Source organism: Lottia gigantea (assembly GCF_000327385.1).
Source record: "Lottia gigantea unplaced genomic scaffold LOTGIsca_32, whole genome shotgun sequence".
Lineage (NCBI taxonomy): Eukaryota > Metazoa > Mollusca > Gastropoda > Lottiidae > Lottia > Lottia gigantea.
In genome coordinates, this window is record NW_008709073.1 from 1,749,015 (window position 1) to 1,891,983 (window position 142,969).

The 142,969-nt window shown below is 33.0% G+C and overlaps 14 protein-coding genes across 14 annotated transcripts in view; 9 read left to right on the plus strand and 5 right to left on the minus strand.

Annotated features, from left to right (window-relative positions):
- Window positions 1-8,628: 8,628 nt before the first annotated feature.
- LOTGIDRAFT_119962 (hypothetical protein) lies at window positions 8,629-9,510 on the plus strand (the record flags this gene model as incomplete). The annotated part of the gene is made up of 1 exon (XM_009058036.1): window positions 8,629-9,510. The coding sequence occupies one exon, from the start codon at window positions 8,629-8,631 to the stop codon at window positions 9,508-9,510; it is 882 nt and encodes a 293-aa protein (XP_009056284.1).
- A 1,761-nt stretch (window positions 9,511-11,271) lies between these two features.
- Window positions 11,272-12,156, plus strand: LOTGIDRAFT_119959 (hypothetical protein; the record flags this gene model as incomplete). Its single annotated transcript, XM_009058037.1, has 1 exon — window positions 11,272-12,156. One exon carries the CDS (start codon window positions 11,272-11,274, stop codon window positions 12,154-12,156), a length of 885 nt encoding a protein of 294 aa, XP_009056285.1.
- A 2,566-nt stretch (window positions 12,157-14,722) lies between these two features.
- Window positions 14,723-22,584, plus strand: LOTGIDRAFT_119832 (hypothetical protein; the record flags this gene model as incomplete). The annotated part of the gene is made up of 14 exons (XM_009058038.1): window positions 14,723-14,778; window positions 15,303-15,530; window positions 16,248-16,389; window positions 17,006-17,125; window positions 17,310-17,434; window positions 17,749-17,839; window positions 18,190-18,256; window positions 18,770-18,848; window positions 19,552-19,648; window positions 20,274-20,369; window positions 20,783-20,871; window positions 21,126-21,213; window positions 21,963-22,172; window positions 22,366-22,584. The coding sequence occupies 14 exons, from the start codon at window positions 14,723-14,725 to the stop codon at window positions 22,582-22,584; spliced, it is 1,707 nt and encodes a 568-aa protein (XP_009056286.1).
- Window positions 22,585-33,215: 10,631 nt separating this feature from the next.
- LOTGIDRAFT_119876 (hypothetical protein) lies at window positions 33,216-33,713 on the plus strand (the record flags this gene model as incomplete). Its single annotated transcript, XM_009058039.1, has 1 exon — window positions 33,216-33,713. A coding segment is annotated over one exon (498 nt), but the record flags the coding sequence as incomplete, so codon positions are not given.
- Window positions 33,714-34,439: 726 nt separating this feature from the next.
- Window positions 34,440-34,655, plus strand: LOTGIDRAFT_119885 (hypothetical protein; the record flags this gene model as incomplete). The annotated part of the gene is made up of 1 exon (XM_009058040.1): window positions 34,440-34,655. The coding sequence occupies one exon, from the start codon at window positions 34,440-34,442 to the stop codon at window positions 34,653-34,655; it is 216 nt and encodes a 71-aa protein (XP_009056288.1).
- Window positions 34,656-43,494: 8,839 nt separating this feature from the next.
- LOTGIDRAFT_162106 (hypothetical protein) lies at window positions 43,495-48,579 on the minus strand (the record flags this gene model as incomplete). The annotated part of the gene is made up of 3 exons (XM_009058041.1): window positions 43,495-45,247; window positions 47,510-47,647; window positions 48,461-48,579. The coding sequence occupies 3 exons, from the start codon at window positions 48,577-48,579 to the stop codon at window positions 43,495-43,497; spliced, it is 2,010 nt and encodes a 669-aa protein (XP_009056289.1).
- Window positions 48,580-50,828: 2,249 nt separating this feature from the next.
- On the plus strand, window positions 50,829-52,549 carry LOTGIDRAFT_79724 (hypothetical protein; the record flags this gene model as incomplete). Its single annotated transcript, XM_009057916.1, has 3 exons — window positions 50,829-50,905; window positions 51,547-51,628; window positions 52,430-52,549. Coding segments are annotated over 3 exons (279 nt in total), but the record flags the coding sequence as incomplete, so codon positions are not given.
- An 8,931-nt stretch (window positions 52,550-61,480) lies between these two features.
- Window positions 61,481-61,723, plus strand: LOTGIDRAFT_84703 (hypothetical protein; the record flags this gene model as incomplete). The annotated part of the gene is made up of 1 exon (XM_009057917.1): window positions 61,481-61,723. A coding segment is annotated over one exon (243 nt), but the record flags the coding sequence as incomplete, so codon positions are not given.
- Window positions 61,724-65,762: 4,039 nt separating this feature from the next.
- Window positions 65,763-79,703, minus strand: LOTGIDRAFT_232830 (hypothetical protein; the record flags this gene model as incomplete). Its single annotated transcript, XM_009058042.1, has 14 exons — window positions 65,763-67,036; window positions 67,644-67,802; window positions 68,790-68,870; window positions 69,402-69,565; window positions 70,050-70,163; window positions 70,807-70,828; window positions 71,952-71,980; window positions 72,550-72,586; window positions 72,982-73,047; window positions 73,694-73,785; window positions 74,424-74,456; window positions 74,891-75,004; window positions 77,589-77,639; window positions 79,613-79,703. The coding sequence occupies 14 exons, from the start codon at window positions 79,701-79,703 to the stop codon at window positions 66,923-66,925; spliced, it is 1,167 nt and encodes a 388-aa protein (XP_009056290.1). The 3' UTR covers window positions 65,763-66,922.
- A 3,507-nt stretch (window positions 79,704-83,210) lies between these two features.
- Window positions 83,211-89,843, minus strand: LOTGIDRAFT_162109 (hypothetical protein; the record flags this gene model as incomplete). The annotated part of the gene is made up of 8 exons (XM_009058043.1): window positions 83,211-83,263; window positions 83,932-83,992; window positions 84,489-84,541; window positions 85,631-85,677; window positions 86,248-86,304; window positions 86,987-87,039; window positions 87,501-87,563; window positions 89,769-89,843. The coding sequence occupies 8 exons, from the start codon at window positions 89,841-89,843 to the stop codon at window positions 83,211-83,213; spliced, it is 462 nt and encodes a 153-aa protein (XP_009056291.1).
- A 2,263-nt stretch (window positions 89,844-92,106) lies between these two features.
- Window positions 92,107-92,949, plus strand: LOTGIDRAFT_119936 (hypothetical protein; the record flags this gene model as incomplete). Its single annotated transcript, XM_009058044.1, has 1 exon — window positions 92,107-92,949. One exon carries the CDS (start codon window positions 92,107-92,109, stop codon window positions 92,947-92,949), a length of 843 nt encoding a protein of 280 aa, XP_009056292.1.
- Window positions 92,950-111,406: 18,457 nt separating this feature from the next.
- LOTGIDRAFT_119939 (hypothetical protein) lies at window positions 111,407-114,159 on the plus strand (the record flags this gene model as incomplete). Its single annotated transcript, XM_009058045.1, has 3 exons — window positions 111,407-111,683; window positions 112,851-113,156; window positions 113,963-114,159. 3 exons carry the CDS (start codon window positions 111,407-111,409, stop codon window positions 114,157-114,159), a joined length of 780 nt encoding a protein of 259 aa, XP_009056293.1.
- Window positions 114,160-125,621: 11,462 nt separating this feature from the next.
- On the minus strand, window positions 125,622-125,906 carry LOTGIDRAFT_89217 (hypothetical protein; the record flags this gene model as incomplete). The annotated part of the gene is made up of 1 exon (XM_009057920.1): window positions 125,622-125,906. A coding segment is annotated over one exon (285 nt), but the record flags the coding sequence as incomplete, so codon positions are not given.
- A 6,569-nt stretch (window positions 125,907-132,475) lies between these two features.
- LOTGIDRAFT_162112 (hypothetical protein) overlaps window positions 132,476-142,969 on the minus strand; it is a gene marked incomplete at both ends in the record, with an annotated part of 12,734 nt that continues 2,240 nt past the window's right edge. The window contains 14 exons of the mRNA XM_009058046.1: window positions 132,476-132,876; window positions 134,049-134,103; window positions 134,414-134,536; window positions 134,734-134,863; window positions 135,402-135,557; window positions 136,238-136,343; window positions 136,915-136,952; window positions 137,518-137,666; window positions 138,848-138,928; window positions 139,422-139,500; window positions 140,118-140,232; window positions 140,859-140,982; window positions 141,849-141,950; window positions 142,119-142,300. Coding sequence (XP_009056294.1) covers window positions 132,476-132,876; window positions 134,049-134,103; window positions 134,414-134,536; window positions 134,734-134,863; window positions 135,402-135,557; window positions 136,238-136,343; window positions 136,915-136,952; window positions 137,518-137,666; window positions 138,848-138,928; window positions 139,422-139,500; window positions 140,118-140,232; window positions 140,859-140,982; window positions 141,849-141,950; window positions 142,119-142,300 — 1,841 coding nt within the window. The remainder of the gene's footprint in view (window positions 132,877-134,048; window positions 134,104-134,413; window positions 134,537-134,733; window positions 134,864-135,401; window positions 135,558-136,237; window positions 136,344-136,914; window positions 136,953-137,517; window positions 137,667-138,847; window positions 138,929-139,421; window positions 139,501-140,117; window positions 140,233-140,858; window positions 140,983-141,848; window positions 141,951-142,118; window positions 142,301-142,969) is intronic.

Genomic DNA, 142,969 nt, shown 5'->3' on the forward strand with positions numbered 1-142,969 from the left:
GGTAAATTTGAAAAAAAATAGAAAGAAAAACACAAAAAAGACGGAAAAATAAGAACCTTGTGTACTAAAAGCAGGATTAATGGTATAACTATAAATAAACCAAGTATAGCCTATTAACGATCCGCGCCGCTAAACGAAACCCGAAATCCAAACAACCTATTGGCAAAACATTAGTATAGCAGCTAAGAGCTTTTGATATGAGGAAGTATAGGCATATCAATCATAAGTGAGCAAGTGATTCATAATGAAGCTATAAGGTAGGATATTTGCTGTGAGTATTTGAATTTTGTATAGCTTGACTTTGAATCTACAAGAAAGATAAATACCAACTAAGAGCAATCAACTTCTTAATATCTATCTATCTATCTATCTATCTAAATATCAACAGCAACTACAAACACCAACTGTAAGAAGGAGAATTCCGAACTAAAACATTTGGGTTGACCGAAATGAAAAACGCTCTCCATTTTTATACGCCCACATGAAATGGGGGGTGGATATTGGCGTCACCCATGTCCGTCAGCCCGTCCGTCCACAATTGCTGGTAAACACTCTACAAGACCCAATTCTTGACGAATTTTTACAAAACTTGGTACAACTGTTCGTAATCACCCAAAGATGAACCCTATTGAAAATCAGAAACATCGAAAATATTTAGTATAAGTTATTGCCCTTGTTCTTGTAAACGCATTCAATTTTTAGCTCGTAAACGCTCTATAAGGTACATTTCTTGACGGATTTCGACGAAACTTGGTGTGAGTGTTCGTAATCACCCAAGGATGAACCCTATTGAAATTCAGAAGAATCGAAAAATATTTAGTATGATTTTTTGCCTTTGTTCTTGACAACGCGTTCAATTTTTAGCTTGTAAACACTATAGAAGGCACAATTCCTGACGGATTTTAACAAAACTTGGCTTGAGTGTTTGTTATTACCCAAGAATAAACCCTAGTAAAAATCGAAAAATATTTAGCATGAGTTATTGCCATTGTTCTTGAAAACGCTCGTAAACACTCTAGAAGGCGCAATTCTTGTCGGATTTTGATAAAACTTGGTTTGATTAAACAGTACCACGATTGAAGATTGAATATTTGCCTTCTAGAGTTTTCACGAGCTAAAAATAGAACACGTTTTCAAGAACAAGGGCAATAACTCATACTCAATATTATTCAGTACCACCCTAAAGAGTTCAAAAGAAGTGTATGACTGAAGGTTGAATATTTCATACTGGTGATTGTTACTGTACTGTCAAATATTTTCATTCAAAATCAAAGCTGTCAATGGGCGTATATTACCGTGCCTAGCAAGCTATCTTTATTAGAAAAGCTGGGCATTATGATTGCCGAGACTGACGAGTCCCTGCCCATTGAGAGAGTTTTTAGACTCTTTGTTGTGGATGTACCATAAATATTCGATCTTTCAAAAATGAAATGGAATGGAGTTTTACGTCCTACTTTTCTGCTTGGACGCATACAAGAAAAGGAGAAATGGAAATCAGGTAGTGAATAAAGTGTATGTGAAAAAGGCTGAGACTGTAGGAGAAAATTAGGTGTATTTTTAACGAAAATCAAAGAAAATAGACCAGAGAAGAGAGTGTCAATAAAATGCAAGCTTATTCAAAAGAACTGGGGAGAACTGAGTTAGACGCTTGCTCGCTTAACTAAAGAGCCAGGGTTCAATCCCGACATAGGTCGAGATAATACCTTTTCAACCCGGGTTCAACCTGTCCGTGATGCGGGTAAGAGAGGCTGACATGGAAAAAGCGTCTATAGTCGTTCGTACGGATGTGCACGTTAAAGATCCCTCGACAGTTGGAAATCGAATAAGAGCAGACTAATGTCGCTGTCCTGGCAAAATTTCTCTCATTGCATCCTGCATCTTGCCCGTCTTCATTAGCCCACGTAGTGCAGAAAAGTAGGACGTATATCTGTATTCACTTCATTTTTATTTAAAAGAAGCGATAATTTCGATAAGAACTGTATTGTTGCATGTGATGATAACAGTGTTACAGATAAACTATGTGATATAGAGGCGTGGCAAAAGTCATAGTACAAATATTTGAAAATATGCAAAACTGCATTTGTCATTATTTTCTGTTAATGTAAATGAGTTAAAACGACATGTCAATAAATCGTTCATTGATTATTTGTCACAATCAATATGATGCTGTAATACACTTGGTGTAGAAGTGAATCTGATTTACCTGCATACAAATCATTCTGGTAAGAGATTATAGAGGTAAGGATGGATTATCGGGATTATTAGTGTTCATTAGAAAATTGGTAGTTAATCCGTTCAAGAGAATTCATTTTAAGAGTAATGGTGGTTATTTTGTATTTTATCCGTGTGAATTGTTTAATTACTACTAGACCTACCACATTTTGCTTTGTATATATATACCTCTATATAGTTCTGTCTAATACTATAATGAACAAAATGGAGTTATTGATTTGGCAAGTGACTGGATGCAATTACAAACAATGCTAAAATTTCTAATATAGTTGTGAGATTTTTGCCCGAAAAACTTGCTTTCGGGGCTGCGAGGGGGGCTCCGCCACTGATCTGAATTCCAGGGTTGGACCTGAACAAGATTTCATTATCGATGACCGAGCTAAATATATACTTTGTGAAGACGAATATGGGTCAGATCAGATGATTTTGTACCTAAACCTTGTTCAAAAAACACATTATTGTTAATAATTATGGAACAAATCTAATCGAGTTATGAAGGTCAAAACGATCAAGGTGTGGTTGACATGTTCTAGCATGTCACCGAGAAGCATGAAGACGTGTTTGTCTTGAGCTCCAGGGTTACATCGATATTTATTACCTGGATTGGAATTCTTTCAAATTATAGCAAAATACTTTCCAGATATTAGCAGCTGATTGTGTACCTTAGTAACGAGTTGTAGTCCTGAACATCCGGTGAGATGTAATCCGGGGCAACTTAGGCCTGGTAGTGTTCTAGCCCGGGCATTAACTTAATTGTCATCTACCTACCTAGCCCCTAGCTAACTCTATAACTACATTCACTGATAGTATACGGCAACCTCTACATTCAACGGCTAATTCTCTAAACCTGAAAAAAAAATTGTATCATTGATAATTTCCATAGTTTTTGCAGATTAAATATGCCTGTCTATGCCAGAAATGTAACATTTCGGATAATGGATTGGTACGTCAAAACACTTTCAAAAAAACAAATATACTGTAGCTATCTGGGTTGCTGAAGAGACGGATGAACGAATCAAATCAGTTGACATTCTGGATAATATCCAAAAATGTAAGTAGTAGCTCTATATTTACAATCAAATACCTACAGAATGTAGAACCGAATTGCTTCTTTATGACTTTCAACTCTAATATGCACCGCATTCTTCAACAATTTAATAACTATTGTGTGGTAAAAGGCATCCAACTTGTAGAAGAGGGATGCCAAGAACAAAAATTGAACGAACTTGTCGACCAAATTACAACTAGAGCCGATAGGTTATGGCACTGAAGCAGTGCGTTGCATTTTGGGAATTTATATAGTGGTGTAACCTATTTTCGTGGATATAAGGATTCAACACCGAATTTCGTCAAAGCTCAAATATGTCTTAGATGTTTCCTGATATATTCTACAAAATAATTAAAATTGGTTTATTGCGATTTTCTTTATGAATCCTTCACTTTGACCAATATTTCATCAGCAACCAAGTCGGCAACGGCGGCAGAATTCGTCACCTATTTTCGTGTTAAAAAAAAATAGTGACTTACAAAATAAGATACGTAGCGTGATTTATTGCTAAAGGTCACTGAAATAAGAATATTGTCCACTTTGTGTTCCATAGAAATTTTCTGCTGACACGGAATCCGCTAGTTGATCACGTGACTTCATTCGTTGGACTACATTCTAACAGACGACACTTGGAATTCCGATTACTGCTTGGGATTATAAGGAAATTCGGCCGATAAAAAATGGTGACGTTTGGTAATAAGTGAAATCTGCCATTTTGTATTTGTCAAAGTATACATTAATACATTTTACCTTGCTTAAAACTACTGGATTCATTCTACTAGCTGATATTGTGCAGACAACCCATGTTTTTCAAAACAAGCTAATGCGGAGGTCTCACAAGGTCGCTCATGTAAATTATTAAACATTTCCGGAAATCCACGAAAAATAGGTTACCACGATGGTAGGTTGCCTCATACGACTCAGCTTTTTCATAGCTTTCCCTTCCCTTCTACTTACACTGTATTACAACAATGTATACCCCTTATGTTTCTTTTAAAACCTTTCACTGGTCAACGATACAATTCTAGTACATTTTTTAATTATTTTTTTCTAAAAATTAAAAAAAAATAATTTAGAATTGATTTTTTTGTGTGTGGATTGGATCTGTCTCTTTCATATTTAGAATTATTGAAATATAGGAATCCATGTTCCAAACATTTAAGAATATTCCTAGCACTCGGCTTGTGTTATAGTCTTATTCGCAATATTCAAATCGATATAAAAACGGATGTAGACATCGTACTACAAAATCAAAGGCACCATGTGATAAATTTCATCAGGGGCTATGGCTTTTCGTCAGACCACTAGTCACCAACGGTCAAGATTACGAGATATGAGCCTTAAAAGTTTTGAAATTAACTGTTTTTGGAAGCCTATAAAACCGGAAGTAGGTGTCAGACATAAAAGATCAAAGTATAAATTGACATTATAGATCAATGACCTTTGATCAAGGTCATCCATGTTAAAGGTCAAAAATGCAAATCTAGTAAATTATAAAACCTGTTCCTTTTTTTAAAGTAAAAAGCCCAGACAGATTTACCTTTACCACATATTGGCCACACTAGTTACCTATTAACCTGCAAAATGTTATAGGTGACAATTACATACTTTGCGAGTAAATAAATAACAAATATATAATGTAAATGTGAATCTAGCCCGGATGTGCCACGCCCATCCCAAAAGTTTTGTCACATGTTATTATGTGTACAATGCTAAGCTATGTTAAAGATTTCAAGCGTCTAAAGTTATTAGATCATGAGATATTCATACTTTAATGTTAAAGGCTTGAGATTTTACGGTAAAGGTCAAATTACGCACAGTTACTATAGAAGTCAGATCAAAATTTTCAAATTATAAAAAGCGCAATTTTAATCAAAATATCTAGTGTTATATACCATTGGAAAGAAGAGATAGCCCGTAATAAAGATATATGAGAAATTTTGTCATATGTAAATACGGTCACGTGACACAGCTCTTTAAAATTAAAAATCGCTATTTCAAATGGCTGTAATACCGGAAGTTTACATTGCACAGCACAACTGAAGACACCATCGGATAGATCTCGTCAGGGGTAACAAGTTTTGTGCGTTTCATAAGGTCACCAAAGGTCTAGGTCACGAATTTTGGGCCTTAAAACATTTTGCATTCACTAGATAAATATGACCGGAAATATAAGAAAAGCAAAATCAAAATTGAAAAATAGGGTTCCTGAGAAGTGTTTGCAATCGATTGAAGATAACATAGACATCAACATCACACACATCCGATTACCCCTTAAGGCCCAATTTCTCGTTTTACAAAAGTTAGTCATATCAATATTACGGTTGACCTGTTACTTCCGGGTCGGATTTTTTAAATATTATATTTTTATATGGGCAATTCTAGCTTCATGGAAAAAGAATTTTTCAAATATCTTCAAAATTCCGGAAGTTGAATTTTCAGTTTAAAATTGAATAACGTCAAAACCGGAAGTGATATCGAAAATATGAAAATTGATTTTACTTCGCAATCAAAATGACTATCTACCTGTAAATTTTCAGATTGATTGAAATTAAATTGTCAAAGTTAAAAAATACTCAAATTTTTTAAATCCAAAAGTCAAAATCCTGAAATTCTTGAATTGCTTACCTGTAGAATTCAGTTCAAAACAAAGCAAGCGTTCTATCGTTCAATAACAGTGTTCGGCGCCCCATATCAATTGGAGTGAGTGGAAATTACTCAAAAACTGACCACGGTCGTAAGCATTTAGAATACAAATTTTGGTGAATTCCTCTCTATCAACAGTGGCACAAGATTGGTATATCAGTTCTTTCTTATATGAATTTTACTAACAGTTAGTTGTTACTTAAAAACATCTTATGATGATAATCAAAAGTTATCTCTGTTTTGTGACCTAGGCCAGTGCTTTTATTGGGATTTTTAAATCTCAATCTCACTTTAACATCAGGTAAATTGCATATTAATGGAAAAGGGATAGCTTCAAGTACGAAGGTCAAACTAAACCAAAGAGATCAATTATTAACTTTATAGAACATAAATTTAACCCTGGAATAATCATTAGATCAAAATGTCAATATATCAGAAGTGACGTTAATAATATAGGCCTACAAACTTTTCGAAATTAAAAATTCAGCAAATAAATGAAATAGTAAACAAAGAAGGCAAAGCAAGGATAATATTATAGAATATTACTCTGACATATACTCCTCTGAAAACATAGTCTCTGACGCCCACATTCGTATCTACGGCGGCCATTGGACTACTTTCGTCTTCCATATTGTTGACATCTGACTAGTCTCTGACACCCAGACTTCTGTCTACGAGGAGCCTTCAAGGACGATAACTTACATCTGACGAACTATATTTTGTAACGCGGAAATAACTTCCACTGCTTCCTACTAACATTTAAAGAAGATTTTCTTCCATCTGTATACGAGGTTATTGTAAGACAATTGCCACCGTAGATACGAATGTGACGCCTAAACCTATACCTCTCTAGTCTGGCAGTGTTCATCGAAATTTCTGTTACGACGCTTTCAAATTCCATCAAGGGAGATAATTACAATTAAGCATATTCGGCCTCCAAGTATCAAACAAACAAATTAGCCGTTTTGTCAGTTTATATGTGATAATTTTATCCGCAGATGTTCTATAAGTGAAAGTGTATCTAGTCTCTTTTTTGTTTTTGTAACGAATTTTGAATATTATGGACCATGGTTTGTTTTTATTATAAGCCAACATGAAATGGGGAGGGGTGCGTATATTTTCGTCCGTCCGTCTGTCCACTATTGCTCGTAAACACTCTACAAGGCACAACTCTTGACTGATTTCAACGAAACGTGGTATGGTTGTTTGTAATGACCCAAGGATGAACCCTATTGCAAATCAGAAATATCGAAAAATATTTAATATGAGTTATTGCCCTTGTTCTTGAAACGCTCGTAAACACTCTAGAAGGGGCAATTCTTGACGGATCTTTATGAAACTTGGTTTGAGTGTTTATCACCCAAGATGGACCCTATTGAAAATCAGAAAAATCGAAACATAATAAGTATGAGTTATTGCCCTTGTTCTTGAAAATGCGTTCAATTTTTAGCACGTAAACACTCTTGAAAGCACAATTCTTGGCGGATTTTGGTGAAATTTGATGTGAGTGTTTCACCTAAGGATGAACCCTATCGAAAATCAGAACAATTGAAAAATATTTGGTATGAGTTATTGCCCTTGTTCTTAAAAACGCGTTCAAGTTTTAGCCTGTAAACGATCTAGAAGATCCAATTCTTGACAGGTTTTGATGAAACTTGGTAATATTTAATGAAAGAAGAAACTGTACATTTAACCTAACTAATTTTTTTTTTAATTAAATCATCATAACAATTTGTTCTTTCTCCCACAGTACATTATTGTAATTGTGTATGTATTGTATACATGTATAAATTTGTATGTATTTGTATGTTTTTGTACATATTTGTTTTGTATATATATACATATATAAACTAGGGTTGTCATCAATATAAGAAAAAAAACATGTTGTTACTCTGAGTTGAGTAATTATTTATTATATATAATTATGTAAATAATGTATTTTGTAATTGTCTGATAAGCACATTGGCTCAAAGAAATAAAGATTAGATTAACGTAGATAAGAATAGATTATCAGATGGCATATGTCAACCTAATTAGCTCTCTATTGACTTGATAAATCCAATCTATTGTATTAATCTTGTAATTTCATTAAGGGATTATTGTCGAGTTTTGTCAATAGTTAATTATAAAATGATAATTGTCCAGTCATTATATTGGTTGCTTCATGTCGTGTCAAGTATGTAGTTGAATAGAGCAGTCTAATCAAAATCATAACAGACTTTCGTTACGTTTTTTTAGTAGCTTTTATTTTTAATATTGTCACTTAAGCCAATCAAATTCTTGCCCTCTCGATTGCTATTATGCTTCTCAGAATGCACCGTTTGTTCGCGTTACAAAATCCAAGCGTTGGAGAGGGCAAGAATTTGATTGGCTGTCGGTGTCGTCAAACAGGCGATTATTGAAGAAGGCGGTCGTAGGACCCTAACTGAAGTAGCTATATTAAAAGAAGAAAAATACTGAACGAAAGTCTGCTCTAATCTTAATAAGACTGTTGAAGAGGTGTGAAAATGGTTGAAAATTTTACCGGCTTTTTATTCATTGTGTGGTTATACTGAACGTAATTGTGTTTTATATATTTCAGTATGTCAGTAATAATTTATACACAGAAATTTTGTCGCTGGAAGATAGTAAAATGGATTCTAGTGCTAATGTTATTTGTAATCTTCATAAATATCATTTTAAATGACACTGCACTTCGTTTTATGTCATTCCAATGTGGTTTTTATCCATTTACAAATAGCGAGTGTTTTACAGACTCCAGAAAACATAACTATATATACATTCATTATGAGTCAAGATTATGTAATGGTGAAGTTTTCCTTCTGATGATGGTTCTATCAACTCCTAGTGATTTCATCATCAGACAAACCATCAGAGAAACGTGGGGATCTTTCGCTTCCAGCAAATCTAATATTCGTCTAGCTTTTATGCTTGGGAAATTGGAATCAGAAATATTTGACAAAAAAATTGAAGAAGAAAGTGAGATTCATCATGATATTATACAGAAAGATTTTATAGATTCTTATGGTAATCTAACTTTAAAATCAGAATCTGTTTTACATTATTCGGCTTTTTATTGTCAAAATGCTCAGTATATTTTAAAGGTTGATTCAGATATGTTTATAAATGTACCGTTATTATTAGATTCTTTAAAAAATTCGGATGATGGAGTGAGTATTATAGGTCACAAATTAGATCAAATAAGACCAACTGTAGACAAAACTAACAAGTGGTATATTGATCCGTCAACATATCCGTTATCCTACTTCCCGGATTATACCTCAGGTCCATGTTATGTTATTCCTGGAACATTCACAAAGTCTTTATTTAAAATGTCTCTGAAAACCAGATTGATACGCTTGGAGGATGTGTATATTACAGGTATATTAAGAGCAAGGCTATCATTTCCAATACGTCATAATACCAAGTTTCAACTGAGAAAGTGTTATTTTGATTCTTGTAACATTCTGAACGGTATATCTTGTCATAGACATTCAAGTAATGAAATTATTCAATTGTGGGGGGTATTTGAAAAATGTTTCAAAATGTGCAGCGATTCTAATACATGTTTTAATGTTACATAGATCTGTGTAATAAAAGAATTTCTAAAATCAAAAATTGCCTTCAATTAATGATTATTTAAAGTTATTCATACTAGGTCTATATATCTGCAACTGTGCAGGCAACCTTAACGATGGCTCAAGTAAATCTTGTTACTAGTAGAATTAGTCCGAAACATCTGCCTCTTTTCCAGCCTCTGATAGATATTTTGACAGTCATCGGCTGGAGTAGACCAGCTGACAACTCTCAAAATAGCTCTCATAGATTGGAATAGAGGTAGATGTTTCTGTCTAGCCTGTCTATAAGAAGAACAAAAATCATAATTATTTTCCAAAAATTATATGCTAGACTGCACAATGCCATCCAATTTTGATGAAACTTGGTATGAGTGTTTAAAATGATAAGAAAACTTGAAAACATTTGAGCATTCTGTTTATCTTTTCAACATTCAGAGCTTGATGGTCACAGTCCTCAAAATTTTCAACAATGGACTGCTCAAATCAACAGTGCTGGAGGAGTTTTTATCCGTTTTAACTACCGTATTGTTTGAATTAGGGTGCGAATAGACGATGTACGGTGTCCGGTGCGGTATGCGGTGCGGAAATATCGATACAGTAGAAAATAGTAAAAGGAAATCGTGTCCGCATAGTGTCCGGACCCATACCTCATATGTTAACTTAACTACTGTATCGATAATCCAGCACAATACATCATATTACCGGATACAGTAGGCCTGCATCGTCTATTCGCGGCTTAACCATGCTTTGGAACGGCTCCTGCCTACAGAACATTACGCTACAAAGCAATTTTTTACTGTCGAACTACAAATATTTGTTCAATTTTGAGATGTCAATTATGTGCCAGTTTTTGATTAACCTACAATAATTAGTTTGCTAGGCCATACCGAAACCAAACGGTGATGCGTGTATCATACATGATGCGAGTCAACCAATTATTCATTAAACTCGCTGAAAAATTAAGATGAATTGTTTGTCTTGTCAAGTTAAAAAGTTGAGCCTAAGAAAATCGCATAATTCCTTAAAAAATACTTCAAACTAGGAATTTGACTCACTAATTCCATGCAAATTTCGTACATGGAGACCATTTACATAAATTCAAGACTCAAACCAACCCCCAAAAGTGGCGCATCTATCCCTTTAAATGCCATATTGATAGAGGCCTTTTGGGAAAATTGTAGTAATGTTTTTTTTTTACGTGGGGTAACAGCTCTGCCTTAAGTCAAACTGAAATTTATTTAAGGAAAATAAATTGTGGCAGCAGTCATGTAGCCTATAGTTTAGTTAATCTAGTCTGCCATTGCTATCGATGTAAAGCTCTGAGAATTATAAGTGGTAAAAAAGTGTTAGTTTTCAAATAATACAAGCATTTAATGTTCTTTATTTAGGTACATGTACATGAATGAATTCGAGAGAATGAAAATTAAATTTTGAAATGTTTTAGGTCCTATCAAGTTTTATCATGGTATTACATAAAATAACAATAGAAACGTCAGTTCCCTAACTGACAATGATATAGGCTAAGGCATTTATTTTCCCTCAAAAAAGGCAAAATTCTTCAGTTCGAAATTGAAAAATATGAAACTTCAAAACTAAGTAACTATAGTATAATATTAATATAAGTAATTGTGTTTTATATATTTCAGTATGTCAGTAATAATTTATATACAGAAAATTCATCGTTGGAAGAAAGTAAAATGGATTCTAGTGCTAATGTTATTAGTAATGTTCACATTTATCATTTTAAATAATATTTATCTTCGTTTTATGTCATTTCAATGTGGTTTTCATCCATTTGCAAATAGCGAGTGTTTTACAGACTCCAGAGAACATAACTATATATACATTCATAATGAGTCAAGATTATGTAATGGTGAAGTTTTCCTTCTGATGGTGGTTCTATCAACTCCTAGTGATTTCATCATCAGACAAACCATCAGAGAAACGTGGGGATCTTTCGCTTCCAGCAAATCTAATATTCGTCTAGCGTTTATGCTTGGGAAATTGGAATCAGAAATATTCGACAAAAAAATTGAAGAAGAAAGTGAAAATCATCATGATATTATACAGAAAGATTTTATAGATTCTTATGGTAATCTAACTTTAAAATCAGAATCTATTTTACATTATTCGGCTTTTTTTTGTCAAAATGCTCAGTATATTTTAAAGGTTGATTCAGATATGTTTATAAATGTACCGTTATTATTAGATTCTTTAAAAAATTCGGATGATGGAGTGAGTATTATAGGTCACAAATTAGTTAACGAAAGACCAATTGTAAACAAAACTGAAAAGTGGTATATTGATCCGTCAACATATCCGTTATCCTACTTCCCAGATTTTACATCAGGCACATGTTATGTCATTCCTGGCATATTTACAAAGTCTTTATTTAAAATGTCTTTGAAAACGAGATTGATACGCTTGGAGGATGTGTATATTACAGGTATATTAAGAGCAAGGCTATCATTACCAATACGTGATGACGACAGATTCCATACACAAAAATGTGGTTTGAATCCTTGTAGCACGCTACTGAATAGTATATCTTGTCATAGACATACAAGTGATGAAATTATTCAATTGTGGGGGGTATTTGAAAAATGTTTCAAAATGTGCAGCGATTCAAATACATGTTTTAATGTTACATAGATCTGTGTAATAAAATGTGTTTCAAAATGTGTACAGATTCTAATACATGTTTTAGTGTAACATAGATCTTTGTAATAAAAAATGTTTCAAAATGTGCAGCGATTCTAATACATGTTTTAATGTTACATAGATCTGTGTAATAAAAAATGTTTCAAAATGTGTAGCGATTCTAATACATGTTTTAATGTTACATAGATCTTTGTAATAAAAAATGTTTCAAAATGTGTAGCGATTCTAATACATGTTTTAGTGTAACATAGATCTGTTTAATAAAAAATGTTTCAAAATGTGCAGCGATTCTAATACATGTTTTAATGTTACATAGATCTGTGTAATAAAAAATGTTTCAAAATGTGTAGCGATTCTAATACATGTTTTAGTGTAACATAGATCTGTTTAATAAAAAATGTTTCAAAATGTGCAGCGATTCTAATACATGTTTTAGTGTAACATAGATCTGTGTAATAAAAAAATGTTCCAAAATGTGTAGCGGTTCTAATACATGTTTTAGTGTAACATAGATCTGTGTAATAAAAAAATGTTCCAAAATGTGTAGAGATTCTAATACATGTTTTAATGTTACATAGATCTGTGTAATAAAAAATGTTTCAAAATGTGTAGAGATTCTAATACATGTTTTAATGTTACATAGATCTGTGTAATAAAAAAATGTTCCAAAATGTGTAGAGATTCTAATACATGTTTTAATGTTACATAGATCTGTGTAATAAAAAAATGTTTCAAAATGTGTAGCGATTCTAATACATGTTTTAATGTTACATAGATCTGTGTAATAAAAAATGTTTCAAAATGTGTAGAGATTCTAATACATGTTTTAGTGTAGCATAGATCTGTGTAATAAAAAAATGTTTCAAAATGTGTAGAGATTCTAATACATGTTTTAGTGTAGTATAGATCTGTTTAATAAACAATGTTTCAAAATGTGTAGCGATTCTAATACATGTTTTAATGTTACATAGATCTGTGTAATAAAAAAAATGTTTCAAAATGTGTAGCGATTCTAATACATGTTTTAATGTTACATAGATCTGTGTAATAAAAAGTGTTTCAAAATGTGTAGAGATTCTAATACATGTTTTAGTGTAACATAGATCTGTGTAATAAAAAAATGTTCCAAAATGAGTAGCGATTCTAATACATGTTTTAATGTTACATAGATCTGTGTAATAAAAAATGTTTCAAAATGTGTAGAGATTCTAATACATGTTTTAGTGTAGCATAGATCTGTTTAATAAAAAATGTTTCAAAATGTGTAGCGATTCTAATACATGTTTTAATGTTACATAGATCTGTGTAATAAAAAATGTTTCAAAATGTGTAGAGATTCTAATACATGTTTTAATGTTACATAGATCTTTGTAATAAAAAAATGTTTCAAAATGTGTAGAGATTCTAATACATGTTTTAGTGTATATAGAATATCTGTGTAATATAAGAATTTCTAAATTAAAGATTGCCTTCAATAGAATGATTATTTAAACATTTCATGTTATTCATACATGAATGCCTATATCTGCAACTATGGCAACCTTAACGATGGCTCAGGTAGATTTCGTTACTAGCACAATTAGTTAGAAACATCTGCCTCTATTTCATCCTCTTGGCAGTCATCGGCAGGAGTAGACTTAGCTGATAACTCTCAAAATAGCTATCAGAGACTGGAATAGAGGCATATGTTTCGGTCTTCTATTATCCCTTTTAGCATCCTCGATCGATTGCATTAACTTCCTTCCCTCTATAAATCCTTTTATTATTTTCTCCAAGGTTTGTTCTTGCAATATGTTTCATGTCCGAGAATATAGCCTGTCTGGACGAACAACTTAAATCAAAAATTTTATTCATAAAAATGAAAATGCTAATTCTTAATGAATAGAAAGTAGAGGTGTAAAGACTTTGAAAAATACCAGTTTGTCTCACATGTCCATAATTAATTCATTACCAGCAGTAGCATATTCCAATGAGTGACCGATGAAGAAAGGTAAAAAAGTCTTCTTTTTTTGACTACCCAGACTGTATATACATGGACATTTACGATTGGTTCAATCTTTTAATTATATGGAATAAAAACATAAGTATATGATTAAGAATACATGAGAATTAAAACACCAATTTAATCAAATAGTTTGCTTAATTTTACACTAAAAAAATAAGGAAATCCATCTTTATTATATATATAAACATGGTTTATGATGTTAGGGGTGAGAACCAGGCCGACTCTCGAAGATAGTATTCCTGTATTTGGAGGCTTGTTGTATTATAAGGCTACTGGAATATCCACTTGTAATGATTTACTTACTTCACAATAAGTTTATGGGAGACAACTCCAAAAACTTTTTCAACGGGAGACAACCCTTCTATGTAATCAAAACTACAACTTCCGGCTGATACTGGCCAATCAAAACTCAGATTTCAATCCGTTTTGTTTGAAAGATCCAATTTGATTGGCTATAAAATTTTGAGATTCATTTTCGAAAACATTTGGCTCTTCGGAAATTTACATGATTTTAATGAATTTTAGATTTTTATGAGTGAAAATTGACTAATAATGGCTTCAAGGAAAGTTGAAAAAGATCAGAAAATTCAAGTGTCTTTGAGATGTCGGTAGGTAGACCATTAATAACAGACATTACTCATTACACGGTACAGATTGTTGAAACATCTTAGACTTCGACCTTTTTTAGACCATGAGCATGGATTTTTATCTTATCTCTCATTTCTCAAATAAGGTCTTTTGAAAGTAAAATTTCTGAAATAAGCTTATCATACCACTTTAACATAGCCTATTTACGGTTTCTTAGGCCTAGGCCCTATCGTACGACGTAGGAATAATATTTGATTAGAATTATTTTACATTTTTAAACTAAACTGAAAATAGTCCTCTGGCTCTAATATACAGTGGCAGTGGTGTAACCTATATAGGCTATATTCATGCATGTAGGCCTATTGTATATTTCTAAATAAAAGGTTTCAACTATTTTTATTCAACTTGGTAGATCTTTGTAGGTACCATATTATATATCAAATGAAGCTGTAACAGCCAAGTCGTGAACCTACTTGTGGACATACTTTGACATGTCTTTATTATCAAAAAATCAATTGAATTGCGTGTTCGTTTGTATTTTCAGACCTTTGAATGGAATCGAGAAGAAACAAGCCTCTTATTCTATAGTTGATTGTAATAAAGATAAGAAAGAGGTGACAGTAAAGGAAAAACTTGGTGTCAATCCCTACACAAAAACGTTTAATTTTGATCATGTCTTCCCTCCATCTAGTAAACAAATTGATGTATATAAAAGTATTGTTACACCCATTGTTGATGAAGTTTTACAGGGCTACAACTGTACCATTTTTGCGTAAGTATTTCTGCAGACTTCTATTATTGTTTGTCAGTACAGCAACAAATGAATTTTTCCCATCTCAGTTTTCTCAGTGTAACACTCAGGACTTCTGTCAAAAATGTTCTAAAATAAATCAACTGACATCACTTTATTGTTCTTACAGGGGCATTCCATTTTTTTTGTTAAAAAATTTATTATTAAAAACGTCGTAAACTATACCGGAATATATTTCTAAAGTATGCTATTTATATCTATGTATTTTCTTGATCAAACTGAATTTGTTTTAAAATTTAAAATGGAGGGTACTAATTGTTAATTAAGTAGCTTGACCTAGTAATGGAGTTGGACTTTAAAATGGCTCGATATTATTAGTTAAAACCTGTAGAATATGTTGGAGACATATTTCTCTGCACTTAGCCATTTATTTTGCTTATATTTTTTTAGTAGTTTTCAACAGCTTTCAAAAAGCATAACAAACTTGAAAAGTTTACTTAAGACTTAGATATTTTGGGCGTTGGCTGGATTTTTAAGTCCAAACAAAGGGATTCATTTATGTAGATTTTGGTGACTTTGTATGAAATATAAAATTTAGATTTGAATTTTAAAAAAAAACAAGTTTAGATTGAGCTCAAAATAGACCAGCATATAGAACATATAGCCTAAGACTGCTGAGTTAAAGCAGTGATTCACATAGTATTCTTAGATATTTTGATATTAATTTTTTGTTGGTAGATATGGTCAAACTGGTACAGGTAAAACATTTACTATGGAAGGTGAAAGAAGTAAAGACAGTGATGTTTCTTGGGAAGATGATCCTTTAGCTGGTATTGTACCTAGAGCTATGTATCACATATTTGAAAAGCTTTCAACACAGGTGAGTGGCTGGTATAGCGTTGATGTGACGTTGAAAAAACCATCACAAAGAACATCCCAAAATTTCCACAAGCTGAATTTTTAGTATATTTTCTTCATGAAGAACAATATATATCATGGGTGACCGCTTGAAACCTCGTATAACTATTTATGACGCGAAGTTCTTTTTCGAGAAAAAACTATTTTTTATTATTTTTTTACCGCTATACGTGATTTTTATTCTTTAAAAATTTAAACCTTGTATAACAATTTGAGTGCTCGTCCTATTCAACTAATAACTCGTATAATACTACAGTATATGAGGTTTTTCGTTTTCATCCACAGAAAAAGGAACATTGAACCTCATATAATATAATGTTTACGAGGTTTTAAATCTGATTGATTATATATGTGTTATTTAATTAGTGGTTTTTGGGTTTATTTACACTCAGACTAAGAATAAGGGGTTCAAACAGTACCAAAAAGTCAAAATGATGAAATATAGCATATACCAGGTTTCAAGTGGTCACCCACGATATGCCATTGGACACCAAGTTTCTGTTTCTTGTAGCCATGACTTTTGTTTGAAGACATTGTTGAGGAGTGTCTTTAAAAGAAGATTTATCATATAATTTTAGGAAGTTGAGTTTTCAGTGCGTGTATCATATTTAGAATTGTATAATGAAGAGTTATTTGATTTACTTGGTTCAACAGAAGATTCTCTCAGACTCAGAATTTATGATGATGCCACTAAAAAGGTATCAGTAATCATTTATTTGTTTAACTTTTGGAATACAATAAGTACTGTACAAGGTCATCTAAATATTTAATCTGGCAAAGTGTGCCAAGTTATGTCAAGGTATTAGACTGAGCTTGATATATTAAACAAAGACAAAAACAAGCACCTCTTGTATAATTTACACAAACTGTTTGTTTTTCTAGGGATCAGTGATTATACAAGGTTTAGAAGATGTAGTAGTAAGAAATAAAAATGAAGTGTATCAGATATTAGAACGTGGTGCTGCTAGAAGACAAACTGCTGCTACATTGATGAACGCTACTTCAAGGTATGATTTACTTTCAGATTTTCAATCAGACGTCTGTGGTTATTGCAATTCCACTAAAACTAAATGTTTGAGGATGTCACTAATCACTAATGCCATCCAACACTAAGTTTTAGTGGAATTGCAAGAGTCATAGACATCTGATTGAAAATATGGTGCAAATTGAAGCTATCAGTGTCCCTGATTTGAATACCTCTTTACAATCCCTTTAACTTGGTGTCAAAACTATACAGCATAATTCCTTAAAACTACAAGTAATTTTGCAAAAACGCGTAAAATTTAAAGTTATTTGATATGTAGTTATATGATGTTTTCAGTCGTTCTCACAGTGTGTTCTCTGTTACTATACATATCAAAGAAAACACTATAGATGGTGAAGAATTGTTGAAAACTGGTAAATTATACTTGGTATGTAGTTTTTATACACACATCTCCATGATTATTATTAATACCCACGTATAGAACTAGGCCCCATGTACTATGAGCTGTTCTTCACTAGAAAGTTATTCTGCTGACCTGGTATTATGCATTGCATGGAATTGCACAAATCAATAGTCCAATCAGATGCAAAAACAGCAAGACATCAGACTGAGCAATTTGATTCAATTTCTGGTGTCAGCTTCTTGTATACAAGGTCCCATCTGATGTGAGTTTTAAGAATTATATGACCATGGTATTGCGAAGTATCCTGATACACATATGTTTGTTTTGATGTGTTTTGATGTGATATGTTGTACAGAGATCAATGTGTTTTACAGGTTGATTTAGCAGGAAGTGAGAATATAGGTAGATCTGGAGCTGTTGATAAGAGAGCAAGAGAAGCAGGTAATGTTCAATGATACTATAAACTTTAAGGGCTGATTATTGATTACTTACAGATCATATATAATATATTATTTACAATAACATGTGTAGACATTTGACTAGAATTGATTCAAATTAGAATTGAAAGAAGATGTTCTTAACAAAAACAAGTTTTTACCTAGCACCTTGGTGTCTTGAAGCATTCTTCTCTAATCCCACTAACTCAAAACTAATAATATTTTACATCATTCAATTTGGAATTGATAAATTATTTAATGATGGTTTTAGATGAAGTTTGCCATTACACATTTCTGAGAAAGGACAGTTTTAGGCCTATTTTCTCACTGATTATAGGGTGTTAAGTGATGACAAATAGGATATCCCTTCATATGACATCGCCGTCTTATCAGTGGATGACGTAATTTGCGTTATGAACATCACTTTCAGCGTGAATAAGGTCTATGATAACGCACTTGTAGTGCATTGCTTGTCAAATAATATCCATTCAGATGTTCTATTTTGAAATATTTTCAGGAAATATTAACCAAAGTTTATTAACATTAGGAAGAGTTATTACAGCTTTAGTTGAACATGCACCTCATGTTCCTTATAGGTAAGACTAAGATAGAAGTAGACAACTTAAAGATGGGTTCCCTTATTTTTATTTATGAAAATGCTAATACTTATATGAATAGAAAATAGAGTTGTTCAAATGGCTTGGAAAAATATCAGTTTGTCTCACATGTCCATAATTGATTCATAATTAGCTAAATTAGAAGAGAATTACCAGCAGAATTCCAATGAATAACTGATAAAGAAATTCTTCTTTTGTTTATCCAAACTGTACATACAAGGACTTTTATGATTGGTTAAAACTCTTAATTATATGCAATAAGAACATAATGATATGATTAAGAATACATGATAATTCATTAGAAACACCAACTAAAAAATAAGGAAACCCATTTTTAACCTTGTATTTTCATAAAGCTTAATCAAATATCATTGATAATGGCGGTTAGCAGATGGATATCACTCAATTTCATTGATTAACAGGTTTTCTATTTGACCAATAAGGTTCTGGAAACAATATTGCGCTGAAATTCTCCGACGCTTGATATCTTGGATATGAAAATGTCTAAGCTTACTGAGTTGCAAATGTCAAGGTCGATTTTAATGTCAAAGGTCAGATCATCTATTATTGAACAATGATCAGATCACTAACTGAAGATGATGTCTTGTTAGGACTCTTGGTTATATCCAGCGCTCGTCAAAACTTTTTTGAAAAAGTGTGAAATATCTTATTTGGTTTGTAGAGAGAGCAAGTTGACAAGATTGTTACAAGATTCACTTGGAGGAAGAACTAAAACATCTATTATAGCTACCATTTCACCAGCTTCCTGTAATTTAGATGTAAGTCATTAACATATCATACGTTATGTTCTAGACATTGCAAGTGTGACTATCAAAAGAAGAAAACCTATCTAAATCACAGTCATAGGTTGTATGTGCATGTACAGTCTTGAGTACAGCCTATGCGCAGTTACAAATGCTCCATGGCATCCATGAACAAAACGAAAATTTCACTTTCTTTTGTTATAAATTGTTAAAGCGGAATGTCTCTTTTAGTTTATAATTTATTACACATTTGCATATCTTACAATCTGGAGTTCTCAAATACACCTTAAAGCTTCCAAAGCCTAAAAATCAATTAGGTGAACACAAAAAGATGTGATTTAGCCTTCCACAATAAACATTGTGTTTAAAATTGAATATGGCATATGTATGATTGAATTATACCAACAGAAAGGATTCGAATATTGGGTGGAAATATCCATAGGTTCAACCTAATTGGTCTGGTTAAAAAATTTTGTCATGGACATCACCTGTTTTTCAACTTTTTTGTGAATATTTTTAATCATAACTGTTTATATGCCTAATAATTCATCAATTTTGGAAATTCTGCAAGATTCCAGAAAATAGTTGATTTTGGATTCTGGACTAACTTGAATAACTGAGTGGTAATTATATTTTGTAGGAAACATTAAGTACATTAGATTATGCTCACAGAGCTAAGAATATTATGAATAGACCTGAAGTGAACCAGAAACTTACCAAGAAAGCTTTGTTGAAAGTAAGTAACCTTGAGATTCCTTTTGTCACTTATGTTGTCTACGTTTGATAATAAGTGTAGCTTCAAATAGAAAGGGTTGCAGAATCATTTCATTTACGGATAAGCCAAAAAAAATAACCTGGAAAAAATTACTCATTGGAAAATGGAAGTGCATAGGGCGGCAGCAGACATCAAGGAAATAGAGGTCCATAAATATTGCAGAAACCCTCTGGCTTCCAGTTGACCACACCAAGGCCCTTTAGCTTTGCTCGCTACGATTTGCTGCCCATGTTTTCCAAGTTCCGGAAATGAATTCAATGGTCATTTGGTAGACAAGATTCTTACGTCTGCTGTGAAAAATATAAAAGCTCACATTCTTTTTCTGAAATATATAATGGAATAATGTATACAGTTACATGTTTTATCTTTCCTAGGAATATAATGAAGAAATTGAAAGATTAAGAAGAGATTTACAAGCAGCGAGAGAGAAAAATGGTATTTTTATAGCTGAAGATAATTATGTGTATGTAAATTTGTGACTCTACGTATCTTTGTGGGAAATAACACATGCACCTTGGTGGGGACTAACTAACAGACATCTGGCGCTGACTCTCATGATTTTGGAAGAATCAGTTGAGAGCCTCACTTACAGGCTAAGCCAAATAATTATCTAAATGGATACATCAAACTACTGAGAACGTAACTTGATACAAAGACAGTCTTCCATAGTCAGAATGATTTTATGAGTTATAAAATGATGTGATATGAATATTTCAGTGCTATGCAGAATAAACTAATAAGACAAGATGAGTCTATTAAAGAAATGGAAGACAAGATTGAGTTTTTAACAGAAGAAATGTCCAAGGTAGAAGTATTGCTCTAATTTGATAATCTTGTCACTTCTGGACACTTGTTTTATTTTATAGGGGAATTCTGCTTTTTTAGTGAAACATTTTCATGAAAAAGTCGTAAATTATACCTGAAAATATTTCTAAAGTATGTTATTTCTATCTATGTATTTACTTGATCAAACTGAATTTGTTTTAAAAGGGTTAATTAAAAACTGAGTACTAATTGTAAGCAGTTTGACCTAGTTTCGGTGATTAGCTTTAAAATGGCTCGTTATATTTAGTTAAAATCTTTAGAATACGTAGGAGACATATTTTTCTACAATAAGGCGTTTATTTTACTCAAATCCTTACACTAGTTTTCTAACAGAAAGCAAAAATCATAACAAACTTTAAAAGTTTTGGCATTAAAAAATTAACGGCTGGATTTTTTTAGTTAAAACTTTCAGATATGTCATGGGATGCATTTCTATACATTTTGGTTTAATATTTTTTCACAAATTTGGACGAAAAAAGCGGAATGTCCCTTTAAATTCTTTATTATAGTAGTTGCCATAAAAATTATTAGATGCATTGAACTATGCTTGTTTGATTTTCAAGAATTTCCATACAGAAGTTTTCAATCTTTATGCTGTATGCTTCCCATTTGAATAGACCCAAATGTCACCCAATAAAACAGATTATGTCAGATACGAAGCTGGGTTGTTTAAATGGTTAACTGTTAAGCCCTAACTTGACTGAAAACCTCTCTGTATTCATTTTATAGTTAACAGAAATGTTTGAAGATACCAAGAAAGACTTAGAAGATACAACAGAACAGTTAGCTGTAACATCGCAAAATCTAGAGATAACAGCTGAAAATCTTGATAGAACAGAGAAAACCTTACAGATAACAGAGAAAGATAGAAATGAACAGAAATATCTTGTAACTGAACATGTCAAGACAGAGGCAGCCTTATATTCAGAGGCTTTAGAGGTATGTTGGTTATTTCTAATGTTGTTTTGGAATTTTCAGCATGGTTAATAGTAAGAGATCATTAATAGGCTTATGTTGTTGTCCTGGAAAAATTTCCCTCATTGCACACTGTATGACATAATCTCTCATCCTTAAATCAAATCAGATACGGAAAAGTAGGAAGTAAAACTCCATTCATTTTATTCTATTTTAGCTCCTTGATACAGCTGAGTCATCTACTAGTGATGTTAGTGGATTACATGCTAAATTAGATAGGAAAAAAAATGTAGAAAGTAAAAATGAAGGTCAAAGATCAACTTTTAGAGAAGATTTTCAAAACAGCATTGCTACCATGGAAACCAAATTGGAAGAATTTGCCCAAACTCAGAATGGTTATAAACAATCGTCATTGGACCAAATAGGTAAGAGATGAACACAGAAATTAGTGTTGTCCTGATGGAAATGTAAGGCCAATGTAATTCTAGGGACCAATGAAAATGTTATTGAAAATCTAATCTAAATTAAAGATGGATTGTTCAGATTTTTAAAATACTCAGATGTCTTAATTCACTGCATGTTACAGTATTCTAAAGTATGATTTTTGTATAACCTAAATTTTTGTTTTAAGTTAGAAAATATGTCTCCAGAATTATCTACATTTGAAACTTGATGACTCGCCTTTTCAGATAAAATTTCTAGTTAGAGATATTTTTGAAGGGATCATGAGCTTTCTGTGCAGTTATAGTACTACTGAAGAAGACCCAAAAATGTCGAACCATGATCTTTAAACCTTATTCCTATTACAAAAAAAAATATTGAACTCTTACTACCCGTAAAGGGACGGGTAGGCCATTTTTTGACCAATCATACTTTAGTCTCAGAAGCTAGAATTTTTTAGCTTAACCAATCAGTAATAGTGTTCACAGCTCACCGCTAAAATTTGAGCCTTCAAATCCCTGTGTGTCCAGAATTATCCATGAAAATTAAAATGACACCTCATCAATTAAGATCCTCTGTGATATATAGAAAAAAAATATATAGATATAGTGAGTAAAATTCCTAGTTTGAGATATTTTTGAAGGAATTATGTGATTCTCATACATTTCTAGTACTTCTGAAGACTATTTACATATAATTAAGACTAAAATCAACTCCACAAAGTAGCCTACCTGTCCCTTAAACCATTGTATACCATCTGACAACAATTCAACAGTGTATACACACTGGTGCTGTATTCTTTGTTTTATAAACATGATTTTCATTAGGATTATTATATAGCCACTGCTACTTTAAATAATTTTGTATTTTAGATACATTATTAAAGAATCGTTTGGGAGAAATGAATGGAATCATAAATGATGTCAACTCTTTATTACAAATAGTTAACAACAATGTTGATATAATAGATAAACAACAACAAACATCAACACAACAACAAACAACAGATATTGATGATATTATACATTATCTAACAACAACGAAGGTATTCATTTGTTTTGGAAAAATAAAGTTCAACAAAAATCTTTTGAGTTATATGGAATCTAATTATGTAAAGGGTATCGAAATGATTTAAGATATCTTGAATCCTAATGTGTTTGGGTTTCTGAAACCTCAAACCTGCTTATGTATTGGGTATCTAAAGCCTTGTAATGATTTAAGATTTCTGTAACCTGATTGTGTTTTGGGGTTTCTGAAACCTGATCATGTTTTAGGTACCTGGAATCTGATTATCTTATTGGGAGTCTGAAACCTCAAAACCTGATTATGTATCTGGTATCTAAAATCCAGTTATGTTTTAAGATATCTTAAACCGGATTGTGTTATTGGGTTTCTGAAACCTGATTATGTTTTAGGTACCTGGAATCTGATTATCTTTTTGGGAGTCTGAAACCTCAAAACCCAATTACGTATCTGGTATCTAAAATCCTGTTATGTTTTAAGATATCTTAAACCAGATTGTGTTTTGGGGTTTCTGAAACCTGATCATGTTTTAGGTACCTGGAATCTGATTATCTTATTGAGAGTCTGAAACCTCAAAACCTGATTATGTATCTGGTATCTAAAATCCTGTTATGTTTTAAGATATCTTAAACCAGATTGTGTTTTGGGGTTTCTTAAACCTGATCATTTTTAAGCTACCGGTATCTGGAATCTCATTACGTTTTGGGGTGTCTGAAAACCGAAAATTGGCTATGTGATTGGTATCTGAAAACTGCTGATATTTATTAGGTATCTGAAACATGTCAGTTGTAGGGGATTTAATTTAACAAGATTTACATGGCCAATGCAAACCTTTGTATTATTTATTTCAGAGTGGTGAAGTTACTAATTTAACTGATACAAAGGAGAAGTTACTGTTACCTACAGTTACCTCTATACAGACAACATTACATACACATTGTACAGCTTTATTACAACTAGTAACTCTTATAGGCAAACAGGTAACTCTTTATTCTTAAACTATTAGTCTTCCTGATTCAATATAGTCCATGTGATTTTTGAGTTTTAGCCTCAAAAGTGGTGGTGACTAACCATATTCTATCCCCACCTCTGAAAAAAAAAGTGGTGGAGATCTGATGAAAGATTTAAGTATGGATTAATGGAAATACCTTTTCAATTTTTAAAGATGGTTATGTAAGTGTGTGTTTTTCATTGTTTATTACAGAAAGAAGACCAAGCTAAGTTATTAGACAAACATACAGCTAGTTTGAAAGCTGAGATACAAGCTATATCAGATACTGTTAATACACATATATCTGATACAGACCATACTATTACCACTTTACAGAAACAGACTTTAACTTCTAATACATCTTACAGTAACTTACAACAGGTATGGTTTCAATTTATACATATTAATGAGATTTAGATATTATTTTAATGAACAGAGAGTTATTGCCCTTATGGGAAAAAAAGCGGTAATTTTTAAATTGTTATTTGCTATTCCCCTTTAAATCTTTTAATGTTTATTTTCTCAGTATCATAAAGTGATTTCAAATTCCAATTTTTTTGGTTATAAATTGTAATATTGTAAAACCCTATACATAATGTTTTAAATTTAATTTTGGACAGGAATTAGAGATGAAGTTAAAAGAAACTTTAGAATTAGTTAGTCAGCAAAATAAAATATTTACTCAACAGACGAAAATGGTAAATATCAACTTTATATCTTCAGTGTATATCTTCTGTTTGAGAGTTTTATTTGTTTAACAATGTTTAACCAACAGCAATCTTAAATTAACTTTTTTTTTGGAAATTAATTGAATCAGAATGGAAATGTTTACATATTTAAAGGGATTGTAAAAAGGATTACAAATTTTTTTTTATGCGTATCGGGGACACTGATAGAATCAATTTGCACCATTCCAATTTTCAATCAGACATCTGTGGTTCCTGCAATTCCACTACAACTTAGTGTTTGATGACGTCACTAATCACATAATCTTCACCCTTAGCTATTAGTGAAGCCATCAGACACTTTGTAAAGAGGTTTTCTAACTTTTCTATCTCCTTAATATGGAAATCTTTACATTTTGATATTTATGATCTATTAATAACTTCAGGTTGAAAGTAGTTGTGTAGAACATCTGACTGGTAACGCTACATTTAAACATTCATTAGAACAGTAAGTACAGAACTCTTTACCATATTTATATCATCACATTTCTCAGATTTCAATTCTAAGAAGGGATAAGGATAGTTGAGATTTAACTCTATCAGCTGGTGAAATGAATATTAAAAGAGATATAATCCATATCAATAGACCAGGGATGTTGATTGACTTCTATTTTCTGGACATGACCCGCTGGGCAGCTGAAATGACAGGATCAATATCTTCTGTTGGAAATCAAGTATTGGTCATGTCTTGACTGCAAAATTTGCGACTAATCAGTAATGGGCTACAAAATTATCTATCACTATAAACAATATTCAAGCCTCATTTGGAACACAGCGATTGCGAGGCTCATAATGCAGATTATATCATCTATTGAAAAAATGGCAATAAACTATGTGATGTCACCGAACCCCCGATTAATAGCGAGAAGATTTTCTCAAAACTAGCTTTTCTCAGAAATGTGTGATGGTAACCTTTATCTGAGGATATCAGTAAATAGCTTTAAGCAACTTTGATTTTAATGATGTAAAATTTGATAAGGTTTGAGCCAATGAGAATGGAGGAGGCATAGGTGGTGAATTTATGCAGTGTTTGTGTTATGAGCCTCGTTCTGGATTCAAAATGGCTGATGCATGGTAATCTAATAATCTATGCCTATCTATGGCATAGACTTGACAATTCTTCTAAAGAATATCTTTTATTACAGACAAACTGAAAATGTACAAGAGTTGATTAAAAAGAATGAAAAAGAAATTTTGGATGATGCTAGCTCAAGTTGTGGACAAATAACCCAAAATATAACACAGGTAATCAAATTTATTAAATAGCGAACCCATTAAACGACAAGTTTGGCTTGTGCAAATACTTTTCTATAATTTAATACTTTATTAATAATATTCATATACAGCTCAATACTGCATGAAAATTTGCAAACAGTAAAAAAAAAATCTTGTAACTTGCTGTACTAATGAATATAATATTTTCCAATAATAGGGAGCTATTTGAAAAGTATTGAAAATTTAGTATATTTTGTAGGTAAAAGAAGGCCTAGATAAAAATCAAGAAGAATTATCTACATTACATACTGATATCACAAATTCTGTTACATCACATATACAGGTATTGACACATTCTTATATCATAGCAATTTACTTTTCAGCACATTTTGCATTGATTTTAGAAAAAAACGAACTGCCTTAGATCACAACATAACAATTACACTTCTGCTCTCAGTTCATTGCTTTTATGTTTTATGAAGCATTTCTTATAGGGACAGTTGATTTTAGTCTTGAATATATGTAAATAGTCTTCAGAAGTACTAGAAATGTACGAAAATCATGTAATTCCTTTACAAAATACTTCAAACTACGAATTTTACTCATTATTTTAAGTGACTAGTATCTTAAGTTTACGAGGTGTTATTTTAATAATTCTGCGCACACATGGATTTGATGTATTTATTTAGACAAATCATTCCATAAAATGTGAAATACAAATAAATCATTATGTTATAAATGACAATGTTATATAAATACATTTCTTATAAATTATCAATTGTCTTACAGACCTGGGAAAAACATTGCAGTGAAACAGAAGAGAAACTTGAAAATTGTGAATCATTTGTAAATTCATCATTATCAACTCATCTTCAAAATACACAGGTTTGTCCAATTTCAGATCAAATTGAAATGAAGTGATCCCTACATGACTAGGAATTATTGAAATGAACTGATACCTACATGACTGTTGATTGAAATGAACTGATGCCTACATGACTAAATGAAATGAATTCATACTTACATGATTGACAGGTTGAGATGAACTGATACCTACATGACTGGTAATTGAAATGAACTGATGCCTACATGACTGTTGATTGAAATGAATTGATGCCTACATTAATGTTGATTGAAATGAATTGATGCCTACATTACTGTTGATTGAAATGAACTAATTCCTACATGCCTGTTGATTGAAATTAACTATTGCCTACATCAGTTGATTGAAATTAACTATTGCCTACATCAGTTGATTGAAATGAACTCATACCTTACATGACAGGAGTGGATGCCTACTTTGTAAGCATGAAACATGGAATGATTTTTGAATAAGCATTGACTTTACAGTTAAGCTGTTCTGCAATTTTGTGTTATGCTAGCAAAAAACACACCAAGATCAGACAGTTCCCTCCCTTGAATTAGCTTCATAGTTTAAATTTGAAATTTGGTCTTGTTGTGTTACAGAATCTGAAAAGCACTTACAAAGCAGATAGTAATAAAGTACTACAAACTATTTGTAATAATAAAGAAAAGACTGAAACTGACGTCAAGACATGTACCGATAAAGTCACCAATCAACACAATAGTATAACACAATATACTAATGACTTATCAACTGATGTTTGTAACAGAAATACTGATGTTATCGGGTACTTAGACAATGTTACTATTGATATACCTACAGGTCAGTACCATTTTATTCCTGAAATTGATTCCATGATGTCTTGATAGTTAAACACCTTATGATAAGCTTATACCTGAGAAACTTATTATTCACCATTATTGTGTGGTACAACTACTAAAGACAATTGAAAAAGATTTCTTGATATGGTTTCTCATCCTTTTTAGCCCAATCTGGTGCAGGCAGTAAGAAGTAAAACTCCATTTCATTTCTTGATATGGTTGCTTATCCCCTCCATTTGCCAACATCAGAGTTTCCCCCATGTAAAACATAACTTGCAACAAATGACAATTATAAGAATAGGACATATTGTTTTTTCAGGCATGGTCTGCTTCAATATGTTGAAACCATTAAATTTGAAACTTCTCTATTTGTAGGTTTAACACCCCAGAGAAGAGAGTTCAGTTATCCTAGGAATCTATCTAAAACAGATGGTCATGATGTGTTGCTACAGAAGATGTACGAGGGTGCTCCTGATCCATTAGCTATTAATCTGTCGAACTCTCTAGATTTAGAACTTGCAGAAACCATACCAGTACCGGTTATTAGAAAAGATTCCACTGAGGTTAGTAATATGTGAAACTTAAAATATACCAATCGTAAAGGGCTTTATATGATAATGCGGTCACCCGCAATATTTTGCAATTAGTGACATCATCAAACACTTACTTTCAGTGGAATTGCAGGAACCACAGACATCTGATTTAAAATAAGAATGGTGCAAATTGATGCTTTAGAAAACTTCTTTACAATCCCTTTTACCTGGTGTCAAAACTAGACAACATAATTCCTTAAAACTATGTATGTTAATATGACAAACTTCAAGGAGAATTAATTTGGGTCTATTTTGTTATAGAGTAAAGATATAGCTGATAATTTGAGTGATGCAGGTAGTGATACGTCTGTAAATAGTTCTACTTCTGGTATATCTTCTATTAGTAATATCAGTAGAACAAGCAAGGTTAGTAAATATTTCTGCCTCTGGTATATCTTCTATTAGTAATATCAATAGGACAAGCTGGGTTAGTAAATAGTTCTACTTCTGGTATATCTTCTATTAGTAATATCAGTAGAACAAGCAAGGTTAGTAAATGGTTCTACTTCTGGTATATCTTCTATTAGTAATATCAGTAGGACAAGCAAGGTTAGTAAATAGTTCTACTTCTGGTATATCTTCTATTAGTAATATTAATAGGACAAGCAAGGTTAGTAAATAGTTCTACTTCTGGTATATCTTCTATTAGTAGTATCAGTAGGACAAGCAAGGTTAGTAAATAGTTCTACTTCTGGTATATCTTCTATTAGTAGTATCAGTAGGATAAGCAAGGTTAGTAAATAGTTCTACTTCTGGTATATCTTCTATTAGTAGTATCAGTAGGATAAGCAAGGTTAGTAAATAGTTCTACTTCTGGTATATCTTCTATTAGTAGTATCAGTAGGATAAGCAAGGTTAGTAAAGGGATATTTGTTAGAATTGTTTTTTTTTAGAATTATGAATATTATTTATAGAGAATTCTTCTGAAGAACAGAATTTTTAAGTTGTAATTTTGATATAGTATTGTATTCCTAATTTTAATACATCTTCACAAGGCTGTTACGAACTTTGTATCATACCTTGACTGCAATAGCCACTATTCCTGTATCACAGAATGAGGCTATTTAATTGTATTGTATGCCAATGAATACAGCCAATCAGAGCCCAAGACTAAAAGACTGAATATTATGGCTAATTGTTTACAGACTTTCTATAGAGAGCTCTGATTGGCTGGATTCACTAGTGAACAATCCAATCAACTTGCTGCATTGTCAAACTGAGATACAAGAATAGTGGCCATTACAGTCAAGGCATGAGACAAAGTTCGTAATAGCCTTGTGAAGATGTATTAAAATTAGAAATACAAATCTTAATCTTGCGATAAGCCGTCTTTAACAACTTTATAAAGCATTTGTGTTCTTAAATTTTGAAGGAATTGATAATGAATAAGTAATGGGAATTTAGAAGAAAGTGATAATTTTGAATTTCTGCATCAACTTGACTGAAGTCTTATTGATATACACATACATACCCAGTTTCATCAAGATTGATTAAAAACTGTATAATATCTACAAAATATATAGGCATATAAGAATTTATCTAAAATTTGGCAATGTTCCAATATTAGTTTCATAATGAGTAAGCCTGTAAAATAGATTTATTAGGAGAATAAGATCTATAAATATTTAAGTATTGGACCTCACAGTGCCCATCAAATTATGATTTGATTTATGGCTTATGATTTATGGCTGGCCATTTTGGGTGGTTGATTTGGGTCTTGAATAAATGTAAATAGAATTACTAGAACTCCACGAACATCGCATAATTCCTTCAAATATACGTCAAACTAGAAATTCCAACTACCATTTCTGTATAAGCTTTTGGCAAAATCTTAAGAAAGACATGTCTTTTTAACATTCAATATTTCAAACGCAGATAATTCTGGACACATGGATTTGAAGGCTCAAATATCGATGGTTAGCTGTGAACACTATTACTGGCTTTCACATGACTTATCATGTTGTAATCAAATCTGGCCCTACTTCATTATTTATATACCTAAGTATAAAAAACTTTTATGGAAATACAATCCAAATGACACAGAAAAGAATTTGGGGATTAAATAAGCTGAATGTTTTAATTATCAAATAAAATTGAAATGTGTATATAAAATAAAGTATGCAAAAACATACAATAAATAAAGGATCTTAAAAGAGTGCTTATGTAATGGGTTGCCAGAGTAAATATTTCCCTAGCCAAATATTTAATCTGGCAACGCATTTCATAAATTTCATATTACACAAGCACTTTTTTAAGATCCTTTATTTATTGTATATTTTTACGTAATCTATTCTATATACATGTATTCAAGTACTTTTAATGCATTAAGTCCTATATTGTATGGCATGTTGTAACATATATGTGAAGGGATAAACTTTGTATAATATTAATAATGATAATTTTAATGCTGTTGATATTTTCCATCCAACTTTGCCTTGTATGCTATCCTCACCTAGATTAATGGCCATTTAATGGTAGGTAAAATTAAAGTACTTTTGTTTGGATATTTCAGAAATCTGAATGTAAAGAAAATAGAAATGGTGGTATGAAACCGCCATCAAAAATGGTGAAGAAATCAGTTCGAGCCAATAAAACACCAACTAAAACAACTACACCTAAAACTAAATTACCATTACGAAGCAATAACACTCCCGCTTAATGTCCATTCATTACTAACAACTAACATACAATACAGTACTATTGTTAATGTTACCCACCTATATTGTAGTACTTTTCAGTCAAGATGCGTAATAATAATTTTGGTTACTACGAATTTGATTTACATGGTTGGTTTATTGAAGGGATTGTAAAGAGCAATAACACACCTACTTACTTCATGTTAATCAATTGTTAAATATTCATTCATTATAAACAACAAGCAAACAATACTTTACCCATCTGTATTTATATGCGTTTTAAGTCCAACTTTTCAGTCCATATGTCAGTGGCATATTAATGCAGTGCTTTTTGGGATCCCCTATCTCACCATATTGGATCATAAAATATACAAAACTTATTCTACTATCACTTTCAAAATCGCATAAGATTCCCGTTTTAACACATTTGAACATTTTCCAGGGAGAGGCCACTACACCATGACTAATGCCCTCTTTAATCAAAATGGGGATTCTGAAGGTTTCTTGACACAATACAATGTACCTACTCTACCCTACAGCCCTTTTTTTTAACTTCCTTGCTTTTAAGTTGAGAATACTTCAAACTTGTTTTATTGTATAATAATTCTGTATATTTATCATGATTGTAATTTAAATCCTAAAGTTTAGCATCTTATTTATCTGTATATTATTAATTACATTTTAGGAATTCATATTGAAATACCTTCATAGATAAAGTTAGTTTTAAAAGTGTCATTTACATGATTGTCATATTTTATCTTAGTCAGATATTTGATAGGGATAAAATTTAAAGCAATTTGCTTGGCCAATGCTTTGGTATATTTATTGACATTGAAATATCCTACTACTAAATTCAAATTTTTGTTTTAGATTTAAAGATATAGATATTTGCAGCACAATTCTGTGGATTAAGTATAAAAACATTACAATAAATACTATAGTTAATATTCCAAGTCCGATAGTTTTTACTCATATTTCTAGAACACTTAGAATTTTTTGAATCTGGATCAATCCAAGAATGTTTATTTGTCTGTCAGTTGGATCACATTTCCTCATACATTTTCTAGAATCTCCAGTTTGTAACTTGTTTTCATGAAACTGGTGTCTAAACATAGGCATAAAATCAAGTTCTATTTGTTGATCAATTTCCTGCCAGCATTACCACAATGTCTATATCGTATCACGAATACGGGTTTTGACATGGTATTATGAACGAAGTATGGCGAATATGGTTATAGTTTGGACACGATGAGTCTTGTCAAAAGTTTCACCGAGTGACGAGGAGACAAATAATAATCTCAAGTCGGTCGGTCGATAGGCCTAATGGAAAATGAGTGTCTTCAAGGAAGTATGATGAATGGCGGCGTGGTTTGTACACAATTGCTTTCGTCCAATTGGTTATTGGTTGGGAATTTCCCTAATAATCTTTATATTTAAGACCTGCGCGAATAGTTAGCCACATATTAAGACTGCACAACCATGAATAATCTCAACTGAACTTGTATAAATTAAATAAATTTGTGATACGGTGGCGTGTTTGAATTGCAGTACAATATAACAATGGGTCTACATTATGTGATATTAGGCCTATATTCAGATAGGCCGTTACACTATGGTGTTTAAATTTTTGAAATGTAACGTACATTATGTTAAGCCCTCGAAAACTGTCGTTACTAGAGGATACGTGTCATATTAAGATATATTCTGTTGTAATGGATGACGGACATAAAAGTAGGTTAAATTATAAACATTGTGGAATGACTACACAGCTCGAGAGACTTCAAACATTTACAACATGGCCGCTAGGTTATCCTGACCCTTTTATACTCAGTAAACTTGGATTTTATTATACGGGGAAAGCAGACCAGGTTCAGTGTTGCGAATGCTCTCAAACAATTGAAAATTGGCACAGTAAATCCAATCCTTTAGTTGAACATTATAAAGTAAATAATGGATGTGTATTTGTTCAAAACTACAAGGAAATTTTATTAACGTTTACAATAAAAGCTGATATCATGTGTCAAAGTAGTGTGAAAATAATATACGCCAGTGTTGAAAATAGGATGTTGTCTTTCGACAAGGTGTCCTTACCGAGTTTTCTCACAATTGAGTCTTTAGCTCATGCAGGGTTTTATTATGTTGGACCCGGCGATAGGGTAAAATGTCATAGTTGTGCGGTTATTTTAGTCGAATGGGAATCTATAGATATCCCCATAGCAGAACATTATCGTTGGTCTTCAAACTGTGACTATATCAAACAATGTCTTCCGAAATTAACTAATGACGTGGACTCCATATTGAAATTGGAATTAAGCCAACAATGTGTTTCACCAGAACTTACTAAGGAAAGTGAAACGCATAATTTTAGCTTGACTAACCATGAATCATTAAATTTTCCCAAATCAAGTAAGTTTATTGCAAAGACTAGAGACAACTCGGTTCTCGACATGCCATGTAATTTAGGCATGATGAAAGAGTGCGCCAGTGTGCCCAGGTATCGCTCCTTTCAAGAAGAACCCCTGAAATTCCCTACTCAGGAAGGAGAGAGCGCCATTATTTACGACGAAACAGGAAATGACGAAGACGAATATATTACAATATCTACAAAAGAAAATCCGTCTAACGTTGCGGAAGAATTAGGTAATGATGAGGACGCATTGACCAAAATATTAGCAAGTGAAAAGGTCGAAGCTGCTAAAGAAATTTTTGACTTTCCGTCGTATGTTATAGAAGAATTTATCAGACGATTCTATAAACAACATCATAAAGATTTTGACTCTGCAGCACATCTTTGCTCCGCTCTTTTGGAAGAGCAGGAACAAAACCAAAAAGGAAAGGAAATATGCGACTCCAATGCCCCAGCCAAGACAGAACCTATACCAAAAATTCCAAATGAACCGAATACTCAAAATCCCCTCGACACTGTTACTAATAAGCCTACCGAATCAAAAGAAAATATGCCAAATCATAAAACCACGGAAATGGCGGAAGAGAGATTTGTTTCTTCCTTTGATTCCAAATTGTCATTAAATTCGGAAGCTTATGTTCCATGTAAAATTTGTATGGATAATGAGGTACAAGTTACATTTATTCCTTGTAGACATTTAGTAACGTGTGAAGAATGTTCTAATCTAGTCACAGAATGTCCAATCTGCAGAAAACATATTCGAGAAAGAATGAAAATATATTTATCATGAATAGTAATTCCACGTATATAATTCTTGTTTTTTGCATTAGCGACCTCATTTCTATAAGAGAGATAGGCTGATGTAAACTACCATATATTGATTTACCTACTGTAGGCACGTTTTCGCGGTGTGATTTATTTTTTCCTTTCATATGATTCGACTCAGTCGTTTTATTTTTTATAGCATAAGTTTGAAGGATAGTTTAGTTATCTAAATAGGCTATGCTCAAAGTATTACGTGATCATAAAGATATTATGTCCGGTTATAATCAATTCGATATATGTGTTGTATTATTTTACCTATAATCAGCATTTATTTTGTGTCCACGTTATCAATCATGCCAGAAAGCCACCAACAACTGCATGACATGACCAGATAGATATGTCTTAAATCAGTTCTGCAATAGGAATGTACAAATTGGATGTCGATGTCGGATAGATTTGGTTGTCGGCCGTGAAACCCATTGGACGAATGTCGACTAGATTTTTATGTGAGCGAGTCTGTACTCAATTAAACAAGACACGACAAAGAAAATATTATTGCATTATGTCTGTGATACAACGCACATTACCCACACCTTGTTTGTATAACTGATATATCATGACCAATTTTCTGTAGTCCAATATAAATAAAAAAAATTGCTATGCTTACGTCATTTCAAAGAAGTTTTTATTTTACCATAAGATGAGCACTTTACTAATGAGGTTTGTAATGTCTGCATAGACCCACACGGTGTTCAGTCTCCATCGTCGTCTCGGAAAATTTTCATAGCATGGATCAAGTATATTTGTTTTGCAATTGAAAACAAATCCAATGAAAACGAAAAAAACAATATCCATTTGTTGACTTTTTACAAACCTAGGCCTATATGAAGCGTAGGCCTAGAATATAAGTTAAAATATTGTTCTTATAATGATGAATGATATTTCACATAGAGACCGGTATCATAGGCTTAATGTTTGTTAAAAACCTATGATCTCTTTGATATTTCACACGTCGTGTGAAATGGGGTACGTCGCGAAATCGCTGTCTATTGTCAAGGCCAATGAGATAGATCCTGGAAGAGAGCTCGTTAATGATTATAATAGCCTAATCATTTATTTTTTCATTATTTTACTCTTTCCAATGTCGATATCTTCCCAATAACAGACATGATAGAAATCTGAACATTGGATTGTCGATCGTAAACCACCGACGATCTTTGAAGAACATATGCGCCATTTTTCAAGATTAAAACCAACCTCCCAAAATGGAGCAACTGTCCCTTAAATTTCGTCAGTAGGTGTTTGAAATAGTTGGTTAGGAAATGTTACAGTTTCGCATCAACCCCCCTTCTCGATCAGCGTGAATCTTGATAGAAAGGCACGCGCACTTGACGCACAAATTTTCTGGCGTAATTAAATCGCAAATTCTTAGATTTAACAGAATATGCACTAGAAAGACGGGCATGTGAACTGAGAGAAAGTTGTTATTCAAAACGTTTTATTCAAAAAAAAAAATTCTCACATTTCCTTCCATTTTTAAATCAATTTACAACGTTTTCAGGTGGGATTTTCTGCTAATGGCGAAATGGAAGTGGACATAACCCACCGTGTAGTCGTTCCCGCGTTATAAGAACTCTTGGCCCAGTTTCTCAAAAAAGGGATTTGTCGTTGAATTTACAATTTGAGAAATACCATACAGACGAAAAAATTTATCGTAAGATTTTTGTGGAACCCAGTTCACCAAAACATGTTCTTTGCTAATGAATGTAAGCCCATAGGCCTAATGTGGTCCGTGTTCTTTCTCCCTTCCTTTCTTATGGGGTTTTTATATGACTTTTTTAGGTCTAGATTTGGAATTTGATGTCTGAAATTGCATTTTTCTTTCAGATTTGATGAGATAATGAGAGATTTACATGCGAAAGGATAATGCTATATTGTGAACAGTGACAGTCAAGCGGATTGTGATAAAATATAGTGGTCTACTTTCAATTTGACCAACTCAAGAATGTCATGGTCATTGGCTAATATATTGAATTTTTGTCCAGAAAGTAAGTATTGGTCAGCCTTTTATGTGACATATTAGAAATATTTCATCAAGATTTCTGGAAAAAGTTACAGAGGGTTGAATTTCGTGATTTAACATGGAAGAGATGGCAAATTACCGGAGTCCATCAAATCGTTAATTCGCAAGTCATTTCACATAAATATGAAAAAAAACTTCGTACAAGTTAGTTAATAGAGTTAAAGTTGTATTGTAGTGGACTTCTCCAAAGAGAAGTACCATCAGGTGTTTTGAAAAGAGTAAGCATGGTCTGCTTCGCGCCAGGCCCGTAGCCTGACCAGTACTCCTGGGGGGGCAAACGTGCAATCGAGGGGGGCAATTTAGCAAAGCACCTTGACAGACGATTAAACGTCGGGAAACGGACTTTCATGGAGTATTTTAGATTCGAGATTATTTTTGTTAAAACACACAAGTTATAATACGTTACATTTTTATTGCCGTTTTAGTTTAAACGTAGTCGGGTATGTTTTATGGCAAAACGTTGAACAAATACGTCCAAGTTAATTTTCTGGGTCTTCCTGTTGAAGGCAAGAAGAACAAGATTGCGCTGGCGAAGCTGAGTCATAGATCGTCGTTGTGGTGAGTCAACACGAGTAAGAGTTGAAAAGCTGCTTTCACACACAGCGGTACTAGAACCGAATGTGGCAACGCTTGCAGCCAGTGCATATAATTTAGGGAAAGCCAATTTCTGCTCGTATAGTTTTTGAAGAACAAGACTGGAGTCCTGCTTTTCTGTCTTGGCAACGTTATCTTGGAGAAATTGTTTTGACACCTCAATTGTTATGCTTCTCGAGGCCCTTTCCAGTATCACCTACAGCATGCTTCCAATCTGTGTAGCCTTCAGTGATGAATTTTTATGCACCCGCAAATGTATTGTGAAACACCCGACATGGAAATCAAAAAGGGGCGTCCCTTGACATTGAATACTCCAGCCATTGAAATCGATCGAATACCAGCTGTTACTAAAATGGAGCCCAGACTTCGCTGGAAATTTTATTCTCGGTTGCTTTGGAACGTCTTCTTTTCCAATGTCACCTGGTACTCCTGTCTTTTCAGAGCATCTTGGTACTGCATCCGCTGTGTTGCCCGCTGTGGTTTTGATACCAGTGTCAGTCGTAGTAGTGTCGGAACCATCAAGCAATTTGTCTTTTTTGATCAAATATTTATCCATTTTTCCTACGTTTAGTTGTTTGATTCATATGAATACAATTTAGGATAATATATGTCTATTAGTTAGTATTTATAATCAACCAATCAAATGTTTTGAATTTTGAGACGGGACAGATTACAATCCAGTATCAGACCAATAATTTTTTTACCAATGACGCTTTACTGCAGAATTTTTATGATTTTCAACGAACTCAATTGTATCAAATTATCTATTCTAATGTAATTAAATTTAAAAAGCTATGATGTCTGGTTTCATAATCAGCTAAGTATAAACAGAAAGATAATTAAAAACAGTTCTAGGCCTACGGATAGGAATACTTAGTATTTTGTTGAACCATTTCGCATAACGCAGCTCTGAAAACCATAACCTTATTTTTCGTTAGGTATAATCAAAATATAGCAGCTGACTGGTTCAATTACTCCACCATAAAATGCCTGACCAGAATGACCACTGTTTGCTATTCACTCAGACTCAGTTACCTGCCGCTCCTATTGATTCAGGAAAAAGAAAAGGTTTATTTTAAAAAAAAGTGACCGGTACATTTTTCTAGGGGGGGCAAGATTTGATTAAGGGCAAAGCCAGCGTCAGCGTCAAGAAAACGTTTTATTAAATTCGCCAACATAAAATCTCAAATGAACCGTCGGAGTAGTCGAAGGATTAAAGACACTGAGTAACATTGCTTAAGCAATTTCAAAGTCAACACTCAACCCCTGAGGTTGGATATAACACATTTAGAAATGTTAAAAAGCTATAAATAGGCCTATCCTGCTTCACCTTTTGTTCTTCTAAGAACTCCTTGCATCAATAAATTACGTACCGGTACATTGAATTTACGCATTTAAGATACTATGACACACCCTTTTTATACTTTCCAGAAATATTTTCATTTGGCCTATCTATTGATTTGAGAAGATAATTTTCATAAAAATATTCATAGGTTGAGAAATGTAATTTTACAATAATAAAGGTATTTTTTGCCTATCCTAAAACCCGCCCTTCTATCTATATTTATTATGAGATAATATATCGGTTCATAAATGCAATATGAAATTCCCCTTAAAAGTAGACTGTGAAGAGACACCATGTGAACTAGGCTACTTCTATACAAGGAAATATGTATGGTTGTCAATAAACATGTCAGACACCTTTTACTGCTACAAAACTAGTGAAATACAGGTTCTGAAGTTGTTCATGTACTGAATATGGTCATGAGATAGAAATACCTGTCTTTATAATTCAAGATAAATGTGTAAATGTTTGTTATCACCCAAGGATGAACCCTATCAAAAATCAGAAAAATTGAAAAATATTTAGTATGCGTTATTGCCCTTGTTCTTAAAAACGTTTTAGCTCGTAAACACTCCAGAAGGCACAATTCTTGACAAATTTAGAAGAAACTTTTGTGAGTGTTAGTAATCACACACGAATGAACCCTATTGAAAATCAGAAAAATCGAAAAATAATTAGTAAGAGTTACTGCCATTGCCATTTAAAGAAAATAAAGATAGCTTGCCAGGTAAGGTAACATACGCCCACTACAAGCTGTCAGAGATAAGAACAGTCTTTAGTGACTTAAATATGAATTTTATTATTCGAGATCTTCATAATAGGCTACATAGTATTTATTATATTTTTCTATTTTTTTTTAAATCAATGACAATAACCCAAAAGCCTTAAATTGAAAAATCATTGCATAAGAACTTCACTAACTTCTCATCAATTTAGATAGTCACACCAAATTTCATCATAATCGGATGAAGATAATAGGGCAATAACCCAAAAAACGTTCATCGAATAATCGTCAAATATGAATCAGTCCAACATCTTATCATTGTGATCACACCAAGAAATGCCGACGGACCGACGGACAGGGACAACGGCAATATACGTCCACATTTCCATGTGAGCGTATGAAAATTAATTTTATTATGTTGAATGATATGTAACAACCAAACCAACAACAGAGGATCATCCAATTTGAACCAATCCAACTACCAACTACTACGACTACCAACAACTACCTAATTTGCGATATCAGCATCCGCTGGAAGCAAACGTTAACTTGTGATCTACCTACCTACCTGATATGTGCAGCTTTGATCTTGATCATTAAAATTATCGTATTATATTAGATAGGTAGGTTAAATAACTATCTATTAATAGTAACCTTATTTAACAACCTCTTTACTTATTTTGAATATCAAAGGACGTCTACTCTAAGTTCGCCCCGCCCTGGTGATAATAAGATGACAACATGCCCCAAAGAAATAGTTAAAACTTACGACACACACTCCAAATATTAGATGAAAAGAATTTCAGTGGGTCCTCAAATTAGCTACGAACATGATTGGATGTTGGTGTACATTACATGACTAACGAGGACAGATAAAAACAGATACTTCCCCCAGCCACTCTATAGTATTAAGTTTTGATCGCAAAAATCTGTCAAATACCAAAATATGTGTTAGCACACATGGCGTCATAATGACATCACAGAAATGTACCTATGCCATGGAAGATCACCATTGCATACATTGCTATGCATTGAACAATATCTGTTTTATCTCTAAAACCTTGTCTTCGGAAATCGAAAAAGAGTAAGCCCGTTTTCATTAGCCCACATGGTGTAGAAAATTAGGACGTAAAACTCCATTAATTTCATTTTATACATTGTCTTAACAAGACGCCAACAGATTTTTAAAGTACTGCAACTACAATATGACGTCATGACGTCATCAATAACGCCTAAAATGATAGAAATTTGAAGAAAAGACATTTGTTTGTATGCAAGTATGCAAAATTTCATTCAAATATATCATGAAAAATATATTTTACCTGCTTTTGAATACTTTTGTGGCATTTTCCCACTCTGCATAAAAATCGCTATTAGTTTGGCCAGTAAAAGCGACATGCGATTGCTGACTTCTCGAACACGAAGTCTGTGATGATGGTAGTGTCATACGATTCTCCGATTAGAAGTAACGAATCCTTCGCCATCTTGATATGATCTATTTTGCAAAACACAAAATGAGGCCTCTTTATATTATATATAAAATAACTCTATGATTCATAAAATACTTGATTCAAAAAACATCTCGATTTTTGTTTTGCGATTTTTACTTCCAGCCATTTGGAAATCGTCTTTTCACTACCGAACATAAACGTACTTTATCAACAATTTTCACCTAAGGATGTCCCTATTGAAAATCAGAAAAATTGATTTTTAGCATGTAAACACTGTTTAATTATTGACAGATTTTGACAAAACTAGAGGGAAATATTTGTTATCACCCAAGGAAGAACCCTATAAAAATGCTTAGTATGAGTTATTGCCCTTGTTCTTGAAAACGCGTTCAATTTTAGCTTGTAAACAGCAGATTCAATTATTGACAGATATTTGTTGAAACTTGGTTTGAATGTCACCCAAGGGTGAACCCTATGTAAAATCAGAAAAATATTTAGTATTAGCATAGAACTATAACATATATTACAGTTCTGTGGTATGGGTTATTGCCTAGTTCCTGAAAACGTATTCAAGTTGTAGCTCGTCAACACTCTACAAGACACAATTGTTAACAGATTTTGACAAAACTTGGTAATATTATTCAGTATCGCCCCAAGAAGTTAAAAATAAGTATGACTGAAGGTTGAATATTATTTTCATACCAATGATAAATAGATAAATAAGACAATTTCAAATTTATTAGTTTAACAAAGGATATGTCCCCCTGGATTATTTTGTGGCCCGTGCTCGACCCCCTCACATAATACTTTCCAGAGAAATCACTGATTTGATCATCAAAATTCATATTAATAAAAAACAAAGACCAACAGCTTCAGTTTTACTCTTTCTTGATATTTTAACAAGTATTTAACTTCATTTGAACTACTCTAATTATGTAACAACTACAATATTATTATATAAGAATACTACAATAAATGCTGCCTTTATAAAAGCTTACAGTGGAGGGTCGTTCCATCATTTTTACAAATATACAAACTGTTTTAAATAACAAATACATTATACAAAGACAAAAAATAACCCAGCTGGCAATGCTTATCTGGCCCAAGTCTGGCTGATTTGTGGCTACACCTGGCTAGATGACTATTGGGAGTTGGGAATTTCTCTTGAATTGCAATGCCAAACCGAATTTCATCACTTCATAACAAACAAAATGGCTCAACAACATCTGATTTTTCATAATAAATGAAAGTTGTCCAAAGAATCGCAATTCCAAACAAAATTCAATGGATTCATAACAAACAAAATTTACTCCAGAAATGAAATGCCAAAACAATTTCTATAGATCCACAAAAATTCTCTCAAGAGTTGCAATGCCATACCAGTTTTTATGGCTTTACCAATTTCTGTGTTCCTATGGCTTCATAACAAAACAAAATGAAGAGTCAAACAGTTTCCGTAAAACTAATTCTGCAGAACACTAACTCAAACAGTAGGCCGTTTGGATATAAATATATAGAAAATGGCTTGAAAAAAACTTTAAATAACAAATTTCATTTACAATTTTACAAAGTTAGTTTTCCTTTCTCACTCACAAGAATCTTGAAAAGGAATTCCAAAGTGGTTTGATAAAAAATCTTTGGAACATACCCCAGACAATTTTTAAAAGCAAGTGTATTAAAACAATTTTCTAACATAATTTCATCATTATGTAAAATAAATTAGGAGTTAAAACTAAACTAACAATACTAATGAATATATTAATGATAAAAATAATGTGTAAGTAAAATAGCACCAATTGACCCAAAAAAAGGTTTAAAAGATCTAATGCCTACATATTGTCACCGTACTTCATAATATTGATGGAGGTAGAATTTCAGCCGCCCAGCACAATACGCCATACTTGTTTCAAAATTTCCATGAGTGAATAAGCTTATTTCTTGTATTTATTTTTTCAATAATCACGGAAAGACCTCAAAACATTTTAATGCCATACTGCTTATTTCATAATTCAATATCATGTTATACTTTTTGACTACTATATCCCAAACGTTTGTTTATATTATTTTATTTTTAATGTAGCCACTTCAGATATAAATACTACCATGCATAATGCTAGCACTGTAGAGGCTAGAAGTTTGATTGGTTTAATTAATTAATTTGACGATGGTTCAAGAGGGCTGTCGTTAGACCCTAATTGAAGTGACTACATTAAAAATAAAAGCTAATTACAGAACAAATGTTTGATATTATATCCCTTTTATAGCAAGATAGAAAGTGAGAAGTGAGAACTGAAGAATGACAGATTAAGAGATAATAGAAAGGTAAAAGATATGCATACTAAACAGAGATCAAAAAAGATCAAAAAAGACCCTCTAAATCCTTAACATTACCAGCTAATAAAGCTCAATTTTAGCCATCTGTGTCACTTTTCACAATTAAATTCTGATATCAGTAATAACTGCAACTGAAAATGTTAGTAACATTCTGGTATTGATGACTGTGTAAACTTCCACCGTACATTTTTTTTGCTTGCACATTACCAAATGCTAGATTTTAATTTTGAAAAGTAATACAGATAAGTGAAATTGAGCACTAATAGTAGGGGGTAAAGCCATAGACAGAGGATCTATCTCCATGGACAGTGTCTCTTGAATTAAAACAACAATTTACAAAATGGTACATCCTGCTTGTACATTAGAATGAGATATATCTAAGTCAGAATCATAATCATATAAATATGGTTCAGGTTCCGTTGGTTTTTGGGATAATGAAATATGGGAATAATCAAAATCATCATCATCATCATCATTACCATCAACAAAGTCTGTGTAAACTTGATTTTTCACCACTTCACTTATTATCAGTGGACTTTTGGAAGCCACTGGTGAAAGATTTGAAGGACCAGCAGACAAAAATGTGGACTTGTCAGAAAATATGGTGACTTGTTTACTCGAGGAAAAACTGTTGTTGATATTTTTATTGACTGTACCAGGTATGGGAGATAACTCAGGTCTCCTTCCTGACAAAATATCTAATCTCATATCTCGGGGAGTGCTGGCTACAATTTTCTCAAACTTCTCCATGTCATATCGTCGACGTTTGTTTGCTGATTGTGGTTCAACAAAATCTGTTGTTTTTCTTTTTTTGTCTGTTTCATTTGGAACTGATACACTGTCCAGGATGCTCTTCATCTTCTGTGATGTTAGGGGAGTTTTAGATTTGGGTGAGGTCTGGATGGTTGCCATGGAAATGTCTTCCTCTACTTCAATATCAAAAGATTCAGTTGCTTGCTTAAATTCCAACACTTTAGCTACTGGTACTTCATCAGTTGTAATGGCAATTGACTTTTTACTTTTTGACTTTTTCTCTGAGGAGTTTGGTAAATCTGCTTTGAAAGACAAGGAAATTCTTTTGGTAGAACTGGGTGTTTTCTTTGTTGAAATCTTTTTAGCACTTGATTTAGGTGTCTGCTTTATTGTGGACTTTGTTGATTTTTGTGGGGTTGATTTACTTGGAGTTTTGGAGTTTTTGGTCAGTTTCTTCCTATCCGAATCACTAAGTTTAAAAGAAAAACTTTCATCAACTTCAAGAGGTGTCAATGAAACTTCAAGAGAACTTTTCGTGGCAGACGAATTGGGAGAATCCTTTGTTGCTTTCCTTTTCTTAATGGAAGAGGAGCTCTTTTTAGTCTCTGATGATGTCTTTTTGGGAGATCCTTTTTTCTTTGGAGATGGAGATGGTGATCTGCTTGGTGACCTTTTACGTTTCTTGGCACTCTTGGTCACTGTAGTTAAAGATCTTTTTCTTGATTTACCAGGTGTCTTTCTTGTCCGTCTGGGAGAGAGAATGTCATCATCTTCAATATCATCTTCAATATCATCATCATCATCATCTGCTAATTCAACCTCCTTGACAGGAGTTTTAGCTTTGGCTTTTGATCTAACCGTTTTCTCCTTTTTAGGTGAACTTGTAGCCAAAATTACTTTGATATTTTGATGAGTTGATTTCTTTAATGAGTTGGAGTCTACCAAATTAATTTTTTTTGATGATTTCTTGACTGGACTGTTACTCTTAGCTTGTGATTTGGATGATGCCTTTTTAGGAGATCTTTTGGGTTCTGCAGCCTTCTTAGCTCTACTGCTTTTGGAAACTAACTTCTTACGTTTAGCAGAGTCAGCAGTTGGCACAGCAAAAACATAATCTGATTCTGAAACTAATTTCTTGGACCTGATAGCTGCCAGGGAATCTCTGCGAGCTTTGGGATCTAATCCTGTTAGAAGATTTTTACCAGATTTCTGATAAATTGAAGACCGTCTGGCTCTAGTTTTAACACCGGTTGGAGATATAAATACAGGTGGTTTCTTGAAGCTGTCCACTGAAGACGCCACGACTAAACTTTTTTTCACATACACAGAGGACCTGCAATGAAAAAAAATATATGTCTCATTATAAAGAAACTCAAACTATAATAGGGACAGAAGCGAGATTTAAGGAAGTAAATCATACCTTGGTCCCAGAAACATGCGTCGAACTGCTAATCTAATCAGTATTGATGTAAACATTTGATAAGAGAGGGCAGATAAGACCATAACTGAAGTGGCTATATTTGAAATAAAAGCTAATAAAAAAATAGAACGAAAGTTTGGTCTTATTTTAATTTGATCATGTTAAAAGAACATGACAATCCATTTAGTGTTTGTAACAAGATAACAGTATAGGTACACTTAAAAGTCATAATTTAAAATATATTTTCATTTGATTATTAATCAAATCAATTACACATGTGGCCAGTAAAGCGATCTTTACCAACTGAATAATATTGTGTGTATTGTTAAATTGTTGCTATATGTATAAATATTTGAATGAAATTAAAAAAAAACCCAAAAAACTGACATCACACAATGTTAACGTCATAATTATGCTTTAAGTTATAATATTACTTGGAGTTCAGGGTATATATGTTGTTTTATTTCATTTTACACTCAGTGTTCAAAAGTGTTATATGAAGGAAACAAAACTCAGTAGAAATATGATAAAGACAAAGTTCAGGAAACATAAGGAAAAATTCCCTAAGACCAACATATTTTAGAATGGCAAAACCAGTATTCACTCCATGAAGCAATGCCAGGGTTGCAACATTTTTGTGTGGATCTGGGAGATGCCTTGGGTAACCATCTTTTCTTTAGGAATCATATTCAAGCTTAATTTCAAATTCCTTAAAATATCATGTAGGAGGATCCATAAAACAAAAAATTGGTCAGACCCAAATGTTTAACCTGATTCTGGTCGAATGATTGAAAGTGACCTTTTTTTTCTTTCCTTTTTTTGTGACCTTGATGAAATCAACACAGAAGTTAACTATTATCATGTGTTTCCTTAATTATTTTATTGTCTATTGTAAAGTTTCATTACCTACAGACCACATATTGTGGTGTCATAAAACAGACAATGAACTTCTATCAAGAAATGGATTAACACTTTTCATAACAGCTTTTGAACTTCTTTTTAACACCTTTGTAACCATGTTAAAACATAAGGCCATATTTGAAATCAAATATTATCATTAATGTTACAAGTTATAGGTCAAATAAGATTGTTTCCCTACATCTCAATATAAACCTTACAAAACAATGAAATTTTTTTTTGTCTATGGCAAGAATTTGTAGGACCAAGTTTGCACAAGAGTGGCTCATAACTGTTCTGCCCAGGAAAGTTGTGAATTATGGAAACAATTGAACAAAAAACCTAAAATGGCGTCAATATAACCAGGAAAATTTTTATATAAAACCATTTAGATAATTTTAGTACTTAAAGCAATACTACCTTTAGAATGAACATAAAATTTCAATTTTCCAAAATTGGCAACTAAAAGTAAGCTTCTATTATCACCTTTGGCTGTACCCATTGCCAAAGAGTTAAAACAGAATCCATCTATAATCTAATGAATAGTTATGATAAACTAAAAACTAAGTAGTTTTGGAAAAAATTTATAAGCATTTTTCAATATTTGCGTTGTTTAATAGATTTTTTTTAACAGATTCTTTTGTATAGGCTTAGTTAAGGACACCTGGTAAGTCCAACTGATGAATTGAATATATTATACACTTATTGGCCAAGTTTGAGACTTTTAATTTTATGTTCATTCTAAAGCTGACCCCTTCTGCATGAATAACCGCATATAAGGAAACACAACATGCCATGTGCCGCGTCCACACTGGATCAGTACAAAAGGAAACTCAGCTTAAAAGGTAGTATATTTTTTAAAAGTGAAATCAATATTTAAGTTTAGTGTGTACTGGTGTAAAATAATTGAGTAGCTATGAATTATAAAATTGCTTTAATCTAAAAAGATCACAAATGTCTTGAAAGAAAGATTGCCCAAGGCATTTAATTAAGAAATTGAGAAGTTGGCAAATCTCCATGGTCTTCCAAAAATGCAAGGGAGGTTACTACAATTTTAATATGCCACAATTATACTTCAGACATCTATTCCCTATTTGAAATAATTCTCGACTGGGTGACATGATACCCTCGCGAGATCAGTAAGAGGTAGGAGAGGAAAATGGTCAGTTGACCACAAGTTGATCAAGTGCCGACTTCTGAGTTATTTTGCAAACTACAAAATATGTCTGTGTCTGTGTCAGTTTCACGCATTGTCATTCAAAAAAAACTGTAACAAACCTTCTAGCTTTAGGTGGTTTCATGGGTGATGGAGATCCGATGGATTTAGGACTTTCAAATAAACTGCCATGACCACTAACCCAGCCTGGCGACATTCGTAATGAGGCATTTTCTAAAAATAACTTTCTTGATGGAGACCTGTAAAAAAGCAATAATTACATGAAGTATACAAAAATTTTCAACCTTGAAAAATAAGTCAACAAATTTATGTTTTATAATACATGTAAGAAAGATGTGCTTTTGGGAAAGACATATAAACATGTATATCAAAATTTTTTGCATGAATATTTTCATTGACTTGTGATTCAAGATGTTTTTTTGACAGAGTACAACATAAGATTAGGCCAAAATGTCTGCCAAGGCCCAAGACTATTTACAATCAATCCTTGGTAAAATCAACAAAATATTATTATGCCCAAAATTTTCATAGCTGCAAGACTGTGAAATAGGCAATTGAATTATATTTAGGCTTCTGTATCACAGTCGATTGTTATTTACATGGTTACGTCTATCAAACGGTAGCTGTGGGTCCTAATCTCAGTCAGCGTGTCAAAAAGTTTGAGATAGAATAAGTGATCTTCACTCATAATACCAGTCAAACCCAGCTGTTAGGGTACGGATAATCTGGTATAAATCAATGCTAAGAGGTTTTGCCAAGGACCAGCTGGTAATAAGGATCCTATGTAAACTAAAGTTGTCATCCTTGTTAAACATTATTGTTTCTAGCTTCAAAGATCATTAATGGTGCTTCTTATTGGAACTATTTAGCAGTGTGTAAAAACATTGTCTGTTTACTACTTCAGAAAATGAAATGAAGCTACTTTTTTGCCCCATGTGGGCTAATGAAGACAGGTACTATTGTAAGTAACCTATTGGAGCATCTAGGATTTTATTTCTTTCATTTATACTTTGTAAGCTTATAGCATTATTTCAGCTTTTATGTGAACTTACGAAATTTCCTCAAAAGACTGCTGCAAACCAACTCTCCCCTGAACAGATGAAACTGTTTGAGTAACTGTGCGACTTGAAGAACTTATCTTCGTTACTTGTGTAGTTTTTCCTGTAGGCATCTTGTCACATATACTGCAAAAAAAAATACATTGATGTACATCAATAAATTGTACTGTACAAAAGGTATGCTTAGACAATTAAAACAGGGTAAGGCCATAACAACACAGAGGTAAGGGTACGAGTAAGAATAAATGACGATTTACCAAACATGTTAATTTTCATTAATAACAAGGGTAATATTTTAAGAACTGTTTTGAAGCTGATCTTTCAAATTCAATATGAAAAATTTGGTATATTGGGATATCTTCCCCAAAACAGTATCTTCTTAAAGTGATACTACTGGTACGTCTTAGAATGAACATAAAATTTATGAATTTTAGACTTAGCCAATAAGAGCTTGAGTAGATATACGGTACCTGGATCATAACAGGATCCTTATATAATCCAATAAATCCAAAAAACTTTGTAATTATCCATAAATATGCAATAAACTGCAATTACCAGTCATATTGACAATTCTTGAGAACTGAAATTTTATGTTCATTCTAAGACGTATTATCAGTTTAAGTAAGCTTTATGGGTATTCTTACAATGACCTTGAGTTAATTAAAATTCCTGTCACAGTGTGAAAACAAATTGAAAATCAATATTTTTGTTTGTTGGCATTTTTATTAAAGCAAAGTCAACTTAAGACGGCTAAGACTATATGTGTATTAATATTTTTTTAAACTGATAATAAACCTATTCCCATTCTTTTTCTATTTTAATTTAATTTAGGCTAATAATAAGGTACCTGTACACACAAAAATTAAAGACAACATGCAGTTCTGCAGTTCTATTTTATTATGTTATGGTATTTTGTGGTACATTATGGACATTTCACAAGCAAATAAAGTTAAAGATTAGATCTAAAGCCACAAATAGAGTATCCGCCCAGCTGATTAAAAGTAGGTCACGGGGTCACCATGCCTCATCCGATGTGTACAGAAACGAATGTTTGAAATCTTCAGCAACCGGCGAACAGACTTGTTATGAATTTAGGATCTCAAGACCAAGTCCTGATTGAAAGAGAGAACAGTTACTGATAAAGTAACGTTTGTTACTAAATGAAATACTACTCACCTGTCAATACCGTCAAAACATCGATGTTTATGTTATTTTTAGTAGTAATGGATAACGGTTGATTCGTGAACCAAATCTCACTTGAACGTAGCGGGGAACTATTTTTATTCAACTTTGACCTTTAACTCCTTATTTGGACTAAGAACGCCCATTCTATTTTTATTGACCAATCAGAGCTTAGCGTGGTCAAAATTCAAACTACGCCATATTGTATGATTACGCCGCCATAAAAACAAAGACATTTAATTAAAAATGTTGAGATGTGAGCCGAGATTAGTCTCCTAATTTAATTTGCCGTTAATATGAAATAAAAACACATGTATTTTATTTGTGTTTTGACAAGTAATAGCTTCAAGGATCTTTATTAATGGTGCTTCTTATTAGAACTATTTAGCAGTGCGTAAAAACATTGTTTGTTTACTACTTCAGATGAAGAATTTGTAACGTATTGGCGCGGATAGGATTTTACACATGAAGCAGCGCTGCAATATTTTGTTTGTATAAACAATAAATACAAAATATTATTAAATGAAAGTAAGTTTAATTTGTGTGCATTGATTTAAACTGATTGTTCACCGAATATATCTCAGTCTGTGATGAACTAGATTTTGTGAATCATTAAATTTACATTTTTTTCTAAATTCTTTCCTATTTTCAAATTTTCAGTCGACATTTTTATTTGTTGACAATTATGAATCGGTGAAATTTAAATCACAAAGTTGTAGATATGACTTTGATATTAGTTATTTTGCCTACAATGATCTTTTTGTCCGCAACAGGCAACCTCAATCCTCATTCGATTCAGTGACAGTCTTTAGTTTATAGCCTAGAAAAAATAAAGAACGATGCATGATCACAGCAGTGTTTTTGAATTTTTTTATTAGGCATATAAAAGCAACAGGCCTAGTAACTGTTCTCAAGATTAATGTCAAGGTTATAATTTATTTTAGTCAAAGGACAGTTTTATTTAATGTCAATGTAGATCTACAAATTTAAGGAATTACTTTATGTTAATAGGCTAGATACGGGAAAGCCTAAAGTAGTGTATTTCTAGCCTTTTGAAGGTGTGGATTTATAGAAAATTATTAGCTCAGCTTTGTTACTAATATCACATTGTCAGCCATCCTTTCTGGTCATTTTAGAATTAATTAACTTTTTTAGCTTCAAGATGAGTTCTGATTATGGTAAGATAGTAGTTATTAAACGAAATGGATCTGATGGAGCAAAGTTTCCCCTTACAGCTACCTCTTGTTTATTTGGCAGGTGAGTCTCATAGCCCTGCTATGGCTGTTAAATTCGATTTTTTTTTAAACAGTAAAATGCAACAAAATGTTTTCTGTGTTGATTTTGAAAATACTCCAATAGGTATCAGGTAATTTCTCACAGAAAAAGTGCAGTTTTATCATTCTTATGTTACTGTAGGTTACTCTAATGACAAAAAGTTCTAGAAATAGCTTCTCTTTTTTTTTTTTTTTAGAGAAATTTGAATAATTTATCCTTTATGCTAGGTCATAACTGGCTTCAATTTTCAAACAGATAGTAAAAATTATATCTGCAATCTCCATCTTGAATATTCTTTGAGCAGATAAGCTTATGATTCAAAAGGTATTTAAAAATCTGTGCAAACAATTCAATCCAATGACCTAAAATCTAGTCCAAAGCATGACAAAATCAGGAGCAATAAAATGCATTGGACTCCTGAAACAAGAAGTATCATGGTGTGTTTTGAAAAGAGATTTGCATGTGGCAATTGCCTCTACTAATTGTCAAAATTTTGAGATGCCGTACGATCTGATCAATTCATGCCTCTGACTAAACAAATCAACCAAAATGCAAGAAGCAGATATATTGTATTGTTCCCCAAGTTTGCCATTGAAATACTATTTTGAATTTTTCAATTTTAGGCACAGCGATTGTGATATTAGAATTCAGTTACAAAGTGTTGCTGATGAACATTGTAGAATAGATGTAAATGCTCAGGGACAGGTAATAATTTTTATTTATTGAAAACCAAGTTTTGTTAAGTTTTTGAATTAGAAAACAGTTTTTCATCCTGCCATTTTGGATGTTTTTCACATTTAGCCCATTTGTAGTTATTACTGATGATCTCATAGCTAATATCTTATGAGAGATTAATGGTAATACTCTGAAGAATCCGTCTAAACAGATAGTCATAACTTTATAACTGTGATATTTGGTAATATAGTTGATAGAAGTGGTTAGTGTCCACTGTCTCATAAATAGTTTCTAACAATTTTAGCGAAAACATTTTTACATAATGAAACTCCTTCATTAAAATCCCAACTTGTTTATGGAATAAAAGGTACCGCCAAGTATTGATACACGACGCGCAATACAATACACATATTGTTGCATGTCGTATTGCGATATATCGATTCACCGATGTATATATCGTGCCAGCACTAAATTCATGTTAAACATGTTCCTTCCATGTCAAAAGAAAATACTTTAAAGGGATTGTAAGGAGGTTTTCTAAAATATAAATTTTGTGTATCGGGGACACTGATAGCATCATTTTGTACCATATAAATTTGCAATCCCTTTAAATGTGACGTTCTTTGGTTAGAAATAAGAAAGTATCACTTTCCAAGCAACTGGAACCTTATCAACAGTTCCTATGACCCTTTCTTTGACTCTGACAATTGTTTTCCTGAGTTTAATTATTTAATATCGAGCAGACTTTACTACCTATTATTAAGCATTAAGATATGGAAATGTAGAAAATTAAAAAAATTGGATAGTAAGCTTAATTTATTATAATTGCAGATATTTGTAACAAATTTAAGCAAGGACAACCCCACTTTGATCAATGGAATTGCCTGTTCCAGTTCCTGCAAAGTGGCACACAATGATGTGTTCACTGTGGCTGATAGATCCTTCCGATTTGAATTTTCACCTGGTTCACCATTTTATCCAACACCTGCAAAATCACCTAAGCCTTCAGCAAAATCACCAGTGAAGACACCAGCAAAATCACCAGTTAAGACACCAGCAAAATCACCAGTAAAGACACCAGCAAAAATAGCAAAGTCACCAGCTAAAATATTAACGCCAAAGGTAGCACTGTTTAGCACGTATTTTGTATTATAATTGTTTATTTGTTTGCACTTGCACTCATACAAACAACAGTGATGTTGGCAGAAACAAAACTGAATCAGTGATGCTATTGATCTAGACATGAGCAGTCCACTTTCTGCTTTCTGCACAATGAATAGTAAAGAAAAAATACAAGGTAGATCCATTGTGTTCATCTAAAAATACATCCAGACTGATCATGTTGACGTTTGAATAGTCCCTTGATATTTGCTCAACTGTACTGTTGTACCACCATTTCTTAACAGGCACATATTGTTGTATTTTGTGTACACTTCTGCACCTCCATCTTTTTATAGCCCACCATCTTTTTGGATAATCTTACTAATTTTTATATCTTTTTATTTTTTTCAGGCAAAGCCACCTACTCCAGCATCATCAGCCAAGAAAATTTCACTTACGCCATTGTCACCTAGATCATTAAATATTCCTGTGACAACTCCCAAATCATCCAAGAAGGCTGAAAGTCGGAGGTCATCTAGTGCATCAACTCAAAGGGTCACTACACCAAGGGCAGCAACTCCAAGGTCATCTTCTGTGTCTCCAACACGCAAGAATAAAACACCATCACCTCCAAAGCAGCAGAAACAAGTAACACCCAAGAATAAATCCCCAGCTGTAAAGAGTACTAAGTCCAGTCCAAAGACCCCTGTCTCAAATTCTGAGGTGTCTCCTAAAGCTAATAGTAAAAAGACACCTGTTAAAGAAACAGAAGACACAAATATCGAGACATCTGCAACGCCAAAGGGTAGATCTCCAAAAATTGTAAAAAATCAATCTCCAGGAACAGAAACTCCAAAACAAACTACACCTAGAGGTCGCAGCTCATCTCCTAAGCAAGTTACCCCAAGAGGCAGAAGTCCATCTCCAAAATCAGTTACACCTAAAACAAAGACTCCATCACCGAAACCATCTACACCAACATCAAGGACTGCATCTCCAAAACAAGTTACACCTAAAACAAAGACTCCATCGTTGAAACCCTCTACACCAACATCAAGGACTGCATCTCCACAGCAAATTACACCAAGAGGCAGAAGTCCAGCTAAACAATCTAATACCCCAAAAGTGCAAACTCCTTCCCCAAGATCTGCTACATCTAAAGCTAAGAATACTGAAGGTACAACACCCGAGAGAAAAAATACACCTGCTCAAAAACCTGTTTCACCCAAATTATCAACACCCAAAGGGAAAACTCCAAAATCAAGGCGTTCAGCTTCACCTGGATCAACTATTCCTAAAACACCCAAAAATATTCGTACAGGTAAGGAGTCATTTTACCTTTGAATCATTGTGTAAGCTTACTGTGTAGTAAGTAGTTGTTCAACATGTCTTTTGAATTGTGTAAAAGTCAGTAATTTTCTCTAAAGTTTTCTCTAAAGATCTCTTCTTATAGGCAGTGAGGATGTCTTGGCCACTGGGCATTATTGTGGAATCATATCCACTTGATAAATGAAACTATGTTACCATAGCAATCATTTGTGTGGATGAAAAACTTCAGTTCATATCTTTTTTTCTAAGAAACCTTTTATTTTTTTCTAGGATCTGGTAGGAAGAGAAAGTCTTCCTATGACAATGCACCACCCTCAAAACGTAAGCGTGTTTCATTTGGCCCCAATTTGAGTCCAGAACAGTTTGATAAAACTCTTCCTCCATCAACACCAATTGCTAAAGGTGCCACACCAAGGAGAAAATCAGAGCCTATGAAGTCAGTAACACCAATGTCACTTCTGAAACGAAGATCTATGGCAATGTTTAACACTTCCCCAATAAGAGAAGAAAGTCCTAAAAATACTCCCAAATCAGTAAAATCACCTGCAAAGAGTCAGATATCCCCCAAGTCTGCTTCAAAGAGCTCATCAGCAAAGTCACCTGGGCGAATTGCTGTTGTCAGCCAACATGTTGGATCTCCACAGAGGATCTTGAGTAAAAGTCCTGGACGAACACCACTTAGAGTTCCAGTAACTTCAGGTCCTTCCTCAAACAAGACACCCTCTCTGCTAGATACAGCAACAAGACTATCCAGAAAAGATACTAAGAGCCCAACTAGAACACCCGCAAAAAGCCCAAGCAGATCACCTGTTAAGAGCCCCATTAGAACCCCTGCTAAGAGTCCAACGACGACACCTGCCAAGAGTCCAACTAGAACAGATGCAAAATCCCCAAAAAGAACTCCTGTGAAGAGTAGAACACCCACATCTGCAAAGAGCCCGACCGTAACACCTGCAAAGAGTCCAACTAGAACACCTGCAAAGTCCCCAACAAGAACTCCTACAAAAAGTAGAACACCCACACCTACAAAGAGTTCAGCTGGAACACCTGCAAAATCTCCAATCAGAACACCTACACCTACCACACCCGCCAAGTCCCCAACAAGAACTCCTGCAAAAAGTCCAAAAACAAGCCCAAGATTATCAAGGAGTCCAGCACAATTAAATATATCTCCAAAGGCAACCACTCCAAAGGAAAAGAAAACTCCTGCTAAAACCCCAACAAAATCTCCTGCTCAAACATCTGTTTCTTCACCAGATGAAAATTCTCCAGAATATTTGTTTGCATCAAGATCTAAAAAGCCTGTGGCTATTGTAACTCCTCAAAGATCAAGATCAGCTTCTCCAGTCATCATAGAAAACATTGTGCCATCCCCAAGAAACAAGGGAAGTCAAGATATGTCAGTATATGATTTTCATTCTGGAGATGAAAGTGGTGAGGACCTTTTTGACTCTCAAGATAGTCACAGTAGAAGGAGTTCAGTAAAGGTTACTCCAAAGATAACAAAGAAGAGTTCCAAAGCCAAGAAAAGTCCTGTTATCAGTCCAGTTGCTATGACCAAAATGTTAAAGACCCCTAAAACATTCTATTCAACAAAGGGAAGAAGCAGTTTATCTGGTCTCCAGAAGATGATGAGAACCCCAAAGTCAGCAAACAAAAACTCAAACAATCTTGATGTGAGTTTTACTGGTCTGCCAGAATTAATGAATACACCTCTAGTGTCCCCAAAGACTACTCCGAAATCATCCAGAAAGCAGACTCCTAAATCTTCCAGAAAGAGTTCTGGTTCCATTGACAACTTGACTGCTATTGTGACCACCAAGTCTCCAGAAGTAAAAAAGACCCCCAAATCATCAAGAAAGAGTACAGGCTCACTGAAACTGTCTCCTACATCAGCAAAGAAGGTCACACCAAAATTGTCCAGAAAAAGCACTGGATCAATGAAGAAATCTCCAACACCCATAAAAACACGACCTCGTAGTGCTGAGAAGTCACCAAAGATGACTCTCAGCTCAAGGAAGATGAGAATGTTTGCCAGTCCTGTTGACAAGATAGCTTCTCCTGCCACTGATTTAAATAAAGTGGTTGTATTAAGAGCTATTCATGGAAAAATTGCAACACCCAAGTTAGCTTCAATAGTTCATAAACGCACCCCAAGAAAAAGTGTAGTTAAAAAACTGACTCCAGCAAAATCTATAAAGAAGAAACTGTGGTCTGACATTTTGAAAAGTGGTTTAACAGATGCTGGTATTGTAAAGAGAGTTGCTGCTCCTAAACCACTTCACGCCAAGGTTGTCAAGAAGTCTTCTCCAAAAGCATCATCCTCGGTAAGTTGGTTAAATTTTCTTAGTAGAATTAGAAATATGTGTTGATTTGAAAACTCTTACTTAAACTTAGATTTTTGAATTATATGGACGTGGAAGACCTTGCTTGATCTGTCTGGAAAACACCTTACACCTAATACATAATGAAGAACATGATTTTTAATCCATTTTTTTATTCTAGAAATCTAAGGTTGGCAAGACTCCAAAGACTCCCAGAGCTGTTGCACGAGCTTTAGCTCCATCTACTGGACATATTGAGTCACCCATGACATTTGTTGTTGGTAAGAAAGTTACCAAGAAGGCAAAAACACCTGTAGCTTTGCCTAGAAAAGGACGAAAGGCGTCTCTTGGGGTAAGTAATTATGAAATTCAGTTCATCATTGGATATATTGGTAGTAATCCAAAGTCCACGACCTAACAATGTGGCAGCTAATCTTTTTCAGACACATGTGACAAAATAAGACATGTTGAATTTCAGACCCACAGAATTAGACATGCTACAGATGACTTTAATGGAAATAGTTAATTCCATTGTTGCATTAACAACTTTTATTTTTCTTGCTTTTCAGAAATCAAGGAAGTCCCTAGGTAATACAGATTATTCTGGTCTTGATGATTTGTTTTCCACACCCCCACCAAAAGCCAGGAAATCACTTGGATCCACTAGTACATCAATGAATCAAAGTGGTACACCACACAATCTTTATGCTGATTTACCAGACACACCAAATGGACCAGGTGAAATGATTATTTCCCCACTTAGCTCCCGTAAGCCATCAGGTCGTAAGAGTTTGAAGAGTCCACATCTTGTTGGTGTCAAGGGGTTATTCACAAAAAATAAGACCCCTGCTAAGGTTCAGTTGGATGGAGTTGAAAACCTTTTGAAAACTCCAAAGCAAAAGGCAGCCAAGGTACAAAAATCTCCAGATTTAAAAGGAATTCAAAGGTTGATGACTACTCCTAAGAATAAGCCACAAAAGAATGCTCCTGCTTCCCCATCTGGTGTAGAACAGCTTTTTGCATCTCCGACAGGAAGTGCAAAGAAGACTCCTGAGAAGGTGACTCCCAAGAAAGTAACTCCTAAGAAAACTACCCCCTTGAAGAGTGCTGCAAAGACTAAGAATACCCCAGAGAAGGTTACTCCTAAGAAAGTTACTCCTAAGAAAACTTCCCCTTTGAAGAGTGCCAAAAAGACAAAGACTCCAGGGAAGGTTTCTCCTAAGAAAACTTCCCCTTTGAAAAGTGCTACAAAGACAAAGACCCCAGAGAAGGTTTCTCCTAAGAAAGTTACTCCCTCAAAGAGTGCTGGAAAGAGTAAAAAGGTGGTTGCTACCAAAGTAACTCCTGTAAAGAGTACAAGAAAGACACGAAAGACACCTGTCAAAGTGTCACCTAAGGTCCTAAAATCTGCTGTAAAAGCTATCAAAGAAGCTGTTGAAGACAAACTGCCAGAAGCTGTAATCACCATCACACCAATCAAATCACCAAAAACCTCACCACCGAAACGTGGAGGTAGAAAAGCTACAAAAACTGCTAGAAAATTAAACACACCAAGCCCCAAAAAGGTAATGATTATCTTACCCCAACAATATTTTAAAACTAACTTCATGTTCATAATAAAATCAAAGATTTCCAATGATAATTCTAATTAGCAGTTTTAACCATATGATTGTTACCTTAGGTGGCTGGGCACCCAAAGTACCTAACTGCAGTTTTAGTTTAATGTTAGGTGTCCAAACATAATCATTTTATATCTTTGATTCTGTGAATTTTTTTGGATCTTTCATCCACCTAAGCTTTGAATCTTCTGCTACCACTATTCAGTTTGACCTTTGATTATAATCTTGTGTACTTAAATATTTCAGGTTAGGGCTACAAGAGGAAAGCCTGTTGCTGAAAAAGTTGTTACACCAGTCCAACCTACCAGGTAATTGTTCATCAAAGTGGTATTCCACCTAGATTTTTAGTTTTGTCTAATATTTCTTAGATATTGTCATGTCCATTGTTGTAGGAACATGGATCAATAATGGATCACCACACTTGCCCAGATTATGATTAGGTCCAAATTAGTGACACATAGGCTGGGTGAAACAATCGATTATCATCACTTAGAATTTATATATTATCGAATTTCATAATCGATTATCGCAATTCATAATCAATTATCGAATTTCACATTAATCGATTTAATGTCAAAGTTGCATTTCCTTCAGTGTATCTGTTAAAGTGTAATCTCTTCCACATTGTTTCCCTTCAGCACATGACTTGCCCACATTCATCAATAATAACCAATCAAAACAATAAATAATCATATTATTATACATTAATGATACAAAAATAACCCATGAATATGAATCTAAATATCAACAAAAAATTTAAAATATTGAATGATTGAAATGGTGACATGGCCTTTAGGTCTCCGGTGCAGACGTGTTGACCGAAAATACGAGATGCTAAGGAGTCTGGTATATATTCGCCAGATTTTCACTAAGAATTGTGAATCACGTTATTCTATATTGAAAACAATCATAATTTAAGCAAAAAATAATAATCGGAGTTATTGTTTATATCAATGGAAAATCGACTGGAATCATGAAAATATTAAATATACAATAATAACGAAACTTACCTTGTCGACGCCATTTTGATGGCACTTGATCGACTAACCTTCTCACGAGGCAAGTTAGTTGATTTAGTAAATCGATGTCGTTAATGTGAAAATTTACTGAATCAGATTAACCAAATTTTTCCCGTTAACGCGTTTGCTGTAAATCAATCGAGTTGATCAAATCTCGTAAAAACGCTTAATCTCAATTTGTTAATCTCTACCCAGTCCAGCCTTATTGCTAATACTCAATGATACGTTTGTTTGTATATTTGTATATCACAAATTGTCATCTTTATGTTTGTGTACATCCAGGAACAATGAAAAGCTCATGAGCATTTTTTTATGTTTCAAGGCAGATCAATAATTAAAATTATACTGGTACATTTTTGTGTTCATTATACTACTAAAAACTACCTAAAGTTTGAGTGGACTACGCCTATAGTTTATGCTTGTGAATTGCGATCTATTATGTAAATGCTGGCTAATAATTAGGATTTGTAATTTCAGACGAGGTAGAAAACGAGCAGCAGAAGAAACCACATCACCAGAGAGTAAACGTGTTAAAATACAGACACCTGCTAAATCAGGTAAGTTAGAATTATAAAACTTTTTTTAAAGCGACAGTTTGATTTGTTACAAAATTTAAATGTTCAAATGAATCAAAACTTTGGGTTTTTTGGTTTGTGTTGGAAAACTAATGTACAGATTTGAATCAAATCAACGCCAAATTGTAAAGAAATATGTTCCTGCTTATTCTTAAGATTTTAATTTCCAAGGTTTTTGATTCCGGTAATGGAAATTTGGCATATATGTAAGCTAACTACGAAGGTGCAAAATTTGCTGACATCTCAAATTCAAGATTTCAATTTTATAAAATTTGCTTAATCCTATTTGCTTTTATATTGATAAGCTTATACACGTATACAGTATCTGAAACACAAAATTGTGTTAACAAAACGCTTTTTTGACTGTAATTATTTATTGCAATTTTTTTTTTTACCTTGCAGCAGTCAAAGCTAAAGCTACCAAGCCTTCCCCAAAGAAAGCTCAAGGTAAATCAACACCTAAAAAAGGGAAGTCAAAGCAAATTGAGGTAGTAGACTCAGAACCAGAAGTAATTGAAATTGAGTCATCACCTGAGAAACCTGCCGGTCGAAAAGGAAGACCAACTCGTAGTAAACCTGCTACACCTAAAAAACCATCACCCAAGAAGGGAAGAAACACGAAGGGAAGAGCCGTAAACAGTAAATCAGAAGACGAATCAGCCTCAGACACAAAAGATGTCACCCCGAAGAAAGAAACCCCAAAGAAAGTTGGAAGAGGTACAAGAGGTAAGCCTGTCACAAAAGTGACACCCAAGAAGAGAGGCCGAGCAACTAGAGGAACACTTAGTGAGGAATCTTCTGCTGATGATGACATTACAGCTGCTAAGCAACCTGCATTTAAAATGCCAACTCCAAAGAAAGCAACCCCAATTAAGAAGGGAAGAGCAACCAGGGGTGGTGTGAAAAAGGTTAACACTCCTAAAAAGGCTCTAGAAGAAACTACTACTACTGCTAAACCAGCATTAAAACGAAAGGCTGAAGAGACTCCTGTTCAACCGGCAAAGAAAGTTAAAGCTGTGGCAAAGAAGCAACTTCCATCAAAGGCCAAAGCAAAGCAATTAAAGAGCACAAGTACACCTCTAAAAGAAGAACAGGAAAAGCCCCGAAAGACCTCTGTGAAAGTAAGTCCTGCTACAGCAAAAAGTCCAGTTGTTGCAAGAAAAACCAGGGGTGGCAAAGCTAAAACAAGTCCTGCAAAACCCAAAACCCCTGCCAAGGTCAAGTCACCTGCTAAAACAATTTCAGAGAAGACTAAATCTCCTGTTTCTAAAATCAAGAAAACTACTACACCAGCAAAGAGACCAACAACTGAGAGAAAAACCAGAGGTGGCAAAGCTAAAACCAGTCCTGCCAAACCCAAAACCCCTGCCAAGGAAATAAAAAGCACAAGTACACCTGTGGAAGTAAGTCCTGCTAAAGCAAAAAGCCCAGTTGTTGCAAGAAAAACCAGAGGTGGTAAATCTAAAGCAAGTCCTGCTAAACCCAAAACCCCTGCCAAGGTCAAGTCAGCCGCTAAAACGATTTCAAAGAAGACAAAATCTCCTGTTCCTAAAGCCAAGAAAACTACTACACCAATAAAAAGAGCAACAAGAAGTCGAAAATAAATTAATTTAATTTAAAGAAAATCAGTTATTTTTGTAAAAAAAAAAAGTGTACTTATTATTATTTGTATATTTTTGGATACAACATTTTTATGGTTCATATTATTAACTCATGTGTACAGATATCATAACTAAATGTTTGATAATGTCTCATTGTGTAGAAATTTTGTTAACATGTATTCTGATTATAAATTTTTGTAATTAAGTTTGTATTTTAGTGCTATTTATAGGAATACAGTCTTGTAAATTTTTTTTGTTTTTAAGCCCTCTTTTGGAATTAAGGGTTCAATGTCATGTTTTCTGCAATGAAATCTGTTTCTATGGGTTACAGTAATTTGTTGGCACTTGTTTCCATGGATTACAGTAATTTATTGGTACTTGTTTCCATGGGTCACAGTAATTTGTCGGTACTTGTTTCAATGGGTTACAGTATTTTTTGGTACTTTGTTTCCATGGGTTACAGTAATTTGTCGGTACTTGTTTCCATGGGTCACAGTAATTTGTCGGTACTTGTTTCCATGGGGCACAGTAATTTGTCGGTACTTGTTTCCATGGGTTACAGTAATTTTTGCTACCTGTTTCCATGGGTCACAGTAATTTGTTGGTACTTGTTTTCATGGGTCACAGTAATTTGTTGGTACTTGTTTTCATGGGTTCAGTAATTTATTGGTACTTATTTCCATGGGTTACAGTAATTTGTCGGTACTTGTTTCCATGGGTCACAGTAATTTGTCGGTACTTGTTTCCATGGGGCACAATATTTTGTCGGTACTTGTTTCCATGGGTTACAGTAATTTTTGCTACCTGTTTCCATGGGGCACAGTAATTTATTGGTACTTGTTTCCATGGGTCACAGTAATTTGTTGGTACTTGTTTCCATGGGTTACAGTAATTTATTGGTACTTATTTCCATGGGTTACAGTAATTTATTGGTACTTGTTTCCATGGGTTACAGTAATTTGTTAGTACTAATTTGTTGGCAATTTTCATTCTTAAGAGTTCCGTATAAGCTTATCATTTATATTTTTTGATATATTTTATGCATTGGTCAAAATAATATTTAATTTCGAACTCATAATATTAAGGATTATATTTTTGTTGGATATTTTTTTTGTAAGAGGCATGTGTATATTTATTACTATTTCCATTTTCTTTCTATAATCATTAACTTAGTTTTACACCATTGTATTTATGAGAAAGTTAATATCATCAGATTTTCAATTTTTCCATTGGTTGTAATTTTTCAAATTTCTTTAAATCTGATTAGCTGATTATACTTATTTCATCAAAATGATGATCATATTGTAATCACCAATGATTATTGTAATCATCATGATTATTGTAATCATCAATGGTTATTGTGTATTATCATATGATTATTGTGCATTATATAACTATTGTGTAGTATCATATGATTATTGTAATCATCAATGATTATTGTGTTTCATCATATGATTATTGAACTCATCACTTGCTATTGTAATCATCAATGATTATTGTGTATTATAATATGATTATTGTACTCATCACTTGCTATTGTAATCATCAATGATTATTGTGTATTATCATATGATTGTTGTGCATTATCATAAAACTATGGTATTGTGTAGTATCATATGATTTATTGTAATCATCAACGATTATTGTGTATTACATGATTTTATAATCAATATTTAATCATTTTGGACATACATACATGTTAATCTGACTCTTATTTGGATAATATTTTGATATTTCATCATTTGTACATAATTTCATCATTTTATTGAGTAATTGTCATCATTAATGATCTTCTTTACTTTCTCTTTTCTTATTTCCAGTCTTTTCTCTTCATTGAGTAATGTACATCAATTTCATATTTTTCCTGTTTCTATTTCCAGTCTTTTCATTGAGTATTGTACATCAGATCTCTTTAATATCAGTTTCATTATTTAAATATCAACTTGATCTTTAAAATTTGCTATCTATCTCATAAACAACATTTGAATTTGAAACTTAATTTTGTATTATTTGAACATTACCCAAATCTACCTTTTACACCAATATTGGCAGACTCTGATCTGAGCTCTGCTAAAAGTGGATTCTATGTCAGTATCTCCTTGCTAGAAGGCAGAATATTAATAAGGGATTGGTTCACAATTTTTGAACGCCCATATAAAATTTGGGGGCGTATATTGTCATCACCCATGTCCGTCCGTCCGTCCGTCCATAATTGCTCATAAACACTCTACAATGCACATACTGGTAAGTGTTACTTTACTGCCAAATATTTTTATTTAAAATCAACGCTGCCAGTGGGCATATATTACCTTGCCTGGCAAGTTATCTTCGTAAGTTGATTTGGGTCTTGAATATGATACATGTATGTAAATAGTTTTCAAAAGACAAGATAATTCTAGACACACATGAATTTGAAGGCTCAAATTTCAACGGTGAGCTGTGAACACTATTACTGATCAGCTTAGCTAAAAAAATTCAAACAGATGGCAAATCTGTCCCTTTAAGCAAACCATGATATTCTCTGTATAATTCATCATTTTGTCTCCAACATATGTAGTCTGTAGTATCTGGAAGATTTATAAAAAATCTCATTTCCAACGTTATAATTCAGCAGAAAGCATTCAAGTCCAGCAGAAAAAGTAAAGTCTGAACGTCAACAGAAGTCATTTATTAAGACCAGAATTTTTCATTTTTTTTGTTCTGGTTACATAAACTCTCCATCCCATAAATGTCTAGCTCTTTCACACTTGGTCTTATACCTTGACTGCAATAGCCACCATGTTGTAACAGAAATGCAGCAATTTGATTAGTTTGTACATTAATGAATACAGCCAATAACATTGTTTTTACAGACTTTCTATCAAGGCCTCTGATTAGCTGTATTTGCTAGTGTAGGCACAGGAAAGGTGGCTATTGCAGTCAAGGTATAAGACAACGTTCATAATAGTTTGACATTATAAAGATGTCACCATCTATGATCTTCAATTCAACGTCATAGACAACATAATTAACTGTAAAGTTAAATAATTTATATACCAAGATGTAATCTAGAAATATATTGAAAGGAACATTTGATTGGTTGATATATAAATGACCTAGAACATCTGTTGCCAACCAATTCGGTTAGATTATGGACGAAAGATGGAGTCCAAAAAAGGGAAACACAAGTTAACAGCACTCCAACAAAAAAACTTTCAGTATTTTTTCACTGCGAAAAAAATGTGTTGGGAGATAACAACTGTATTGTTCGGGAAAACAGAAATGCCAATTTTTGAAAAAAAAAAAAAAAATTACATAAAGATTTTATCCAGCAATTAAAAAGTTACATATAAAAAGGAATGTTAAAACATGTATTTATTATTTACATAAAATTTCAAAAACCAAAATAACATATATTATAAAATTGTGTTCGTAGCTCCAATTTGAAATGAAAGATGATGTATATAGCTAAGCATTGGGAAATCATACAAGGGTAGACAAGCGTGCACCTATACCATATTCAATTGACAACAAAAATTGCAAGTTACCAAGATAACTGACTGTCCAATATCTGTGATTAGTAGTTGATATATAGTAGTGTATAATACAAATTAAAGCCATTTTAGCACATTTTTTGTGAAACTACAAGCTGCGATTACATGTGTCCGAAAGTCTCCCACAGTAGCACTAAGAAATGATAGTCTATAGCATTATAAATATGTTACATAGTTTATATATTATGTTATCAAACAGACGGCATGCCTCCATATAATTATGCATTTTATAAAATAAAACCATAAAAGAATACTATCTCTTAGAATGAACATAACATATAAAATCTTAAACTTAGCCAATAAGAGTTATTTATTTGCCAAGTTTAAAAATATGAATATTTTGGTCATCCTTTGAGGTGGTATTCCTTTTAAAATCAAAATATTAAATATGAGAAAATAAATTAGAGATAAATATAATGTGTATAATATAATGTTTGTTAGAAATATAATCTGATCACTGGTTTGAATCATGGGCGCAGATCACAAGGGGGACATCAGAAAACCTGTCCCCCACACTCCCCACAAATGGTCAAGCTTGGTTGAGTAGAGTGTCTGTAATGGACGTAAAATAGGCACAATTTGGCATCTGAGGACATCAAAGTGACGAAATTTTGCAAACAATTTATGGTCAAGTGACAGGAAGACCATTCGTTCGTTTTGGGATCCATCTCCACTCACAGAAGCGTCGTTACGAAGGGGCACACATACGGTCTACCCCCATTTGAAAAAGTGATCTGCGCCCCTGGTTTGAATACATAGAATGTTATCAGAAACTTAACCTGTTGTTAAAGGGACAGGTAGACCATTTATTTTACCAATTATACTTTAGTCTCAGAAACTGGATTTCCTTTAGCTGAGCTAATCAGTAATAGTGTTTACAGCTCACCGTTGAAATTTGAGCCTTTAAATCCATGTGTGTCCAGAATTATCAGCACTTGAATGTTAAAATGACGACTTGTCAAGATAGTGAGTAAAATTCCTATTTTGAAGGAATTTTAAAGGAATTATGTGATTTTTGTACATTTCTAGTACTTCTGAAGACTATTTACATATATTTAAGACTAAAAAATGGCCCATCTATCCCTTTAAATGGCAAATGAAACAGACAGTGATGTCGAAATTATGAGACTAAAGTATGATTGGTCTAAAAAAATGGCGCATCTGTCCCTTTAACATGCAAATAAAATTTGTTCTAAAATAATAATAAAATAGAAGAAAATAATAGAAAAATATGAATTCCAAATAAATTACTAGGTCATTATCATACAGTCTGGGTGTTCTATGCTTTATAATTTGTATCAAGAATAGTTTTCAAATCAAGGATTTTCTAGCCCTTTAGTGTAAACTGGGACACTTTAACACATTTTCTAGAGATTTTGTGCACGTGGAAGCTATAAGACAATGTCTTGAAGACAAACAAAAATAATGATGATCAAACCTCTAATAAAAAGTTTCAAAAATTGTGATGCTGTACAAAGGGCTCTATCTAATTCAAATTAAATTAGAATTCTTTTCTTTTAATTTTCTGTTTTTTAGCCTCTGCATTGTGATCTTAAAAGTATTCTACCACTGTCCCGTTCTGATGACATTGTTATTAACCAATCAAATCGTGTCATGTAGTATAAATCTGAATTAGCTAAGTTTACAAATATATAACATAATGATGTTAATTTTAACTTCAGCAAAATATATTTTGGCACAAGGACTATGTTTTTGAATATACAATTATACATTTTTTATAGCGAGACAAAATAAAATATAAAACAATATTTGAATCTGCCATAAACCATTGTTGTAATCAAATTGCCTCTCTCAATACACTGCTATACAAATTTTAAACATGTTAGCTGTAACCATTGGATACACCTGGCAACTATGATTGGCAGCCACTGTCAAATAGCCAGTGGATACGCCTGACAACTATGATTGGCAGCCACTGTCAAAAAACCATTCCTACGTACTGGTTCCATACTACTAATGATGAACAGAAAGACCAAGAAGGAACAAACCATGTCAAGTAACCATTGGATACGCCTGGCAACTATGATTGGCAGCCACTGTCAAATAGCCATTGGATACGCCTGACAACTATGATTGGCAGCCACTGTCAAAAAACCATTCCTATGTACTGGTCCCATACTACTAATGATGAACAGAAAGACCAAGAAGGTACAAACCATGTAAGAAAGTTTGGGTATTTGATGTAGACATCACAGATGAGATTTATTTGGGTAATGGTTTGGTTAATTTGGCAGTCAAGCCTTGTCCTTTAGTACCTTGAAGAATCATGTTCACTTTTTGGTGATTCTGGATTAAGGCATCTACTGTGTCAAATGCCTTGAAAATATAAAAAAAAAAGGAATTGAAATTGCATAGAGGAATGTCATGCTATGAGTGCCATGGTGCCAGTACCAGTCATGTCATTGGTGCTTACTCAAGAAATCCAACAAGCAGTATTGCTTGAGTCATGCTGTACATATCGTCATACAAAAAAAGATTTCCAGCTTAAACAAAAGGGAAATAACTCATTAGGACTGGGTACTCCACCTACTTTCTCCCGAAGAACAGAATGGTGCTTATTCAAGAAATCAAACTGGCAGTATGGCTTGAATCATGCTGTACAGATCATCATACAAAAAAGATTTCCAGCTTAAACAAAAGGGAAATAGGACTGGGTACTCCACCTATTTTTTCCCGAAGAACAGACAAAGCAACCTCGGAGGAAGGTCCATGATCTGAGTTGATCTTTTTATTATCAATTTTTCCTTTATTGCTCTGAGAGGTGGTAAGTTTCCTAATTAAAAGTAATAATTACTTGATTGGTATTGGTACATATAAAGGAAAACCTGTACAGACACATGTACTCGTACAGTAAGCATAGGCTTAAGGTGTACAGATGGCAAGATCGAAAATATACTGCCAAAATACTAATAATATAACTTACTACGTCATCTGGAGAGTCCTTTTTACCTAAAGCAAATTTACCATCAGAATCTCGTTTTCTCACAGGAAAATTAAAGACTTTTGCATTATAAAATACCATTAATGTATATGGATGAACTTGTCCACCTTTTAAACTCTTACGAACCAGGAACATACCATCCTAATATTCAACAAAATTACTAAAGATAGCTTGCCAGGCAAAGTTATATACGTCCACTGGAAGCTTTGATTTTGAATAAAAATATTTAGCAGAACAGTAACAATCACCAAATATTCAACCTCCAGTCTTACACTTCTTTTGGACTTTTTGGGGCGATACTATATAATATTACCAAGTTTCGTCAAAATCTGTCAAGAATTGGGCCTTCTAGTGTGTTTACAGGCTAAAAAACTAGACCGACGGACTGCCATGGGTGACGACAATATACGCTCCACATTTCATGTGGGCGTATAAAAAATTATCTCTGGACATAAATGGCTTGATCATACATAAACCTTTCCTGTCATATTTTATGAGATTATTACCACTGTCATCATATGGTAAGTATGTGATATACAATGCACACCTGATCCAATTATTAAAATTGCATTTTTATGACTGTTTTTCTTTTGCTGACAGAGTCTTTCTAAAACAAGGGAACATCAATTTGTACCCAAGGTACTAATTGATATATATCAAAATGTACCCTGATGTACATGGAAGAAAGAACATCAGAGTAGCCTTCCCTTGGCTTATGGTCCTCTGCTCTAGAACGACTATCAGCGTTTTTTTCCCTTACTATTTAAGTTCAATAAATATTTGAACGGCATTTAGAAGCTGTGAGCACATATAACACAAAACACATAGGAATATATTATGGTATAACACACTCCTTTTATAACACAATCTAGACATGTTGTCATCAGATGGAATGAAGAAGATGGGGTAAACTTAAGAATATATAGTAAAATGAAGCAAAATTATCTTCATTGTTGTTTTGTCTTATGTCTTCCCTTTTGCTTATATTCTCATGGTTACTCCCTTTTCTTCATTTCATCTGATGACGGCACATGTAAATTGTTATTATTAAAGAAGTGTGTTATATCATAATTATATTCCTTTGTGGTTTTTTTTTTGTTACATTAAATACAGTAATATGATATTTACATGTTTATAATTTTTCAGTCTACTTTCTGCTATAGCTCTTTCTAAATCATTATGATACCATTCAAAAATACCCATTCTATCCTAGAAGAAAAACACATTCACTTTCTGTAAGATTCATGGGCTGGCAACTTAATTAACAAATACGAATTTCGATCTCAGAATAGGTTGGAATAGTACCAACCTATTTTTGAGCGCAGTTTCCCTTTCCATGCTGTGTTTAAGGGTCTTAGTCAGCCATTCTTGTCGCCGACTACAGTTTTGTCATACGTTTCACTGACCTTCTGATTGCACACTAGGAGTTTAAAAAATCATTACATAACATTATGTCATTTTCTTAAAGTCGTTTTCAATTATGTCAATCATCATTTGCAGATCATGCAATTGAAATGAAAATGAATCTGATTGGATGATGCGATAAAACAATAAAAAATAAATCCTGTCGGCAACCTGATAAACTTGTGGTTGAAGCCTTAAGCAACGACTTTAAGAAAATGACAAAATGTTATGTGACATCACATAGTAACAACTAATTCATGGAACGTAGGGGCTTATATAATGTAATAATGTGGCCATCAGAGTGACTGCTAGGGTTGAAAGGGTTTAACTAATTACCCCTTGATCAGGCTGTGAAATCTTCACGGTTGGTGTGTCTGGCTGAGAAGTTTTCCTGGTTGGTGTGTCTGTCTGAGAAGTCTTCCTGGTTTGTGTGTCTGTCTGAGAAGTCTTCCTGGTTGGTGTGTCTGGCTGAGATTTTTTTCTGGATGAAGATGCTGAAACTGTTTTGAAAAAATGTAGACAGTTAAGAAGAAGGAAAATTAGCTCAGAGTATGTTAAGGTTGTCATAAGTGTGGTGTTAGTGTGCAGGAAGTGTCAGATATCTTACAGTGAGAGCTATTCTTGCCAATAATCGCTGTTGAGATTGCCATGGAGTGTAACATAACATCCATCATAACATCTCCATGATCACAATAAAAGTAAAATGCACCAACCCATAGAATTTAATACAGACATGCATGTGGAACATAAATGGTGGAAAAATGAACTCAAAGCGTGTTAAGGTCATTTAGAGTGGTATTAGCATGCAGGAAGTGTCAGAAATTATATATATATATAGCCCTTGAGTGTGACTGATATAGAACTAGCGTTTTCTTCATGTTTCCTGCCGACCAAGTATATTTTTGGTCGCTGTAAGATCACAAGTAGTTGTACTCCTGTGTGACAGGGCTATTAAATATATTTTTTAAATAAGTTGTGACTTACTTGGGACTGGTGGTAAAAAGGTCTTACGACCTGCACTCTTTGTCTCTTTAGCTGTAGGGATGCTTGGTAATGGAGGTCTATTGCCATTATGAAATGTTGGTTTTGCCTCATCTTCTAAGAAAAGTAATCTTAAGTGGTAAGTTTCCAATTATGAACTTAATGACAAAGGTCAGTTTCAGACAATGATCCAATTTGCTACTTAAGCCCAATGCACACAACAGACTTTTTTCTGCTTAAGATTCTTTGAAGTCCGAACAAATGTTTCAAGTCTGTCGAGTGCGTGGAATATAAACATTTTCCGTCATCAACCAATGAACATGTACATGTAATATCTCATCGCATGAAATAATATTTGAATCTTGTGGTCACGTCAGACAAATTCATGTGACAATGCTGAGAAAAATGAACATTGTCCATAGTGTGCGGCCAATGAAAAATGAACATATAACAATGTTTTTTGTTTTCAACGGACAAAAATGTGACGTCTGCGCTAAGCTTTACTGAGCTATCGGTTTAAATTGGTGTCTTACATGCAGCTCTTCTGCATTTTGTTCAGCTAAAAACAATGAAAAATAATTCAGCGAGCTAATTTTGAAAATCCGACTGTTTTTTCTTTATCAAAGATATAACCAGATAAAGTTCATAAAACAAGGAAATTGTGCAGTGGATATTCATTCCAGTCAAATTACTAATACCCTTGACATTTCAGTTTTAGTTTTTACAGTTCACTCGCCACCAGAAATATATAATTACTTACCATCTGGATCTATATAAACATCCTGAAAAATAAACAATATTAAAGTGACAGTATGCACAAACTAGATCAACCTTTAATGTATCAAAAGTGCATGTACAAATCTGTACTATACATATTCACGACGCACAAGTTTACGGATGCGTAAACACCAAAAGGGGAACAAAAATTTTTGTTGTCAATTATTCATAACAAGGTGGCTCGCTTTTTTCCACCCAAATAAGGGTTTAATGGATCCGTACAAACTACAAGTGGTTGCCTATCAAGATACGCCCACTTTCCTGATACATTTTCAGTATATCAAGGGCAGTCACCTATCTGTAACAAATCATACCAAAAATCTAATTTGTGCAAGATTTTGTTGATTTAAACAAACACACATTATCTAATAAAATTCTGACATTAACTGTTACCTCTATCGTCAACAAATTTTGATGCGTCTACTCAGTCAAGGGCAATAACTCAAATTCCGTTAATCGAAAAATGTTTGGATTAATATCTCATCATTATAAATGATCATACAAAATTTCATTTAAATCAGATGAAAACTGTTCTGTCTATTGTGTTCACAAACAAATTTTGACGCATTTTTCATAAATCAAGGGCAATAACTCAAAAACTTTCATCGAAAGATCATCAACTTCGAATTTGTCTAAGATCTCATCATTATGATTGATCACACCAAATTTCATTTAAATTGGATGAAAATCGTGGTCTCCATTGTGTTCACAAACAAATTTTGACGCGTCAAGGGCAATAACTCAAAAACCAATCATCGAAAGATAGCCAAATTCAAACCTATTCAAGATCACATCATTATAAATATTCACACCAAATTTCATTTAAATTGGATGAAAACTGTAGTCTCTATTGTATTCACAACCAAATTTTGACGTGTTTTTCACAAGTCAAGGGCAATAACTAAAAAAAACATTCATCAAAAGATGGTCAATTTCGAATTTGTCTAAGATATCATGAATAGAAATTTCCAAATTTCATTCAAATCAGATAAAAACTGTTGTCTCTATTGCGTTCACAAGCTAATTGTGGACGGACGGACAGATGGACAGGGGCAACGACAATATACAACCACATTGTAATGTTGGAGTATAATAACAAAATACCATAAAACATAATATAATACTTACTTGATTATTTGGGTTATATTTGATATAACCTACAATAGAGAAATTATAAATTACACAGACAATGACCTATGCCTATCCACACAACCATCTGTAAACCCACCAAATTGATGAGAATGGTGTGAAATAAGGCTCGTACATGACATGCCTTAAATCATTCGAAATGGGACAGAATGACAAATCATGATTCGAAAATAGGAGTGAAACAGTGTGTGATTAGGAAAACCAATCTGCAAATATTCTCAATTCTTACAAAATCCTCTGGCCTGTTAAAGAGACTGTAAAAAGGTTTTCTAAATTTTGTATGTGTATCTGGGACACTGATAGCATCAATTTACATCATTCCAATTTGCAATCAGACTTCTGTGGTTCCTGCATTTCTATGAAAACTAAGTGTTTGAAAACGTCAGTTATTGCAAAATTGGTTTATCACAGAAGGCCCTTCGTGAATAGTGACGTCATCAAACACTTAATTTACAATCCCTTTAAACTAATGGAAGCGTTCTTTTGAGTCAGTCAACTCCATTCAATGGAAGTTCTGTAAGAAACACTTTCGCACAATTGCTTCAATCTTCAAAAATATCAAAGGGGAAAAACTCACCATCATCACTTGCTGGTATTGGTGGAGGATTTATTTTCTGTAAATAAAGAAATAAGTTATGTTAAAAAACACCTCTGTGGAGGTGTCATTGTAGCAAGACTCTCATGATGTGTCCAAGTGGGTTCTCAGGTGAAGATTTTTGAATGGAATTGATTTGGTACATTCGGACATATTCGTACATATTTTGGGCCAAATACGTGCCAATTGGGGGTGCCAACCATGTATGTAGGATACAATTAAATATGGTCATCAAGTATTTCACCCTGTAATCAAAAAATGCACTATTAATTTTGAATATGATCCATGACAATTTCTGCATTGACACATTTTTCACAATGTTTTTCACAATAACCAAAATTGACGTCTGACAAAAGAAATTTATACATTATTATTTTCCTAGTTTTTCCGCAAAAATATCGAATGTAAACTTACTGGTATTGAACTTCTTCTTTTCCTATCAGCTTCAATTTGATCCAAATTTAAGTACTCTTGTTCAACCTGAAATAAAAGATGTCTTATCTATATATGGTAGTGTCTGCAAAAGACAACTCATCTTTTTAACATTCATGCAGAAAATTCTTGACACACATGGATTTGAAGGCTCAAATTTCGATAGTGAGCTGTGAACATTACTACTGATTGGCTTAGCTAAATAATACCTGTTCCTGAGACTAAAGTACGATTGGTTAAAAAAATGGCACTTCTATCCCTTTAATAGAGTGGGGTGTGACTAGTTAATAGAGTGGTGTGTGACTAGTTAATAGAGTTGTGTGTGACTAGTTAATAGAGTGGTGTGTGACTAGTTAATAGAGTTGTGTGTGACTAGTTAATGGAGTGGTGTGTGACTAGTTAATAGAGTGGTGTGTGACTTGTTAATAGAGTGGCGTGTGACTAGTTAATAGAGTGGGGTATGACTAGTTAATAGAGTGGGGTGTGACTAGTTAATAGAGTTGTGTGTGACTAGTTAATAGAGTGGTGTGTGACTAGTTAATAGAGTGGGGTATGACTAGTTAATAGAGTGGTGTGTGACTAGTTAATAGAGTGGTGTGTGACTAGTTAATAGAGTGGAGTGTGACTAGTTAATAGAGTGGTGTGTGACTAGTTAATAGAGTGGTGTGTGACTAGTTAATAGAGTGGTACTCACAAAATCTGGAGAATCTGGTGGTGGAGGTGGAGGGGCACGTCTTGGTTTACTTTGTGTTTGTTTATCAGGATCTTCATAATATTCATCAACTACTATATTTTAAAATTTGTTACAAAATGTTAGACACTTTCGTTTATTAAAATGTTGATGTCTTTCATTACACTGGACAAAATGTTCACCTGAATTCAGTTAAGACTGAATCTATCATTCTGAATCATTGACATACTTATTAAGCATCATAAACTTTGTGGGATACTGAAGGAACATAAATACTAGGAGATAGAGCTGGGCGATATACTGGTATCACGATAATTACCGGTATAGGAATTTATATTGTTAATAATATTGCTGGATTAAAAAATACCGAAATATCACAATATCGTGATATATAGTAATTATCATGATATATAGTAAAATTTTTGTCCAGATAAGATCATCTACAAATTAACAAGTAACTTAATATTTGAAACAGATGTTTTTTTTCATGATATTCAAGACTGGGGTGTTTTTAGAGATATTTATTGTTTTATGTTACATACAAAATTTCTAGATCATAATTTTGTTTCAAAAACCATTCAAAAACAAACTTCAAAAATATTGCAATATATACCCATATCGTGATATATTAATGCTTAATATCATGATATCAACTTGAACCTATATCGCCCAGCCCTACTAGGAGATAAGCAAAACATGGAATTCAAATCTATGGTTTATGGATCATATTTACCTGGAGGTTTTGGAATGCTTTTTTTGCTCTTTACTGAAAATATAATGGATTGATTGTAAATTGTTATTGTTTATGGTCCAATTTCAGGATGTTACCATAGAGGACACAAAGAAGTTTTTTTCTTATTAGAACTTTTGTAGAAGCATTATCATAATTTTATTAAAAGTAAATAGGCTGACAAACCCATTTGTAGCAGAATGACATCAGGTGTTTAGGTAGATCAATACTATTGTCAGTTGATATTGAGCTCAGTCAGTGGATTAGCTCAGATGGTAACAAGTTGGGTTGTCATCTGCTTAAATGCAAAAGTTTTGTATCCTCCTAAATGTAAGAGAAATTCTAATGCCACAACCAGTACCTTCAAGAGTTGGTCTGGTGTCTGCTCTCAACTCTTTCACCTATCAACAAGAAGATAAATAACTATACTAAATCTCTCATTTTGATATCAATGTGATAAAAGAGGTTACCTGTAGGAATTTTTTGACCAGGTAGTAGAGGTGCAGCAGTAGGTGGTGGTATAGGTTTTGGTGGTCTCTGTACAGGTGTACTTGCTGGAGGTCTTTGTGGTCCTGCTTCAGGTTCTATAATAGAAAGCAAATATAATTATGATGGCATTGTATCAAATGAAACTTCTTTCTTGATTCCAGCTACAGAATTTACAGACAGACAATAACATTTCCTTTTTTGCACCTATATTTGGCTGTGATGGCTAGCTTCAAACCTTAAGTCATTTTTAGGTATTTCCAATATCAGTAAATTTCTTGTTAAAGGGGCAAATGCGCCATTTTTTTCAGCAATCATAATTTAGTCTAAGAAATGGGAATTTTTAGCTAAGCCAATCAGAAAGTGTTCACAGCACACCATCAAAATTAGACCCTTTAAATCCATCTGTGTCCAGAATTATTCACATTTGAAAGTTAAAACGAGAAGCCATCTTTTTTTTTTGAGACACTGCCATACATACAAAAGACGTATATAGAAATCGGAAAATAAATTCCTAGTTTAAGATACTTCTGAAGACTATTCATCCAAATCAAACCATGAAAAAGGCGAACATAATAAATTTTTATTTTTTTCAATTATTGTAATATGATAACAAATTTTATATAACACGTATTTAACATTTTTACACGAAAGAAATATAGAAGGATAACAACAACTGTTTTGTCCTTGGCACCTTTTTAACAGATTGTCCCTGCCCATATATAGCTGGATGAAAGAAAGAAAAGAAAGGAACTATATTTACAAGGATAACAACTTAGGTTTCTGAGAATCCTTTATACCAGCTGGTCCTTGGCCAAAACTCTTGGCATTGATCTTTCCCAGATTATCCGTACCCATTTACAGTTGGGTGAAATAATGAAGAAAGATGCCTGATTTTCACACGGCCACAGAAGTTACAATCCATTTCAAACATATTCGATGTCCACCAATATTTATGGCCCACAACGCTATAATTTAACTATTAACACACGTAGTAGGATTGGTTGTTTATATATTGACAGCAAGGGCAGCAGAAATTGTCGAGATAATTATGCTAGAGGCAGACGATTGTATTTTATGGCAGGATCGCTGCTAATTTCAAAATCGCTCAAAATATTTGCATGTGTATCCTCTCATTGTCAACGACGATGTTTTAGATCCATACGAATCGCTGGCATAAAAGATTTTAGAAATTTTAGGCCTAGTATTTTCGGCATATCATTTATGGCGGCAATCAAATTTGCCCGTGTATTATATCAGGTGATTGATATTTTCAAACCAATCGGACATGAAGTTCAAAAATAGCTGCCTTTGCCTTTTTGCACCGATCACACAATCAACGGGAAAAAAAATGCCAGCTGATATGATACACTCTTAAAAGTTCCCTTCTTGTTGCTCGTTGGCACTTTGATTCATCATGATCAGGTCAAAAATAACGCTCTTCTGCCCCTAGCATTAGGAATCAAATAGCATGAAAGATAATTCTAGTTGCCAGACATTTAGAAAAGAAAGAACTATATTTTACAAGGATAACAAGTTAGGTTCACAGTTAAGGATCCTTTGTACCAGCTGGTCCTTGGCCAAACATTTTCAACCGTACCCATTTACAGCTGGTCGACTGGAATTATGAGTGAAGATGACTTATTCAAGGTCATCTGACTATCACACTATCATCAAGAATTGAACCTACAGCGGCCATTTGCTCAAAGTAAACATGCAAATGACATCATGTAAAGAATCAACGTTCTAACCGACTGTGTTATTTTAATTTGAAACCTTAGCAAAGCTGAATGTTTCTTATTTCAACTTTATTTATATTCTGTTGCCAAGATGGATGGTAGTTACTCACAGAAACAGTGACATTATTAGGTTCAAATAGTTTGAAATACAGTAATCTGGCAATTTGTAGATCTTTAATAAAAAAAATTTTGATCTTAACACCTCAATATTTATTCAAATATTACAATAATCTTATAATAAATTGGTTTGAGAGCTGAAAGGGTTACCTGTATCCCTTTTCAGAATGAGAATCTCTTGCAATTAAATAATTATAGATCGCTGTAGTTTAAGTCAGGGATGTTAGCTTAGTTTACTTCCAATGGACTGAATAATTTCTCTACTTAACCTTTTAGACATAATTTCATATGATCCTGAGCTCTGAGCTTTAAAAGCTGAATCTAAAGATGGTATTGCTATGCAATGTGACGTCACTTTTAATGGCCACATAATAGGCAATTCATGAATATATTGCACAGTTTTGTCGCTAAAGGGGCCACAGTTGGTGTTCAAACATTGAACATAAAAAAGTTAAAGGGACATTCTGCATTTTGGTAAATTCATAATCAAAAACGTTGTAAATTATACAACTTCCAAAAAGCAAAACAAACTTAAAAACCTTACGTAATGTTTTTTTTAAATATTTTTGACGTTAAAAAATTAATGGCGGGGTTTTTTTAGTTAAAACTTTCAGATATGTTAAAGGGCACATTTCTCTAGATTTTGTTGTATAATTTTCACAAATTTGAGCAAAAAAATTTGTTGACCCACCAAAAAAAAACGGAATGTCCCTTTAAAGAAATTATATTAGTGGTCTGGGAATTTTCTCATTCTGAAAAGAGTTACAGGTTGGAGAATTGAAGCTATATATAAGGAGCCACAGCAATTGTCCTTAACCTATGTTACCTGTCTTATATACAGGCCTTAAATAACCTGCTTCAGAATCTGGTGCTTGATCTGTAAACAAAGACATTAATATTCCATACTTATACAAGCAAAATTGAGTAAATACAATACATTGGTGGCATCCTCCAAAGAGATTCAAAGGCAACTGATAAGAAACCACAATGTAGTACATCTGAACTATAACCTCTCTACTGTGAGCTTTCTTAATCTGAACTTTAATCTCTCTGAATATGAATCTTGATCTCTCTGAATATGAATCTTGATCTATCTAAATTTGATCTTTCTTCTCCAAATTTGACTATTGATCTCTGTACATCTGAATTTTGATTTCTCTAAATCTGAATTTACATTTCTCTATATCTAAACTTTGATCTCTCTATATCTACATTTTGATCTCTCTATATCTCAACTATGACCTTTCAACATCTACATTTTAATCTCTCTACATCTGAACTTTAATCTCTCTATATCTGACACCTTTATTCTCTCTACATCTGAATTTCAATCTCACTACATCTGAACATTTATCTCTCTATATCTAAACTTTAATCTCTCTAAATCAAAACTATGATTATACATCTGAATTTATATCTCTCGTAATCTGAGATTTAACTGGACTTTGATATCTGATTTTTTATCTCTCTATATACTTAGCCTTGACCTGAATTTCGATTGCTCTTAATTTGTCTCTGAATGTCTATATCAAAATGTTGATCTTTTTATATCTGAATTTTGATATGTCTACATCTAACTTTTAATTTATCTTTATCTAGTCTTTGATCTCTCTATACATAAATTTCAACCCTTCTGTCTTGTAATATAAGATCACCACAAAACAGTAAGCACAAACTTTAGTCCACTGAAGTCCTCTGATGTGAAGTGACATTGCCATGGTTAAAACCAGACTCAAAAGGTCACATTTTATGGGAGTTGTCCATTTTTGAAACACTAGTTTTGGGAAATATTTTCACCATGACAAAAGCAAAAATTGGCAGAACTTTTGGTATCGATACAAAGCTATGAATCCATCAAGGCATTTTCAGATATTCTACATTGTCCCTCTACCGATACAACAATACAGTAGAGGTGTAGGCCTAACTTACTGAAGTTGTACGAAAAAGGGATTCCTTAATATCTGGGTATTATTTCAGTTAAGCATTATTTAGAGAATTACAACCGTGTTTTCATTGAAGGGAAAAGCCAGCTTTAATCTAAGTTTAAAGGGGCATTCTGCTGTTTTCAATCAGTTTTTGTGGTTGGGGAGTTGAAATATATAACACTGCAATCAGTATAGAAACTATACAAAGGGCTGCAAATATAATGTCATGCATAATAAACCCAGTTTACAAGTTGAAATTAAAGAGAATGCTGTTTTAAAACGTTTCCAGAAGCACAAATCTCTCGTTTGGAGCTCAGCAATCTATTGCGGATGAATAAACCCTTGCTGAATGTTATCTTTACTTTATCTAATGAAAACCCTTTCAGCAATGGTATAGTGGTTAAATCACAGTAAACAACTTGTTTATTAAAACACAGATCATAATGATTTTTGTACATTCTGATCTATGAATTTTATCAAACCATAGGTTAAAATAGATTATGTTAGAACAAGATGAACACCTGTGAAAACAAAATTCAGATCTGTGTTCTTTCTGCATTTGAATCAAATTGCCGTCTATGATCTGAAAAAACTGTGATGCAACATTTGTTCTAGGTCATAAAATATTCATCCAATCAAATGCTCTGTTATTAATAGATTTACTGATATTGAATATGTCAGAAGTTTTCCGTGTTTAACATAAAACTTAATTTTTACTCCACTTTGAACAGTTTGATTACAAATTTACTGAACATGACTTACAGAAGAATTTCGTCAGATCATGGCGAGTGTAGTAGAAAAAAAAATTGCAATTTAATCAAACTTTAACAATATGGCTTGCTTGAGGCTAGCCTAAAGCCTGCGTTACTTAACAATTTTTAGGAGAAAACACAACAAATAGAAGATACATGAAACAAACAATCACCTGTAGAGTCCTGTTGGAAGCGAGTTGGTGAATGACTTCGACTAGCTTGGAATTCTAATAATGCTGCTTTTAATGATGATACTAAAGGCATTTCTGAACTATTTTGTGGTTCCTCGTATAGTTCTTCATCTTTCTGCTTAAGTTCAAAATGATAAATAAACTTAATGAGTCCATAGTTTTTCTTGAAATAAAAGGCAAGTACCATTTCTAGTAGGCCCTACAAGGGGATTGACTCTGTCTATAAGTTAACAAAGAATTTGCTCATCCAATGTCATTATAGTTTTTAGCTATATAATATTCTATATATAAAGAATTTTCAGACATAATGGTGATTAGGTGCCAATACGGTTAAACATCCTTAAAGATGGGTTTCCTTTTTTTTTTTTTTTTAATGTAAAATTAAGCAAACTAACTATGGTGTTTCTAATGAATTATCATGTATTCTTATTCATATCATTATGTTCTTATTGCATATAATTAAGAATTTAAACCAATCATGAATGTCCATGTATCTACAGTCTGGATAAACGAACAAAATGACTTTTTGACCTTTCTTGATCGGTCACTCATTGGAATTCTGCTGGTAATTCTCTTCTAATTTAGCTAATTGCTTTTTTTAATTAATTATGGACATGTGACACAAACTGGTATTTTTCCAAGTCATTACAACACCTCTACTTTCTATTCATATAAGTGTTAGCATTTTCATTTTCATTCATGAAAATAAGGGAACCCATCTTTAAAGTATAGATCTATTTTGATATCAAGTGCATGAGATTTATCAGCTTGTACAAAATTTTAAAATTCAGAGGGCAATATGTGTATGTTGTATTCATGGAATTATTACTTCAAAAAGTCAAAATCAGAATTATTAATCAGAATTATTACTTTCAAAAATCAAAATCAGAATTAATACTTCAAAGAGTCAAAATCTGAATTATTACTTCAAAAATTTTTTAAACAATAATAATCACTTGGAAATAACATAAATTTTACAAATCAAATAAAATGTGCAGGAGGGTTTTTAAGGATTTCATGCGATAAAGGAATTAAGGTTTATAGGGGAAGAGATATGTTGAGTGTCAAGGCACGGACACAAAATGCTCTTTTAATAAATATGCCAAACAATTTTGACATGTTTTCAACCCATATCAGTGGCAAATAGACGTTGCTTTGCTCTTTACCATATAAAGATATTCTATATAATTTTTCATTGCCTACATTAAATTCTGAATGTGATGAGGTAATTTTCTGTGTGAAATTGACTTTGGAACGAGGATGTCTGTGGCAGAATCAAGAAAACTGACTTGTTCATTTGTTGTCCAATGGTCAGAGAAGCATTGGAGTTCCGAACAAACAAAATTTCTGTGATGTACATAAGCAACAAAACACAATTACAAGATGGTGTCTTGTATTAAAGGGACAGATGCAGCATTTTTTGGACCAATCATACTTTAGTCTCAGAAACTTGATTTTTTTAGCTTAGTAATAGTGTTTATAGTTCACTATCGAAATTTGAGCCTTCAAATCCATGTGTGTCTATAATTATCTCGTTTGAATGTTAAAAGGATGACTAATTTCTAGTACTTCTAAAGACTATTTACATATATTCAAGATCCAAATCAACCCCCAAAAATGGTAGATCTGTACTTTTAAGCTCTATTTCACATTTTTGAAGAGTTAATAATTTAAGTATATAACGAGATTCCAAATGGCTTTTTCTTTTAAAATATAACTGCTATTTGCACTATTTACAAACTGAAATCTATGTTTCTTGCTGATTTTACCACCTTAGATATAGTGCAGTCATTGTAGAACTACATGGGAAAGTGGTAATGTTTCAAGTGACAGTGCAGTAATTCTAGAACTACGTGGGAAATGAGAAATCTTGTACAAGCTTAGACCTTTTCCAGACAGTACCTTGAAATGAGATGTTTAGTGAGGAAGTAGACCTATGAAGGAAAAGATGGTGAATTCAGGATGACACCCATGCAGGAGGTTTTGGAAGGTACATACAGTATCACTTCATGCAGTAGGGAACTAAAAATAGTTTGTAACTCACAGTATTAGAGACTAACTCTCCATTGTCAATATCTACAAACGAGACAAGTACTAAATATGATAGATTTCTTTTTCATACAAACATCATCATCAACATTTACAAGTTTAATGATCTGTAACCATGGCAACCATCACTTTGCATTAAAGGGGTATTCTGCTTTTTTTTTTTAAAGTTTTCATTATCAAAAACGTTATAAATTATACCTGAAAATATTTCTAAAGTATGCTATTAATATCTATTTATCTACTTGATCAAACTGAATTTGTTTTAAAAGGATTAATTAAAAACAGAGAGTATATACTAATTGTTAATTAAGCAGTTTGATCTAGTTTTGGTGTTAGGCTTTTTAAATGGATGATATTATTAGTTGAAGTTATTAGTAAGAATACGTAGGAGACATATTTCTCTACAATTAGGCGTTTATTTTACCCAATTTCGTACAACAGTTTTCTAACAGCTTCTAAAAAGTATAACGAACTTAAAAACCTTACGTAATGTTTGTAAATATTTTGGGCGTTTAAATATTAATAGCTGGATTTTTTTAGTTAAAACTTTCAGATCCATGAAAGGCACATTTCTCGAGATTGGATGCTTATGCACATGAAGCCATTATTTGTTAAATAATGGAAGGCTCATTATGTCAATATAGAAACATGTGATCACGAGCAAAAACTGTGTAGGTCTAGAAAAATGGAATCCATGCGTTCTTGCTTCTGTAACAATTACATTATATCAATCTGTTTATTCAATTGTAGACTTACTCAACACCACATATTTTATTCTGAACAGTGATAGTGGGGCTGTTTGTCAACAGATAATGGACAACATATTCTCATTCTACAATATTACCCATGATTCCCTGAGGACATTTTCTTAAATTAAATCAATTTCTGATCCGGATATACAAAACAATTTCCAATACAAAATATACAAAAAAAAATTCTGATACAAAATATACAAAACAATTTTACGATACAAAATATACAAAACAATTTTCTCATACAAAATATACAAAACAATTTTCCCATGCAAATATACAAAACAATTTTCCGATAAACACGACAAATTACAAATCAAGGAAAAGGTCAAAACTTATAAGATTGCATGTCTTGAGATCTATAATATGGGTCCTTACGAAGCCTAAGTCTTAAACTTTGGAAAATAAAAAGGGAATATAACACACTAATCAATCCAATGTATATATGTATACACATTTTGGGCATAATTAAGATGTGAAAATCTGAAATCTTTTTTTTTTCACCAATAGCACACTTCATTATCTAATTGTCAATGAAGTCAGTTATGTTTTTCATTGCAATTTCAAGTAGTAACTACCCTTACCGTAGCCATCATAATAAACTATAGCAGATACCATAGTTTTAATTTTCAAAAAAAAATTTTTTTTTTTTGGTCAAATTTAGCATAAGGCATTTGATGTAGTAAACTACTGTAAAGGCCCGGTCATGACAAAATTTAAAACCTTTTTAATACACTACCAAAAATAACAGTTTCTCTTCATATTTCTTACAATTGTGGTTAAAATTTGTTTTGGGTGAATCCTAGCATTGATAATGGATTGATCAACTTATCTGTTAAAAATATGATAGGGTCATTAGTAAGGCTGGTTGAAATGATCGAAATAACTGATTATCACTAGGAATTTATAATTTCGATTATCGATTATCAAATTTCATAATCTATTATATGTCAAAGTTACCTTCCACTGTACCTGTTAACAAGTAGTAATCTCTTCAGCACATAACATACCCACAATAAACTATAATAACTGATCAAAGCAAGAATATACTTCTGTGACACAAAAATAACCCATGAAATTAAGAATTTTGGCATGTTTTTAATTTAGTATTTACAGGGTTTCTCAATTAACTTATTTTGATTATTAATCAATTATTGATAGGTAGTCTGTCTTCGATAATTGATCTAAATTTTTTAATCGATATCCAGCCCTAGTCATTAGATTTCAAACAGTTTTACTAACAAATTCTGAATTCTCACATTATGCCATACTAGTAATTCAGTTAAAGGACTGACATCTGTAATTTAGTCTTGACCAAAAAAAAACAATTTAATTTCAGCTGACTGAAACTCTTTTCAAAATGACAATTTGACATCTAGTTTGTTTACCATTAGTTAAGAACTCACTTCTTGACTAGAAGGGGCATTATCAACTGAAATTCCCTTATAATATTTTTCATCCATTTTAAGTTCAAAAATGTTAAACTTTAAATCCACTTACCTACATAATTTTCATCATCATCATCATCATCATTATTACCTCCCTTGCCTCCATCATCATCCTATCAATACAATATTATAAACTAAAACTGACTTTCAAGGTGACCTTTTCTGAATTTTCTCCAAATCAAAATGGTTGACAGTTGGTCAGGAAAATTTGAAAAAATTAAATGAATGGAGTTTTAAGTCCTACTTTTCTGCACCATGTGGGCTAATGAAGACTGGCAACGCCATGCAATGAGAATAATTTTGCCAGGACAGTGGCATTGGCCTGCACCTTTTCGATTTCCAAGGATCCAAGGATCTTTAACGTGTACAACCTGTAGCACACGGAGCCTCAGTTTAAGGAAAATTTGAATAAATCTAAATTGTCATTTGATCTTTAAGAATTTGATAAAATATTTCCTTGAGAGATGATATAAAACCCACAGTATCTATTCAAAACTCATGCTGAACCACAGCAGCACAGACTGGGGTGGTTTGATTCAAATTTATCTGAACCTAGAAGTTGTCAAATCACCATGGTAACACAAAATGGTACATCCAAAGATAACTTACTGAAAATTCATCTCCCCAACTGTAGATTGAATCATCTGAACCAGAATCATAACCTAAGGAAAGAAAATAAACAATGTCAATCTGAAGAAATAATTTGCTGAAAATGTGTGTTTCACAAAAAATAGCGATGCCATCGTAATACGCCCACATTTGTAATGGCAGCTAATTTGTCTGGGAGGTTGACAAGAGTTATTAATAAATGAATGTTTCTGAGAGTGAAATTTTCATATTTCATGGGTTTTGTTTACAGCTTACAATTCAAGAACAAGGGCAATAACTCATAGTAAATATTTTTCGATTCGTCTGATTTTCAATAGGGTTCATTCTTGGGTGATTACAAACACTCACACCAAGTTTCATCAAAATCCATCTAGTAACCAGCTCTCTATTGTGTCCACAAACAATTGTGGATTGACTGTAGATATTTTTGCATTTTAATATAGTTAAACCTATCATTATTGTCAGAAAAGTGGGACGTCACAAAACAGCATTACAACTTCTGTCAATTAACTTTAAGCCCCGCCCCTGTGTTGCTAGGCTGACGATGAAGTATAAATGCACAATACAAATAAAATAGTGAGAGGTTTATTGAACCCTCTTATTACAAACCAATGAAAAAAACATTAGAAAGTTTATCTGTAAGAGAAACAAATAACTTAAATAATCAACTGAGATTTGTTCCTTCGCCTTGTCTATTTTTAGTTGAAAGTTTTTGTGTATTCATACGCCGCATCCCACGTTGTCATAGGAGATGACATCATTACGGCATCATTACATCATCGGACACCACTAAGGAAATTTGTAGTTCATTGGTAGATGTGTGCAAATTTTTCACATGGGTTCACTGTAGCATGTGACAATAAAATCTATTATTAGCAATCTGTTGTTGTATCGTACTTGAATAACTTAAAGAGAAGCCAATTATAATCTTAGAAGAAAGTAGGTGGAGCTTAGCTATGGTACAACATGTTAATTTTGATGCGATTGCACGGGTGAAGCTCCACCCCTTTTTTGAAAGATATCTCGGACAAGCTTCTAAAGTCTAAACGCATTTAGATATGCTACAATTAGTATAAATCACGATTAACTCTGTGAATGTATAGAGGAAGTGAATGAAGTTTTCTGCAACAAACTTAACTCACCATTCTTAGAATTAGATGATGACTGTTTTTGTGGAGGTGGATTCCATCTGAAATAAAATATTTCAATTTCTAACAAAAAATATAATAAAATCTCATCCTTTATCATGACTTACCATACTACAGACTTTCCTTGGTAAAAGTCAAAATTTACTTACAATTCAAGAGAAATATCTTTCAGTATTCAACCTTGGCATTGGTCTAGATTTTTCAGATTTGACAGGCAGGGTATGCTTATTCTTCTAGACACCCGATACCACTTTTCATTATGAAATACTAACTAAATTATAATTGATATACTTCCTCATGTGAAAAGTTCATTAGCTGCTACTAATGTTTTGTCACTATGATGTTTTTGGATTTCAGGTTTCGTTTTGCAGTTAGGATTGTTAATACTTGGTTTATTTAGAGAAAAATGGCTAATGCAATTGTATTTGCAAAATGTCCCACATTGCACACTGTAAAGCATTGCCTATCTTCTTCTACCCAATCAAATTTTTAAAAAAGTAGGACTCCATTTCATTGGAATCACTGAGATCATATATACACTGATGTACTTTTCATGTCAGCACTAAGCTTTCCAGGATGGCTGATAAAACTAGAAATGCAAGAGAACTTACGCTCGAGATTGTACATTCTTTGGCTTCTTAATGGTAAGTATATAATTCTGTAACTCTCTACAAAAAAAATAAAAAAAGACATAAAAATTAAACACATGGTTGCAAAAATTTAGTCAGCCAAACACTTGATCTGACTTGACTTCAAGGGCAAATGTAGTTGTAATGGTGAAGTCATAATCTTGACACATTTTTCCTACAATTACATGAACCACAGACAGGAAATCTGTAAGGTACAAATGGAAGCCAGAAGTGTACCACTTCAGCCAGAAAAATTAAATGAAATGAATGGAGTTTTACGTCCTACTTTTCTGCACCATGTGGGCTGATGAAGACAGACAACGCCATGCATTGCAAGGTGCAATGAGGGAATTTGCCAGGACAGCGGCATTAGCCTGCTCTTTTTCGGTTTATTGTCCCATCCAAACGACTAGACGCTTTTTCCATGTCAGCCCTTCTTACCTGCATCACTGACAGGGGGAACCGGGTTGAAAAATCCCAAGAAGGTATTATCTCGACCAATGCCAGGATTGAACCCTGGACCTTCAGGTTAGTGAGCAAGCGTCTAACTCGCTGAGCCACCGCGGTTCCCTTCACTTCAGCCAGAAAACCCTTTTGAAAACTAACGTTTGGTTGCTATGGAGCTAACAGTCTCATCAATGGAGATTAGATCACCATGTTTCTGTACACATGAAAGCTCAAATTGAATGAAACCAAAGAAAGATGTTTTGTAAATACTTACACTTTCTTTTTAGTTTTTCCAACAAAATTATTAACATCGAATTCTGACAGAGACTGAAATAATCAAAGAAATATAATAAAAGTTTATATTTCTGGTGAAATTTTGTACCCTGCATTAATTTGATGATTAACCCTTTTAACTCTAGCGGCCTGTTACCGGCTACACAATTACACAATATATACCTGAGCAGCCGGTAAACCAGCCAGTAAATCTGTCATTACCAAGTGACATCACAGAACAATAACGTCATAAGCTTTTACTTATATTAAGGAGAGTTAAGGGTAGGCTCCTATATGACGTTTAATTTGATTTACACTCCGAGTTTAAAGGGTTAACTACAGCATACAGTATACATAAGACTTTCATATGATCGCAGCTCTTTAATTTGATGCCATTTTCATTCATTGTAGACTGTCTAGGGCATCAACTACATGTATTGCATAAACTCATGTAGAAACATGCTGTTAAGAAAATGTAAAGAATCAAAATAAGGAGAGATTGATATGATACTTACTGCTAACTTGTTTCCATCAATATTATGTTTAGTAACATGATCTTTAAATTCACCTAGGCCAGCCTAGATATAATACAGATAAAAACATAACAGATGAATGAATGAATGAATGAATGAATGAATGAATGAAGGAAGGAATGAAGGAATGAAGGAAGGAAGGAAGGAAGGAAGCAAGGAAGGAAGGAAGGAAGGAAGCAAGCAAGCAAGCAGGAAGGAAGCAATGAATGAATGAATGAATGAATGAATGAATGAATGAGCGAAGGAACGAATGAAGGAACGAATGAAGGAACAAATAAAGGAACAAATGAATGAATGAATAAATGAATAAGTGAATGAATAACTGAATGAATAACTGAATGAATAACTGAATGAAATATAAGCAGATGAGGAAAATGAATGATAGAAATATGTTATGAATGATACAATTACTAACAGATATTGGGTGGTTTTCCTGATATCTTTTGACACTGTATCAGCCTACTTCCTGGTTACTATCATGATAGTCCTAAAAGTGTACTTGGCCTAATGGCCTGTGATAATTATCAGTTGGGTTAGCTTGATAAAGATTATTTCCTGATGACTGTTACAATAGGTCTAACTTTTGTGCTAACCTTCAATTTTGATGGTAAATTTTTTTTTTCAAAAATAGGGCAACAAAAATTTGAATTTTAGAGATTCTTTTCATTAAAAGTAGTAGTTAAAAATTTGTTTTACCAATTTATGGAGCTGAGATACAATTTTTAGTTATCGCTTATATGTGGTTTTCATCCTTTCAAGGGACAGATGCACCATTTTTGGGGGTTGATTTTAGTCTTGAATATATGTAAATAGCCTTCAGAAGTACTAGAAATGTATGATGATCACATAATTCCTTTAAATATTCAAATATGGATAATTCTGGACACACATGGATGTGTAGGTTAAATTTAGACAGTGAGCTGTGAACACTATTATGGTATCTGAGACTAGTATGATTACGCACCTGTCCCTTTAACAATTCAAACCCTTTAAAGTAATTCGAAAACTTTTCACTTTTCAATCAATAACTCATTATAGTACAGTTTACAAGGTTTTACTGTTTTCATACGCAGAAAAATAGATATTTTACAAGGCATTGAAACTGACTTCAATATGGATGGTTATTTTTTTGGTGATTTTAGGTTATTTACAATCTTCCAAGCTACAAATAAGAGGTTTTGATCCCAAGATCTGCTCTTTCACAAGCTTTCAAACAATCATAAGAGTGAAAATGTCCATAAAATATGGCATATAAAAGAGTTTTCAAGTGGTGACCCACTATATGTCTCCTGTTAATTCTGAAGATTTCAACAAAAAATATCGAGCCATTATAAAGTTCAATACCAACACAAGTTTAAAATGCTTAATCAACAATTAGTACACTTCATCTTTTATGTAACACTTTTAAAACAAATTCAGTTTGATCAAGTAGATAAATAGATATAAATAGCATACTTTAGAAATATTTTCTCGTTCAATAATGAATATTTTGCATACTGCCCATATAAACCAATTTTCTTAAATATAGCCTTTTATATTCTTATATGACCATTTTTTTAGTGTTCAATTAATTTAATGTTAATATTTTGTATGCCCTATGAATTTATATAATATTTGTCCTACAATAACAAAATATTTTCACTCTTAAAATAGTGCATGGATACATCAATTGTAGACCGATAAAGAAATATATTCTAGATTGTTTCGCGAAGAAGACACTGTTGATTTCAGATATTTTTTTTCTATCATGCTACAGAATGTTTTGATTCAGATCTTATATGTCTAGAATGGAGGTAAAATTTTATCATTTTTTCCGCTTTTAAGAGATTGTAAAGAGGTTATCTAAATTTAAATTTTTTATGTGTATCAGGGACACTGATAGTATCAATTTGCAGCATTCCAATTTTCAAACAGATGTCTGTGGTTCCTGCAAATAAGTCACATGAAGCCTTATCAGTGTCCCTGATACACATAAAAATTTTAGATAACCTCCTTACAATCCCTTTAAAACAGAAAAACTGCTTAAATTTTAACTCCATTTTAGACATATAAGAACATGTCTAACTGTAGCCCTACATCAGAAAACTGAAATCAATTTCAAATTTTGCATTGCTTGAGGGCAATATAAGATATATTCTACTGATATACATTCAATTCTATATATATAACAATATAACAATATGAATGCATATTAGGCCTACATTACAATATAACAAAACTTTTCACATACAAACACCTATTAATTCTTACCTCTTTAAGCCATTCTACAACATCTTTAACTGTCCATCTAACAATGGTTTCATAGGGGGGCAACGATTTAGGCATTTTCTTCCAAAAATAATGATTGAAAGCTTGACAAGACACTTTCAACCAAAGTTTTAAAATTCCTTATTTTCTTCCTGGTTCAGGTTCAAGAGTTGCGTCCCTTTAGTCTTCTAAAGGTCCTGATACACAATAACTCAATTCGTGATAAGGGGCCCACTTGTTTCGCCTTTTGTGTAGGATATGAAAAAGGAAGTTCCGAGTAGGTGGAATGAATTTACGTATTTAACATTATTTACAGACAGTCCATTATTTCTCTATTAGATAAAGATCCTGTATTTCATTAGGTAATATCTAATATTAGACTAATAATGATATACGCCTTAATATAATCTGCTGAAGTGTACGGGGCGGTAACTTCTCAACCTCTCCAAATCAGATCAAAACTGTAGCCTCTTTCTTCTCACAGTCCAATTTGGCAAGAAAAACAGAAATATTTGAAAAATCATCCACCTATAATTTGCGAGCATTCATTGTGTTTAAGGTTCAGAGGCGTTTCTACGGATGGAGGAATGAAAAAATGCTGACCCGGCTTGCCCCCCCCCCCCCCTTAATATTAAGATTAAGCGTTTTTCAATAATTACTTAGTTTTATGAATTTTCCAATTTTCTAGATTTTACAGGGATTCTGTTGTAACTTTATGACACCAGGTAAGTTCACTGATGAATATATACTCATATTGACCATCTTGAGAATTTAAATCTTATTTTCATTCTAAGACGTAGTATCACTTTAAGCTAATCAGTAATAGTGTTCACAGTGTGTCCAGAATTAATTTAGAATGACGACTCATCTTTTCTTGAGACTCTGTCATATAAAGAAGATATATATATAGAAATAGAAAGTGAAATTCCTATTTTTGGTGGGATTAAGCCATTTTTTGTAAATTTCCAGTACTGAAGACTATTTACATATATACAAGGCCCAAATCAATCCCCGAAAATGGCGAATCTGTTCCTCTAAGTTTTTCATATTCAAAATTCCCGGACTATGATCCTATAAAAATCAACCAAACAAGGTATAGCGAATCCATCTTATTCATTAAAAATCAAGCAACATAGAAATTCAACGTTAGACCTACCTGACGTATGCTGTGTAAAACTTTTCTAACGTTTTCTGTTGTTAAAGTGCGACATCTTCCCCTAAATTCTCCCATTTTAAAATCGTCTGGTATATGTCGTCTGATGTTCTTTGATTTTCTCAGAACAGACAAACGGCATCGGTCAACCAAATCACAGAACATTTTAAAAGTCAAAAAAGTATTTTATTTTAGACTTTCGATTTGAAAGTTAACTTTTTCAAAATTATATCTATATAAAAATCGTATTATCCTAATTTTTTATTAAAAAAATTGTCGTCAATTTTTGAGATCTATTGTTCTCTTTTTATCTGCAAACATTTAATTTTAATCTACTTATTTTTTACTAATGTATAAGCTAATTATTTAGATCAAAAGATCAAAGGCAATTAACGGGTTTTTTAAATCTATTTTAGTCAACATGAGACCAATATCCCGTGAAACCAACATACCATCTTTAGATGATTATTGATATATCAGAAGAATGTTGACTCTTATATTTTCAGCTATTTCATCTAAAGAAAGGCTACTACCACAGATAGTATTACAGAGACATCCTTAGTTAACATATCTAATTAACTTAACCTTTGACTTGCACCTTGTTTTATCATAAATCTTTACTTTGGGACCTAGGCCAGTGCTTTCATGAGACTATGTTCTCATCACCATCTAACACACATTTTTTTTAGCGTAGCCTATGAAAAATATATCCAGCTGATACCATTACCAGATTGAATATCAGACATCTAATTCGTCTACGATTATATCTTAATTAAATAGAAAAATAGAATAGAAAAATGATACGCATTCATTGTAATTTATAGTTGATGAAGGATTTTTAAATTCAACTAACGGTCGCAACTAAAACAAATTTTGTGATATAGCCTAACACATATGTAGGCCTAGCTGAAATCATATGTTATTTCAAAGTTTATTTTCTAGGTCTGAGTTTATGTTTTTTCAAATCAAATTTTTAGAAGACTTTATCGCTTGAAGTTTTTTTTTACCCTTTGGCGGAAGGCAAAGGTCCAACTGTGATAAAATAATCGAGACTAAGCCTTTACATGCTATGTACGTCTTGATAAAAACAGCTACACATAAGAGATAAAGCATTTGTATAGGAGTTTACTACATGATACACTACGATTTTGAGTTATTATTTTGAATTTATTATTCAGTATTGTAAATATGACGTCGGCAAGTAAAATACGCGTTGGTGTTGTCGGATATGGAAATATGGGACATTATTTAACAAAAGCTATAGAGGACAACGACAATCTTGAACTGGCCTTTGTTTGGAATAGATCTACGGAGGCCCTTGAAGGCAATGTAAAAAGTGATTGCATTTTAAAAGATTTGAACGATTTCGCCATTTTCAGTCCGGACTTGATAGTGGAAGTGGCTCATCCTTGTATAACTCGAGAATACGGAGCTAAATTTCTCCAATATGCCGATTACATGATTGGATCGCCCACGGCATTGGCGGATAAAGACTTGGAGGTCACCCTTAGAAAAGCTGCCCGAGTACATGGTCTTTATGTACCTAGTGGGGCATTTTGGGGTGGAGAGGATATTAAGAAAATGGCCGATAGGGGCACTCTTCAAGCTCTGAAAGTTACAATTTCAAAACACCCATACAGTTTCAAACTAGAGGGTGACCTCAAAGAAAAGAACTCACGAGTGACAGGTGATACTGCTGTTGAATTGTACTCCGGACCAGTAAGAGAGTTATGTCCCTTAGCTCCAAATAATGTGAATACAATGGCCGTTGCTGCCTTGGCTGCACATAATCTTGGATTTGATGGGGTGCAATGTCGGTTGGTGTCGGACCCAAAATTGACAGATTGGCACATAGTGGAAGTGGAAACTTGGGGACCTGGGGATATTTCAAAAGACAAAGCATTCCATTGTCATACTGTTCGCCGTAATCCTGCTCAGATAGGGAATGTAACTGGGTCGGCAACATACGTCTCTTTTCTCAGCAGTATGGTTAGAGCACATGGGAAAGGACCGGGTGTTCATCTGTGTTAATTTGATTAACTATATGTGAAATTCTGAAATCTTCCAATATATTGTAATAATTATGTATGTAAATTCAATTGTACCCAAGTAATAGGCTATATTGGTCCGACTCGACTCGTTTGAAATATTACATATTAAGGGTCAGTTTATCCTTGATTTTTGTGCCTAACTTATATTTACAACACATTTCAAAGTAAGGTTTATCACTCGGAAATATTTGCTGAACAATGATTTAAACTTTTATCCGCTATTTTGTATCAAGGATTAAAATACCGCATGTTCGGGTATAATAAATGGTTAAATATTCCACGGTTGTGACAATTCATAAATTTAAGAACAAAAACCACGAAGAATGGTCACACCCCTGGCATAACAAAGCAAACTATTCAATTCATTGGAGTCTATTCGATTCATCGGCATCGGTCTAGATTCGGCTGGTTCATGGTTGATCTTGCATCTGAGGTCTTTTTTTTCTCGTTGATGGCATGCACCGCTTGATGGAAGAGACCACCAATAATATTTTGAAAAAAAAGTTTTGATTCCTTACATCTAAGGCCATTACGGTTAGCAATCTCGTTTCTATTGAAGAGGATTCGGGTTAAAAAAAAAAAGTTAAATTTTCAAAATTAGGATTATTTGCATGCGTCTGAAGCTATTCTGATTACGCTCACGGAAAATGTAGTATGTCCAAGCTGACTTCGCTAACCTGTCTGGATCGTTTTATCTCATTATTCTTATGGATAGTCTAATCCATTTTTTTTATCATATTGCATAGTGAAAGTGAACAGTGTGTGGCCCCTGATCGCCCCCCCCCCCCCACACACACCCACATTATGCTTCCTTGAAACGGCACTGATCCCTTATCTTATCACAGTCCCTTGTTATCCCTTATCTATCTTATCATATTCTCCTTATCACAGATTGAGACAATTTGTAGGCTACATGATCTCCACAAAATATGGCCTAGTTTTTCTGTCTCTACACTGTCAAACTGTCTACCAGAAGCAGGAATAGAAGCAGATCTTTCGGTCTATATTTCTCCTAGTCTGCAATTCCCATCCTCAGAATCCTCCAAGATGGTGGATGAAGTCAGTGTTTCTCGGACTATGGTCTGACCACTAGCGAAAGATTTCAAGAAAGATAACTCTGTAGAACTGTATGACAAAGGGGGCGCTATTTGACCTGAGTGAATCAAAATGTAAACAAAGAAGGTTTTTTATTCCATTTATCTTGTAAGTCTCATCAGCAGAGGCGTCAAGAAAGATCCTGTGCTACTGTTTATTCGTTATTTTGGTAACTGTCAGAGTTCGAATTAAAGATTCTAAATTAAAAAGAAGTAAGACCCACCTGTGACCTATCTAGATCCAGATTCAGACACGTTAGATCTTTGACCAAGATTTATTATCGGTGAAGATATCCGAGTAGGCCTATCATACATCTTCTTGGAATAGCAAACCACAATCGATAAAGGTGTGTTAATTTTGAATTGCTAATATTAATGGATAGAAAAATTACTGTATCTATGGACATTGTGCAGAAACACACGAAAATATGTTCATATATTGGCTTTATTTAATGTCCTGAATCCAAGATAAATATCAACTGTCAAAATGATATCAGATTAAAAGGTAAAAAACAGAATAAAGTTGCAGCGCAAGAGGGGGCCTTCTGAAATATGTAGAGGACAACAGAACTCTTTGGGTTGAAATGACAAATGCTGAAACACTGTGGAAAAGCTAATATTATAGAGGTTTCAGATGTGTGGGTTAAAAACATACAATAATCATAGTTCAAAATTTCTTAGAAATGAAGTAGGAGTAGCCTACAATTTGAAGTACAAATTATTTTTCTAGCTGGGCAAATGCTCCCCTTGTATGCCTACCTCCATCTATTTCACATGTTTTTGGCCCTTAAAATATTTCATTAAATTTGCCTCAAAATCAAATAGTGTTTTTGGTGAAATAAGATCAATTTGGACCCAACACACAGTGATAAGCTACAGGTTTGATCACCTAACAGAATGAAAAGTTAGACTAAACTTTCATTTTGAGTTGAGATCTGTTTATTCATGAGAACACTTTAAATCAAGTGTGTTGTCAGGCATGAAGCATGCATGAATGACAATTGTTCAGAAGCGTAGTGGTTTTCAGCTTTATGTCAAGTAAGATCCATTGATGTACAGGCTCAGTTGGGACAAAGCTATAATTACAACCTTTGGGGATAATACTCTTAATCTACATGTGATAATTGGTCTTTGAGCCCAACACAGCTTGGATTTTCATTACAAAAGCTCTACCTTGAAAACTAGTCTTTATATTGCAATAAGCAGTGAAAAATATCAAGGTTGCACAGTACATGCTAAAATCATTATAAAACTTGACAGCTCCCAGTCTTACTGTGAATTGATTAAACATTCTGCACTTTAGATAATGACATCTGTGTTGAAGGAGCTCTGAATTTGAACTGTTTTTATAGGATTAATGAGGTTCAAGCAAGACAGATAAATAAATTAGCTGGATTCCTGTTATCAAAGAAAATTTATCAGAAAGTAATAAATTAAAGTTTGTTATGGTAAATCTGTGAAAATTAAACAAGTAAGTTATTTATTTTGTGAAAGTTTCTCTTTGAATCTTTCTTAAAGTATGATTTATAGAGTCCATTCATCCATCCAACCATTTATTTTTTCATTTGCTCATTCATTCATTCATTCCTTCATTTGCTCATTCATTCCTTCATTTGCTCATTCATTTATTCCTTCATTTACTCATTCATTAATTCATTTGCTCATTCATTCCTTCATTTGATCATTCTTTTGCGCATTCATTCATTTAAGAACACAGTAAGTATGTAATACCGTTAAATTATTCAAAATTTTCATGCTCAGGCCATTGGTAATTCTTATTTATCAATGGCCTTATGTAGAGTGGTAGTATAAATATAGTCTACTGATGTTAGCATGTAATTTACTCAGTTGCTCTAGCATATGAATTTATTGCGGTCAGTCATTACCAATCAGTCTTACATTTAAGTTGTCTCCCTTTACATATATCAAAGGTTTTGTAGCTGGTCAGTGTTTCAATTTCTAGTTGATTTTGCTTAAACTCTTTGAACTTATTTTAAATTAACCTATTATCCGATTACAAATTTGTCTAATTTCCCTTCAAAAAAGATTGGCCCTCAAGGTAGTATGAAAAAATATTTGGGCACATGTTTGTATAAACTTCTGCAAAACTGGTAATGTTTGCATACTAACTGCAATAACGAAATTCGTAATGATTTATAATTTGTAGAATAATTAGTATATAAAAATAGATAAATCTGGTACTACCTGAAAATTGCCTTTCTCTGTAAAATGAGGATCAAATTATAAAATAAGGAAAATTGGTGCAAAATAGTCTAGATTTAACCACCATGTTTCTTTTTATCAGTGAAGCAGGCTGAACCTGAACATGGAGGAAGTGTCTTTTTATTAGGATGAACAATCATCCAAGGTCAACCTGTTACCGTATAGGCTGTACATGTTTGAGATCTCTCAACAGTTAAAACATTAAACAATACATTTCTTTCCTCATGTAACACTAAAAAAAGAAAAAGATATCTCAACAATTTTCCCCATTGCACACTGATTAGTTTTGGCTATTAGTTAGTCAGAAACAAAAAAGGCTAAAGTTTTAAGCTATACATACAGAACGGGACCTCTGTTGAAATATTATGTTTCTACCTTGAAGACTGGAGAGTTGTTTGTCATAAGTTGAAAAATGTAAAAGAGAAGCATAGCTGATACTTTCCTTGCAAAATTTTCCTCATTGAATAACATTGGCCGTTAAAAAAAAAGGCTTATAAAAGTTTTATAAGCTATAAATACAGAACAGGGTTAATATTTAACAGGGACCTCTGCTGAGATATTATGTTTGTACCTTGAAGACTGGAGAGTTGTTTGTCATAAGTTGAAAAATGTAATGAGAAGCATAGCTGATACTTTCCTTGCAAAATTTTCCTCATTTCCTCATCTAATAACACTGGCCATTACAAAAAAGGCTTAAGTTTTGTAAGCTATACATACAGAACAGGGTTGGTATTTAACGGGGGACCTCTGTTGAGATATTATGTTTCTACCTTGAAGACTGGAGAGTTGTGAGTGTTATAGATTGATAATGATCATGTGAGTTTTGAGAACAATCAGACTACTGTATCTTATATTACTGTTTTAACCTTTGTAATATAGTTTCCAACTCTCTTTACCACATTTTGATAAGAAATATTCACTGATATACACAAACTGATAATTTATCTTTTATCATGACTGCAAAGGTAAGAAAATATTTGTTAATAATAATGGTTAGTTTTACCAATCTGTACACCTTTGGAAATTACATAACATTGTTTGAATGAATTTACATATAAGAATTTTGATTCAACTGCTGAAAATTGTTTAAGTTCACATGTTCAATGTTCAATTATAGAGGTATTGCATTTCAGTTTGCGATTCAAAATGACCCCTTTTGCAGCCCAATATTTCTTTTGATTGGCAAAAATTAGAATTTATCATGACAATCAAATCCAATTGTTTATGTGAAGATTTACTACTAAAACATTTTAAATTGCTACCAAATTTTAAATAATTGTGAATCAAAGTTTAACTTTATTAGCCTAAAAAACAATTTGGTGTTGTAAATTGCTAATCAACTTTTACGATCTAAACTGAACACTGATGTTCAATGTTCATAGCCAAGAAATGTGAGGTATTTTCAGCAAAGGATTAAGCTTATAGAGAGATTTTACATAATTTGTGTAGATAGTGTTAAATTGGCATTTAATAGTTTTTTTGAATGGGAAGTTAAACTGTTTGTCAGCTTCATTAAAACAGGTTTTGTGACTAAATCTATTTTCCCAGTGTTTAACATTATTTAAGTTTTTGTTGCTGTAGGGAAGTCAATTTGAGTTTTTCTATTAAGGTCACTAGAGTGAGTAATGAACATAATTTAGTTATAAATTTTTTAACGAAGATCCTATTAGATCCAAATTTTTCACCATTAGCCATCGATCCCTTATAATGATAATGTTATAAATAGTTGAAAATATACTCTGTAATTTTTTCAGTTTGTAATCGAAAAATATTTTTTTTGTGGAAAAAAAAACTTTTTAATTTTAAAATATTAGCCTAGATTACACATGATATAGAGATTATATTTATCTGGAAAATTTTGACAAAATATTCTCACAATATCAGCTAAGTTTATATGAGAATATATCAATATTTGAACAGTTTGGATCATGAATAACACAATTCTGTAGACTCTATAAGTGTATAATCAGTTTTTAATGAGATGTCAGACCATTTCCCTTTTCATAGATATAAATCACTTGATATATTCATATTTTACAACCGCCTAATCTTAATAATTCATTCAAGCACATAATGGCATTCACCAAGCAACTTCACTGACCACATCAAAATACCACTACCATGTGGATTTCACATCAATCTTAGCTTTCAATGATTTATTTCCTTTATGTTTGAATCTGAATTATTTTTTCTCTGAAACTCTATATGCTTTGATAGGCTCCTAATCATGTCTTTGTGGTCAAATTCATTTCAATTTGTGAGCAGAAGATTTTTTTTTTCAGAATTTTTTTAGCTCAAATTTGCAAAAACTATACATATCTAAAGAAATGTGCCCTTTAACATATCTGAAAGTTTTAACTAAAACAATCCAGCTGTTAATTATTTTTAAACGCAAAAAACTATTTAAAAACATTAGGTAAGGTTTTTAAGTTCATTATGCTTATTGGAAGCTGTTTGAAAACTACTGTACAGATTTGAATAAAATAAACCAAATCTAGGTCAAACTGCTTAATTAACAATTAGTACTCTCCATTTTTAATTAACCCTTTTAAAACAAATCCAGTTTGATCAAGTACATACATGGATATAAATAGCATACTTGAGAAATATTTTCAGGTATAATTTACGAAGTTTTTGATAATGAAAACATTTTACAAAAAAGCGGAATATCCCTTATAAGTTATAACAATATTAACATTTATGAACCTTGTGCTAATACCTTGTTTAAATTTTAACTTATTTTTTTTCAACCACAGTTATCACTATCTTTTTCAAAAGAATGTTTGATAAAATAATCAAATTTTCAAAGTTATGATAATGAAAATAGGATACTAGTATCTGCAATCTGAAATTCAATATAATGTGAAGATAGTGTGTCAGATTGAGACCATTGAGGGCATTAATACAATTTCAATGTGACTTGCTCTAGGGGGGTATTTGATCATAATGATGTGCTAAGAGATAGCTGTCACAAACATACGCTCAATCACCATGGCAACCTAGATCATTATAATACAATTCATCCAAATACTTGAAATTATAAAAGATCTCAACTTTATATTAATAACTCACTTTTATAATCATTATTGCCTTTCATACTACTTCCTTTCTTTTGGTTTGACTTCAAAGCAATTGTTGAATTTATTTAGATTGCTTGCATGAATCGACTTGGTTTTTATAGATTATATCAAAAATAACAATTTGAATGAAGCACAACTTATTTTCCATCAAAAATAATGTCTTGCGAAAAAATCAAGTTTCCAAAAAATATTTTCACTGTTAAAATTATGCTCAATACATCAACTGTAGAGCGATATAGAAATGATAAAACAGAACCTGAAACATGTTTTTACTCAGTTATAGGTGTTATAGAAGATACTCTCCTATAGAAGCACTGGCCTAGGTCATAAGTAGAGACTATGGATTTCAACATGAAACTATTTCAATTCAAACAGAATATGTTTTACTGAAGATAATCTCAGTGTTACATGCTGTGTGATCTTCTGTATATATCAAATAGCTCATTCTCCTTAAGAATAGTGCTTGGCGTTGCCAATCATACCATGAAATATATATCACGATACAGGGGCTACGATATTATGCATTGTGATAAAAGGGTTACGATATTATGCATTGTGATAAAAGGGCTACAATATTATGCATCATGATATATGGGCTACGATATTATGTATTGTGATAAAAGGGCTACGATATTATGTATTGTGATAAAAGGGCTACGATATTATGCATTGTGATAAAAGGGCTACGATATTATGCATCTTGATATATGGGCTATGATATTATGCATTGTGATAAAAGGGCTACGATATTATGCATTGTGATAAAAGGGCTATGATATTATGCATCATGATACATGGGCTACGATATTATGTATTGTGATAAAAGGACTACGATATTATGCATTGTGATAAAAGTGCTAAGATATTATGTATTGTGATAAAAGGGCTACGATATTATGTATTGGGATAAAAGGGCTACGATATTATGTATTGTGATAAAAGTGCTAAGATATTATGTATTGTGATAAAAGGGCTACGATATTATGCTTTGTGATAAAAAGGCTACGCTATTGCAATACAGGTTATGTTATATGAGTAACATTTTATCTGCAAAGTTTTAATGATTTTTGAGATTTAACTATATTGCTAATATTCGATAAATCAAGGACAGCTGTCACCTGTATGTTCACGAATGTAACCAACTTCATTTTTTTATTCTTCTGCATTTGGTTAATTTCAAGTTATGTAAGCTTATTAATCAAAAATATTCTTAAAAACTAGCAGAAAAGGATATCCATGTTACTTTGAAATTTCCACAGCTTTGAAAGAAAAATTTTATTGTGAAAAATGCACAAGAACTAGTTAATGTGAAAATGCAATGTCTCAACAACCAATTTAACAGTTGCCCATTTTAAGCTTCTGTCAAGCATGATATGTCAAATACCAGAGCCTATTTCTTATAATTTAAGCTCAGGAATCTTTGAGAAATATAAACAAAGCTTATTATATATACAGTAGATCAAAATTATGAGAAAAGAAAATCTCAAACTATTACTATTTAGAAACATAAGTCAAAAAGAAATATGTTTTGTTTTAGAAATGGGTACCATTGATTGGACTGACTCAACAAGATTACTCCTTTGGGTTTTGGCATCAAAATTTTTGTCACGCCTGAAAGGGGAATAAATACTTAGAATTTCTTGCATCCTGTGTGTATAAATAACCTTAGTTCCCTTTAATGAATAAATGACAAGTTATATAATGATATCAATATAGTTATATAGCATGATAATTACAGTGTAAATTATAATTATTTTATAAGCTTATGTTATATAATCAAAAGTTATATCTTCCCCTTTTACCCAGACTTAATACCCCTTGTGACATTATCAGGTAGAATGTTATAGGGTCATAAACTACTACCTTGTTAATGCATTAATACAGTTGATTTCTTTGTCCCCTTTGACACCAAAGTATTGAGATTACTTTGGTTAATCAAAGGCACTTACTGAATTTGTGTTTATGTTAAGTGGGGGGGGGGGGGGGCTTTGATGGTGGTGTGGGTGTGCAATATTTGGACTACGTATTTTGAAATGCAACGTTAAAACTGAATTCTATGGCGAAAATATTTTTGAAAATTTAACTTTCTTCCAATTGGTTTAATTCATAATTCATAAAACAAGAATTGACTTACTGAAAAGCAAGAATGTTTACAATGGTAAAAAAAACCTGATAAACAGGAGAAAGAATTTTAACTTAAAGGGATTGTAACGAGGTTTTATGTGTATCGGGGACAATGATAGCATCAATTTACACCTGCATAGATTCTGGTTGCTCCCCTCTAGTGACGTCATAAAATGTGTTAGTTTTAGTGGAATTGCAAGAACCACAGAAGTTTGAATGAAAATTAGAATGTTGTAAATTGATGTTATCAGTGTACCCGATACACATAAAAAAATTAGAAAACCTCTTTACAATCCCTTTAATATATGGTATTTTGAAACGGGTGTATACCATTCTTCTCTCTTCATCTTCCCTTAAAGACTTGTTTTCTTTTATAAGCTATTAGCTATATTCAAAATGGAAATTAGTAGAACAAAATCAAAAAGTATTGCAGCATATAAACACTAGTTCATAAATTTGAAAGTCAAAAGTTTTGAACATAAGACCAATGAAATATTAGATATTTTATAATTGATATTTGATTGTGTTAAAAGTTAGTAATTATTTCAAATTTTGATTTTCAATTCAATCTATTGAAAACTAAGAAATGTGCTAATTAAGAATAGCAGCCCCTAGGCTTCTGTCAGCTTTCTTCCCCTATTGTTTGTGCTCGTTAAAGAATATCTGGAAGGAATTGTAATTAGCAATGAATAATTGAGGAAGCTGATGAAAAAAAGCAGATCAATAAAAACTCAATAATTATTTATTCATTCATTATTTTATATTGGAAGAAATTAAAGGAAAAGCTGGTCTTAATACAAAAAAGTTGGAATTAAATCAATATGCTATTAAAAGCTTTATAAATCTTTAAAGGGATATGTTTGTCTAGATATAGGCTTGTGTAGCTATTCGCTTTCGTCCATATCCCTTTTCAGAATTAAAATCTGAAGTCAGGGTTCAAATATAATGTTATTCCAAGTGATTGATGTTGATGACAGAAAAAACGAAAAAATGTTTTTATTCAATGAACATGACAGAAGAAAAACATTTGTTCAGAATTCAATCAAGTTTGATTTTCAAACAAATGTTTCTGGAAACAAAACAATATTTTTTTGCGAATGCCCAAGACAGAATTGTCGCATACATAAATGATACAGATTTACTGAATTCTAGCACTATCAGCATGGACAGTTTTAATGAGTTGATTATACACTTTTAAATGAAAACTTATCATTCTTCAGATTCATTTTAAAAAGTTTGTAAGATTGCTTTTACTATTAATCTACATTCTTACCTTCTTGTAGAATCACTGAGTATCCTTTTTCAAGAGTTTTTTCATTTAATTTAAGTAATTGAAAACCATTACAGTATAAACTGTGCATCATTGCTTGATAAAGAAGGAAGAACCTTCGTCGAAACATCACAAGTTATTTTATTAAAGTAATTGTTATCCATATCATTGTGTCAAGTTATAAATTTGAAAGTCATCCTTTTTCAAGAGCTTTTGATTTAATTATTCGCAATATTGAAATTACCATCGTTGTATAAGGGATAATAAGGAGGTTTTCTAAAAAAAATTATGCGTATTTGGGAGTGGAGACACTGATAGCATCAATTTGCACCATTTCAATTTTCAAACAGACATTTGTGGTTCCTGCAATTCCAGTAAAAATAAGTGTTTGATGACGTCACTACATATTGCAGAAAAGTAGGACGTAAAACTCCATTCATTTCATTTGTTGACATCACTAATTACAAAATATGCTTTATCACCTAAAAGTTAATGAATAAGAGAGTTTAATAATGACATTTTTTTTACAAAATAACTTAAAATATAACAATACTGGTTGGCTTGTTTGAAATTTAAAAGTTGTTTTTTCTTGTAAAAAAGTCCCTTTTATGTTCAACTAGTACAAAACAATTTCATGAATTGATTCCATTCAGGCATATTCAATGCTGTCATATCAGAGAACAATGGGAAAAAAAAACCCTTGGGTTTCATCTTTGTTCAAATATTTATAAGCTTTCAGAAATGCCATTTTTTTTCAGATAATTATTTTGATGTCTGCTTCATTGGAACATGGATGCCAAATCTATTTCTGTATTCTTGCTGCATTCCAGCCCTTCCGTTTCATTGTCTGCTGTTACCAAAATTTTTTGAAAAAAATGTGTGCTTTAGATGTTTTCTAAACTGAACTCAAGGTTGACTTGATTCAAAATTCTGTTTAACTCTTCTAAAAAAAATGCAAAATCATTTACAAAAATAAGATGACAAAAACTTTTCACATAAAATTATGATTTTTAGCATGAAAAATGAAAAAAAATCAAAAGGAATACTATTCTTTGATCGAGGCTCAAGTCGTTCGGGAACCAGTTAAACTCAGTGTTAATACAACGCGTTCGGCAATACAGCTGACTGAGCTAGCTTTACTTTACAATTCTCAGTGGCAAAATGGTTTATAGCTTTAAGTTTGATCTATTACATAAATGTCTATTTCAAAGACAGGTAGATTATAGGTGAATTGTATGTCTAGCAGAAGACTAGTTAGGGTTGCAAAGGGGCCAAATCATGAATCAAAACGGGACTGAGTAGTTGAAAAAGCTGCTTATATAATGATCTAGTATGACTGTCAACCTATAGCTTAGGGCAAGTTAAGATAAATGAGGCAAGAAACCACTAAATCTACATTTCTTGTATAGTAGTTTGTGAAGAAAGCTACCTTGTTTCTCTCTGCATGAATGCTAATGACTTGTGTTACATGGGGGCCACTGATTACAAACTCTCTGAACTCTTCAGCCTTTCTCCGACATTTCTCACTTATCATTCATTGTCAAGTTGCTGTGTAGAATTTTGACAGGCAAATTAGACCCAGCAATAGATAGGTAATTTGCATTTTGAGATCATTGTCATTATCATCTTTCTATTGTCCTATTTGACAATTTGATGTTTTTGATGTTGATTGCAATAGAAATAGTATGGCTTTGTTCAAAATTCTAACACCAAAACAAGGGGTTTTCAAACAATATTGTACAAAATATGCATTCACATAGAAAAATTAGTTTAAATTATGACAGTGACCAAAAAAATTACTTCATTAGTTTTTTGAGAAATACAAATAAAATAAATTATAAAAAAGATTACAGGCTGTGCACGTAAAAAGATTCCTTGACAGATGGATAATAGCACAAGAGTGGACCATTTTGGGGGGTTGATTGGAGTTTTGAAAATATGTAAATAATCTTTACGAAAATCAAATGATTCCTTTAAAAATATCTCTAGGAATTTTACTCACTATTTCTATATATATGTCTTTTCTATATATCACAGAGTATCTTAAATTGACAAGTCGTCATTTTGTCATACAAACACAGATAATTTTTGACATACATGGATTTGAAGGCTCAAATTTCGACAGTGAGCTGTAAACACCGTTACTGATTGACTTAGCCAAAAAATTCCCGTTTCTGAGACTAAAGTATGATTGGTCAAATAGAATGGACAACCTGTTCTTTTAAGATAAGTTTTAGTTTAATATAGTTGAAATAATTGAATTAAAGTATTTAATAGATCAGATATAGATATACTGATAGTAACTGATAGCTTTCAGCTTCAATATTTTAAATCTAACACACCCCAGATCTTTAAAGGGATGGTTTACTGCTAAATCAAGGAGGGATGGTATCTGCATTTAAAGTGAGCATGCCTTTCAAAATCAGTGATATCAGAAAATTTACACAATTTTGAGATTTTTGTTTATCAACTGTTTTTCTGATGGTATTGACATCAGTGATGATTCCTTCAAATTTATTAATGTTGTATTTAACTTCCATTTGGGGAGTTTGAAGTTTGTATTAACCCTTTGCTGTGCTATATCAAGGATAGATCTGATGGGGGGGAGGGGTCTTGAGGTGTTTATGAAGGCTGTTTTAAAATTATCAGCAGGAAATTGGGCAAGATCCACGATAAACAAAAAATTAAAAATTATTCCAATTTTGCACTTCCTTTTCCTCTGTAAAAAAATTAGAAAAAAAAATTCCAATATCAGAATGACTGTAAAATTTATGGTCAAAAAAGAAAAAATGATTACAATAGTCATGAAAACTGTCATCATCTGAACTTTGCTCAGATATTTTTTTTATGTACAACAACAGTGAAAAACAATCTTGTTTTAGTCATAAATATGTAGAGAATTAATGGTTGATAATTGCCCATTGCCACTTTAAACCTGATTGTTGTCAGGGGTAAAGATATTTAGCACTGGTCATCAACTGACCATTGGTCAGCCATAAAACTATCAACAATTGTAAATTTATCAGCTGGACTGGTCAGTATAGTTTAGTAGCTTGCTGACATTAAGCACAGTTCACTCACTACAGTTAGATATTTCAAATTTCATTTCTCTTGCTGATATCAAATTTCACAGACTAAATATCATTTGAATTATAATTTACATTTTTTCGTTGAGTTCAACTTCATGCTACATGAATGATTTATTGATTTTTTAATGAATATTAATTCATAATTTACAATATATACTTACTTATTTAAACATTAATTTAAATATAAATTTGAAAATTGTATATATCTAATTTATTTAAAATTTAATATAAGCTTCAGCATGTTTCTGAAAAAAAATGGATCTGAATGAGTGATTTTTTTTTAAATAAGCGTGTCTTTAAAGTGGAGGTTAAAAATGAATGAATGAATGAATGAATGAATGAATTTTTTGTTCAAGATTTTAAAGTGGGGATGAATGAATGAATGAATTTTTTGTTCAAGGTTGTGAAGTGGGAATGAATGAATGAATGAATGAATGAATGAATGAACAATTTTATTCCTTCCATGCTCTCAAAATTAAAAGCATTTTCATACAAAAAAAAGATATTTTCTTAAAATATACTGTTTTAACTGATCTCCTTTCAAGAACTGAATGTGATTAAATAATAAAACATCTGAAAAAAGGCATAAAAATGGCAATGAAATGTTCAATTATTATTGGTTTTTAAAAGCTTACGGCAGCATTTCAGTTGTAAATTCTATTAAAAATGTCAACTGGTGTTTTTTTTGTAATTCAAACTGTAATGTTTAATTTATGAGTTGGAAATTTAACAGATCTTTTGTTTATATTATTATCTAAACAATGTAGCTTGTCAAAGGGGATTTTTTTTCACTCAGGGTTTAACTTGGCCTGAAGTTCCAGTTGGCTGATTTTTCAGCTGGGACTCCTAGTATTATCAGAAATAGATTGGCTTTTAATGGGTTGACCCATCTGTGATATTACTTTACCTTGATTACTATTGATGTACTGTCTAGTTTGTGTGGTCAGTTGTGTGTTCAGTCTGTGGTCAAACACTAGTCTAGTCTGTTACTGTACAAGATCTAGAACAGTTGAAATTGTACTCAGTTATTTCTTTTCTCTCAAACTGGATTATTTGCCTTATTGGATATATTATTGTATTTCTTTATGAATTTAAGAATATTTCAGGTAAGTGTTATTGAAGTATTATTCAAACATAAATATCCACTGTTTGAAATATTTACTCATGGTAAATCTCTTGTGTTTGGTTTTTCATATGTATTTTTCAAATCCAAAATATATAATAGCTAATGTTAATCTGTAATATTTAGGCCTAAGTCTGAATTTGCACATGTATGTCTACAGTCCATTTTTGGAAGTTCTTGTTTGATCAGTTAAAAAACTTCTTCAGTAATTGAATGATCAAAACTATAAAATAACTGCATGGTCGTATTGCATATTCAAGACTTTATTGACTATAAAGGCAAATTAGGTTGAATTACATAGTTATAACTGCCTTGAGAATTGCATTAGTCGAAAACTGAAGTGAGCAATTGCATACGGTACATAGTCAAAACTGTCTTGACACAAGAGTTATTGCATAGTCAAAACTGTCTTGACATAAGAGTTATTGCATAGTCAAAACTGTCTTGAGAATTGCATAGTTATAACTGCCTTGAGAATTACGTAGTTGCAAACTGAAGTGAGCAATAGTCAAAACTGTCTTGAGTTATTGCATATAACTGTCTTTTGATAATTGAATATTCATAACTTCCTCTTGATAATTGAATACTCATAATTGTCTTTGATAATTGCATAATCATAACTGTCTTCCAGTAATTGCATGATTATAACTGTTATTGTATAACAATATTTATTTAAAGAGACAGATGCGCCTTTTTTTGGGTTAATTGAATGTAAGAAGCTTCCATTCAAAAGTACTAGAAATATACAAAAAATCACACAATTCCTTCAAAATATCTTTAACTAGAATTTTTTTCTTTTTCTATAGATTTCTCTCAAAAACGACAACTCTTCTTTTTAACTTTCAAACGTGAATAATTCTGAACACACATTGATTTGAAGGCTCAAATTTCGATGGTGAGCTGTGAACACTATTACTGATTGACTAAAAAATTTCCATTTCCAACACTAAAGGATGAGGAAAAAAAATGGCATACCTATCCATTTGAGTAATTGCATAGCAGTACTATCTTCTAGATTGTAGATTTCAATCTTTTGACTTTAGTAATTGCATAGTCGTATCTGTCTTGACTAATGGAATAGTCTTAACTGTCTTTAGTAATTGCATCGTCATAACTGTCTTGAGTAATTGAATAGTTATAACTGTCTTGAGTAATTGCATAGTCTTAACTGTTTTGAGTAATTGCAAAGTCATAACTATCTGGAGTAGTTTCTGTAGTGAAAACCTTATTAAATAAATTTGCATTATTATTGTTCGCTTGAGCAATTTTAAACGCCCCAAACTGTCTTGTATAACTGCATATCAAAAATTATGTATAAAATTCTCTCAGTAATTGCGACTTCTTGGCCAAAGGCAGAAATAAAATTTGATTATTTAAGTAATTGAACAGTCTGAAGTTATCTGGCACTGTCATTATGATTGTTTAAATAAAGGCATTGTTACAATGATAACAAAGCTGTTATTAGAAGGAGAACTTCAATATTTTGAATTGTTTGGATGTTTATGATAAATAAAATTTTGTTTTCGAATATTTCTGAACTATTATTTTGTCACTATGAACATGGTGATTTTGTTAAAATAGGATTTGAAGTAGGTCAATGCTTTTATCTGAATATTAAATGATAGGATTATTATGTGAAAAGTTAGATATATAAGTTAGTTTCAACATTCATATAAAGTCAGTATTATTTTTTGAATCATTGTGTACTGCTATACATAGCTATTACTATTGTATGCATTGATGAATGTTTGAGTGCTAGTTATATAAGAACTATTTGAATAGTCAACTATTTTAATATTGAATAGTCATAGGTCATTGGATCTTCACATAACATCTATTTGAATAGTCCTAGAAAAAGCTATTTGAATATTGAATATTTAAATATTACATATCAATGGATAGTCATAGAACAGTCAACTATTGGAATATTGAATAGTCATATAAAACAACTATTGGAATAAGAATTTAATGGCATATTTGAATTGTCAACTGTTTGAATATTGAATAGTCATAAACTCTATTTGAATAGTCGTAAATTCTGTTTGAATAGTCATAAATTCTGTTTGAATAGTCTTAAACTCTTTTTGAATAGTCATAAGCTTTATTTGAATAGTCCTATACTTTATTTGAATAGTCTATTTGAATAGTCATAAACTCTATTTGAATCATTACAAATTTGATTTGAGCAGTTATAACTTTAAAATTGTTAAATAATAAAAAAATTATTAACATAAATCATAAATTTATAAAATCAATTTATTGAGTTCAAAAGTAAAATTCATTTTATATAAATTAGGTTCAATAAGAATGTCAAAAATATTTTTCATGTCAAAAGTCTAGTGTTTTAGTCCACAAAGTTTATTTTTTTAGATAACAAAGGGTGCTGTAATTTATTTTACAATTTTTTTTTTATCCAATCAGTGATTATAAATAGTCTGATCTTTCATTATCATTAGTGACATTTGGTCTCAAGGGCATTTATCAGGTTCACTCAGTTTGAGATCAATCATCTTTTCTTCAGATTACACTGTAAAGTAGGCAGTTTTAATACAGGAAGCTTTACTGGCTTGACTGACTGCTTGGCTGGAGATAACAGTTTGAAAGTGGACTTGAACTAGGTAACATCTAGTAGTGTGTATTCTGTTGCAGTGTGATTTATAAAAGGAGGTTATAGCAGTAATTCTCTTGGATTTCAATGTTTGATAAAGTATGTTTGAATTGTTTTTCTCTTAAAGATGGATACCTATTGATGGATAACTATTTCTTACACATAAGTTTATTTATCAAGTAATAGAGAATTGTCATTGAAATGTTATTTCATGAAAAGATGTTGCAATATGAATTTATTTGCTACCAACTATTCATGATTTTTTTTATGCAAAGCTACAATTTTTTATTAGTAAATATCCAGTTCATAATAGTGTTCAGGCTTTTTGGTAGCCATTCAGTAGCATAATTGAAATTGGAGCTACCCACCTTCATTCATTCACTCATTCATTCTTTCTTTTTTTTTTATGTCCATTGAATCATTCATTCATTCTTTCTTAGTTTCTTTTGTTCATTTATTTACTCATACTTCATTCATTTATCCAACCCTTGATCATTCTTTCATCCTTTCCTTTATTATCATTCATTCATTCATTCATTCATTCATTCATTCATTCATTCATTCATTCATTCCATATAAAATTTAATCCATCGCAGTTTCATTTGTTCTTTTATTCCTTCATTTATGCGCTCCAAATTTAAATAATCTATTGAATTCATTTATTCTTTCTTTTCTGAATCATTCATTCATTCATTCATTCCATACAATAAAAGCCTTAATCCATTAATTATTAGTTCGCTAACAGATTGGCTTTTGAGAAACATGTTGAAGTTTCTTTCTTTTCTGTATCATTCCTTCATTTAAGAATTCATTCATTCCATCATGAATTCCTTTGTTCATTCCTTCATGAATTCATTCATTAGTTTATTCATTCTTTCTTTCTGTAATCATTCATTCATTCATTCCATACAATGAATTAAAAAGCCTTAATCCAGCACACCAAATAAGAAATGTTATAAGCTACTTAACAGTTTGGGTTTGGAGTAACATGTTGAAGTTAAAGTGATAAAATAAAAACTGTGTAGAGTTCGTTCTGAAGGAGGTTTTAGTGTTTATGGTTTGACATGCTTTGTAAACTGTCAAAGGAAATGGCTGGTAAAAGCCAATTGATGTTAAATACAACACAGAAAGAAAATATTGAATTATTGAAATGCCAATATTTACTGGTCAATTGTTTTTCATTCTATTGACATTTCAACATTACTTGACATTTTCTTAACATTTACTTTTATGTACTTGATATTTTTTCTTTTTTATTCCAACTTTGCTCTAGACTTTGCCACTTTGCTCTTGGTGCAAGAATAGGATTTGCATTAAATGTAGATTATTATTTTTGAGGATTGTGTTCATTGTGATGAAGAATTCATTGATTTTATTCATTATCATGCATAAGCAATAACTATGTGTTATATTATATAGTCCTTCATTATTTCCATGCATATAGACAAGTACTGTTCATTATATATTCTTCTTTCCTATCTATATGGACATATATATCAATTCATCATTAATTGCTAATATTATAGACCAGAAATATTCATTATTCAGTCCTGTTTTGTGTAGGGGTTGATATTTTAAAAATATTTCATTCATTCATTTATTCATTCATTTAGATAGAGGCAGGATCATTTATTCATTCATTGTGATGGATATAGGCTAGACCATTTATTCATCTGGAGAAAGGTTTCATTCATTAATTTATAAAACAATTTCTTTATCATTTTAGATTACCAGCTAATAGATTACCAGAGCCAAATGTTTAGGATTAGTGATATCAATATATTTAAAAATCAAGTCGTGTCTCAACTTTTTGGACGTGTGGCATCATGCTTGAGCAAGAATGGTGGAAGAATGTGATTGCAGCGGATATCTACACAACTTTAAAACAACGAGAACACGAAATACCTCAATTTCATTGCCAATCTTTAAAATTATGGAGCAGACGACATCTTGTGGATTGGTTATCTGTGATAGTAGAACAATTACACATCGAGTCCATGGCTCATCATTTAGCTGTGTACCTTTTGGATTATTTTCTTGACAAAATGGACGTTGAACATTGTCATCTGTATCTGCTTGCTATGACCTGTTTAAGATTAGCAAGTAAGTAACATTAACAATATTTTTTAATTATTATTCCAAGTAAACACAAATATACCATCAAAATTTAGACCCCTTTGGACTCTAGCAAAAGCATTAAATATTCTGTATGAATCAAACTGCGATTTTAATTTTTATTGGAGAATATGAATTTCAATATGAGCTTCAGAACTTTGTAATATTGTGATAATTGGCTTTCAGTGACAAAAATTAAAGTTGCGAAAAATCCCCTTATTAAATAAACATATTTTCCTTAGAAAAATTTGAAAAACATTCCAAAGCAAAAATTATACCTTATGATCAAATATCAACTTACATAGCTTCATAATAGTAGTTTTAAATTTAATGTACCAACTAAATAAATTATCAAGTTTTCTGTGTCCTGCAATGCAATTGAATGAAAATTCATAAATTTCAAGAAACATAGGTTATACACAAATGAATGCAAATAGAACAAAAGCCTCATCGAAAATAGATAAATTAAGATAATAACATAATAAAGCAGTAAATAATAATTTACATTTTAACAAAGGTAAAGATGCAGTATTTAAAACTGAGTGAAGCAAGCTGTTCTTTATCTTTATAATAAATAATATTGTAATCACATGTATTCCAGATGTTACATTTAATCTGACTAGGGGGTGAATACAATTACTACCTTGTGTCGAATGGAACGTTAAAATTATTCATTATCATCACCAGTTTGAAATAAAATTAATTTGAAAAAATTTTTATCTTTCAATTGATTGATAGCACTTTGTTATTTTGAGCTTGTGAAATATGTTTTAAAGGGATGGGTGCGCTATTTTTTTACCAATCATACTTTAGTCTCAGAAACGGGAATTTTTAGCTAAGCCAATCATTAGGAATGTTCACAGCTCACTGTCGAAATTTGGGCCTTCAAATCCATGTGTGTCTAGAATTATCCATGTTTGAATGTTAGAAAAGACGACTCGTCTTTTCTTGACTATTATAGAAATAGGAAAATAAATTCCTAGTTTGAAGTATATTCGTAGGACATTTTGGTACTGATATTTCTGAAGACTATTTACATATATTCAAAACCTAGATCAACCTCCTCAAAATGGCACATCTGTCCCGTTAATTCAAGCGCAAGATATACTGTGGATTCAAGAATACTTGCTAAATGTGAATGAATTTTTCTTTCAGTCAAATTTGAAGAAAGCTGTGATAAAGTGCCAAGACAAGCTACATTAAATGCCTTCATTCCAAAAACTTGTACAACTGCCTTACATGGATATACCTCAGATGAATTTCTTAGTATGGAACTAACAGTGCTTAAATTTCATAAATGGCAACTGGCTGTGCCCACGCCTGCCCATTTTATGCCATATTTTTTGACAATTGCTGCCGACGAAGGTGATTTACATAACGGTGTGCCTATTATTAATAAACAAATAATGACTCAGTATATTGAAAATCATGCCAAATATTTTCTGGAAATTTCTTTACAAGGTAAGCTATATATGTGTTAGTTAATCTCTTGTGGATTATTGGATTAGCATTCTGGATAAGTATTCTAGCCTTTTTCTGAGTATTTTGGATTTTTGAACCTGCTGCTTGCTATTGTCTAGAATATAACTAAACGAAATTTCAAAAACCAATTGGGTTTGATTAGTATCTATGCCTGTTTTCATCAGCCATTAGCCCAAACTGAACAGAAAAAAAGAGATTTCATTTGAAAAGTGGGTCCAGTTTTACTTAAAGGGATTGTAAGAGGTTTTTTAAACTTTTTATATGTATCGGTTACACTGGTAGTATCAATTTACAGCTTGTCTGTGGTTCTTGCAATTCCACTAAAACTAACATGTTTTATGACGTCACTAGAGGGGACCTACAAAGATATCAATAGTAGCTTCCTGTAGCTCTCCTCTAGTGACATCATAAAACACGTTATTTTTCGTAGTTTGCAAGACCACAGATGTCGAAGTGAAAATTGAAATGGTGCAAATTGATGCTATGAGTGTCCTCGATACACATAAAAAGTTTAGAAAACCTCTTAACAGTCCCTTTAATCTCTTTGATGTTTGTATTTATCAGAAATGAATTAATTTCATGGATTAAGGTGTGGGTACAAAGATTACTCTTTCTTTGTATTAAAGAAGTTTTAGGGATAATCCTCATGAAGGATTGATGTATAGTAGGATCTAAAATATGAAACTAAATAAGCAAAACAGCCAACAGTTTGGGGTTGATATCTTAAATGGACTTCCATGTGTATTGAATTGAATTGAATTGTAACACCTTTTTATTACTTGCAGATCATACATTCCGAGATTATATGCCATCATTAATAGCAGCTTCTTGTATAGCAGCTGCAAGAATCTGTTTATTTCTCTCTCCAACCTGGCCGAAACATATGATGTTATTATCAGATTATTATTTAGAAGAATTATTACCTTGTTTACAGTTAATGTTAAGGTATATTATTAGTTATATATCTATAGTATATCATTAAGTATGTAGATATATTGGTAATTATTTATTACTTGTGCCAAAAGTTAACTTAAGCCAAGTCTTAGTGGCAGATATAATAGTTTCTGGATTAGTGGTTACAATCTAATAATTGCTTCTATTATTGGCTATTATACCAGAAGAGATTATGAAGAATGTATAATGGTCTATAAAAATTCTCTCTTAAAGGTGAACAGTTGGCATTTTCAGGGATTGATTTGAATCTTACTGTGCTCATAATAGTCCTCAAGTACTCAAATGCACGAAAATAGCATAATCCCTTCAAAATTACCACAAACTATTCCTATAAGCTTATATGTGTTTTTTATATATGGCATAGTCTTGAGTCAGATTTTTAACTTTCAAACGTGAATAATTATGAATACACATGGCTTTGAGGGCTCAAATTTTAAGGATGAGCTGTGAACACTTACTGATTATGTAAGCTAAAAAAATTCCTGTTTCTGAAACTAAAGTATGATTGAGTGGCCATAGAACCTCAGATTCTAGTCTAACCCCCATCAGTATCATTGAACACCTTGTTATATAATTATCAAATGACAAGACATTTTTCAAACTAATCACAAGGTTTTCTGTCAATGCCATACTCATAGTGAAATGTCAAGGTCAACAATTGGGGGAGGTCATAGTCCAGGTAGTAATGAAGACTTGTCCTTAGCACCAAAATATATCTTGAATACCATAGAAAACATTTAATTATCAAAGTTGGTATTAATGTGTAGGGCTCTTCGTATATATGGACACAAAGTTTTTACCTGAATCACTTATCAATATAAAGTTCTGGCATGTGGTGATATAGAAACATCTTGTAATGCTGTGTGTAATGTATTTTATTTCAAATTTTTTTTATTGTTTCAGCACTCACAGAATGGATAAAGTCAATCAGGTAGCCCAACATGCTAGTCAGGTGATACCGTACCATACCAGTATACCATGTTCCCCGTGTTTACCCTATCAAACAGGTTTTATAGACTATACCAGCCATCATAGATCTTCAGTGGTCCTAGCTGGAGCACCAACTACTCTAGTCTCTCATCAGATGCTTAGATGACACAATGCAGGTAGGTTATTTCTAAATGAAATGAAGGTTTTTGGATATATGTTGGGCTCTATGTTGAACAGATTTTGTTCTTGGGCTCTATGTTGAAGAAGGACCTTGTTCTTGGGCTCTATGTTAGGCTCTATGTTGAACAGCTTTTGTTCTTGGGCTCTATGTTGAAGAAGGACCTTGTTCTTGGGCTCTATGTTAGGCTCTATGTTGAACAGCTTTTGTTCTTGGGCTCTATGTTGAAGAAGGACCTTGTTCTTGGGCACTATGTTGAACAGATTTTGTTCTTGGGCTCTATGTTGAAGAAGGACCTTGTTCTTGGGCTCTATGTTAGGCTCGAAGTTGAAGAATTAAATATAAAGGCAGATATATTTATGACTGCCTTAAAGCAGTCTAGGTGTGACTGAAGTTGTATATATAAATTAGAATTGATCTGGATTGATAAGCTACTTCTGGGTAGACTTGAATTAACAACCTAAATTACATGTTATTGACCTTACTTAATATTATGTCATAGGGATTTACATTATACTCTAAAGCCACTTATATACAGTTCAAACACACAATAACCAGACTTTCATTCATCCCTAATATTTCATTCATCCCTAATATTTCATTCATCCCTGATATTTCATTCATCCTGATATTTCATCCCTGATATTTCAGTCATCCTGATATTTCATTCATTCTGATATTTCATTCATTCTGATATTTCATTCATCCCTGATATTTCATTCATCCTGATATTTCATTCATCCTGATATTTCATTCATCCTGATATTCCATTCATTCTGATATTTCATTCATTCTGATATTTCATTCATCCCTGATATTTCATTCATCCTGATATTTTGATATGTAATTCATTCTGATCTTTTATTCATTGTAATATTTCATTTAATTTGATGTATAGGTCATCCTGATATTTCATTTACCCTAATAGTTCATTCATCCTGATATTTCATTCATCCCCATCTTTCTCTCACTCAGTGATTGTTTTTACTGTGTTCAGTGTACCAACACATTCAAGTCAAAAAATAATAAACTGCAATGTAGACTTTTCATTCATTTTATTCATCTCATTTCAGGATAGAAAGAAAGAATGCCAGTGTACAGTGTGATAATATTTATTAAAGAATGAATGAATGTAAAAAACAGTTTTAAACCTAAGATATAAAAGACATTGTCTATTTTGTGTTCAACATTCATTGTGTTCATATTGTTGTTAACGCCCCTTTTTTCTTTAAGCAGGCCTTTATTGTTATATAATCTTTTTCACAATTCTGCTTAAACAATGAAAATACTTCACCACATGAATTGTCTCTTGGTGTTAATTTATTCTATCAACTGAACTACTTTCAAAATACTTTAATGGTGTATGGGGTGTTCATTTCTGAAAGAGCTTATTTATTCTTTACTCAAGGTTTAATCAATACATTTCTGTGTTCATTTTTCAAAAAATTTGATTCAAGTGCAACTTTTGTCAATTACGTTCAATTTTAGTTCGAATTAAAGATTTTATTGGAAATTGGACTATTTAATCTTTTCACCAAAATTTGGTTCAGAAAATTTCAATATTCATTTTGGCTTTTAAGCATTCAATTGTTTCAAAATCTTTCTATTATTTTTCATATAATGATATGAGAGGTGAAGCAAAAATAGACCAAATGATAGTCTAATTACTTTTTTTGGTTAACCATCTTCTATTTTCATGTGAATATGTATACCAGTTGCAGAATATATTGACTTTATGTTACAAAAATGCCAAAATTCAGCTATTATTTCAATTTAAAGTGTAGGGTAGAAGTTTTGAAACGTTTTTTTCTATCAATATGTAAGCACTACAAATTTTGAAGCTAATAATTTTATCAAAAATTTAAAAAAAAGTAAGATATTAGCTTTGGATTTGAATACAAAAATTACCACAATGTCATTTATTAGACTCCCTATCAACTATAAAATAAATATTGGTTAGACACTTATATTATACTTATTGTTCTAGTAATCAACATATATCTCTTTATAATGTAACACTCAGCCAAGTGACACTTCTCACTTATTGAACATGTGAATTAATGGTGAACCCTCTCTGACATTTTTTGATAGGCCTTGAGCCAAGAATGTTTATCTAAGATTTTATTTAAGATTGGAAATTATAAACATTTTAACAATTGCTTTATCATTTCATTTTTTTTTTACTGTAAAAGTAATTTCTCCATTTTGATAATTTCTCAAGTTTGATATTATATCAAATTTGATAACTTCTCAAGTAATTTTTGATAATTTTGATAATTATTAATTTTGATAATACATCATTTTTGATAATTTACCAATATTGATAATTTATCATTTTTGATAATTTATCATTTTTGATAATTATTAATTTTGATATTTATCATTCATTTTTGATAATTCATCATTTTTGATAATTTACCAATATTGATAATTTATCTTTTTTGATAATGTATCATTTTTGTATTTATCATTTTTGATAATTTATCATTGACATTTCTTGATTTAAAAATTAATGGAATTTACAATTATTTGAAGAAAACAAGCCGTTTTCCATAATTCATTTTTCTGTACATGTGTTTTATACTATAAATGACTTCCAAATGGTTACTATGTTCCAATTTTTTCCTTTTCCAACAAAGAATTTGCAAACCTGCTATTTAGAAAGGCGTGGATCACACCTCATCACTTTAATTACAAAATGCCACAATCTATAAGCTATCTAATTAACTACTCGTTAAGTTAAAATTATCGAAATATCTTAAAAACTTCATTAACATAATTACATGATGTAAGAAACTCATTTACCAAATACCAATGTTCTTTCAAAATTGTATTTTTATTATTCCTTTTTGTGTTGTTCATTTTTTTCTGTTTTAATGTTTTTTTTGTGTATTGAAATATTTTAGAATTGTTAACTGTAATAATATGTATATAGTTTGATTTTAGAAATCAATCAAAGAGAGCTGTGTACATAATGTAAATATATTTCACAAAATGCTTAAAAAAGTCTCCAAAAATAATTCTCAGTGAAAAATAAAGTTAATATTTAAATGTTTTCTATTGTTTATTTCTAATTTCTAATGCCCATATTCATGTGTCAATGAAGTAAGACGTTGCTTTTCTTTGTCCACTGATTTTGTAGGTCTAATCAATAGGTAACTGAAGGCAAAACCTTGCTAGGCCTATTATTTACTGGACCCACATGGTGCACAAGAGTAGGACGTAAAAGTCTATTCATTTCATTTATTATTTACTGAGCAAGGAGGCAAATAGGCCACAAAGCATATAAAAGTATGGAATGCTTCATTTGTGTGTCCAACGATCATATTCACCGCAGGGCAGAAGCGCTGAATATCTACGCATGAACTTTCAAAGGCAGATAGTCTTCTTGAAATATTTAAAATATTCACTTTGTTAACTTCTTTTTCAAAGAGTTGACCCAGTTTCCTTGTATATCTAAAAGACATTTGCCCTCTTTTAGAACTGGTTGTTCAGCATTTTGTACAAGTTTTATTATGAGTGGGGTATGGATAGAAATCCTTAGATTATCAAGTAACTATCACATAGATCTCAGTGTTACAAGTTCAGGCTCACCACTCTTTTCACCAATAGTACTTTACGTCTCAGAAACTGAAATTTCTTTATCTAAGCTAATAATAGTGTTCACAGCTTACTGTTGAAATTTGAGCCTTCAAATTCATGTGTGTCCAGAATTATCTGCGTTTGAAAGTAAAAGACGACCAGTCATTGTTTGAGACACATATAGTGAAATTCCTAGTTAGAGATATTTTTAAAGGAATTGCGCAATTTCCGTACATTTCTAGTACTACTGAATTATTTACCTATATATTAAAGTCCAAACAAAAACCCGAAAATGCCGAACCTCTCCTTAGATTATAAGATTATTGAATATCAAAGGAAAACATTAATCCATAATTAATTGAAATAGCAAACATAGTAGTTTGAATTTATTGACAGATGCCTTTGTTCAATCTGCAAATTGTTTTGCCCCCGGCTTAGGTTAGGGAATTACATTGGCTCACATTGTTCTCCAAATCACATGGAGACTGGTCTGCCATATCAGATTGGATCAAGTTTTAATCCGATATTGTCTGATTCTATAGGGAATCCAGCGCGTATGGATTCAAAACAAAAGGAAAGATTAAGTGCTTGTGGGCAAATAAAAATAATGCTGAAATGGTTTGGGTCTGTAGCCAATGATTCTGTTTTAGAATATGAAGGGAAATAACTATTAGAAAACATCTAGACACCAGCGAATTGCAGTTTTCAGGTTGGATTGCAGTTACCGTGGGCAAAGGGAGATAATGCTGAAATGGTTTGGGTCTGTAGCCAATAATTCTGTTTTAGAATATAAAGAGAATAACTATTAGAAAACATCTAGACAACAGCGAATCGCAGTTTTCAGGTTGGATTGAAGTTACCGTGGGCAAAGGGAGACAATGTTGAAATGGTTTGGGTCTGTATCCAATAATTCTGTTTTAGAATATGAAGGGAAATAACTATTAGAAAACATCTAGACACCAGCGAATTGCAGTTTTCAGGTTGGATTGCAGTTACCGTGGGCAAAGGGAGATAATGCTGAAATGGTTTGGGTCTGTAGCCAATAATTCTGTTTTAGAATATAAAGAGAATAACTATTAGAAAACATCTAGACAACAGCGAATCGCAGTTTTCAGGTTGGATTGAAGTTACCGTGGGCAAAGGGAGACACTGTTGAAATGGTTTGGGTCTGTATCCAATAATTCTGTTTTAGAATATGAAGGGTAATAACTAGTAAAAGGCTTCTAGTCACGAGCGAATTGCAGCAATTGGGGCAATCCGTGTGCTGCGCTGGCACCGATGATTTCATTTGGGGGGAAAGCGGGGGAGCAAGGAAAATAAATATTCCAAATAAAAAATAGTAGCTATGTGAATTGTCAACTGTATAAGAAGCATGGGTTGATAGAGTCAGTCGCGAACTTGAATCAGGTGTTACGATACAGAGTTTATAAACAATAAAGCTTCAATTTATATCAGTTTGTCGTACTGGCTCAACTAGATGAGGAGGGGTCCGTGGACTTTAGTTCCCCCGGAATTTTTTTTTTTTAAACAAATGCTCTTCTGCATTCTTGTCCGATAGAAACCGATATATTACGTGGCTTAAGATCAAAACTAGATTTGTTTTCAATTTATTTCAATAACAAGAGATAACAATTTCAAATAAATTAAATCCTATATAGGCTATTCTACATTCTTATTATAATGAACAATTTAGATTTCATACAACGCAACATACAAATTCTACATACTTAATGATTCAAGGGTCAAACTGAAAAAGAGAGAGGGGCGATTTGACATGACATGACTTGCATGAATTATAATAAGTAACCTACTTTTAAAAGAGTGAAATACTATACGAAACTACGTATGGTTCTTACATGGAAATGACACAACCATTTTGAATTAACATTCGACTGAATAACTCGAATAATGCAAACGACTTTAATATTTCAACAATACTTTCATGTGTGCACAATTCATTAAAAGGATACAACCCTTAGAATTGACATAAAATTTCAAGTCTCAAACTTGATATATATTCATCACTTGGACTTACCAAGTGCAATGACCAAAGAATATAATCTCTTTAAACACGATATATCCATAAGATTAAGTAATTATTGAAACACACTTCTAAGCATGTTTCAATGCTCATTTTAACCAAGATAAAAAATTTCAATTTTTTGGTTATCTAAAGGGGCAGAATACCTTTAAATAATATAAAGTAGCAGAGTAAGAATACGTGACTCACGTCACAAAACAACAGCTGTAATACATGTTATAGACTATAATATATTATAAATTATTACATAAAACCTTAGACTTATAGATAATGTGAACAATGTCAAACATTAAAAATCATAATAAATTACATAGTATTTATAACAACAATAATATAATGGAAATTGTATATAATAACCTAAAGGAAGAACCATAGAGAATTACACAATGGATATAGCCTTGAACAGTCGACATAATGTAAATGATATACATGCACATGTACATTGTAAATGGATTAATCAGTCAACAGAAATTCAGTATTTGGAAAATTGTCAAAATATCTATTTGGATGGAGTTAACCTCAATTCCCCATTGTTAGTTATGCAGGGTTGATGCATGCAAAATGCGTCAAATTATTTGCGTGGTAATTAATATACCCCGATCCCTTATGCAACATGATCCTCTAGAGTTGAAATACACTAATTGCACACTGTATGGTGTCTTCATTCGCCAAAAAGCCCAGGGAGAAAAGTAGAACGTATAACAGAATTGCACTCAGTTATTCAGTCTTTCACAATAAAATTCTATTATATAGAACGGTGAATATTACCAGACGATAATAATAATGATTATTTATAAACAATAACGAATAACTACTAATTATATGTGTAGAATAAACCATTACATCAAATTACTAGTAAATATCTGCCCTACATTCTATAAATGAATGTTTAGTAATAAAAAGCTATCAACCCAAAACTATCGGTGTTATGGATTAATTTTCATTTAAAGGAATTATAAAGAGGTTTTCTAAAAATTTGTGTATTGGGGACACTGATAGCATCGACTTGCACCATTCCAATTTTCAGTCCATGTTGATGACGCCACTAATCGCAAAAAATGCTTTATCACATAAGACCATACGCGAATAGTGACGTCATCAAGTGTATTTAGAAGGGTAACCCAATCGACGGCGACCTATGAGCCGTATATGCCTACCATCGTTATTGACTAATTGACACTACCATTTACAATTACACCTTAATTATCTCCCTTGAAATCATTTGGCAGAAACACACTTTCTATTATAATCTATGATGGTAAAGTCATTTACTCACTTCATAAAACGTTAACAATTTTTTTCATAGCGACCTGAATTGAGAAAATATCTGACAGATTCTAATTATACATATACGCTGTTGTAGTGCAATTAGTACGAAACTTTCTGGATTTATATATGACCTTTGATTTTTGTATATTAACCGGAAGTGTATTTGAGGAAATTAGCATAGTTTCTGAGGACTTCTTGCAACATTTTCAGCCAGGTTTCTAAACAAATTTCCTTTTAAAAAAGAAGGTGAATTGTTTGACTGCTGATTTATACATTCACGTAGCCCGTGCCCTCTTCCCGAAACCTCTCCTCTTCCAAAATCTTTCCGACGGTCATAATATAAGGAGAAAAGTTACTAGCCAGCAAGTCACAGATCATTGAGATCAACAAAGGGTCTCTGATGAGTGACTCGGTACAGAAAATCATCTCTTACCAAAAAATGGCAAAAGGAACATAATTATGTATTAGGTACGATAACATATAAGTACAATTATATGGCCTATTGCAGATATCTACTATCAATGGATGGTGTTATAACCATTATCGACCTTAAAGATTCTTATTGCAATAATGGCGAATGTTTCATAATTTGGAATGGTTGTAAAGCAACATAAGGTAAAGGGGACGGTTCATGAGGGGATACCACGAATCTGGACGGGGCATCCCGAGGAGGATATTTGGTTATCCAATATGCTTACTAATGTTGCATGACTATAATTGAAGCTTATTCAGTCACTACTGCTAGCACAAACGTATCATCATTGATTATATGATAATCTATTCTAATCTGTATAAGAACTTGGTTATTTATAACTAGTATGGTCATCGAGTCGAGAATCGTGCAAACCATAACAGGGAATATGACACGAATTAGTGACCCAGTATCAATCCCTAATTGGTGTTGCTTAGAACATGGACTCTGTCTTCGCGTCGAACACATCCAATGACGAAAATACACACTTGTAATTAAAACAACAAACAAACTTACAGCAGGGTTCGTGTCATGTACCGAACACGTCAGGAACATGAATAAATTAATACCAGTGGTGAAAACAGTAAAAACAGTATTCCAGTGGCTTGAAAACTATAAGATGAACACAACACAAGTGAAAAAATCCACAACATAACTATTAAATAAATAACAGAGAGACACATTAAATGACTGAACATGGTGAACGTTGGAGGGTTTTTAGTCGTCTGCTATCATCAATCTGTCACAAACCCACTGTTGGCGGGTAAACCTTGCTGTTGGCGCCATCTTGCTAATCTGTTCTGGAACCATAACTGAAATAAAAATAAAAATTGATTTGATTATAGATGTATAGAGCAATCAGTTCACGCAGGACAAATATTTATAGATATAGTGATGTTTTAAAGTGAAACCCTTAGAGAGGTTGTAGAGGTACAATTTTGAAAGTAAATGGGGAGATAGTGCGGTTGCAATCTGTTTTGAGCTTCAGAGAGCTATAGCGCACTCATATTTTCATATAGGCTCCAAATTACCAATATTAAAGGGATTGTCAAGAGGCTCTCTAAATTTGTTCTGTGTATTGGGGACACTCATAGCGTCCATTTGCAATTTCACTAATCTTCGCGATTATGTGATAAAGCATATTTTATGCGATTAGTGACGTCATCAAACACGTAGTTTTAGTGGATAGCAGAAACCACAGACGTCTGGTTGAAAATTGGAATGGTGCAAATTGACGCTATCATTGTCTCCGATACACATAAAAATTGTCGAATACCTTTTTACAATTCCTTTAAGAGATGCATGTATTCTAATGATAAACAAGATCATAAAAAGGAAAATAAAGTTTGCCCATAGGACATGACATAATATTATGAGTGTCAAGTAGACCATATATGCAGATTTTATTTAGTCATATATCAAACTAATAAGTTTTTAAGATCAACTTGAAATGTTTTCTTCAAGTTATAATTTGATATCATAGGCGTGCGAATTACGAAAACACGCGTCACTAAAATGACTGTGAAGAGGTTTTTCTAAAAAAAAATCTTTATGAATAATGTGTATCGTGGACACTGATAGCATCAATTTGATTCATTCTAATTTTTGATCAGACGTCTTTGGTTTTAGCAATTTGATGACGTCACTAATCGCTAAATTATGCTTTATCACATAAGGCCATTTGCAATTAGTGACGTTATCAAACAATTGGTTTAAGTGGAATTGCAAGAACCAAAGACGTCTGATCGAAAATTGGAATGGTGCTATCAGTGTCCCCCGATACACTAAAAATATAATTAAACTCCTTTACAATTCCTTTAAGGGTTGGGTTAAGTTGACCCAAAATTTGCTTTTCAGAAAATTGTAAAAAAACGTTGTCATACGATCCACTGAAACTTCTTTAAGGTTATCCAACAGAAACCTTGGGGAAATTTAATACTTCCTTACGTGAAAATAATAATTGATATTTAAAATTACTCTTCGTGGTTTCTATCTTGTACTGTTGCAAAACGAATATTATTTTAATGACAATCCTTGCAAGGATAACAACTAAGGTTCACAGTTAAGGATCCTTTCTACTTGGATCCTTTCCTTGGCCAAACCTCTTGGCATTGATCTTTCCTGGATTATCCGTACCCATTTACAACTGGGTCGACTGGAATTATGAGTGAAGATGACTTATGTAAGACAGAAATCTAAAAGAAATCACCTTTTTGTTTTTTTACAAATCATCTAATTATGTAAATATTGTCGATAAAACCTCTGAATCGAGCAAAATAATCTGCTCCACCCTCCTCATTTCATCTTACAAGTTTGTTTGTTAATACTGCTATTGTTATTCACGATGTTATCAATTTTAATAGAGACACATTCAATAGACCTCACTCATAGTTTTTATGGGAAAAATTTTCTTTGTGGTTATAATTATGTTTAGCTTTTAACAGATTTTGTATTTGATAGTTTTGTTAGATTGAAACAGTGACTTAGTATTTTATAGCTAGACGAAATAACTTCAAATCCCTCCCAAGGCTGTAAGTCAGAATAAAATATTAGGCCTTTTTAACCCTAGAGCACAGATCGCATGACTCGGTGGAAGTGTAGCCTATAGTTTGTGTTGCATGCATTTTAACACGATTCGTAGTGAACTGTGCGTTATTCTAAATGAACTGTGCGTGATTCTAAATGAACTGTGCGTAATTCTAAATGATCTGCGCGTGATTCTAAATGAACTGTGCGTGATTCTAAATGAACTGTCTGTGATTATAAATGAACTGTATGTCATTCTAAATGAACTGTGTGTCATTCTAAATGAACCGTCCGTGATTCAGAATGAACTGTCCGCAATTCCTTATAAACTGTCCGTGATTCTAATGAACTATTCGTGATTCAAAATGAAATTCCATGATTCACAATGATCTGTCCTTGACCTTCATTCACAATAATCTGTCTCAGACCATGATTCGCAGTGAGCCATTCATGACCATAATTCATAATGATCTGTCCTCGATCTTGATTATCAATGATCTGTCCACGATCTTGATTCGCAGTGATCTGTCCTCGACCTTGATTCACAATGATCTGTCCTCGACCTTGATTCTCAATGATCTGCCCTCGACCTTGATTCTCAATGATTTGTCCTCGACCTTGATTTTCAATGATCTGTCCTCGACCTTGATTTTCAATGATCTGGCCTCGACCTTGATTCTCAATGATCTGCCCTCGACCTTGATTCACAATGATCCGTCCTCGACCTTGATTCTCAATGATCTGTCCTCGACCTTGATTCTCAATGATTTGTCCTCGACTTGATTCACAATGATCTGTCCTCGACCTTGATTCTCAATGATCTGCCCTCGACCTTGATTCGCAGTGACCCATACTTGTTTTGTTTTTGTTCTCGATTTGCAGTGATTTTCGAATCGAATTGATCTGTCCGTGATTCAAGGTGAGCCATCCTTGATTGACAATGATCTATCTTTAAATAGCAGTCATTTGACCTTAACTCTCGAAATCTGTCCTTGATTCAAATTTTAAACTTTCATTAAAATGACAGATCATTTAATGTCACAAATCGGTGGGTTCAGGATATAACCGCGGTTCCCTTTACCTTATTGATATTGGTCAGTTTGTTTGACCAATGTCCAGTGTGATATTGTATCTATAGAACGTAATTTAGGTTAATACCTTTGGAGTCACGCCCTGATATGTAGCCTATATATCTCAGATAAACGTTGACATTTTTTTTAAATTCATGATCCGTGATTTATATTTCTCTCTCAGAATGAGATCACAATTTTGAAATTTGTTTCCAATCCCTGCTTCATGGATAACAATTGAAACATAATTGGACACGTTTGTATTTCAAGCTGATTTTTATGGTATTCAAGTTCTGTCTTGACCATGAATACAATTGAGGGGAACATTAATCTTCCCTCTATCCCTGCATTTTTTTGCAGCCCGTCTCAATGGAACCGGCCAGGGAGGGACGAGAACATTTTCAAAAGACATTGTACATAAGTGCACCGTTGATAAGACACATAGTGTTTTTCACCCATACAAAATAAAACAAACCACTATAGTAATATATGTTATAGTTTTGCCTTGACCTGAAACCACTTCCTTTGATACGAGGAAAAAATGTGTTGGAAACAGAAAATATGGTAAAAATTATCATTTTACATACCGACAAATACCAAAACATGACTTTATAACGAATAACATGACTTTTTGACGAGGAACATTTCCTTTGAAGTTATATTGACGATATATTTAACTCATGTTTCTACATACGTTACTAAATTCTAGTAATAGCTAAAATCTACGACTATCGCAAAATCAGTTGCGTTTTTATAAATCATCAGGAAAAGTGGGGGGTGGGGGGTGGGGTGTGCAAGTGGGATCTCATAGGCAATTTTTCGACTGTGGGACAAATCTCGGTCAGTTTTTTTTCGAGGGGAGGAGGTGCAACTACAAAAAGTACAATTTGAATGTTAATGCTATTTTAATTGATGTCTCCATTAAAGGGACAGATTCGCATTTTCAGGGATTGATTTGGTCTCAGGGAAAAACGAGTCGTCTTTTTCAAACGCAGAAAATTCTAGACACACATTGATATGAAGGCTCAAATTTCGACGGTGAGCTGCGAACACTATTACTGATAAATTAAGCTAAAAAAGTCCTGATTCTGAGACTAAGGTACGGTTGATCAAACAAATGGCCCTTTTAACTGTAGCTACTATCGAGCATGTATCTTTCATACACGACGCACACCTTGAGGGCTGTTAATCAATAATAATTTTGAAATGATAGTCCCCCTTCAGGCACTTTATACAATCAATACCAAAGGGAAATGGTGTCATTAAATGAAGCAGATTTAAAGAAGGTCATAGCATGTCCAACAGCTGTCGGTCTATTATACGTCATATTGATTTTACAGTTCAACATTATTGACAGATTATTAATAATCACGTGCCTCAATGTAGATTTAAAGAAATTGGACCAGTAAAGCCGTCTAGAGTAGACTGCAGAGCACATTACAGCTCCAAGCTGGAATTTAAAATAATTTAATTAAATGTCTTTATAATCCAGGTGAAGACAATGGCAACGTGGACATTCTCTACTCATATCCATCTACTATATGGACGTTTAAATTAATTGTAAAGTATTCCGTCTCGGTTTTCGTCCCACACTGGAGACAAACTACCCATTAATTCACTGGATGTTTGAAAATATACATTCTCTGAATCACAAATAATTAGGCAACTCGAATATCGTATGAAAACATTAGTATTCAATATCATGTGTGTTTCTGAGACCCATTTAGACCAAATTCTGACCGCAAATTGATTGAGCAGTACCTTCTAGCTAATTGAACATGATAAATTCGTCTCCCAGCTTAGTGTAAAAAAGGAAAACGAATATCAGAGCATCTAAAAACGCCTTATAGCCAGTGGCGGAACTAGCCTTCCGAGACTAGGGGGACAAATAGGGGGCAGACTCACTTTATGGAGGGACAACTGCTAAGGCTGAAGTCAAATTTTGGCTACTGGGGGTACAATTCGGAGGACAAACCACTTTTCTAAGGGGCAAATGTCCCTCTGTAGCACCACTGGCGCCGTCACTGCTTATAGCTAAGTTTCCAATGGATTATGAACTAGTTACGAACTCAAAAGTGAGTGTTTTTCTGCAATGTCTCACTTGAAAGGTGTTGAAGCTAAAAATAGGGATTTGATTCATCTAATCGAATCAATAAGATTAGGATAAAGATTTAAGATTATCCTTGGATTATCACCTCAAGTAGGATAAAAGTGTTATAAATCTGAATATTATCACATTTACCCTTATCTATATATAATGACCACCTGTGAAAGCTAAAATACAGAAAAACATTATTTGATCATGCGAGCTAAGAACCGTTTCTATACGGATTTAAGCAAAATAAACGCCAAATTGTGGAGAAATATGACATTACAGAGCCAACCATCAAAACTAGGTCCGTTTTGGGCAAGCAACCTTGGATACGATACTATATTTGAGTTATTAAATCCCTCTCCCAGTGTTCAACATTATGCGGGTTTTTTTGTTCATTGTGAAGTTTGATTTTTGCGATAAATAAATATTTGATTTAAATTCAGTCCTAAATAAATTCACCCGTAGCTTTATTTTGAGCACTTCATTCATCTGATCAGAGAAATAATGAACCGCAAAAGTTATAATAAAACTAATAACGACGTGTATAACGAATCAGTTATTTTTGTGAACCAAACTATACCTTTAAATGACGTCGTGTGTAATGTAATTAAGTCAGATACCAATCATGATAACAGAGACACACGATACGATCTAATCATAATAATAAGGTAATAACAAAGGTAGTGATATCTCTCTGGGTTAATACTGATTATCAAGATATTCTGATTGATAAGACTCGATAGTACTGACGATAAGCAGATCTGATATGTCCACAACCTCGTGCCTTAAAGAAATAATACCTCTTTGAATGGACATGAAATCTAAAGTCTCAAACTTGGTCAATAAGAGCATATATTCACCAGTTGGACTTAACAGGTACTATGAGTAAATAATAGAATCTATATAAGATGATATATCCATTTAACAAAGTCATCATTGAAGACGCTACTAAGAGTGTTTCAAAATTACTCAGTTAAAAGGATTATTACCTAGCTTGACATCGAAAGAAAAGAAAAAAGCGTCCCCCATGTAATTAAAAACTTACCATCCCATGCAAATAAACACTTACTCTCTCATGTAAATAAACACATACTCATCCATGTAAATAAACACTTACTCTCAAATGTAAATAAACACTTACCCGAACTTCCTGTTCCGTTATGCCCACTTCCGCTGCAATAATTGTCACATCTAAATCCGACGGATTTCGATTATCCTTAAAGTTTGCTTCTAAAAGCTTTGCTTGCTCCATACCGAGTTTAGGCAGAAGATACGAGGGAGTTAAATGAGCTTGGATGCTCGCCATTGCTGTCAGTAATTGCACAACCCACAAAAAAGGAAAACACTGCAACGAAATAAAACTGGTGATATTTGAAATTTCTTCACAAAAAGCTTTCCATAATCCAATATATCTTCAGAACATTTTTTAGAACACTGAGCACAAATTGTTCCTCATGACATGATTTGAATCTCTGACCGCCGTGGCAAGAATGTCGCAGTGTGGTTACATGGTTATTTTGATCCTAGAAGCGCTACTCAAGTCTTCAGAATCTCCCAGCTGATCGATAATATTATTCTTCAAGGTCTCCTACGTCACAATCTAGTGATTATTGATGTTATACACCACTTTCAATATCAACTGTCAATAATAAAAGGCCTTTATATACTGATGTCAACACTGTCAGTACATGATAGAGTATATAGAAGGTAACACATAGTATGGTGTCAATATACTATATAACAGCAATGTTGTCTAAAGGCTAATTCTTTCTAAATACACTGGTATACAGTGGTTGGCAATGACTGTAAAGCCTCGCACAATGATCGACGTGTTTGGCTCACGAAGTAACGAATTGATTAAAATCAACCAGCGGAGAGTGACATCTGTCAGCTAAACCCTTTCTTTTCTTCTCATAGGCAATTAAAACTATCTTGGACAAGCCATTGGTCACTATTTCATTCGCATAATGGCGTTCACATATTTAAAGCAACGCTATAATAATACCCCAGTGGTTCTTCATTAAACATAGATAAAGTATAAATCGATATGTATGTATTTATATAAAGGTATATCCAGATAGTTAGGCCTACTACACATAGACTATTTGATTAAAGATCTGAAAGAAGGAAAAAGAGAAGTCATCCTGGTTACATGATAATAGGAAGAAAAATGTAACTTGTAACCTTGGTGATATCGCTATTACTTACTCGAATTTCATAAAATGAAGGATTTTTGTCAAGACACAAGTTCAATAGGCTTTCGTCCTCTAGCTTGTGACAAAGGTCTTTTCCCCGTTTTACACTTTCATTCTTGGACCTTCGAGTTTCATCCCCCCTCACCACCAGTGACTAACCAGGTGTTATTATTCATATTGTGCCTTACAATAGTGTGCCAAATGAATAATGTGCCGAATTGAAGATATGCCTAAGTCACAGCGCGTAAATGACATTGTGTCGTATATAAGTATGCCTAAAAATGTGTGCCTAATAATTATGTGCTTTATTGGAGGTGTGCCTAAGTCACTGTGCCTATTTAACGCTGTGCTTATATGACCCGTGTCCAAATAACCGCGTGCCTAAAAGAAGTGTGTCTAAAGTACCGTGTCTAACTGTCTTGTACTTAAAATATTTGTGCCTTAATGCTAGTGAACCAGTATTTCGGACACCAATATACCTTATGGCTAAAATATTGTGTGTAATCGATGTAGCTTTGACAACATTCGGCGACATGATGTTCAGGCTCATAGCTATAGCCTAAGCTCTTTATGGTTAGTTGAAATTTTCCAAGATGGTCCAATTATTGGACTCGACAGTTCAGTCAAGACATACATCTCCAAACCAATAATTCTAGTCTGGTAATCCGAGACGTATAATATTATTCAAGATAATTTTCCTCGACTTCACAGGCATAAAAAAGCTACGATTACATGTGTACGTAAGCGTTACTCAAACTCAAACCCAAGCTCAAACTCAAACTCGTACGATGATTCCACAAAACCACCATTGTATAAAGGAAACCAAGTGGTATTATCGTATCAGTAAACAAAGCAGGAGAGGAAAGTTTACCTGTCCATAGTCATCCGCAAACGCAAAAAAAAAAACCGCTCACTGAGACATCCGTTGCGCTTACGGAGGTTTTGATTGACACATCTAAGCAGAATATTGGATATGCTAAGGATTTGGATAGGATTTGCTTTGGTCGGTTTTTTTTAATTGAGTATGCGTTTGATTTTGAGTTTGCGCACACATGTAATCGCAGCCTAAAAAGCTACAACCACATTAGGTAGAAAAAGACATGAACATAATTTACCGACATTGCTATAACTAAGCCCTACAAATTTGGTCGATTTTCAACTAAGCCCCAAATAACATACGTGTACTTGTATTTTCCATGGGGTGCAGTTTGTATACCAAGTTCAAGAAAAAACGATATGTATAAATGTATGTATAAATGTGAATCATACAAATCACAAAATTGACTTCGATTGTTCAAGATGGCGGAGCCTATGGAGAGAAAGTCAACAATTGATTTTTTACGAACGGAGCAGGGGACGAGTTCGAGACGTGATAAAAAAGTAGAAGGATTTTAAGATCATCCAGTTCATTGTAGTTTCTAGTAGTTGGTCAATGCTCAGGTCTACCTAGATGCTTTGAATTGCCAGTTGATATGAGTCCAACGTAGGTTGTTCACTATCCAATGAGATCTATGTAGTCGAGTAAGCGCAGAGGCGTAGCCAAAGGGGGGAGGGGGGGGGGGCGGAGGGGTCATCCGGCCCCCACCCCCTTGCAGCACCGAAAGCAAGTTTTTGGACTAAAATTTCATAATTAAGTTAGATATTCGGGCAATCTCAGATATTTCGACCCCCCACGCCACTGAGTAAGCGTTTCATTTTTGGAAATCCGTTATTCAGTAATAGTGCATATATATAGCCGACAAAACTTATTTAATGCTCAATCATTTTTATGACAAATTTACATAATTAAGAAATAGTAAATATATGAAAAGAAGATCAAATATTGATAAACACAATTAAATTATTTTATATTTCTTGACACTGGTGAATTGGTTGAATCTTGGGTGAAGTTTGATTTTGTATGTTTCTGAAGTTTTGAAAATTGGCTTTATCTGACGATCAATCAGAGAGTTAAAATAAAATCGAAATACAGAAAACTTTACTTATCTAAAAAGCAGGAAATGGACTTCGCGGATTTATTGCATACGGACGACACTGCAGATATCGGCTTAAAATGAAAATATTTCTTTTGCATATCTGACAAAGTATATCAGTAATGCGACATGGACCTAAAGGTAAAAAGACAAATTGTTGCACTGGATTTGGATTGGTTGTCGGACTGGTTGTCGGACTGGTTGTCGGATTGGTTGTCGGACTGGTTGTCGGGCTGGTAGTCGGGCTGGTTGCCGGGCTGGTTGCCGGGCTTGTTAACGGACTTGTGCTTTGACTGACCATCGTCAAGAAAGAAGCACAAGCGTCACAACATTCTATGAGCTCTGGATAGCTAAAGACTTGACAATCGGCTGGATTACATGTTATACCAGTCCGATCTCCTTGTGGACATAAGGCTGAAATAACAAAAGCCTTGTGTATTTGGTGATTTTCAAAAGGCTGTATGCCGACTTGACAGAATTATTTTTTAAAAGAACCACAGCTGTTGAATCAGTCTAGATGTGGACATCGTAAACCAGCCCACCAACATCATCTATAATCAAATATGAGCGCATTGTTTGGACAATAACGAAAACTTTCGCCACAACATTGTGAAAGTGGAACTCTTCCAAGAACTTAAAGGGATTGTAAGGAGGTTTTATAAAAGATCTTATGTGTATCGAGGAGACTAATAGCATCAATTTGAACCATTCCAATTTCCAGTCAGAGGTCTGTGGTTCCTGCAATTCCACTTAAAAAAATAAGTGGTTGATGACGTCACTAATCGCGAAATACGCTTGTATAAAGCCTGCCAGAGTTTTAGAGAAATTTTGAAACGCCTTATTTCTGTCTAAAGGTTTAAGGACGACGAGACCTTGCTATACAAAGTAAAACAAAGAAACCACATACAAAATAGGATCATATCAATCAAATTCAAATACAGCTTGGTTTCTGTTAGGTCTCATACAATATTATCAAGCACATGTTCACATGTTCAACCAATCGATCGCTATGTTTAGCAAAATGACAGTTTTGGCCAGTGCTCTATAGATCTTTTCCCGAATTAAGCTGCGATTACATGACGTGTACGTAAGCGTAACTTTGAGTCAAACTCAAAACGTGATAACGTCCACAAAACTGTCATTGTATAAAGAAAACCGAGTGGGATCGTGTCAGTAAACAAAGGAGGGGAGGAAAGTCATCCACAGTAATGATGTCATAAAAGGGGTAAAGTTGTCCGTAGTCGTCTGCAAACGCAAAAAAAATCAATTGCTCTTACGGGGGTGTTGAGTTTGAGTTTGAGGACATATGTAGGCAGAAAATTGGATTCGCTAAGGATTTGCTCTGGTCCGTTTTTTATTGAGTATGCGTTTGAGTTTTCGTTTGAATTTGAGTTTGCGTAAACATGTAATAGAGTTCAAGAAATGTCAACTCTAAATGTAGAATGGATGAATTAACCCATTGAAAAGAAAGGATACAGAATATCAAAAGATGGTCTTTGTTTCAAAAAAATGTATATTTTTAATAATTAATTAAAGCCTCTATATTTAAATACGATTGATAAAATACCGTTATTATTGTAACTTACGTGATGTCGTAGGTGGCGCTAATACATCATCTGTACATAGTCCACGGAGGCACCACTGAAATTAAGGTTTCCCCATGTAGAATTGATACATTCAAATGTAAGGCATAAAAAGATCTTAAATGCTCTTAACCGTTCTTTTCAACTTTCCCTCACGGTACTTGTTCGCTATCGGATATGCAATGGATAAAATACCATGATATTGTACAATTCAACAGTGCAAATCAAGTTCTTAATCTTAAGCAATCAAATCAATAATCATACTAGCCTCTATAATCCAGTCCCTCTTTGTCTACGTGTTATCTAAATGTTCGCAAATTCTTAAGATGATACTCATGTAGACGGGAATTCAACCCATTTGTACTTACCTTTCCGCTACCACAACTTGTTCGTTCTTTTGCTATAATTGGTTGACACTGGCCAGCGACAGGGTTGAAACATAACATGCGGATACACATATTGGCAAAATTGTCTGTATTTAAATGTCCATTCTGAAAAAAAAAAAAACACCAGCAAATAGACTACGTTCTGGTATGACATGATACATAACAGATATACTGTGACGGGGTCAAGTGTTGAAGTATGTATTGTTGTATTTAACAGTATGTATTATCAGGGCATCTGCCGAGGTGGTTAAGGAATGGTGAAATTCTTGTGTAAAAGAAGTAAGAATCTAAAAAGAATTTACCCGACAGAAGTACGAATCCCCTGAGTCAAAGAACAATCGACATTGTTCATCAGCTACAATAACTTGTCCAGCTATGTTTGATGCAGCTACTGGGGGATTTTGATTGTCATCGGTCAGCAAACAGGCCTGACTGAAAATAAGATTTTAATAATTATTACACAAATAAACGCAATGTGCAAGATGATACCAACGTATATTGCTAATGCGATCTCTCCGTACCCAGACTCCCTTTGCCCGTAGTTGCGCAAGCGGAGTATGTAGCCGTAAGCGTGACAAAAACACATTCTATTTTTAGTTAAAACAACTCAAACTAGAAAATTGAACGATTTTTTTGCGCCCACTGATGCTGTTTGTATCTTAAATAGCAAGAATGACGTCAGGATATATATACGGCAATTCTCGGCAGTTTCCGTAAGCTGAATCTGATTCGGTAATGAATGATGAATCCCGGTATGTCTTCTTGGCGAGACTCTTTACTTCCGGAACCTAACAGTAATTGGGAGCCTTTGGGAGATAATTCTGACAATTTCCAGTATCACGTGATCACGTGACAATATTGACGTAGACACCAAATCACTGGATTAGTACAATAAATAATATTATTTCCAAACTCGTTTAATAAAAAATGTCACTTTGCATTCTCTCTATATCATTATAATGGTTCTTACTTTTGAGCATAAAACGCGATGTACCGAGCAGTACATTCAGAAAATATCCAAGGATTAGATATTCGTTCATCATTTGGGCTCATGGCAAATGCTGACATTATAAAAGCATCGGAATCAGAGCATCCACTCGCTTGACCGTCATGTAGACTACCAAATCTAAATAATAAAAATGATTAAAGTAAACTCTGATGACATCATATAAAAAAAAAACCAGTTTGTCCTAGTCAAACAACACGAGGATTCTTTTCCCAGTTGGTCCTAAGACAAACTCTTGACCGAAATTAGAACTCGCGTTTGGAGAGCAAGCAAAGCTCAAAAGAGTCCTATTTCTTAAAGGCTCTCTAGACTTTTTGTGTATCGAGGACATAAAAAAAATACGTAGTTTCGTTCCAATTTTCAGTCAGACGTATGTGTTTTTGCAAAGCCACTAAAACTCAGGTTTTTATTACTAAGCCTATGTGACGTCACAAAAAGCTTAGTTTGAGTGCAAATGACACAGACGCCTGACTGAAAACTGGAATGGTGCACCTCTGTGTTCCCGATACATAATGAAGAGTTCAGAGAAAAGGAAAAAAACTTAATTTTTATTGGTTCCCTCATGTGAAATAAACATCTTTGCTTGACTAAACATTCTTGCCATATATTGGACAGTAAAGTTGCCAGGATTTCATTGACCGGGGGGAGGGGGGCATCCCTATCATTTTTTCTATCTCGAGGAGACCCCCCACCCCTCCCTAAATAAGCCACTGGTATAACATCAAACCTTTTTTGGCAACTTCAAATTACAGCACATTTTAAGATCGGTCGATTACAGTGAACTATAAATAATATCTTACGAGTGTGCAAGTTCATGTGAAGCTATTAATTCATCAAATCCAGAAAAAAAAATTTCAACCAATGAGGTCCTATTTCGTTCACACATTGTACCAATAAACGCCAGCCCTGAAGTGAAAAACATATTTTAAGATTGAAATATTACAACAGAATCTGAAACATGTAACGCTATGAAATCTTCAGACAACATGACTGACCTATTTCAATCTACTACCCTATATACTGAAGTGGAATTTGTTTTCTTGGCTACACTTTGAAAGTTCGAAATGTTTGTTTAAAGGGACATATGCCCCATTTTGGGGGATTGATTTGAGTCTTGAATATATTTGAATTTACTGTGATTTACTCGTGATTTTCTCTTAAGTTTTGCCTACAACCTCTGTTCATGTCGCAGAATAAAGCCTGATTGAATAAAACGACTTCAAAATTTTACCTACAACCTCTGTTCATTTCGCAGAATAAAATCCTGATTGAATAAAACGACTTCAAAATTTTGCTAGACTACAAAGCGCCTCACTAACAAAACTGGCTACCCCTCTTCAAATTTTGGCTACTCTGTGGTGGTGTCATAGTAGCAAGCCTCTCATAGCACATCTTAGAGCCCCCACCCCCTGTACCTCTACTGGCGCCACCACTGCTCGAGACTTAATGACATGTTTTTTATTATAATAGTACTTACCCACCAAATTCGGTGAATTGTCTATACCTATATCATCACTACAAAAGAACAAATCATAATATATTAGAAGAATGCCCTAAAATATAAAAATAATTGCAGTAACTCCATCTTCTTGTTTGCCGCACCATGTAGCATCTTACTGGTGCGTCTGTTTATCGTCCATCCGAAATGCTTTTTGCATGTCACACCCTTCGATCCTCTAAAGGAATCAACATCTTAAAATGGACATAAAATTTAAGAATTTTAAACTTGACCAATAAGAGCATATATTCATCAGTAGATATACCTGGTGTCATAAATAACATAACAGGATCCTTATATTATCCGATAAATCCAAAAAACTTAGTAATTATCCATAAATATGCAATTAACTATTGAACAAACGCTTAATATTAAGATTACGTTTTTAATAATTACTTAGTTTTATGAATTTCAATTTTCCAGATTTTACAGGGATTCTGTTGTAACTTTATGACACCAAGTAAGTTCACTGATGAATATATACTCATATTGACCATTCTTGAGAACTTAAATTTAAGTTCATTCCAAGACGTATAGTATCACTTTAAGTCGACATAGATTATCTCCAAAGTGTATACTTACGCTGTAAACCACATAGCATGATCATTGATAGGAAGGTTGTTTTGATTTGTTTCTTGTTCTACCCAGTCGGTAAATTCAAAAATACCCGGTATGGCATCAACAAAACCATTGACATTGTTATTTAAATTATAAGGTGAATCGGCAGCAGTCTACAAAGTTTAAAATCAACGTTTTACTCGATTTTTACTCTGTAAAGTCTAATTAGACATTAGACTTTACGTTCCCAACCTTTTTCAGCCTTCATATACCCCTTGATCAATCATCTCCAAAAATTTGTTTCATCCACATTTCCAGCACCCCAGGTTGGGAACCAGGGGTCTAAATGTTTGCTTTATCGTCTGTTAGATCTTACTTTACAGGGCCGTAACTAAGGGTCTATTTTCTGAGGCAAAAACCGTGTTGTCTTTAAAGTCAGATATCGTAACGCTTTCGGTAAATATCAAACGGCTACCACATTTACCGTAGACATCAAATAATCAATACATTTAGCCGATATCGTATTTGTATCTTAAATTCTTAAACAAAATTTGTTGTTTGTTAAATTTGCCTTGATGAAGTTTCGGCTTAGCTTGCCGTATCGATTCGATCGATGTTGTCGATTCGTTTTCTATTACAGAAAAAAAGTTTGAAGACTACATTTTCAAGTCATTTTCATTAAATCACGTCATAGTTTGTCCGATCTATGTTTAAATTGTCAAGTGATTCTGGAGACTTTAATATTGAATAGCTGTGGAACAAACATCAGAGGCTAATCTTTCGGGACTACAAAAATGGCAAATAAAAACGAAATCTTCATAGGATATGGATTGAAATTGATATTAACAAATCATTGTAAGCTAAACTGTTGGAAGTTTGGACTTCCAGATCATTATGGCCTAAACAATGCTTTCCAAGACAGGATCTCAAAAGAAAGAGAGACTGGGATAATCAAAGCTAAATAGGCTTAGGCTGTGATTACATGTGTACGCAAACTCAAACTCAATCTCAAACTCATTAAAACAGACCAGATCAAATTCTATCTAAATCCTTAGCAAATCCAACTTTCTGTTGACATGTGTCCTAAAACTCAAACTCAATCCCTCCGTAAGCGCAACGGATGGCTCAGTGAGCGCTTTTTTGCGTTTGCAGACGTCTATGGACAGCTTGACTCCCTTTATGACATCGTTCCTGTAGGGTACTTTCCTCCCCTCCTTTGTTTACTGACCCAGTAGCACTCGGTTTCCTTTACACTGACAGTTTTGCGGAATCATCGTACGTACACAATACGTTTTGAGCTTGAGTTTGAGTTAAGCTTACGTACACGGAATCGTAGCTTAATACTCATACTTACATCCGTAATAACTATACCGGCTGGTTCTAATAAAACTGTGATCGGTTCATGAACGGACAGCGTTTCATATCTCTCGGCCATCTGTAAGTAATGTAGACAGGCATGGTAAATAAAGAACAACGGAGCCTAGCATACATTGAATTCTCGTGAGTCGTTTCCCCGTGCTGCCACGTATCGTGACTCCCTTGACGTAGCTGTTAAGTGAACGGTAAGCGAATACAACAGGGTACCAGTTTACACACGGTGGTACTCTTCAAATTGAAGACTTGATTGTTCGGAGGGGAAAATAATATACCCGGAGGGCCATCAATTGGTGATTAGTTGCAGTAATGGAATTGGTCGGTTGTTAAAATTTTTAGAGGACCATCCGTTTATTCTCGGGAAAGGGGTTGGGGGTCGGGGGCATTGCCCTGTTCCTGTATCACAAAACAAGAAAATAGACTTAGATATCCATGTGTACTTCTACTAACAGCTCTCGAATATAATGTTACCTGAATTCGTTATTGTATAATATGTAGCATAGCGCTAGCTTTCGCGGGGAAATAAATTTTATTGGATAGTTCAAAATACTTACCCCCAACAGAATAAATGAGTAATAGATCATAATTTCAACATTGGCTAAAGCATCATTTCCAAAAGATCTCGTCAAAAATCTATAAAAAAATCAATCGAAAGCTTTTACTTTATCAGTCCAATTAAAACTAGACCAAACTTTCGTTTTTTTTATCAGGTTTTATTCTTAAGCTATAGCCACTTAGATCTAAAGACATTGAACATTCGTACATTTGATGATATCGTCAGCCAATCAAATTTCTGACCTCTCCAACGCTTGGATTTGTAATTCCCGTTAGAGCTAATTCTCGTTTGGGTTGCTATTTTCCCATAAGTACTACTAGGATATTTTAATAGATTGAATATTGAGAAAAATCAAAATATTGTTCACTAGCACATTTTTTTTACAAAACAAAATAACAAAAGTTATGTCACACTCAGCACTAAATTTCAAACTTTTTCCTACATATATTTTTCATTTGTTAGATTGCATTATATACATCTTGTTCCAAAGAACATAAAATACAAAACCTAGGTAAATCGATCCACATTTTGTTCACATTAAGCAAAATCTTGCTTCCGGTTAAGCAGAATTTTTTTATCTACACCTTCAACCTAGAAATGCGAAACCAGTTTCGGTTTTTGCTACGAGCGTGGACGAAAAAAATTATAATGAAAACATGGCATGTTGATGTTTATCACCAACAATCATACTTACTTTTCTTTGACACTAAAATCGGTCACCATTAAGATTTCAGCAGTATACGTCGTTATTTGTCTTTTCGACCGTCGACCAAAATTTAGAAGTTCCTCATTTGTTGGTAAGTGGGTGCCTATGATATACACATAAGAATGAAAAATGATTTTGAAATAAGCCTTAATGCATTTGTGAAGTGACAGATAGACTTGAAAAATGAGACTTATATTTTAGAATATCAAGCACCTATTAATGTCTTCAATTTGAGAATTTGTCGACATGAGATCACATTATAAATAAGCTATATCAGATCTGTGTTGATGTTTTTATTATGGAAGGGTGCCGTGGAAATCCTAATCTTCCAGCCCAACTTTGTCTATGTACAGCTTCGATGAAAGATGGCACGGATCGACTGCTTAAATATTTGTAATTGACCGAGACTACAATGGCTATTGAATCTGATTGGATGACGTTTGATTTTGATTAACATTAGGGGATAAAAATATCAAAAATATAAACTGAAAGAATTTGTCGGGGTTGTCATATTGTTTCGGGTGTAAACTTGAGACTTGTAGATCGAATATATGCTTAATTGTAGTTATCCTCCTTGATGGAAGTTGAAGGTGTTGTAACTTCAAGGAAAGTTCCAGACTATATACTCGTCATAGACAGGAGAAGTATGGATGTAAGACACTATGGCAGTCCCTGTCTAGAGAATAGACCACTAAAAGGTATCTAACGACGCTATGTTGTATCACCTACTTCCTGGCATGAGGACATCGTTTCCATACTCTAATACATCGGCACTGGTAATATGATGTCTCCCCTTTCCATCACCAGAAGGTCTGATATTCAATTGCTCTCCATTTACACCAATGCTTCCAATCTAGAAAAAGGACATTTAAGAAGAGAAGATAAGTCGTTATTTCAAAGACAAAGTAATTCACAACAGAAGCGTAATCATTTCGAAGAGAAGTATGCATGTATGATCATGGAAATGTTCTCTTGTTGTGCGCATGAAACAGTACACTGCAAAGCTGTAAACGTAAAGCCCTGCCTCAGACGAGAGGAACTAGCTCTGCCTCGAGAAGTCCGTCTTCACAATGTCAAGGTATTAAGAAATTTGTCTTACTGCAATAGTCTCTATTCTTATATCATAGAAGTTTGTAAATGCGGTGATTTGATCGGATTGTATTCTAGTGAATACAGCCAATCAAATCGCTGCACTCAGTGCATGTATAAGAGGATATTGTAAACTCGGGAGCTCAGCTGTTTCCACCGTCTGCGCTTAATTTCTAGTGAGATTTCTGCCTTGAGAATTTGTGTGGAAAATATCTATCTATCTGCCTATTGATATTTTCTGCCTAAAGATGTCAATAATTTTTTTTTTAAATTCTCCATTTTCGGGGATTGATTTGGGTCTTGAATGTATGTGAATAGTCTTCAGAAGTACTACTAGAAATGTACGAAAAAAAATTCCTTCAAATTTCTCAAACTAGGAATTAAACTTTCTATTTCTATAAAAGTCAATTCTATATATTACAGTCTTAAGACAAGATGAGGTGTCTTTTCAAACGCGGATAATTCTGGACACGCGTAAATTTCAGGGCTCAAGTTTCGATGGTGAACACTATTAGTGATTAGCTCAGCTACAATATTCCCTAATATTTTCTAAGACTTGAAGTACAAATGGTCAAAAGGAAGGCGAATCTGTCCCTTATAATGTGCGTTATCAAAACACAATATACTTACGACTTCAATGCCGTCTTTTCTTGGAGACACCATCACAGGTTTGCCTGTTTCTTGGTTTATGTATATACGAGAATGTGAAGGTTCCTGGCCGATGTACGATTCCTGTTAATAATAAGGAAATGTTTAATTCATAGTAATACCATTTTTTTTTAAATAAAAATTGACATTTAGTAACGTAAAATATTCAGCGCCAGCGTATATTCTAAAGGAGATAATTTTACTCATGCATTTGGATCGATTTATGTGCATCAATAGGCAAAATAAACTTACATTTGATAAAACCAATTTTTCGAAGACACCATTTCTACAGACGTATACCGGATAATTCACTTCAGGTCCCATCAATAATTTAAGCCTCTTCATCATTTTTTCTGACATAACATCCAATTCCAGGTTTGGTGGAAGACTTCTCTCAGATCTCAGCGAACCGTCATGTTCTATGGTAACAGTGTCTGTGAAGAAAAGTTAATTTCTACAAAGCTAGCCAGTAACGGTAATGCTACAAAATTTTAATACATATAAGCGTTTACTTTCAGAACTTAATTACTTTTAGAGCATCAACCAAAAACACTACTTGTCTGCCCAAGGTTTATTCGGTCAAAATGGTCTGGTTGTAGCGCACGTAAGCTCCACCTACTTTCCTCTAAGAATCTATTTGGCTTTCATGTTAAGTTATCCAAGTATGGTACAACAACAAATTGCTTTTAATAGATAATATTTACATTTTATTGTCACGTGCTCGAGTGAACTTTAGCCATGGAATAACATCAAAATTAACATGCTGTACCATAGCTAAGCTCCACCTACTTTGTTCTAAGATTATATTTGGCTTTCATGTTAAGTTATCCAAGTATTGTACAACAACAAATTGCTGATAATAGATCTTGGTTTTCCTCAAACACACATTATAAGCAATTTATAAAACATCAAAATAAAAAATGCAAGTTATGTTACAATAATGGTTATATCATTATACAAGAGATATGATATTATGATACATATACAGAACCTTTACCTACCGATAATCTTTTCTTCGGATTTCTTAGTGGAAGAAAACTGTCGTGAATCAACAACCACTGTAGACAGCAGACAAGCTACCAATAGCGAAACTAACGTCTGAA